Below are 144,179 nucleotides of genomic sequence, written 5' to 3'. Positions count from 1 at the left end.
ACCATTCTGCTAGATAGCACTGTTTTGGTTTTAGAGCAAGGTATTTCTCTTCACAGCCTGTTCTCCCATCCACTCTGGAATGTCCAAACGCAGCTTTTAGAAGAAACGTGTTTCTACCTCGCTGAATCTAACCATAGTTGCAACTTCCTAAAAGGAACCAACACACAACAGGTGAGTTCGTAAGAAGCGGGTCTTCTGTGCTTTAAACGCATTCTTACTGCTAACTCTTATAAGCGTTTCTAGGGAGGGAAAAGACTGTTTCTGCATTCTCCAAAGAAAGGGTTTCTGAACTGCTGCAAACACACATCAGTTTACCTCTGGCTGTTGAATACACACATTGACAACCATTCTGCTAGATAGCTCCGTTTTGGTTTTAGAGCAAGGTATTTCTCTTTACAGCCTGTTCTCCCATCCACTCTGAAATGTCCAAACGCAGCTTTTAGCAGAAACGTGTTTCTACCTCGCTTAATCTAAACATAGATGCAACTTCCTAAAAGGAACCAACACACAGCAGATGAGTTCGTAAAAAGCCGGTCTTCTGGGTTTTAAACACATTCTTACTGCTAACTTTTTTAGTGTCTCTAGGACGGGAAAAGACTGTTTCTGCATTCTCCAGAGAAAGGGTTTCTGAACTGCTGCAAACACACATCAGTTTAACTCTGGAAGTTGAATACACACATTGACAACCATCCTGCTAGATATCTCCCTTTTGGTTTTAGAGCAAGGTATTTCTCTTTGCAGCCTGTTCTCATATCCACTCTGGAATGTCCAAACGCAGCTTTTAGAAGAAACGTGTTTCTACCTCGCTGAATCTAAACATAGATGGAACTTCCTAAAAGGAACCAACACACAGCAGATGAGTTCGTAAGAAGCCGGTCTTCTGGGTTTTAAACGCATTCTTACTGCTAACTTTTTTATTGTCTCTAGGACGGGAAAAGACTGTTTCTGCATTCTCCAAAGAAAGGGTTTCTGAACTGCTGCAAACACACATCAGTTTAACTCTGGAAGTTGAATACACACATTGACAACCATTCTGCTAGATAGCTCCGCTTTGGTTTTAGAGCAAGGTATTTCTCTTTACAGCCTGTTCTCCCATCCACTCTGGAATGTCCAAACGCAGCTTTCAGAAGAAACGTGTTTCTACCCCGCTGAATCTAAACATAGATGCAACTTCCTAAAAGGAACCAACACACAACAGATGAGTTCGTAAGAAGAGGGTCTTCTGTGTTTTTAACGCATTCTTACTGCTAACTCTTATAAGCGTCTCTAGGGCGGGAAAAGACTGTTTCTGCATTCTCCGAAGAAAGGGTTTCTGAATTGCTGCAAACACACATATGTTTAACTCTGGAAGTTGAATACACACATTGACAACCATTCTGCTAGATAGCTCCGTTTTGGTTTTAGAGCAAGGTATTTCTCTTTACAGCATCTTCTCCCATCCACTCTGGAATGTCCAAACGGAGCTTTTAGAAGAAACGTGTTTCTACCTCGCTGAATCTAAACATAGATGCAACTTCCTAAAAGAAACCAACACACAGCAGATGACTTCGTAAGAAGCGGGTCTTCTGTGTTTTAAACGCATTCTTACTGCTAACACTTATAAGCGTCTCTAGGGCGGGAAAAGACTGTTTCTGCATTCTCCAAAGAAAGGGTTTCTGAACTGCTGCAAACCCACATATGCTTAACTCTGGAAGTTGCATACACACATTGACAACCATTCTGCTAAATAGCTCCGTTTTGGTTTCAGAACAAGGTAATTCTCTTTACAGCCTGTTCTCTCATCAACTCTGAAATGTCCAAACGCAGCTTTTAGAAGAAACGTGTTTCTACCCCGCTGAATCTAAACATAGATGCAACTTCCTAAAAGGAACCAACACACAACAGATGAGTTCGTAAGATGCGGGTCTTCTGTGTTTTAAACGCATTCTTACTGCTAACTCTTATATGTGTCTCTAGGGCTAGAATTGACGGATTCTGCATTCTCCAAATAAAGGGTTTCTGAACTGCTGCAAGCACACATCAGTTTAACTCTGGAAGTTGAATAAACACATTGACAACCATTCTGCTAGATAGCTCCGTTTTGGTTTTAGAGCAAGGTATTTCTCTTTATAGCCTGTTCTCCCATCCACTCTGGAATGTCCAAACGCAGCTTTTAGAAGAAACGTGTTTCTTCCTCGCTGAATCTAAACATAGATGCAACTTCCTAAAAGGAACTAACACACAGCAGATGAGTTCGTAAGAAGCGGGTCTTCTGTGTTTTAAACACATTCGTACTGCTAACTCTTATATGTGTCCTAGGGCTAGAATTAACGATTTCTGCATTCTCCAAATAAAGGGTTTCTGAACTGCTGCAAACACACATCAGTTTAACTCTGGAAGTTGAATACACACATTGACAACCATTCTGCTAGATAGCTCCGTTTTGGTTTTAGAGTAAGGTATTTCTCTTTACAGACTGTTCTCCCATCCACTCTGGAATGTCCAAACGAAGCTTTTAGAAGAAACGTGTTTCTACCTCGCCGAATCTAAACATAGATGCAACTTCCTAAAAGGAACCAACACACAGCAGATGACTTCGTAAGAAGCGGGACTTCTGTGTTTTAAACGCATTCTTACTGCCAACAATTATATGCGTCTCTACGGCTTGAAATGACTCTTTCTGCATTCTCCAAAGAAAGGGTTTCTGAACTGCTGCAAACACACATCAGTTTAACTCTGGCTGTTGAATACACACATTGACAACCATTCTGATAGATAGCTCCGTTTTGGTTTTAGAGCAATGTATTTCTCTTTACAGCCTGTTCTCCCATCCACTCTGGAATGTCCAAGCGCAGCTTTTAGAAGAAACGTGTTTCTACCTCGCTGAATCTAAACATAGATGCAACTTCCTAAAAGGAACCAACACACAACAGCTGAGTTCGTAAGAAGTGGGTCTTCTGTGTTTTAAAGGCATTCTTACTGCTAACTCTTATAAGCGTCTCTAGGGCGGGAAAAGACAGTTTCTGCATTCTCCAAAGAAAGGGTTTCTGAACTGCTGCAAACACACATCAGTTTAACTCTGGAAGTTTAATACACACACTGACAACCATTCTGCTAGATAGCCCCGTTTTGGTTGTAGAGCAAGGTATTTCTCTTTACAGCCTGTTCTCCCATCCACTCTGGAATGTCCAAACGCAGCTTTTAGAAGAAACGTGTTTCTACCTCGCTGAATCTAAACATAGATGCAACTTCCTAAAAGGAACCAACACATAGCAGATGACTTCGTAAGAAGCGGGTCTTCTGTGTTTTAAATGCATTCTTACTGCTAACACTTATATGCGTCTCTAGGGCCGGAAAAGACAGTTTCTGCATTCTCCAAAGAAAGGGTTTCTGAACTGCTGCAAACACACATCAGTTTAACTCTGGAAGTTGAATACACACATTGACAACCATTCTGCTAGATAGCTCCGTTTTGGTTGTAGAGCAAGGTATTTCTCTACAGCCTGTTCTCCCATCCACTCTGGAATGTCCAAACGCAGCTTTTAGAAGAAACGTGTTTGTTCCTCGCTGAATCTAAACATAGATGCAACTTCCTAAAAGGAACCAACACAGAGCAGATGAGTTTGTAAAAAGAGGGTCTTCTGTGTTTTAAACGCATTCTTACTGCTAACTCTGATAAGCGTCTCTAGGGCGGGAAAAGACTGTTTCTGCATTCTCCAAATAAAGGGTTTCTGAACTGCTGCAAACACACATCAGTTTAACTCTGGAACTTGAATACACACATTGACAACCATTCTGCTAGATAGCTCCGTTTTGGTTTTAGAGCAAGGTATTTCTCTTTACAGCCTGTTCTCCCATCCACTCTGGAATGTCCAAAAACAGCTTTTAGAAGAAACGTGTTTCTACCTCGCTGAATCTAAACATAGATGCAACTTCCTAAGAGGAACCCAGACACAGCACATGAGTTCGTAAGAAGCGGGTCTTCTGTGTTTTAAACGCATTCTTACTGCTAACTCTTATAAGCGTCTCTAGGGTGGGAAAAGACTGTTTCTGCATTCTCCAAAGAAAGGGTTTCTGAACTGCTGCAAACACACATCAGTTTAACTCTGGAAGTTGAATACACACATTGACAACCATTCTGCTAGATAGCTCCGTTTTGGTTTTAGAGCAAGGTATTTCTCTTTACAGCTTGTTCTCATATCCACTCTGGAATGTCCAAACGCAGCTTTTAGAAGAAACGTGTTTCTACCTCGCTGAATCTAAACATAGATGGAACTTCCTAAAAGGAACCAACACAGAGCAGATGAGTTCGTAAGAAGCCTGTCTTCTGGGTTTTAAACGCATTCTTACTGCTAACTTTTTTAGTGTCTCTAGGACGGGAAAAGACTGTTTCTGCATTCTCCAAAGAAAGGGTTTCTGAACTGCTGCAAACACACATCAGTTTAACTCTGGAAGTTGAATAGACACATTGACAACCATTCTGCTAGATAGCTCCGTTTTGGTTTTAGAGCAAGGTATTTCTCTTCACAGACTGTTCTCCCATCCACTCTGGAATGTCCAAACGCAGCTTTTAGAAGAAACGTGTTTCTACCTCGCTGAATCTAAACATAGTTGCAACTTCCTAAAAGGAACCAACACACAACAGATGAGTTCGTAAGAAGCAGGTCTTCTGTGTTATAAAGGCATTCTTACTGCTAACACTTATAAGCGTCTCTAGGGCGGGAAAAGACTGTTTCTGCATTCCCCAAAGAAAGGGTTTCTGAACTGCTGCAAACACACATCAGTTTAACTCTGGAAGTTGAATACACACATTGACAAACATTCTGCTAGATAGCTCCGTTTTGGTTTTAGAGCAAGGTATTTCTCTTTACAGCCTGTTCTCCCATCCACTCTGGAATGTCCAAACGCAGCTTTTAGAAGAAACGTGTTTCTACCTCGCTGAATCTAAACATAGATGCAACTTAATAAAAGGAACCAAAACACAGTAGATGACTTCGTAAGAAGCGGGTCTTCTGTGTTTTAAACGCATTCTTACTGCTAACTCTTATATGTGTCTCTAGGGTTAGAATTGACGGTTTCTGCATTCTCCAAAGAAAGGGTTTCTGAACTGCTGCAAACCCACATATGCTTAACTCTGGAAGTTGCATACACACATTGACAACCATTCTGCTAAATAGCTCCGTTTTGGTTTTAGAACAAGGTAATTCTCTTTACAGCCTGTTCTCCCATCCACTCTGAAATGTCCAAACGCAGCTTTTAGAAAAAACGTGTTTCTACCCCGCTGAATCTAAACATAGATGCAACTTCCTAAAAGGAACCAACACACAGCAGATGACTTCGTAAGAAGCGGGTCTTCTTTGTTTTAAACGCATTCTTACTGCTAACCCTTATATGAGTCTCTAGGGCTTGAAATGACTGTTTCTGCATTCTCCAAAGAAAGGGTTTCTGAACTGCTGCAAGCACACATCAGTTTAACTCTGGAAGTTGAATAAACACATTGACAACCATTCTGCTAGATAGCTCCGTTTTGGTTTTAGAGCAAGGTATTTCTCTTTACAGCCTGTTCTCCCATCCACTCTGGAATGTCCAAACGCAGCTTTTAGAAGAAACGTGTTTCTTCCTCGCTGAATCTAAACATAGATGCAACTTCCTAAAAGGAACTAACACACAGCCGATGAGTTCGTAAGAAGCGGGTCTTCTGTGTTTTAAACACATTCGTACTGCTAACTCTTATATGTGTCCTAGGGCTAGAATTGACGGTTTCTGCATTCTCCAAAGAAAGGGTTTCTGAACTGCTGCAAACACACATATGTTTAACTCTGGAAGTTGAATACACACATTGACAACCATTCTGCTAGATAGCTACTTTTTGGTTTTAGAGCAAGGTATTTCTCTTTACAGCCTGTTCTCCCATCCACTCTGGAATGTCCAAACGCAGCTTTTAGAAGAAACGTGTTTCTACCTCGCTGAATCTAAACATAGTTGCAACTTCCTAAAAGGAACCAACACACAACAGATGAGCTCGTAATAAGCGGGTCTTCTGTGTTTTAAACGCATTCTTACTGCTAACTCTTATATGTGTCTCTAGGGCTAGAATTAACGATTTCTGCATTCTACAAAGAAAGGGTTTCTGAACTGCTGCAAACACACATCAGTTTAACTCTTGAAGTTGAATACACACATTGACAACCATTCTGATAGATAGCTCCGTTTTGGTTTTAGAGTAAGGTATTTCTCTTTACAGCCTGTTTTCCCATCCACTCTGGAATGTCCAAACGCAGCTTTTAGAAGAAACGTGTTTCTTCCTCGCTGAATCTAAACATAGATGCAACTTCCTAAAAGGAACCAACACACAGCAGATGACTTCCTAAGAAGCGGGTCTTCTGTGTTTTAAACGCATTCTTAGTGCTAACTCTTATATGCGTCTCTACGGCTTGAAATGACTCTTTCTGCATTCTCCAAAGAAAGGGTTTCTGAACTGCTGCAAACACACATCATTTTACCTCTGGCTGTTGAATATACACATTGACAACCATTCTGCTAGATAGCACTGTTTTGGTTTTAGAGCAAGGTATTTCTCTTCACAGCCTGTTCTCCCATCCACTCTGGAATGTCCAAACGCAGCTTTTAGAAGAAACGTGTTTCTACCTCGCTGAATCTAACCATAGTTGCAACTTCCTAAAAGGAACCAACACACAACAGGTGAGTTCGTAAGAAGCGGGTCTTCTGTGCTTTAAACGCATTCTTACTGCTAACTCTTATAAGCGTTTCTAGGGAGGGAAAAGACTGTTTCTGCATTCTCCAAAGAAAGGGTTTCTGAACTGCTGCAAACACACATCAGTTTACCTCTGGCTGTTGAATACACACATTGACAACCATTCTGCTAGATAGCTCCGTTTTGGTTTTAGAGCAAGGTATTTCTCTTTACAGCCTGTTCTCCCATCCACTCTGGAATGTCCAAACGCAGCTTTTAGCAGAAACGTGTTTCTACCTCGCTTAATCTAAACATAGATGCAACTTCCTAAAAGGAACCAACACACAGCAGATGAGTTCGTAAGAAGCCGGTCTTCTGGGTTTTAAACACATTCTTACTGCTAACTTTTTTAGTGTCTCTAGGACGGGAAAAGACTGTTTCTGCATTCTCCAAAGAAAGGGTTTCTGAACTGCTGCAAACACACATCAGTTTAACTCTGGAAGTTGAATACACACATTGAGAACCATTCTGCTAGATAGCTCCGTTTTGGTTTTAGAGCAAGGTATTTCTCTTTACAGCCTGTTCTCCCATCCACTCTGGAATGTCCAAACGCAGCTTTTAGAAGAAACGTGTTTCTACCCCGCTGAATCTAAACATAGATGCAACTTCCTAAAAAAAACCAACACACAACAGATGAGTTCGTAAGAAGCGGGTCTTCTGTGTTTTTAACGCATTCTTACTGCTAACACTTATAAGCGTCTCTAGGGCGGGAAAAGTCTGTTTCTGCATTCTCCAAAGAAAGGGTTTCTGAATTGCTGCAAACACACATATCTTTAACTCTGGAAGTTGAATACACACATTGACAACCATTCTGGTAGAGAGCTCCGTTTTGGTTTTAGAGCAAGGTATTTCTCTTTACAGCCTCTTCTCCCATCCACTCTGGAATGTCCAAACGCAGCTTTTAGAAGAAACGTGTTTCTACCTCGCTGAATCTAAACATAGATGCAACTTCCTAAAAGAAACCAACACACAGCAGATGACTTCGTAAGAAGCGGGTCTTCTGTGTTTTAAACGCATTCCTACTGCTAACTCTTATATGAGTCTCTAGGGCTGGAAACGACTGTTTCTGCATTCTCCAAAGAAAAGGTTTCTGAACTGCTGCAAACACACATCAGTTTAACTCTAGCTGTTGAATACACACATTGACAACCATTCTGCTAGATAGCTCCGTTTTGGTTTTAGAGCAAGGTATTTCTCTTTACAGCCTGTTCTCCCATCCACTCTGGAATGTCCAAACGCAGCTTTTAGAAGAAACGTGTTTCTACCTCGCTGAATCTAAACATAGATGCAACTTCCTAAAAGGAACCAACGCACAACAGATGAGTTCGTAAGAAACGGGTCTTCTGTGTTTTAAACGCATTCTTACTGCTAACTTTTATATGCGTCTCTAGGGCTAGAAAGGACGGTTTCTGCATTCTCCAAAGAAAGGGTTTCTGAACTGCTGCAAGCACACATCAGTTTAACTCTGGAAGTTGAATACACACATTGACAACCATTCTGCTAGATATCTCCGTTTTGGTTTTAGAGAAAGGTATTTCTATTTACAGCCTGTTCTCCCATTCACTCTGGAATGTCCAAACGCAGCTTGTAGAAGAAACGTGTTTCTTTTTCGCTGAATCTAAACATAGATGCAACTTCCTAAAAGGAACCAACACACAGCAGATGAGTTCGTAAGAAGCGGGTCTTCTGTGTTTTAAACGCATTCTTACTGCTAACTCTTATATGCGTCTCTAGGGCGGGAAAAGACTGTTTCTGCATTCTCCAAAGAAGGGGTTTCTGAACTGCTGCAAACACACTTATGTTTAACTCTGGAAGTTGAATACACACATTGACAACCATTCTGCTAGATAGCTCCGTTTTGGTTTTAGAGCAAGGTATTTCCCTTTACAGCTTGTTCTCCCATCCACTCTGGAATGTCCAAACGCAGTTTTTAGAAGAAACGTGTTTCTACCTCGCTGAATCTAAACATAGATGCAACTTCCTAAAAGGAACCAACACACAGCAGATGAGTTCGTAAGAAGCGGGTCTTCTGTGTTTTAAACGCATTCTTACCTCTAACTCTTATAAGCGTCTCTAGGGCAGGAAAAGACAGTTTCTGCATTCTCCAAAGAAAGGGTTTCTGAACTGCTGCAAACACACATCAGTTTAACTCTGGAAGTTGAATACACACACTGACAATCATTCTGCTAGATAGCTCCGTTTTGGTTTTAGAGCAAGGTATTTCTCTTTACAGCCTGTTCTCCCATCCACTCTGGAATGTCCCAACGCAGCTTTTAGAAGAAACGTGTTTCTACCTCGCTTAATCTAAACATAGATGCAACTTCCTAAAAGGAACCAACACACAGCAGATGAGTTCGTAAGAAGCGGGTCTTCTGTGTTTTAAACGCATTCTTACTGCTAACTCTTATATGCGTCTCTAGGGCGGGAAAAGACTGTTTCTGCATTCTCCAAAGAAAGGGTTTCTGAACTGCTGCAAACACACATCAGTTTAACTCTGGAAGTTGAATACACACATTGAGAACCATTCTGCTAGATAGCTCCGTTTTGGTTTTAGAGCAAGGTATTTCTCTTTACAGCCTGTTCTCCCATCCACTCTGGAATGTCCAAACGCAGCTTTTAGAAGAAACGTGTTTCTACCCCGCTGAATCTAAACATAGATGCAACTTCCTAAAAAAAACCAACACACAACAGATGAGTTCGTAAGAAGCGGGTCTTCTGTGTTTTTAACGCACTCTTACTGCTAACACTTATAAGCATCTCTAGGGCGGGAAAAGACAGTTTCTGCATTCTCCAAAGAAAGGATTTCTGAACTGCTGCAAACACACATCAGTTTAACTCTGGAAGTTGAATAGACACATTGACAACCATTCTGCTAGATAGCTCCGTTTTGGTTTTAGAGCAAGGTATTTCTCTTTACAGCCTGTTCTCCCATCCACTCTGGAATGTCCAAACGCAGCTTTTAGAAGAAACGTGTTTCTTCCTCGCTGAATCTAAACATAGATGTAACTTCCTAAAAGGAACCAACACACAGCAGATGAGTTCGTAATAAACGGGTCTTCTGTGTTTTAAACGCATCCTTACTGCTAACTCTTATATGCGTCTCTAGGGCTAGAAATGACGGTTTCTGCATTCTCCAAAGAAAGGGTTTCTGAACTGCTGCAAACACACATCAGTTTAACTCTGGAAGTTGAATACACACATTGACTACCATTCTGCTAGATAGCTCCGTTTTGGTTTTAGAGCAAGGTATTTCTCTTTACAGCCTGTTCTCCCATCCACTCTGGAATGTCCAAACGCAGCTTTTAGAAGAAACGTGTTTCTACCTCGCTGAATCTAAACATAGATGCAACTTCCTAAAAGGAACCAACACACAGCAGATGAGTTCGTAAGAAGCGGGTCTTCTGTGTTTTAAACGCATTCTTACTGCTAACTCTTATAAGCGTCTCTAGGGCGGGAAAAAACTGTTTCTGCATTCTCCAAAGAAAGGGTTTCTGAACTGCTGCAAAGACACATCAGTTTAACTCTGGAAGTTGAATACACACATTGACAACCATTCTGCTAGATAGCTCCGATTGGGTTTTAGAGCAAGGTATTTCTCTTTACAGCCTGTTCTCCCATCCCTTCTGGAATGTCCAAACGCAGCTTTTAGAAGAAACGTGTTTCTACCTCGCTGAATCTAAACATAGATGCAACTTCCTAAAAGGAACCAACACACAGCAGATGAGTTCGTAAGAAGCCGGCCTTCTGTGTTTCAAACGCATTCTTACTGCTAACTCTTATAAGCGTCTCTAGGGTGGGAAAAGACTGTTTCTGCATTCTCCAAAGAAAGGGTTTCTGAACTGCTGCAAACACACATATGTTTAACTCTGGAAGTTGAATACACACATTGACAACCATTCTGCTAGATAGCTCCGTTTTGGTTTTAGAGCAAGATATTTCTCTTTACAGCCTGTTCTCGCATCCACTCTGGAATGTCCAAACGCAGCTTTTAGAAGAAACGTGTTTCTACATCGCTGAATCTAAACATAGATGGAACTTCCTAACAGGAACCAACACACAGCAGATGAGTTCGTAAGAAGCCGGTCTTCTGGGTTTTAAACACATTCTTACTGCTAACTTTTTTAGTGTCTCTAGGACGGGAAAAGACTGTTTCTGCATTCTCCAAAGAAAGGGTTTCTGAACTGCTGCAAACACACATCAGTTTAACTCTGGAAGTTGAATACACACATTGAGAACCATTCTGCTAGATAGCTCCGTTTTGGTTTTAGAGCAAGGTATTTCTCTTTACAGCCTGTTCTCCCATCCACTCTGGAATGTCCAAACGCAGCTTTTAGAAGAAACGTGTTTCTACCCCGCTGAATCTAAACATAGATGCAACTTCCTAAAAAAAACCAACACACAACAGATGAGTTCGTAAGAAGCGGGTCTTCTGTGTTTTTAACGCATTCTTACTGCTAACACTTATAAGCGTCTCTAGGGCGGGAAAAGTCTGTTTCTGCATTCTCCAAAGAAAGGGTTTCTGAATTGCTGCAAACACACATATATTTAACTCTGGAAGTTGAATACACACATTGACAACCATTCTGCTAGATAGCTCCGTTTTGGTTTTAGAGCAAGGTATTTCTCTTTACAGCCTCTTCTCCCATCCACTCTGGAATGTCCAAACGCAGCTTTTAGTGGAAACGTGTTTCTACCTCGCTGAATCTAAACATAGATGCAACTTCCTAAAAGAAACCAACACACAGCAGATGACTTCGTAAGAAGCGGGTCTTCTGTGTTTTAAACGCATTCCTACTGCTAACTCTTATATGAGTCTCTAGGGCTGGAAACGACTGTTTCTGCATTCTCCAAAGAAAAGGTTTCTGAACTGCTGCAAACACACATCAGTTTAACTCTAGCTGTTGAATACACACATTGACAACCATTCTGCTAGATAGCTCCGTTTTGGTTTTAGAGCAAGGTATTTCTCTTTACAGCCTGTTCTCCCATCCACTCTGGAATGTCCAAACGCAGCTTTTAGAAGAAACGTGTTTCTACCTCGCTGAATCTAAACATAGATGCAACTTCCTAAAAGGAACCAACGCACAACAGATGAGTTCGTAAGAAACGGGTCTTCTGTGTTTTAAACGCATTCTTACTGCTAACTTTTATATGCGTCTCTAGGGCTAGAAAGGACGGTTTCTGCATTCTCCAAAGAAAGGGTTTCTGAACTGCTGCAAGCACACATCAGTTTAACTCTGGAAGTTGAATACACACATTGACAACCATTCTGCTAGATATCTCCGTTTTGGTTTTAGAGAAAGGTATTTCTATTTACAGCCTGTTCTCCCATTCACTCTGGAATGTCCAAACGCAGCTTGTAGAAGAAACGTGTTTCTTTTTCGCTGAATCTAAACATAGATGCAACTTCCTAAAAGGAACCAACACACAGCAGATGAGTTCGTAAGAAGCGGGTCTTCTGTGTTTTAAACGCATTCTTACTGCTAACTCTTATATGCGTCTCTAGGGCGGGAAAAGACTGTTTCTGCATTCTCCAAAGAAGGGGTTTCTGAACTGCTGCAAACACAGTTATGTTTAACTCTGGAAGTTGAATACACACATTGACAACCATTCTGCTAGATAGCTCCGTTTTGGTTTTAGAGCAAGGTATTTCCCTTTACAGCTTGTTCTCCCATCCACTCTGGAATGTCCAAACGCAGTTTTTAGAAGAAACGTGTTTCTACCTCGCTGAATCTAAACATAGATGCAACTTCCTAAAAGGAACCAACACACAGCAGATGAGTTCGTAAGAAGCGGGTCTTCTGTGTTTTAAACGCATTCTTACTGCTAACTCTTATAAGCATCTCTAGGGCAGGAAAAGACAGTTTCTGCATTCTCCAAAGAAAGGGTTTCTGAACTGCTGCAAACACACATCAGTTTAACTCTGGAAGTTGAATACACACACTGACAATCATTCTGCTAGATAGCTCCGTTTTGGTTTTAGAGCAAGGTATTTCTCTTTACAGCCTGTTCTCCCATCCACTCTGGAATGTCCCAACGCAGCTTTTAGAAGAAACGTGTTTCTACCTCGCTTAATCTAAACATAGATGCAACTTCCTAAAAGGAACCAACACACAGCAGATGAGTTCGTAAGAAGCGGGTCTTCTGTGTTTTAAACGCATTCTTACTGCTAACTCTTATATGCGTCTCTAGGGCGGGAAAAGACTGTTTCTGCATTCTCCAAAGAAAGGGTTTCTGAACTGCTGCAAACACACTTATGTTTAACTCTGGAAGTTGAATACACACATGGACAACCATTCTGTTAGATAGCTCCGTTTTGGTTTTAGAGCAAGGTATTTCCCTTTACAGCCTGTTCTCCCATCCACTCTGGAATGTCGAAACGCAGCTTTTAGAAGAATCGTGTTTCTACCTCGCTGAATCTAAACATAGATGCATTTCCTAAAAGGAACCAACACAGAGCAGATGAGTTCGTAAGAAGCGGGTCTTCTGTGTTTTAAACGCATTCTTACTGTTAACTCTTATAAGCGTCTCTAGGGTGGGAAAAGACAGTTTCTGCATTCTCCAAAGAAAGGGTTTCTGAACTGCTGCAAACACACATCAGTTTAACTCTGGAAGTTGAATAAAAACATTCACAACCATTCTGCTAGATAGCTCCGTTTTGGTTTTAGAGCAAGGTATTTCTCTTTACAGCCTGTTCTCCCATCCACTCTGGAATGTCCAAACGCAGCTTTTAGAAGAAACGTGTTTCTACTCCGCTTAATCTAAACATAGATGCAACTTCCTAAAAGGAACAAACACACAACAGATGAGTTCATAAGAAGCGGGTCTTCTGTGTTTTTAACGCACTCTTACTGCTAACACTTATAAGCGTCTCTAGGGCGGGAAAAGACAGTTTCTGCATTCTCCAAAGAAAGGATTTCTGAACTGCTGCAAACACACATCAGTTTAACTCTGGAAGTTGAATAGACACATTGACAACCATTCTGCTAGATAGCTACGTTTTCGTTTTAGAGCAAGGTATTTCTCTTTACAGCCTGTTCTCCCATCCACTCTGGAATGTCCAAACGCAGCTTTTAGAAGAAACGTGTTTCTTCCTCGCTGAATCTAAACATAGATGTAACTTCCTAAAAGGAACCAACACACAGCAGATGAGTTCGTAATAAACGGGTCTTCTGTGTTTTAAACGCATCCTTACTGCTAACTCTTATATGCGTCTCTAGGGCTAGAAATGACGGTTTCTGCATTCTCCAAAGAAAGGGTTTCTGAACTGCTGCAAACACACATCAGTTTAACTCTGGAAGTTGAATACACACATTGACTACCATTCTGCTAGATAGCTCCGTTTTGGTTTTAGAGCAAGGTATTTCTCTTTACAGCCTGTTCTCCCATCCACTCTGGAATGTACAAACGCAGCTTTTAGAAGAAACGTGTTTCTACCTCGCTGAATCTAAACATAGATGCAACTTCCTAAAAGGAACCAACACACAGCAGATGAGTTCGTAAGAAGCGGGTCTTCTGTGTTTTAAACGCATTCTTACTGCTAACTCTTATAAGCGTCTCTAGGGCGGGAAAAAACTGTTTCTGCATTCTCCAAAGAAAGGGTTTCTGAACTGCTGCAAAGACACATCAGTTTAACTCTGGAAGTTGAATACACACATTGACAACCATTCTGCTAGATAGCTCCGATTGGGTTTTAGAGCAAGGTATTTCTCTTTACAGCCTGTTCTCCCATCCCTTCTGGAATGTCCAAACGCAGCTTTTAGAAGAAACGTGTTTCTACCTCGCTGAATCTAAACATAGATGCAACTTCCTAAAAGGAACCAACACACAGCAGATGAGTTCGTAAGAAGCCGGTCTTCTGTGTTTTAAACGCATTCTTACTGCTAAATTTTTTAGTGTCTCTAGGACGGGAAAAGACTGTTTCTGCATTCTCCAAAGAAAGGGTTTCTGAACTGCTGCAAACACACATATGTTTAACTCTGGAAGTTGAATACACACATTTACAACCATTCTGCTAGATAGCTCCGTTTTGGTTTTAGAGCAAGGTATTTCCCTTTACAGCCTGTTCTCCCATCCACTCTGGAATGTCGAAACGCAGCTTTTAGAAGAAACGTGTTTCTACCTCGCTGAATCTAAACATAGATGCCCCTTCCTAAAAGGAACCAACACACAGCAGATGAGTTCGTAAGAAGCGGGTCTTCTGTGTTTTAAATGCATTCTTACTGCTAACTCTTATAAGCGTCTCTAGGGCGGGAAAAGACTGTTTCTGCACTCTCCAAAGAAAGGGTTTCTGAACTGCTGCAAACACACATCAGTATAACTCTGGAAGTTGAATACTCACATCGACAACCATTCTGCTAGATAGCTCCGTTTTGGTTGTAGAGCAAGGTATTTCTCTACAGCCTGTTCTCCCATTCACTCTGGAATGTCCAAACGCAGCTTTTAGAAGAAACTTGTTTCTATCTCGCTGAATCTAAACATAGATGCAACTTCCTAAAAGGAACCAACACACAGCAGATGAGTTCGTTAGAATCGGGTCTTCTGTGTTTTAAACGCATTCTTACTGCTAACTCTTATAAGCGTCTCTAGGGCTAGAAACGACGGTTTCTGCATTCTCCAAAGAAAGGGTTTCTGAACTGCTGCAAACACACATCAGTTTAACTCTGGAAGTTGAATACACACATTGACAATCATTCTGCTAGATAGCTCCGTTTTGGTTTTAGAGCAAGGTATTTCTCTTTACAGCCTGTTCTCCCATCCACTCTGGAATGTCCAAACGCAGCTTTTAGAAGAAACGTGTTTCAACCTCGCTGAATCTAAACATAGATGCAACTTCCTAAAAGGAACCAACACACAGCAGATGATTTCGTAAGAAGCGGGTCTTCTGTGTTTTGAACGCATTCTTACTGCTAACTCTTATATGTGTCTCTAGGGCTAGAATTGACTGTTTCTGCATTTTCCAAAAAAGGGTTTCTGAACTGCTGCAAAAACACATATGTTTAACTCTGGAAGTTGAATACACACATTGACAACCATTCTGCGAGATAGCTCCGTTTTGGTTTTAGAGCAAGGTATTTCTCTTTACAGCCTGTTCTCACATCCACTCTGGAATGTCCAAACGCAGCTTTTAGAAGAAACGTGTTTCTACCTCGCTGTATCTAAACATAGATGCAACTTCCTAAAAGGAACCAACACACAGCAGATGAGTTCGTAAGAAGCGGGTCTTCTGTGTTTTAAAGGCATTCTTACTGCTAACTCTTATAAGCGTCTCTAGCGTGGGAAAAAACTGTTTCTGCATTCTCCAAAGAAAGGGTTTCTGAACTGCTGCAAAGACACATCAGTTTAACTCTGGAAGTTGAATACACACATTGACAACCATTCTGCTAGATAGCTCCGATTGGGTTTTAGAGCAAGGTATTTCTCTTTACAGCCTGTTCTCCCATCCCTTCTGGAATGTCCAAACACAGCTTTTAGAAGAAACGTGTTTCTACCTCGCTGAATCTAAACATAGATGCAACTTCCTAAAAGGAACCAACACACAGCAGATGAGTTCGTAAGAAGCCGGTCTTCTGTGTTTTAAACGCATTCTTACTGCTAAATTTTTTAGTGTCTCTAGGACGGGAAAAGACTGTTTCTGCATTCTCCAAAGAAAGGGTTTCTGAACTGCTGCAAATACACAACAGTTTTACTCTGGAAGTAGAATACACACATTGACAACCATTCTGCTAGATAGCTCCGTTTTGGTTTTAGAGCAAGGTATTTCTCTTTACAGCCTGTTCTCACATCCACTCTGGAATGTCCAAACGCAGCTTTTAGAAGAAACGTGTTTCTACCTCGCTGAATCTAAACATAGATTCAACTTCCTAAAAGGAACCAACACACAGCAGATGAGTTCGTAAGAAGCGGGTCTTCTGTGTTTTAAACGCATTCTTACTGATAAATCTTATATGCGTCTCTAGGGCTTGAAATGACTGTTTCTGCATTCTCCAAACAAAGGGTTTCTGAACTGCTGCAAACACAAATCAGTTTAACTCTGGCTGTTGAATAAACACATTGACAACCATTCTGCTAGATAGCTCCGTTTTGGTTTTAGAGCAAGTATTTCTCTTTACAGCCTGTTCTCCCATCAACTCTGGAATGTCCAAACGCAGCTTTTAGAAGAAACGTGTTTCTACCTCGCTGAATCTAAACATAGATGCAACTTCCTAAAAGGAACCAACACACAGCGGATGAGTTCGTAAGAAGCGGGTCTTCTGTGTTTTAAACGCATTCTTACTGCTAACTCTTATAAGCGTCTCTAGGGCGGGAAAAGACTGTTTCTGCATTCTCCAAAGAAAGGGTTTCTGAACTGCTGGAAGCACACATCAGTTTAACTCTGGAAGTTGAATAAACACATTGACAACCATTCTGCTAGATAGCTCCGTTTTGGTTTTAGAGCAAGGTATTTCTCTTTACAGCCTGTTCTCCAATCCCTTCTGGAATGTCCAAACGCAGCTTTTAGAAGAAACGTGTTTCTACCTCGCTGAATCTAAATGTAGATGCAACTTCCTAAAAGGAACCAACACACAGCAGATGAGTTCGTAAGAAGCGGGTCTTCTGTGTTTTAAACGCATTCTTACTGCTAACTCTTATATGTGTCTCTAGAGCTTGAAATGACGGTTTCTGCATTCTCCAAAGAAAGGGTTTCTGAACTGCTGCAATCACACATCAGTTTAACTCTGGGAGTTGAATACACACATTGACAACCATTCTGCTAGATAGCTCCGTTTTGGTTTTAGAGCAAGGTATTTCTCTTTACAGCCTGTTCTCCCATCCACTCTGGAATGTCCAAACGCAGCTTGTAGAAGAAACGGGTTTCTACGTCGCTGAATCTAAACATAGATGCAACTTCCTAAAAGGAACCAACACACAGCAGATGAGTTCGTAAGAAGCGGGTGTTCTGTGTTTTAAACTCATTCTTACCGTTAACTCTTATATGAGTCTCTAGGGCTTGAAATGACTGATTCTGCATTCTCCAAAGAAAGGGTTTCTGAACTGCTGCAAACACACATCAGTTTACCTCTGGCTGTTGAATACACACATTGACAACCATTCTGCTAGATAGCTCCGTTTTGGTTTTAGAGCAAGGTATTTCTCTTTAGAGCCTGTTCTCCCATCCACTCTGGAAGGTCCAAACGCAGCTTTTAGAAGAAACGTGTTTCTACCTCGCTGAATCTAAACATAGATGCAACTTCGTAAAAGGAACCAACACACAGCAGATGAGTTCGTAAGAAGCGGGTCTTCTGTGTTTTAAACGCATTCTTACTGCTAACTCTTATATGTGTCTCTAGGGCTTGAAATGACGGTTTCTGCATTCTCCACAGAAAGGGTTTCTGAACTGCTGCAAACACACATCAGTTTAACTCTGGAAGTTGAATACACACATTGACAACCATTCTGCTAGATAGCTCCGTTTTGGTTTTAGAGCAAGGTATTTCTCTTTACAGCCTGTTCTCCCATCCACTCTGGAATGTCCAAACGCAGCTTTTAGAAGAAACGTGTTTCTACCTCACTGAATCTAAACATAGATGCAACTTCCTAAAAGGAACCAACACACAGCAGATGAGTTCGTAAGAAGCGGGTCTTCTGTGTTTTAAACGCATTCTTACTGCTAACTCTTATAAGCGTTTCTAGGGCGGGAAAAGACTGTTTCTGCATTCTCCAAAGAAAGGGTTTCTGAACGGCTGCAAACACACATATGTTTAACTCTGGAAGTTGAATACACACATTGACAACCATTCTGCTAGATAGCTCCGTTTTGGTTTTAGAGCAAGTTATTTCTCTTTACAGCCTCTTCTCCCATCCACTCTGGAATGTCCAAATGCAGCTTTTAGAAGAAACGTGTTTCTACCTCGCTGAATCTAAACATAGATGCAACTTCCTAAAAGGAACCAACACACAGCAGATGAGTTCGTAAGAAGCGGGTCTTCTGTGTTTTAAACGAATTCTTACTCCTAACTCTCATAAGCGTTTCTAGGGCGGGAAAAGACTGTTTCTGCATTATACAAAGAAAGGGTTTCTGAACTGCTGCAAACACACATCAGTTTAACTCTGTCTGTTGAATACACACATTGACAACCATTCTGCTAGATAGCTCCGTTTTGGTTTTAGAGCAAGGTATTTCTCTTTATAGCCTGTTCTCCATCCACTCTGGAATGTCCAAACGCAGCTTTTAGAAGAAACGTGTTTCTACCTCGCTGAATCTAAACATAGATGCAACTTCCTAAAAGGAACCAACACACAGCAGATGAGTTCGTAAGAAGCGGGTCTTCTGTGTTTTAAACGCATTCTTACTGCGAAAACTTATAAGCGTCTCTAGGGCGGGAGAAGACTGTTTCTGCATTCTCCAAAGAAAGGGTTTCTGAACTGCTGCAAACACACATCAGTTTAACTCTGGAAGTTGAATACACACAATGACAACCATTGTGCTAGATAGCTCCGTTTTGGTTTTAGAGCAAGGTATTTCTCTTTACAGCCTGTTCTCCCATCCACTCTGGAATGTCCAAACGCAGCTTTTAGAAGAAACGTGTTTCTACCTCGCTGAATCTAAACATAGATGCAACTTCCTAAAAGGAACCAACACACAGCAGATGAGTTCGTAAGAAGCGGGTCTTCTGTGTTTTAAACGCATTCTTACTGCTAACTCTTATACGCGTCTCTAGGGCTTGAAATGACGGTTTCTGCATTCTCCAAAGAAAGGGTTTCTGAACTGCTGCAAACACACATCAGTTTAACTCTGGAAGTTGAATACACACATTGACAACCACTCTGCTAGATAGCTCCGTTTTGGTTTTAGAGCAAGGTATTTCCCTTTACAGCCTGTTGTCCCATCCACTCTGGAATGTCCAAACGCAGCTTTTAGAAGAAACGTGTTTCTACCTCGCTGAATCTAAACATAGATGCAACTTCCTAAAAGGAACCAACACACAGCAGATGAGTTCGTAAGAAGCGGGTCTTCTGTGTTTTAAACGCATTCTTACTGCTAACTCTTATAAGCGTTTCTAGGGCGGGAAAAGACTGTTTCTGCATTCTCCAAAGAAAGGGTTTCTGAACGGCTGCAAACACACATATGTTTAACTCTGGAAGTTGAATACACACATTGACAACCATTCTGCTAGATAGCTCCGTTTTGGTTTTAGAGCAAGGTATTTCTCTTTACATCCTGTTCTCCCATCCACTCTGGAATGTCCAAACGCAGCTTTTAGAAGAAACGTGTTTCTACCTCGCTGAATCTAAATATAGATGCAACTTCCTAAATGGAACCAACACACAGCAGATGAGTTCGTAAGAAGCGGGTCTTCTGTGTTTTAAACGCATTCTTACTGCTAACTCTGATACGCGTCTCTAGGGCTTGAAATGTCGGTTTCTGCATTCTCCAAAGAAAGGGTTTCTGAACTGCTGCAAACACACATCAGTTTAACTCTGGAAGTTGAATACACACATTGACAACCACTGTGCTAGATAGCTCCGTTTTGGTTTTAGAGCAAGGTATTTCTCTTTACAACCTGTTCTCCCATCCACTCTGGAATGTCCAAACGCAGCTTTTAGAAGAAACGTGTTTCTACCTCGCTGAATCTAAACATAGATGCAACTTACTAAAAGGAACCAACACACAGCAGATGACTTCGTAAGAAGCGGGTCTTCTGTGTTTTAAACGAATTCTTACTGCTAACTCTTATAAGCGTTTCTAGGGCGGGAAAAGACTGTTTCTGCATTCTCCAAAGAAAGGGTTTCTGAACTGCTGCAAACACAGATCAGTTTAACTCTGTCTGTTGAATACACACATTGACAACCATTCTGCTAGATAGATCCGTTTTGGTTTTAGAGCAAGGTATTTCTCTTTATAGCCTGTTCTCCCATCCACTCTGGAATGTCCAAACACAGCTTATAGAAGAAACGTGTTTCTACCTCGGTGAATCTAAACATAGATGCAACTTCCTAAAAGGAACCAACACACAGCAGATGAGTTCGTAAGAAGCGGGTCTTCTGTGTTTTATACGCATTCTTACTGCTAACTCTTATACGCGTCTCTAGGGCTTGAAATGACGCTTTCTGCATTCTCCAAAGGAAGGGTTTCTGAACTGCTGCAAACACACTTATGTTTAACTCAGGAAGTTGAATACACACATTGACAACCATTCTGATAGATAGCTCCGTTTTGGTTTTAGAGCAAGGTATTTCTCTTTACACCCTTTTCTCCCATCCCTTCTGGAATGTCCAAACGCAGCTTTTAGAAGAAACGTGTTTCTACCTCGCTGAATCTAAACATAGATGCAACTTCCTAAAAGGAACCAACACACAGCAGATGAGTTCGTAAGAAGCGGGTCTTCTGTGTTTTAAACGCATTCTTACTGCTAACTCTTATATGCGTCTCTCGGGCTTGAAAAGAATGTTTCTGCATTCTCCCAAGAAAGGGTTTCTGAACTTCTGTAAACACACATCAGTTTAACTCTGGAAGTTGAATACACACATTGACAACAATTCTGCCAGATAGCTCCGTTTTGGTTTTAGAGCAAGGTATTTCTCTTGACAGCCTGTTCTCCCATCCACTCAGGAATGTCCAAACGCAGCTTTTAGAAGAAACGTGTTTCTACCTCGCTTTATCTTAACATAGATGCAACTTCCTAAAAGGAACCAACACACAGCAGATGAGTTCGTAAGAAGCGGGTCTGCTGTGTTCTAAACGCATTCTTACTGCTAACTCTTATATGCGTCTCTAGGGCTAGAAACGACGGTTTCTGCGTTCTTCAAAGAAAGGGTTTCTGAACTGCTGGAAACACACATCAGTTTAACTCTGGAAGTTGAATACACACATTGACAACCATTGTACTAGATAGCTCCGTTTTGGTTGTAGAGCAAGGTATTTCATTACAGCCTGTTCTCCCATCCACTCTGGAATGTCGAAACGCAGCTTTTAGAAGAAACGTGTTTCTACCTCGCTGAATTTAAACATAGATGCAACTTCCTAAAAGGAACCAACACACTGCAGATGAGTTTGTAAGAAGCGGGTCTTCTGTGTTTTAAACGCATTCTTACTGCTAACTCTTATATGTGTCTCTAGTGCTGGAAATGACTGTTTCTGCATTCTACCAAGAAAGGGTTTCCGATCTGCTGCAAACACACATATGTTTAACTCTGGAAGGTGAATACACACATTGACAACCATTCTGCTAGAGAGCTCCGTTTTGGTTTTAGAGCAAGGTATTTCCCTTTACAGCCTCTTCTCCCATCCACTCTGGAATGTCGAAACGCAGCTTTCACAAGAAACGTTTTCCTACCTCGCTGAATCTAAACATAGATGCAACTTCCTAAAAGGAACCAACACACAGCAGATGAGTTCGTAAAAGCGGGCCTTCTGTGTTTTAAACGCATTCTTACTGCTAACTCTTATAAGCGTCGCTAGGGCGGGAAAAGACAGTTTCTGCATTCTCCAAAGAAAGGGTTTCTGAACTGCTGCAAACACACATCAGTTTAACTCTGGAACTTGAATAAACACATTGACAACCATTCTGCTACATAGCTCCGTTTTGGTTTTAGAGCAAGGTATTTCTCTTTACAGCCTGTGCTCCCATCCACTCTGGAATGTCCAAACGCAGCTTTTAGAAGAAACTTGTTTCTACCTCGCTGAATCTAAACATAGATGCAACTTCCTAAAAGGAACCAACACACAGCACATGAGTTCGTAAGAATCGGGTCTTCTGTGTTTTAAAGGCATTCTTACTGCTATCTCTTATAAGCGTCTCTAGGGCGGGAAAAGACTGTTTCTGCATTCTCCAAAGAAAGGGTTTCTGAACTGCTGCAAACACACATCAGTTTAACTCTGGAAGTTGAATACACACATTGACAACCATTCTGCTAGATAGCTCCGTTTTGGTTTTAGAGCAAGGTATTTCTCTTTACACCCTTTTCTCCCATCCCTTCTGGAATGTCCAAACGCAGCTTTTAGAAGAAACGTGTTTCTACCTCGCTGAATCTAAACATAGATGCAACTTCCTAAAAGGAACCAACACACAGCAGATGAGTTCGTAAGAATCGGGTCTTCTGTGTTTTAAACGCATTATTACTGCTAACTCTTATAAGCGTCTCTGGGGCGGGAAAAGACTGTTTCTGCATTCTCCAAAGAAAGGGTTCCTGAACTGCTGCAAACACACAACAGTTTAACTCTGGAAGTAGAATACACACATTGACAACCATTCTGCTAGATAGCTTCGTTTTGGTTTTAGAGCAAGGTATTTCTCTTTACAGCCTGTTCTCACATCCACTCTGGAATGTCCAAACGCAGCTTTTAGAATAAACGTGTTTCTACCTCGCTGAATCTAAACATAGATGCAACTTCCTAAAAAAAACCAACACACAGCAGATGAGTTCGTAAGAAGCGGGTCTTCTGAGTTTTAAACGCATTCATAGTGCTAACTCTTATAAGCGTTTCTAGGGCGGGAAAGACTGTTTCTGCATTCTCCAAAGAAAGGGTTTCTGAACGGCTGCAAACACACATATGTTTAACTCTGGAAGTTGAATACACACATTGACAACCATTCTGCTAGATAGCTCCGTTTTGGTTTTAGAGCAAGGTATTTCTCTTTACAGCCTGTTCTCCCATCCACTCTGGAATGTCGAAACGCAGCTTTTAGAAGAAACGTGTTTCTACCTCGCTGAATCTAAACATAGATGCAACTTCCTAAAAGGAACTAACACACAGCAGATGAGTTCGTAAGAAGCGGGTCTTCTGTGTTTTATACGCATTCTTACTGCTAACTCTTATACGCGTCTCTAGGGCTTGAAATGACGCTTTCTGCATTCTCCAAAGAAAGGGTTTCTGAACTGCTGCAAACACACATCAGTTTAACTCTGGAAGTTGAATACACACATTGACAACCATTCTGCTAGATAGCTCCGTTTTGGTTTTAGAGCAAGGTATTTCTCTTTACAACCTGTTCTCCCATCCACTCTGGAATGTCCTAACGCAGCTTTTAGAAGAAACGTGTTTCTACCTCGCTGAATCTAAACATAGATGCAACTTCCTAAAAGGAACCAACACACAGCAGATGAGTTCGTAAGAAGCGGGTCTTCTGTGTTTTAAACGCATTCTTACTGCTAACTCTTATAAGCGTCTCTAGGGCGGGAAAAGACTGTTTCTGCATTCCCCAAAGAAAGGGTTTCTGAACTGCTGGAAGCACACATCAGTTTAACTCTGGAAATTGAATACACACATTGACAACCATTCTGCTAGATAGCTCCGTTTTGGTTTTAGAGCAAGGTATTTCTCTTTACAACCTGTTGTCCCATCCACTCTGGAATGTCCAAACGCAGCTTTTAGAAGAAACGTGTTTCTACCTCACTGAATCTAAACATAGATGCAACTTCCTAAAAGGAACCAACACACAGCACATGCGTTCGTAAGAAGCGGGTCTTCTGTGTTTTAAACGCATTCTTACTGCTAACTCTTATAAGCGTTTCTAGGGCGGGAAAAGACTGTTTCTGCATTCTCCAAAGAAAGGGTTTCTGAAGGCTGCAAACACACATATGTTTAACTCTGGCTGTTGAATACACACATTGACAACCATTCTGCTAGATAGCTCCGTTTTGGTTTTAGAGCAAGGTATTTCTCTTTACAGCCTGTTCTCCCATCCACTCTGGAATGTCCAAACGCAGCTTTTAGAAGAAACGTGTTTCTACATCGCTGAATCTAAACATAGATGCAACTTCCTAAAAGGAACCAACACACAGCAGATGAGTTCGTAAGAATCGGGTCTTCTGTGTTTTAAACGCATTCTTACTGCTAACTCTTATACGCGTCTCTAGGGCTTGAAATGACGGTTTCTGCATTCTCCAAAGAAAGGGTTTCTGAACTGCTGCAAACACACATCAGTTTAACTCTGGAAGTTGAATACACACATTGACAACCATTCTGCTAGATAGCTCCGTTTTGGTTTTAGAGCAAGGTATTTCTCTTTACAACCTGTTCTCCCATCCACTCTGGAATGTCCTAACGCAGCTTTTAGAAGAAACGTGTTTCTACCTCGCTGAATCTAAACATAGATGCAACTTCCTAAAAGGAACCAACACACAGCAGATGAGTTCGTAAGAAGCGGGTCTTCTGTATTTTAAACGCATTCTTACTGCTAACTCTTATAAGCGTCTCTAGGGCGGGAAAAGACTCTTTCTGCATTCTCCAAAGAAAGGGTTTCTGAACTGCTGGAAGCACACATCAGTTTAACTCTGGAAGTTGAATAAACACATTGACAACCATTCTGCTAGATAGCTCCGTTTTGGTTTTAGAGCAAGGTATTTCTCTTTACAGCCTGTTCTCCCATCCACTCTGGAATGTCCAAACGCAGCTTTTAGAAGAAACGTGTTTCTACGTCGCTGAATCTAAACATGGATGCAACTTCCTAAAAGGAACCAACACACAGCTGATGACTTCGTAAGAAGCGGGTGTTCTGTGTTTTAAACTCATTCTTACTGTTAACTCTTATATGCGTCTCTAGGGCTTGAAATGACTGATTCTGCATTCCGAAAAAGAAAGGGTTTCTGAACTGCTGCAAACACACATCAGTTTAACTCTGGCTGTTGAATACACACATTGACAACCAATCTGCTAGATAGCTCCGTTTTGGTTTTAGAGCAAGGTATTTCTCTTTAGAGCCTGTTCTCCCATCCACTCTGGAATGTCCAAACGCAGCTTTTAGAAGAAACGTGTTTCTACCTCGCTGAATCTAAACATAGATGCAACTTCCTAAAAGGAACCAACACACAGCAGATGAGTTCGTAAGAAGCGGGTCTTCTGTGTTTTAAACGCATTCTTACTGCTAACTCTTATATGTGTCTCTAGGGCTTGAAATGACGGTTTCTGCATTCTCCACAGAAAGGGTTTCTGAACTGCTGCAAACACACATATGCTTAACTCTGGAAGTTGAATACACACATTGACAACCATTCTGCTAGATAGCTCCCATTTGGTTTTAGAGCAAGGTATTTCTATTTACAGCCTGTTCTCCCATCCACTCTGGAATGTCCAAACGCAGCTTGTAGAAGAAACGTGTTTCTTCCTCGCTGAATCTAAACATAGATGCAACTTCCTAAAAGGAACCAACACACAGCAGATGAGTTCGTAAGAAGCGGGTCTTCTGTGTTTTAAACGCATTCTTACTGCTAACTCTTATATGTGTCTCTAGGGCGGGAAAAGACTGTTTCTGCATTCTCCAAAGAAAGGGTTTCTGAACTGCTGCAAACACACTTATGTGTAACTCTGGAAGCTGAATAAACTCATGGACAACCATTCTGCTAGATAGCTCCGTTTTGGTTTTAGAGCAAGGTATTTCCCTTTACAGCTTGTTCTCCCATCCACTCTGGAATGTCCAAACGCAGTTTTTAGAAGAAACATGATTCTACCTCGCTGAATCTAAACATAGATGCAACTTCCTAAAAGGAACCAACACACAGCAGATGACTTCGTAAGAAGCGGGTCTTCTGTGTTTTAAACGCATTCTTACTGCTAACTCTTATAAGCGTCTCTAGGGCGGTATAGACAGTTTCTGCATTCTCCAAAGAAAGGGTTTCTGAACTGCTGCAAACACACATCAGTTTAACTCTGGAAGTTGAATACACACACTGACAACCATTCTGCTAGATTGCTCCGTTTTGTTTTTAGGGCAAGGTATTTCTCTTTACAGCCTGTTCTCCCATCCACTCTGGAATGTCCCAACGCAGCTTTTAGAAGAAACGTGTTTCTACCTCACTGAATCTAAACATAGATGCAACTTCCTAAAAGTAACCAACACACAGCAGATGAGTTCGTAAGAAGCAGTTATTCTGGGTTTTAAACGCAGTCTTACTACTAAATCTTATAAGCTTCTCTAGGGCGGGAAATGACTCTTTCTGCATTCTCCAAAGAAAGGGTTTCTGAACTGCTGCAAACACACAACAGTTTAACTCTGGAACTTGAATACACACATTGACAACCATTCTGCTAGATAGCTCCGTTTTGGTTTTAGAGCAAGCTATTTTTCTTTACAACCTGTTCTCCCATCCACTCTGGAATGTCCAAACGCAGCTTTTAGAAGAAACGTGTTTCTACCTCGCTGAATCTAAACATAGATGCAACTTCCTAAAAGGAACCAACACATTGCAGATGACTTCGTAAGAAGCGGGTCTTCTGTGTTTTAAACCCATTCTTACTGCTAACACTTATATGCGTCTCTAGGGCTGGAAATGGACTGTTTCTGCATTCTCCAAAGAAAGGGTTTCTGAACTGCTGCAAACACATATCAGTTTAACTCTAGCTGTTGAATACACTCATTGACAACCATTCTGCTAGATAGTTCCGTTTTGGTTTTAGAGCAAGGTATTTCTCTTTACAGCCTGTTCTCCCACCCAATCTGGAATGTCCAAACGCAGCTTTTAGAAGAAACGTGTTTCTACCTCGCTGAATCTAAACATAGATGCAACTTCCTAGAAGGAACCAACACACAGCAGATGAGTTCGTAAGAAGCGGGTCTTCTGTGTTTTAAACGCATTCTTACTTCTAACTCTGAAAAGGGTCTCTAGGGCGGAAAAAGACTGTTTCTGCATTCTCCAAAGAAAGGGTTTGTGAACTGCTGCAAACACACATCAGTTTAACTCTGGAAGTTGAATACACACATTGACAACCATTCTGCTAGATAGCTCCGTTTTGGTTTTAGAGGAAGGTATTTCTCTTTACAGCCTGTTCTCCCATCCACTCTGGAATGTCCAAACGCAGCTTTTAGAAGAAACGTGTTTCTACCTCGCTGAATCTAAACATAGATGCAACTTCCTAAGAGGAACCAACACACAGCACATGAGTTCGTAAGAAGCGGGTCTTCTGTGTTTTAAACGCATTCTTACTGCTAACTCTTATAAGCGTCTCTAGGGTGGGAAAAGACTGTTTCTTCATTCTCCAAAGAAAGGGTTTCTGAACTGCTGCAAACACACATCAGTTTAACTCTGGCTGTTGAATACACACCTTGACAACCATTCTGCTAGATAGCTCCGTTTTGGTTTTAGAGCAAGGTATTTCTCTTTACAGCCTGTTCTCCCATCCACTCTGGAATGTCCAAACGCAGCTTTTAGAAGTAACGTGTTTCAACCTCGTTGAATCTAAACATAGATGCAACTTCCTAAAAGGAACCAACACAGAGCAGATGAGTTCGTAAGAAGCGGGTCTTCTGTGTTTTAAACGCATTCTTACTGCTAACTCTTATAAGCGTCTCTAGGGCGGGAAAAGACTGTTTCTGCATTCTCCAAAGAAAGGGTTTCTGAACTGCTGGAAGCACACAACAGTTTAACTCTGGAAGTTGAATAAACACATTGACAACCATTCTGCTAGATAGCTCCGTTTTGGTTTTAGAGCAAGGTATTTCTCTTTACAGCCTTTTCTCCTATCCACTCTGGAATTTCGAAACGCAGCTTTTAGAAGAAACGTGTTTCTTCCTCGCTGAATCTAAACATAGGTGCAACTTCCTAAAAGGAACCAACACACAGCAGATGAGTTCGTAAGAAGCGGGTCTTCTGTGTTTTAAATGCATTCTTACTGCTAACTCTCATAAGCGTTTCTAGGGCAAGAAAAGATTGTTTCTGCATTCTCCAAAGAAAGGGTTTCTGAACTGCTGGAATCACACATCAGTTTAACTCTGGAAGTTGAATAAACACATTGACAACCATTCTGCTAGATAGCTCCGTTTTGGTTTTAGAGCAAGGTATTTCTCTTTACAGCCTGTTCTCCCATCCACTCTGGAATGTCCAAACGCAGCTTTTAGAAGAAACGTGTTTCTTCCTCGCTGAAACTAAACATAGATGCAACTTCCTAAAAGGAACCAACACACAGCAGATGAGTTCGTAAGAAGCGGGTCTTCTGGGTTTTAAACGCATTCTTACTGCTAACTCTTATATGCGTCTCTAGGGCTTGAAATGACTGTTTCTGCATTCTAAAAAGAAATGCTTTCTGAACTGCTGCAAACACACATCACTTTAACTCTGGCTGTTGAATACACACATTGACAACCATTCTGCTATATAGCTACGTTTTGGTTTTAGAGCAAGGTATTTCTCTTTACAGCCTGTTCTCCCATCAACTCTGGAATGTCCAAACGCAGCTTTTAGAAGAAACGTGTTTCTACCTCGCTGAATCTAAACATAGATGCAACTTCCTAAAAGGAACCAACACACAGCAGATGAGTTCGTAAGAAGCGGGTCTTCTGTGTTTTAAACGCATTCTTACTGCTAACTCTTTTAAGCGTCTCTAGGGCGGAAAAAAGACTGTTTCCGCATTCTCCAAAGAAAGGGTTTCTGAACTGCTGGAAGCACACATCAGTTTAACTCTGGAAGTTGAATAAACACATTGACAACCATTCTGCTAGATAGCTCCGTTTTGGTTTTAGAGCAAGGTATTTCTCTATACAGCCTGTTCTCCCATCCACTCTGGAATGTCCAAACGCAGCTTTTAGAAGAAACGTGTTTCTTCCTCGCTGAATCTAAACATAGATGCAACTTCCTAAAAGGAACCAACACACAGCAGATGAGTTCGTAAGAAGCGGGTCTTCTGTGTTTTAAACGCATTCTTACTGCCAACACTTTTATGAGTCTCTAGAGCCTGAAATGACGGTTTCTGCATTCTCCAAAGAAAGGGTTTCTGAACTGCTGCAAACACACATATGTTTAACTCTGGAAGTTGAATACACACATTGACTACCATTCTGCTAGATAGCTCCGTTTTGGTTTTAGAGCAAGGTATTTCTCTTTACAGCCTGTTCTCCCATCCACTCTGGAATGTCCAAAAGCAGCTTGTAGGAGAAACGTGTTTCTTCCTCGCTGAATCTAAACATAGATGCAACTTCCTAAAAGGAACCAACACACAGCAGATGAGTTCGTAAGAAGCGGGTCTTCTGTATTTTAAACGCATTCATACTGCTAACTCTTATATGCGTCAATAGGGCTAGAAATGACGGTTTCTGCATTCTCCAAAGAAAGGGTTTCTGAACTGCTGCAAACACACTTATGTTTATCTCTGTAAGTTGAATACACACATGGACAACCATTCTGCTAGATAGCTCCGTTTTGGTTTTAGAGCAAGGTATTTCCCTTTACAGCCTGTTCTCCCATCCACACTGGAATGTCCAAACGCAGCTTTTAGAAGAAACGTGTTTCTACCTCGCTGAATCTAAACATAGATGCAACTTCCTACAAGGAACCAACACCTAGCAGATGAGTTCGTAAGAAGCGGGTCTTCTGTGTTTTAAACGCATTCTTACTGCTAACTCTTTTATGCATCTCTGGGGCTTGAAATGACGGTTTCTGCATTCTCCAAAGAAAGGGTTTCTGAACTGCTGCATAAACTCGTCAGTTTAACTCTGGAAGTTGAATACACTCATTGACAACCATTCTGCTAGATAGCTCCGTTTTGGTTTTAGAGCAAGGTATTTCTCTTTACAGCCTGTTCTCCCATCCACTCTGGAATGTCCAAACGCAACTTGTAGAAGAAACGTGGTTCTTCCTCGCTGAATCTAAACATAGATGCAACTTCCTAAAAGGAACCAACACACAGCAGATGAGTTCGTAAGAAGCGGGTCTTCTGTGTTTTAAACGCATTCTTACTGCTAACTCTTATAAGCGTCTCGAGGGCGGGAAAAGACTGTTTCTGCATTCTCCCAAGAAAGGGTTTCTGAACTGCTGGAAGCACACATCAGTTTAACTCTGGAAGTTGAATAAACACATTGACAACCATTCTGCTAGATAGCTCCGTTTTGGTTTTAGTACAAGGTATTTCTCTTTACAGCCTGTTCTCCCATCCACTCTGGAATGTCCAAACGCAGCTTGTAGAAGAAACGTGTTTCTACCTCGCTGAATCTAAACATAGATGCAACTTCCTAAAAGGAACCAACACACACCAGATGACTTCGTAAGAAGCGGGTCTTCTGTGTTTTAAACGCATTCTTACTGCTAACTCCCTTATGCGTTTCTAGGGCTTGAGATAACTGTTTCTGCATTCTCTAAAGAAAGGGTTTCTGAACTGCTGCAAACACACATCAGTTTAACTCTGGCTGTTGAATACACACCTTGACAACCATTCTGCTAGATAGCTCCGTTTTGGTTTTTGAGCAAGGTATTTCTCTTTACAGCCTGTTCTCCCATCCACTCTGGAATGTCCAAACGCAGCTTTTAGAAGTAACGTGTTTCAACCTCGTTGAATCTAAACATAGATGCAACTTCCTAAAAGGAACCAACACAGAGCAGATGAGTTCGTAAGAAGCGGGTCTTCTGTGTTTTAAACGCATTCTTACTGCTAACTCTTATAAGCGTCTCTAGGGCGGGAAAAGACTGTTTCTGCATTCTCCAAAGAAAGGGTTTCTGAACTGCTGGAAGCACACAACAGTTTAACTCTGGAAGTTGAATAAACACATTGACAACCATTCTGCTAGATAGCTCCGTTTTGGTTTTAGAGCAAGGTATTTCTCTTTACAGCCTGTTCTCCCATCCACTCTGGAATGTCCAAACGCAGCTTTTAGAAGAAACGTGTTTCATCCTCGCTGAATCTAAACATAGGTGCAACTTCCTAAAAGGAACCAACACACAGCAGATGAGTTCGTAAGAAGCGGGTCTTCTGTGTTTTAAACGCATTCTTACTGCTAACTCTTATAAGCGTTTCTAGGGCGGGAAAAGATTGTTTCTGCATTCTCCAAAGAAAGGGTTTCTGAACTGCTGCAAACACACATACGTTTAACTCTGGAAGCTGAATACACACATTGACAACCATTCCGCTAGAAAGCTCCGTTTCGGTTTTAGAGCAAGGTATTTCTCTTTACAGCCTGTTCTCCCATCCACTCTGGAATGTCCAAACGCAGCTTTTAGAAGAAACGTGTTTCTACCTCGCTGAATCTAAATATGGATGCCACTTCCTAAAAGGAACCAACACACAGCAGATGAGTTCGTAAGAATCGGGTCTTCTGTGTTTTAAACTCATTCTCACTGCTAACGCTTATATGCGTCTCTAGGGCTTGAAATGACTGATTCTGCATTCTCCAAACAAAGGGTTTCTGAACTGCTGCAAACACACATCAGTTTAACTCTGGCTGTTGAATACACACATTGAAAACCACTCTGCTAGATAGCTCCGTTTTGGTTTTAGAGCAAGGTATTTCTCTTTACAGCCTATTCTCCCATCCACTCTGGAATGTCCAAACGCAGCTTTTAGAAGAAACGTGTTTCAACCTCGCTGAATCTAAACATAGATGCAACTTCCTAAAAGGAACCAACACACAGCAGATGAGTTCGTAAGAAGCGGGTCTTCTGTGTTTTAAACGCATTCTTACTGCTAACACTTATATGTGTCTCTAGGGCTAGAATTGAGGGTTTCTGCATTCTCCAAAGAAAGCGTTTCTGAAGTGCTGCAAACACACATATGTTTAACTCTGGAAGTTGAATACACACATTGACAACCATTCTGCTAGATAGCTCCGTTTTGGTTTTAGAGCAAGGTATTTCTCTTTACAGCCTGTTCTCCCATCCACTCTGGAATGTCCAAACGCAGCTTTTAGAAGAAACGTGTTTCTACCTCGCTGAATCTAAACATAGATGCAACTTCCTAAAAGGAACCAACACACAGCAGATGAGTTCGTAAGAAGCGGGTGTTCTGTGTTTTAAACGAATTCTTACTGCTTACTCTTACAAGCGTCTCTAGGGCGGGAAAAGACTGTTTCTGCATTCTCCAAAGAAAGGGTTTCTGAACTGCTGGAAGCGCACATCAGTTTAACTCTGGAAGTTGAATAAACACATTGACAACCATTCTGCTAGATAGCTCCGTTTTGGTTTTAGAGCAAGGTATTTCTATTTACAGCCTGTTCTCCCATCCACTCTGGAATGTCCAAACGCAGCTTTTAGAAGAAACGTGTTTCTACCTCGGTGAATCTAAACATAGATGCAACTTCCTAAAAGGAACCAACACACAACAGATGAGTTCGTAAGAAGCGGGTCTTCTGTGTTTTAAACGCATTCTTACTGCTAACTCTTATAAGCGTTTCTAGGGCGGGAAATGACTGTTTCTGCATTCTCCAAAGAAAGAGTTTCTGAACTGCTGCAAACACACATATGTTTAACTCTGGAAGTTGAATACACACAAAGACAACCATTCTTCTAGAAAGCTCCGTTTTGGTTTTAGAGCAAGGTATTTCTCTTTACAGCCTGTTCTCCCATCCACTCTGGAATGTCCAAACGCAGCTTTTAGAAGAAACGTGTTTCAACCTCGCTGAATCTAAACATAGATGCAACTTCCTAAAAGGAACCAACACACAGCAGATGAGTTCGTAAGAATCGGGTCTTCTGTGTTTTAAACGCATTCTTACTGCTAACTCTTATAAGCGTCTCTAGGGCAAGAAAAGACTGTTTCTGCATTCTGCAAAGAAAGGGTTTCTGAACTGCTGGAAGCACACATCAGTTTAACTCTGGAAGTTGAATAAACACATTGACAACCATTCTGCTAGATAGCTCTGTTTTGGTTTTAGAGCAAGGTATTTCTCTTTACAGCCTGTTCTCCCATCCACTCTGGAATGTCCAAACGCAGCTTTTAGAAGAAACGTGTTTCTACCTCGCTGAATCTAAACATATATGCAACTTCCTAAAAGGAACCAACACACAGCAGATGAGTTCGTAATAAGCGGGTCTTCTGTTTTTTAAACGCATTCTTACTGCTAACTCCTTTATGCGTCTCTAGGGCTTGAAATAACTGTTTCTGCATTCTCTAAAGAAAGGGTTTCTGAACTGCTGGAAACACACATCAGTTTAACTCTGGCTGTTGAATACACACCTTGACAACCATTCTGCTAGATAGCTCCGTTTTGGTTTTAGAGCAAGGTATTTCTCTTTACAGCCTGTTCTCCCATCCACTCTGGAATGTCCCAACGCAGCTTTTAGAAGTAACGTGTTTCAACCTCGTTGAATCTAAACATAGATGCAACTTCCTAAAAGGAACCAACACACAGCAGATGAGTTCGTAAGAAGCGGGTCTTCTGTGTTTTAAACGCATTCTTACTGCTGACTCTTGTAAGCGTCTCTAGGGCGGGAAAAGACTGTTTCTGCATTCTCCAAAGAAAGGGTTTCTGAACTGCTGGAAGCACACAACAGTTTAACTCTGGAAGTTGAATAAACACATTGACAACCATTCTGCTAGATAGCTCCGATTTGGTTTTAGAGCAAGGTATTTCTCTTTACAGCCTGTTCTCCCATCCACTCTGGAATGTCCAAACGCAGCTTTTAGAAGAAACGTGTTTCTTCCTCGCTGAATCTAAACATAGGTGCAACTTCCTAAAAGGAACCAACACACAGCAGATGACTTCGTAAGAAGCGGGTCTTCTGTGTTTTAAACGCATTCTTACTGCTAACTCTTATATGCGTCTCTAGGGCTAGAATTGACGGTTTCTGCATTCTGCAAAGAAAGGGTTTCTGAACTGCTGCAAACACACATATGTTTAACTCTGGAAGTTGAATACACACATTGACAACCATTCTGCTAGATAGCTCCGTTTTGGTTTTAGAGCAAGGTATTTCTCTTCACAGCCTGTTCTCCCATCCACTCTGGAATGTCCAAACGCAGCTTTTAGAAGAAACGTGTTTCTACCTCTCTGAATCTAAACATAGATGCAACTTCCTAAAAGGAACCAACACACAACAGATGAGTTCGTAAGAAGCGGGTCTTCTGTGTTTTAAACGCATTTTTACTGCTAACTCTCATAAGCGTCTCTAGGGCGAGAAAAGATAGTTTCTGCATTCTCCGAAGAAACGGTTTCTGAACTGCTGCAAACACACATCAGTTTAACTCTGGAAGTTGAATAAACACATTGACAACCATTCTGCTAGATAGCTCCGTTTTGGTTTTAGAGCAAGGTATTTCTCTTTACAGCCTGTTCTCCCATCCACTCTGGAATGTCCAAACGCAGCTTTTAGAAGAAACGTGTTTCTTCCTCGCTGAATCTAAACATAGATACAACTTCCTAAAAGGAACCAACACACAGCAGATGAGTTCGTAAGAAGCGGGTCATCTGTGTATTAAAAGCATTCTTACTGCTAACTCTTATATGTGTCTCTAGGGCTAGAATTGACGGTTTCTGCATTCTCCAAAGAAAGGGTTTCTGAACTGCTGCAAACACACATATGTTTAACTCTGGAAGTTGAATACACACGTTGACAACCATTCTGCTAGATAGCTCCGTTTTGGTTTCAGAGCAAGGTGTTTCTCTTTACAGCCTGTTCTCCCATCCACTCTGGAATGTCCAAACGCAGCTTTTAGAAGAAACGTGTTTCTACCTCGCTGAATCTAAACATAGATGCAACTTCCTAAAAGGAACCAACACACAGCAGATGACTTCGTAAGAAGCGGGTCTTCTGTGTTTTAAACGCATTCTTACTGCTAACTCTTATAAGCGTTTTTAGGGCGGGAAAAGACTGTTTCTGTATTCTCCAAAGAAAGGGTTTCTGAACTGCTGCAAACACACATATGTTTGACTCTGGAAGTTGAATACACACATTGACAACCATTCTGCTAGATAGCTCCGTTTTGGTTTTAGAGCAAGGTATTTCTCTTTACAGCCTCTTCTCCAATCCACTCTGGAATGTCCAAACGCAGCTTTTAGAAGAAACGTGTTTCTACCTCGCTGAATCTAAACATAGATGAAACTTCCTAAAAGGAACCAACACAAAGCAGATGAGTTCGTAAGAAGCGGGTCTTCTGTGTTTTAAACGCATTCTTACTGCTAACTCTTATATGCATCTCTAGGGCTTGAAATGACTGATTCTGCATTCTCCAAAGAAAGAGTTTCTGAACTGCTGCAAACACACATCAGTTTAACTCTGGCTGTTGAATACACACATTGACAACCATTCTGCTAGATAGCTCCGTTTTGATTTTAGAGCAAGATATTTCTCTTTACAGCCTGTTCTCCCATCCACTATGGAATGTCCAAACGCAGCTTTTAGAAGAATCGTGTTTCTACCTCGCTGAATCTAAACATAGATGCAACTTCCTAAAAGGAACCAACACACAGCAGATGACTTCGTAAGAAGCGGGTCTTCTGTGTTTTAAACGCATTCTTACTGCTAACTCTTATATGTGTCTCTAGGGCTTGAAATGACGGTTTCTGCATTCTCCAAAGAAAGGGTTTCTGAACTGCTGCAAACACAAATCAGTTTATCTCTGGAAGTTGAATACACACATTGACAACCATTCTGCTAGATAGCTCCGTTTTGGTTTTAGAGCAAGGTATTTCTCTTTACAGCCTCTTCTCCTATCCACTCTGGAATATAAAAACGCAGCTTTTAGAAGAAACGTGTTTCTACCTCGCTGAATCTAAACATAGATGCAACTTCCTAAAAGGAACCAACACACAGCAGATGAGTTCGTAAGAAGCGGGTCTTCTGTGTTTTAAACGCATTCTTACTGCTATCTCTTATAAGCGGCTCTAGGGCGGGAAAAGACTGTTTCTGCATTCTCCAAAGAAAGGGTTTCTGAACTGCTGGAAGCACACATCAGTTTAACTCTGGCTGTTGAATACACACATTGACAACCATTCTGCTAGATAGCTCCGTTTTGGTTTTAGAGCAAGGTATTTCTCTTTACAGCCTGTTCTCCCATCCACTCTGGAATGTCCAAACGCAGCTTTTAGAAGAAACGTGTTTCTACCTCGCTGAATCTAAACATAGATGCAACTTCCTAAAAGGAACCAACACACAGCAGATGACTTCGTAAGAAGCGGGTCTTCTGTGTTTTAAACGCATTCTTACTGACAACTCTTATACGCGTCTCTAGGGCTTGAAATGACTGTTTCTGCATTCTCCAAAGAAAGTGTTTCTGAACTGCTGCAAACACACATCAGTTTAACTCTGGCTGTTGAATTCACACATTGACAACCATTATGCTAGATAGCTCCGTTTTGGTTTTAGAGCAAGGTATTTCTCTTTACAGCCTGTTCTCCCATCCACTCTGGAATGTCCAAACGCAGCTTTTAGAAGAAACGTGTTTCTACCTCGCTGAATCTAAACATAGATGCAACTTCCTAAAAGGAACCAACACACAACAGATGTGTTCGTAAGAAGCGGGTCTTCTGTGTTTAAAACGCATTCTTTCTACTAACTCTTATAAGCGTCTCTAGGGCGGGAAAAGATTCTTTCTGCATTCTCCAAAGAAAGGGTTTCTGAACTGCTGCAAACACACATATGTTTAACTCTGGAAGTTGAATACACACATTGACAACCATTCTGCTAGATAGCTCTGTTTTGGTTTTAGAGCAAGGTATTTCTCTTTACAGCCTGTTCTCCCATCCACTCTGGAATGTCCAAACGCAGCTTTTAGAAGAAACGTGTTTCTGCGTCGCTGAATCTAAACATAGATGCAACTTCCTAAAAGGAACCAACACACAGCAGATGAGTTCGTAAGAAGCGGGTCTTCTGTGTTTTAAATGCATTCTTACTGCTAACTCTTATAAGCGTCTCTAGGGCGGGAAAAGACTGTTTCTGCATTCTCCAAAGAAAGGGTTTCTGAACTGCTGGAAACACACATCAGTTTAACTCTGGAAGTTGAATACACACATTGACAACCATTCTGCTATATAGCTCCGTTTTGGTTTTAGAGCAAGGTATTTCTCTTTACAGCCTGTTCTCCCATCCACTCTGGAATGTCCAAACGCAGCTTTTAGAAGAAACGTGTTTCTACCTCGCTGAATCTAAACATAGATGCAACTTCCTAAAAGGAACCAACACACAGCAGATGAGATCGTAAGAAACGGGTCTTCTGTGTTTTAAACGCATTCTTACTGCTAACTCTTATATGCGTCTCGAGGGCTTGAAATGACTGATTCTGCATTCTCCAAAGAAATGGTTTCTGACCTGCTGCAAACACACATCAGTTTAACTCTGGCTGTTGAATACACACATTGACAACCATTCTGCTAGATAGCTCCGTTTTGGATTTAGAGCAAGATATTTCTCTTTACAGCCTGTTCTCCCATCCACTCTGAAATGTCGAAACGCAGCTTTTAGAAGAAACGTGTTTCTACCTCGCTGAATCTAAACATAGATGCAACTTCCTAAGAGGAGCCAACACACAGCAGATGAGTTCGTAAGAAGCGGGTCTTCCGTGTTTGAAACGCATTCTTACTGCTAACAATTATAAGCGTCTCTAGGGCGGGAAAAGACTGTTTCTGCATTCTCCAAAGAAAGGGTTTCTGAACTGCTGCAAACACACATATGTTTAACTCTGGTAGTTGAATACACACATTGACAACCATTCTGCTAGATAGCTCCGTTTTGGTTTTAGAGCAAGGTATTTCTCTTTACAGCCTGTTCTCCCATCCACTCTGGAATGTCCAAACGCAGCTTTTAGAAGAAACGTGTTTCTACCTCGCTGAATCTAAACATAGATGCAACTTCCTAAAAGGAACCAACACACAGCAGATGAGTTCGTAAGAAGCGGGTCTTCTGTGTTTTAAACGCATTATTACTGCTAACACTTATATGTGTCTCTAGGGCTTGAAATGACGGTTTCTGCATTCTCCAAAGAAAGGGATTCTGAACTGCTGCAAACACACATCAGTTTAACTCTGGAATTTGAATACACACACTGACAACCATTCTGCTAGATAGCTCCGTTTTGGTTTTAGAGCAAGGTATTTCTCTTTACAGCCTGTTCTCCCATCCACTCTGGAATGTCCAAACGCAGCTTTTAGAAGAAACGTGTTCCTACCTCGCTGAATCTAAACATAGATGCAACTTCCTAAAAGGAACCAACACACAGCAGATGAGTTCGTAAGAAACGGGTCTTCTTTGTTTTAAACGCATTCTTACTGCTAACTCTTATATGCGTCTCGAGGGCTTGAAATGACTGATTCTGCATTCTCCAAAGAAATGGTTTCTGACCTGCTGCAAACACACATCAGTTTAACTCTGGCTGTTGAATACACACATTGACAACCATTCTGCTAGATAGCTCCGTATTGGATTTAGAGCAAGATATTTCTCTTTACAGCCTGTTCTCCCATCCACTATGGAATGTCCAAACGCAGCTTTTAGAAGAAACGTGTTTCTACCTCGCTGAATCTAAACATAGATGCAACTTCCTAAAAGGAACCAACACACAGCAGATGACTTCGTAAGAAGCGGGTCTTCGGTGTTTTAAACGCATTCTTACTGCTAACTCTTATAAGCGTTTCTAGGGCGGGAAAATACTGTTTCTGCATTCTCCAAAGAAAGGGTTTCTGAACTGCTGCAAACACACATATGTTTAACTCTGGAAGTTGAATACACACATTGACAACCATGCTGCTAGATAGCTCCGTTTTGGTTTTAGAGCAAGGTATTTCTCTTTACAGCCTGTTCTCCCATCCACTCTGGAATGTCCAAACACAGCTTTTAGAAGAAACGTGTTTCTACCTCGCTGAATCTAAACATAGATGCAACTTCCTAAAAGGAACCAACACACAGTAGATGAGTTCGTAAGAATCGGGTCTTCTGTGTTTTAAACGCATTCTTACTGCTAACTCTTATAAGCGTTTCTAGGGCGTTAAAAGACTGTTTCTGCATTCTCCAAAGAAAGGGTTTTTGAACTGCTTCAAACACACATATGTTTCACTATGGATGTTGAATACACACATTGACAACCATTCTGCTAGATAGCTCCGTTTTGGTTTTAGAGCAAGGTATTTCTCTTTACAGCCTGTTCTCCCATCTACTCTGGAATTTCCAAACGCAGCTTTTAGTAGAAACGTGTTTCTACCTCGCTGAATCTAAACATAGATGCAACTTCCTAAAAGGAACCAACACACAGCAGATGACATCGTAAGAAGCGGGTCTTCTGTGTTTTAAACGCATTCTTACTGCTAACTCTTATATGCGTCTCTAGGGCTAGAAATGACGGTTTCTGCATTCTCCAAAGAAAGGGTTTCTAAACTGCTGCAAACACACATATGTTTAACAATTGAAGTTGAATACACACATTGACAACCGTTCTGCTACATAGCTCCGTTTTGGTTTTAGAGCAAGGTATTTGTCTTTACAGCCTGTTCTCCCATCCACTCTGGAATGTCCAAACGCAGCTTTTAGAAGAAACGTGTTTCTTCCTCGCTGAATCTAAACATAAATTCAACTTCCTAAAAGAAACCAACACACAGCAGATGACTTCGTAAGATGGGGGTCTTCTGTGTTTTAAACACGTTCTAACTGCTAACACTTATATGCGTCTCTAGGGCTTGAAATGACTGTTTCTGCATTCTCCAATGAAAGGGTTTCTGAACTGCTGCAAACACACATCAGTTTAACTCTGGCTGTTCAATACACACATTTACAACCATTCTGCTAGATAGCTCCGTTTTGGGTTTAGAGCAAGGTATTTCTCTTTACAGCCTGTTCTCCCATCCACTCTGGAATGTCCAAACGCAGCTTTTAGAAGAAACGTGTTACTACCTCGCTGAATCTAAACATAGATGCAACTTCCTAAAAGGAACCAACACACAGCAGATGAGTTCGTAAGAAGCGGGTCTTCTGTGTTTTAAACGCATTCTTACTGCTAACTCTTATATGTGTCTCTAGGGCTAGAATTGTCGGTTTCTGCATTCTCCAAAGAGAGGGTTTCTGAACTGCTGCAAACACTCATATGTTTAACTCTGGAAGTTGAATACACACATTGACAACCATTCTGCTAGATAGCTCCGTTTTGGTTTTAGAGCAAGGTATTTCTCTTTACAGCCTGTTCTCCCATCCACTCTGGAATGTCAAAACGCAGCTTGTAGAAGAAACGTGTTTCTACTTCGCTGAATCTAAACATAGATGCAACTTCCTAAAAGGAACCAACACACAGGAGATGAGATCGTAAGAAGAGAGACTTCTGTGTTTTTAACGCATTCTTACTGCTAACTCTTTTATCCGTCTGTAGGGCGGGAAAAGACTGTTTCTGCATTCTCCAAAGAAAGGGTTTCTGAACTGCTGCAAACACAAATCACTTTAACTCTGGAAGTTGAATACACACATTGACAACCATTCTGCTAGATAGTCCCGTTTTGGTTTTAGAGCAAGGTAATTCTCTTTACAGCCTGTTCTCCCATCCACTCTGGAATGTCCAAACGCAGCTTTTAGAAGAAACGTGTTTCTACCTCGCTGAATCTAAACATAGATGAAACTTCCTAAAAGGAACCAACACACAGCAGATGAGTTCGTAAGAAGCGTGTCTTCTGTGTTTTAAACGCATTCTTACTGCTAACTCTTATATGCGTCTCTAGGGCTTGAAATGACTGATTCTGCATTCTCCAAAGAAAGGGATTCTGAACTGCTGCAAACACACATCAGTTTAACTCTGGCTGTTGAATACACACATTGACAACCATTCTGCTAGATAGCTCCGTTTTGGTTTTAGAGCAAGGTATTTCTCTTTACAGCCTGTTCTCCCATCCACTCTGGAATGTCCATACGCAGCTTTTAGAAGAAACCTGTCTCAACCTCCCTGAATCTAAACATAGATGCAACTTCCTAAAAGGAACCAACACACAGCAGATGAGTTCGTAAGAAGCGGGTCTTCTGTGTTTTCAACGCATTCTTACTGCTAACTCTTATATGTGTCTCTAGGGCTTGAAATGACGGTTTCTGCATTCTCCAAAGAAAGGGTTTCTGAACTGCTGCAAACACACATCAGTATAACTCTGGAAGTTGAATACACACATGGACAACCATTCTGCTAGATAGCTCCGTTTTGGATTTAGAGCAAGGTATTTCTCTTTACAGCCTGTTCTCCCATCCACTCTGGAATGTCCAAAGGCAGCTTTTAGAAGAAACGTGTTTCTACCTCGCTGAATCTAAACATAGATGCAACTTCCTAAAAGGAACCAACACACAGCAGATGAGTTCGTAAGAAACGGGTCTTCTGTGTTTTAAACGCATTCTTACTGCTAACTCTTATATGCGTCTCGAGGGCTTGAAATGACTGATTCTGCATTCTCCAAAGAAAGTGTTTCTGAACTGCTGCAAACACAAATCAGTTTAACTCTGGCTGTTGAATACACACATTGACAACCAATCTGCTAGATAGCTCCGTTTTGGATTTAGAGCAAGATATTTCTCTTTACAGCCTGTTCTCCCATCCACTATGGAATGTCCAAACGCAGCTTTTAGAAGAAACGTGTTTCTACCTCGCTGAATCTAAACATAGATGCAACTTCCTAAAAGGAACCAACACACAACAGATGAGTTCGTAAGAAGCGGGTCTTCTGTGTTTTCAACGCATTCTTACTGCTAACTCTTATATGTGTCTCTAGGGCTTGAAATGACGGTTTCTGCATTCTCCAAAGAAAGGGTTTCTGAACTGCTGCAAACACACATCAGTTTAACTCTGGAAGTTGAATACACACATTGACAACCATTCTGCTAGATGGCTCCGTTTTGGATTTAGAGCAAGATATTTCTCTTTACAGCCTGTTCTCCCATCCACTATGGAATGTCCAAACGCAGCTTTTAGAAGAAACGTGTTTCTACCTCGCTGAATCTAAACATAGATGCAAATTCCTAAAATGAACCAACACATAACAGATGAGTTCGTAAGAAGCGGGTCTTCTGTGTTTAAAACGCATTCTTACTGCTAACTCTTATAAGCGTCTCTAGGGCGGGAAAAGACTTTTTCTGCATTCTCCAAAGAATGGGTTTCTGAACTGCTGCAAACACACATCAGTTTAACTCTGGAAGTTGAATACACACATTGACAACCATTCTGCTAGATAGCTCCGTTTTGGTTTTAGAGCAAGGTATTTCTCTTTACAGCCTGTTCTCCCATCCACTCTGGAATGTCCAAACGCAGCTTTTAGAAGAAACGTGTTTCTACCTCGCTGAATCTAAACATAGATGCAACTTCCTAAAAGGAACCAACACACAGCAGATGACTTCGTAAGAAGCGGGTCTTCTGTGTTTTAAACGCATCCTTACTGCTAACTCTTATATGCGTCTCTAGGGCTTGAAATGACTGTTTCTGCATTCTCCAAAGAAAGGGTTTCTGAACTGCTGCAAATACACAGCAGTTTAACTCTGGCTGTTGAATACACACATTGACAGCCATTCTGCTAGATAGCTCCGTTTTGGTTTTAGAGCAAGATATTTCTCTTTACAGCCTGTTCTCCCATCCACTCTGGAATGTCCAAACGCAGCTTTTAGAAGAAACGTGTTTCTACCTCGCTGAATCTAAACATAGATGCAACTTCCTAAAAGGAACCAACACACAGCAGATGAGTTCGTAAGAAGAGGGTCTTCTGTGTTTTAAACGCATTCTTACTGCTAACTCTTATAAGAGTTTCTAGGGCGGGAAAAGAATGTTTCTGCATTCTCCAAAGAAAGGGTTTCTGAACTGCTGCAAACACACATATGTTTAACTCTGGAAGTTGAATACACACATTGACAACCATTCTGCTAGATAGCTCCGTTTTGGTTCTAGAGCAAGGTATTTCTCTTTAAAGCCTGTTCTCCCATCCACTCTGGAATGTCCAAACGCAGCTTTTAGAAGAAACGTGTTTCTACCTCGCTGAATCTAAACATAGATGCAACTTCCTAAAAGGAACCAACACACAGCAGATGACTTCGTAAGAAGCGGGTCTTCTGTGTTTTAAACGCATTCTTACTGACAACTCTTATACGCGTCTCTAGGGCTTGAAATGACTGTTTCTGCATTCTCCAAAGAAAGTGTTTCTGAACTGCTGCAAACACACATCAGTTTAACTCTGGCTGTTGAATTCACACATTGACAACCATTATGCTAGATAGCTCCGTTTTGGTTTTAGAGCAAGGTATTTCTCTTTACAGCCTGTTCTCCCATCCACTCTGGAATGTCCAAACGCAGCTTTTAGAAGAAACGTGTTTCTACCTCGCTGAATCTAAACATAGATGCAACTTCCTAAAAGGAACCAACACACAACAGATGTGTTCGTAAGAAGCGGGTCTTCTGTGTTTAAAACGCATTCTTTCTACTAACTCTTATAAGCGTCTCTAGGGCGGGAAAAGATTGTTTCTGCATTCTCCAAAGAAAGGGTTTCTGAACTGCTGCAAACACACATATGTTTAACTCTGGAAGTTGAATACACACATTGACAACCATTCTGCTAGATAGCTCCGTTTTGGTTTTAGAGCAAGGTATTTCTCTTTACAGCCTGTTCTCCCATCCACTCTGGAATGTCCAAACGCAGCTTTTAGAAGAAACGTGTTTCTGCGTCGCTGAATCTAAACATAGATGCAACTTCCTAAAAGTAACCAACACACAGCAGATGAGTTCGTAAGAAGCGGGTCTTCTGTGTTTTAAATGCATTCTTACTGCTAACTCTTATAAGCGTCTCTAGGGCGGGAAAAGACTGTTTCTGCATTCTCCAAAGAAAGGGTTTCTGAACTGCTGGAAACACACATCAGTTTAACTCTGGAAGTTGAATACACACATTGACAACCATTCTGCTATATAGCTCCGTTTTGGTTTTAGAGCAAGGTATTTCTCTTTACAGCCTGTTCTCCCATCCACTCTGGAATGTCCAAACGCAGCTTTTAGAAGAAACGTGTTTCTACCTCGCTGAATCTAAACATAGATGCAACTTCCTAAAAGGAACCAACACACAGCAGATGAGATCGTAAGAAACGGGTCTTCTGTGTTTTAAACGCATTCTTACTGCTAACTCTTATATGCGTCTCTAGGGCTTGAAATGACTGTTTCTGCATTCTCCAAAGAAAGGGTTTCTGAACTGCTGCAAATACACAGCAGTTTAACTCTGGCTGTTGAATACACACATTGACAGCCATTCTGCTAGATAGCTCCGTTTTGGTTTTAGAGCAAGATATTTCTCTTTACAGCCTGTTCTCCCATCCACTCTGGAATGTCCAAACGCAGCTTTTAGAAGAAACGTGTTTCTACCTCGCTGAATCTAAACATAGATGCAACTTCCTAAAAGGAACCAACACACAGCAGATGAGTTCGTAAGAAGAGGGTCTTCTGTGTTTTAAACGCATTCTTACTGCTAACTCTTATAAGAGTTTCTAGGGCGGGAAAAGAATGTTTCTGCATTCTCCAAAGAAAGGGTTTCTGAACTGCTGCAAACACACATATGTTTAACTCTGGAAGTTGAATACACACATTGACAACCATTCTGCTAGATAGCTCCGTTTTGGTTCTAGAGCAAGGTATTTCTCTTTAAAGCCTGTTCTCCCATCCACTCTGGAATGTCCAAACGCAGCTTTTAGAAGAAACGTGTTTCTACCTCGCTGAATCTAAACATAGATGCAACTTCCTAAAAGGAACCAACACACAGCAGATGACTTCGTAAGAAGCGGGTCTTCTGTGTTTTAAACGCATTCTTACTGACAACTCTTATACGCGTCTCTAGGGCTTGAAATGACTGTTTCTGCATTCTCCAAAGAAAGTGTTTCTGAACTGCTGCAAACACACATCAGTTTAACTCTGGCTGTTGAATTCACACATTGACAACCATTATGCTAGATAGCTCCGTTTTGGTTTTAGAGCAAGGTATTTCTCTTTACAGCCTGTTCTCCCATCCACTCTGGAATGTCCAAACGCAGCTTTTAGAAGAAACGTGTTTCTACCTCGCTGAATCTAAACATAGATGCAACTTCCTAAAAGGAACCAACACACAACAGATGTGTTCGTAAGAAGCAGGTCTTCTGTGTTTAAAACGCATTCTTTCTACTAACTCTTATAAGCGTCTCTAGGGCGGGAAAAGATTGTTTCTGCATTCTCCAAAGAAAGGGTTTCTGAACTGCTGCAAACACACATATGTTTAACTCTGGAAGTTGAATACACACATTGACAACCATTCTGCTAGATAGCTCCGTTTTGGTTTTAGAGCAAGGTATTTCTCTTTACAGCCTGTTCTCCCATCCACTCTGGAATGTCCAAACGCAGCTTTTAGAAGAAACGTGTTTCTGCGTCGCTGAATCTAAACATAGATGCAACTTCCTAAAAGGAACCAACACACAGCAGATGAGTTCGTAAGAAGCGGGTCTTCTGTGTTTTAAATGCATTCTTACTGCTAACTCTTATAAGCGTCTCTAGGGCGGGAAAAGACTGTTTCTGCATTCTCCAAAGAAAGGGTTTCTGAACTGCTGGAAACACACATCAGTTTAACTCTGGAAGTTGAATACACACATTGACAACCATTCTGCTATATAGCTCCGTTTTGGTTTTAGAGCAAGGTATTTCTCTTTACAGCCTGTTCTCCCATCCACTCTGGAATGTCCAAACGCAGCTTTTAGAAGAAACGTGTTTCTACCTCGCTGAATCTAAACATAGATGCAACTTCCTAAAAGGAACCAACACACAGCAGATGAGATCGTAAGAAACGGGTCTTCTGTGTTTTAAACGCATTCTTACTGCTAACTCTTATATGCGTCTCGAGGGCTTGAAATGACTGATTCTGCATTCTCCAAAGAAATGGTTTCTGACCTGCTGCAAACACACATCAGTTTAACTCTGGCTGTTGAATACACACATTGACAACCATTCTGCTAGATAGCTCCGTTTTGGATTTAGAGCAAGATATTTCTCTTTACAGCCTGTTCTCCCATCCACTCTGAAATGTCGAAACGCAGCTTTTAGAAGAAACGTGTTTCTACCTCGCTGAATCTAAACATAGATGCAACTTCCTAAGAGGAGCCAACACACAGCAGATGAGTTCGTAAGAAGCGGGTCTTCCGTGTTTGAAACGCATTCTTACTGCTAACAATTATAAGCGTCTCTAGGGCGGGAAAAGACTGTTTCTGCATTCTCCAAAGAAAGGGTTTCTGAACTGCTGCAAACACACATATGTTTAACTCTGGTAGTTGAATACACACATTGACAACCATTCTGCTAGATAGCTCCGTTTTGGTTTTAGAGCAAGGTATTTCTCTTTACAGCCTGTTCTCCCATCCACTCTGGAATGTCCAAACGCAGCTTTTAGAAGAAACGTGTTTCTACCTCGCTGAATCTAAACATAGATGCAACTTCCTAAAAGGAACCAACACACAGCAGATGAGTTCGTAAGAAGCGGGTCTTCTCTGTTTTAAACGCATTATTACTGCTAACACTTATATGTGTCTCTAGGGCTTGAAATGACGGTTTCTGCATTCTCCAAAGAAAGGGATTCTAAACTGCTGCAAACACACATCAGTTTAACTCTGGAATTTGAATACACACACTGACAACCATTCTGCTAGATAGCTCCGTTTTGGTTTTAGAGCAAGGTATTTCTCTTTACAGCCTGTTCTCCCATCCACTCTGGAATGTCCAAACGCAGCTTTTAGAAGAAACGTGTTCCTACCTCGCTGAATCTAAACATAGATGCAACTTCCTAAAAGGAACCAACACACAGCAGATGAGTTCGTAAGAAACGGGTCTTCTTTGTTTTAAACGCATTCTTACTGCTAACTCTTATATGCGTCTCGAGGGCTTGAAATGACTGATTCCGCATTCTCCAAAGAAATGGTTTCTGACCTGCTGCAAACACACATCAGTTTAACTCTGGCTGTTGAATACACACATTGACAACCATTCTGCTAGATAGCTCCGTATTGGATTTAGAGCAAGATATTTCTCTTTACAGCCTGTTCTCCCATCCACTATGGAATGTCCAAACGCAGCTTTTAGAAGAAACGTGTTTCTACCTCGCTGAATCTAAACATAGATGCAACTTCCTAAAAGGAACCAACACACAGCAGATGACTTCGTAAGAAGCGGGTCTTCGGTGTTTTAAACGCATTCTTACTGCTAACTCTTATAAGCGTTTCTAGGGCGGGAAAAGACTGTTTCTGCATTCTCCAAAGAAAGGGTTTCTGAACTGCTGCAAACACACATATGTTTAACTCTGGAAGTTGAATACACACATTGACAACCATTCTGCTAGATAGCTCCGTTTTGGTTCTAGAGCAAGGTATTTCTCTTTAAAGCCTGTTCTCCCATCCACTCTGGAATGTCCAAACGCAGCTTTTAGAAGAAACGTGTTTCTACCTCGCTGAATCTAAACATAGATGCAACTTCCTAAAAGGAACCAACACACAGCAGATGACTTCGTAAGAAGCGGGTCTTCTGTGTTTTAAACGCATTCTTACTGACAACTCTTATACGCGTCTCTAGGGCTTGAAATGACTGTTTCTGCATTCTCCAAAGAAAGTGTTTCTGAACTGCTGCAAACACACATCAGTTTAACTCTGGCTGTTGAATTCACACATTGACAACCATTATGCTAGATAGCTCCGTTTTGGTTTTAGAGCAAGGTATTTCTCTTTACAGCCTGTTCTCCCATCCACTCTGGAATGTCCAAACGCAGCTTTTAGAAGAAACGTGTTTCTACCTCGCTGAATCTAAACATAGATGCAACTTCCTAAAAGGAACCAACACACAACAGATGTGTTCGTAAGAAGCGGGTCTTCTGTGTTTAAAACGCATTCTTTCTACTAACTCTTATAAGCGTCTCTAGGGCGGGAAAAGATTGTTTCTGCATTCTCCAAAGAAAGGGTTTCTGAACTGCTGCAAACACACATATGTTTAACTCTGGAAGTTGAATACACACATTGACAACCATTCTGCTAGATAGCTCCGTTTTGGTTTTAGAGCAAGGTATTTCTCTTTACAGCCTGTTCTCCCATCCACTCTGGAATGTCCAAACGCAGCTTTTAGAAGAAACGTGTTTCTGCGTCGCTGAATCTAAACATAGATGCAACTTCCTAAAAGGAACCAACACACAGCAGATGAGTTCGTAAGAAGCGGGTCTTCTGTGTTTTAAATGCATTCTTACTGCTAACTCTTATAAGCGTCTCTAGGGCGGGAAAAGACTGTTTCTGCATTCTCCAAAGAAAGGGTTTCTGAACTGCTGGAAACACACATCAGTTTAACTCTGGAAGTTGAATACACACATTGACAACCATTCTGCTATATAGCTCCGTTTTGGTTTTAGAGCAAGGTATTTCTCTTTACAGCCTGTTCTCCCATCCACTCTGGAATGTCCAAACGCAGCTTTTAGAAGAAACGTGTTTCTACCTCGCTGAATCTAAACATAGATGCAACTTCCTAAAAGGAACCAACACACAGCAGATGAGATCGTAAGAAACGGGTCTTCTGTGTTTTAAACGCATTCTTACTGCTAACTCTTATATGCGTCTCTAGGGCTTGAAATGACTGTTTCTGCATTCTCCAAAGAAAGGGTTTCTGAACTGCTGCAAATACACAGCAGTTTAACTCTGGCTGTTGAATACACACATTGACAGCCATTCTGCTAGATAGCTCCGTTTTGGTTTTAGAGCAAGATATTTCTCTTTACAGCCTGTTCTCCCATCCACTCTGGAATGTCCAAACGCAGCTTTTAGAAGAAACGTGTTTCTACCTCGCTGAATCTAAACATAGATGCAACTTCCTAAAAGGAACCAACACACAGCAGATGAGTTCGTAAGAAGAGGGTCTTCTGTGTTTTAAACGCATTCTTACTGCTAACTCTTATAAGAGTTTCTAGGGCGGGAAAAGAATGTTTCTGCATTCTCCAAAGAAAGGGTTTCTGAACTGCTGCAAACACACATATGTTTAACTCTGGAAGTTGAATACACACATTGACAACCATTCTGCTAGATAGCTCCGTTTTGGTTCTAGAGCAAGGTATTTCTCTTTAAAGCCTGTTCTCCCATCCACTCTGGAATGTCCTAACGCAGCTTTTAGAAGAAACGTGTTTCTACCTCGCTGAATCTAAACATAGATGCAACTTCCTTAAAGGAACCAACACACAGCAGATGACTTCGTAAGAAGCGGGTCTTCTGTGTTTTAAACGCATTCTTACTGACAACTCTTATACGCGTCTCTAGGGCTTGAAATGACTGTTTCTGCATTCTCCAAAGAAAGTGTTTCTGAACTGCTGCAAACACACATCAGTTTAACTCTGGCTGTTGAATTCACACATTGACAACCATTATGCTAGATAGCTCCGTTTTGGTTTTAGAGCAAGGTATTTCTCTTTACAGCCTGTTCTCCCATCCACTCTGGAATGTCCAAACGCAGCTTTTAGAAGAAACGTGTTTCTACCTCGCTGAATCTAAACATAGATGCAACTTCCTAAAAGGAACCAACACACAACAGATGTGTTCGTAAGAAGCGGGTCTTCTGTGTTTAAAACGCATTCTTTCTACTAACTCTTATAAGCGTCTCTAGGGCGGGAAAAGATTGTTTCTGCATTCTCCAAAGAAAGGGTTTCTGAACTGCTGCAAACACACATATGTTTAACTCTGGAAGTTGAATACACACATTGACAACCATTCTGCTAGGTAGCTCCGTTTTGGTTTTAGAGCAAGGTATTTCTCTTTACAGCCTGTTCTCCCATCCACTCTGGAATGTCCAAACGCAGCTTTTAGAAGAAACGTGTTTCTGCGTCGCTGAATCTAAACATAGATGCAAGTTCCTAAAAGGAACCAACACACAGCAGATGAGTTCGTAAGAAGCGGGTCTTCTGTGTTTTAAATGCATTCTTACTGCTAACTCTTATAAGCGTCTCTAGGGCGGGAAAAGACTGTTTCTGCATTCTCCAAAGAAAGGGTTTCTGAACTGCTGGAAACACACATCAGTTTAACTCTGGAAGTTGAATACACACATTGACAACCATTCTGCTATATAGCTCCGTTTTGGTTTTAGAGCAAGGTATTTCTCTTTACAGCCTGTTCTCCCATCCACTCTGGAATGTCCAAACGCAGCTTTTAGAAGAAACGTGTTTCTACCTCGCTGAATCTAAACATAGATGCAACTTCCTAAAAGGAACCAACACACAGCAGATGAGATCGTAAGAAACGGGTCTTCTGTGTTTTAAACGCATTCTTACTGCTAACTCTTATATGCGTCTCGAGGGCTTGAAATGACTGATTCTGCATTCTCCAAAGAAATGGTTTCTGACCTGCTGCAAACACACATCAGTTTAACTCTGGCTTTTGAATACACACATTGACAACCATTCTGCTAGATAGCTCCGTTTTGGATTTAGAGCAAGATATTTCTCTTTACAGCCTGTTCTCCCATCCACTCTGAAATGTCGAAACGCAGCTTTTAGAAGAAACGTGTTTCTACCTCGCTGAATCTAAACATAGATGCAACTTCCTAAGAGGAGCCAACACACAGCAGATGAGTTCGTAAGAAGCGGGTCTTCCGTGTTTGAAACGCATTCTTACTGCTAACAATTATAAGCGTCTCTAGGGCGGGAAAAGACTGTTTCTGCATTCTCCAAAGAAAGGGTTTCTGAACTGCTGCAAACACACATATGTTTAACTCTGGTAGTTGAATACACACATTGACAACCATTCTGCTAGATAGCTCCGTTTTGGTTTTAGAGCAAGGTATTTCTCTTTACAGCCTGTTCTCCCATCCACTCTGGAATGTCCAAACGCAGCTTTTAGAAGAAACGTGTTTCTACCTCGCTGAATCTAAACATAGATGCAACTTCCTAAAAGGAACCAACACACAGCAGATGAGTTCGTAAGAAGCGGGTCTTCTGTGTTTTAAACGCATTATTACTGCTAACACTTATATGTGTCTCTAGGGCTTGAAATGACGGTTTCTGCATTCTCCAAAGAAAGGGATTCTAAACTGCTACAAACACACATCAGTTTAACTCTGGAATTTGAATACACACACTGACAACCATTCTGCTAGATAGCTCCGTTTTGGTTTTAGAGCAAGGTATTTCTCTTTACAGCCTGTTCTCCCATCCACTCTGGAATGTCCAAACGCAGCTTTTAGAAGAAACGTGTTCCTACCTCGCTGAATCTAAACATAGATGCAACTTCCTAAAAGGAACCAACACACAGCAGATGAGTTCGTAAGAAACGGGTCTTCTTTGTTTTAAACGCATTCTTACTGCTAACTCTTATATGCGTCTCGAGGGCTTGAAATGACTGATTCTGCATTCTCCAAAGAAATGGTTTCTGACCTGCTGCAAACACACATCAGTTTAACTCTGGCTGTTGAATACAAACATTGACAACCATTCTGCTAGATAGCTCCGTATTGGATTTAGAGCAAGATATTTCTCTTTACAGCCTGTTCTCCCATCCACTATGGAATGTCCAAACGCAGCTTTTAGAAGAAACGTGTTTCTACCTCGCTGAATCTAAACATAGATGCAACTTCCTAAAAGGAACCAACACACAGCAGATGACTTCGTAAGAAGCGGGTCTTCGGTGTTTTAAACGCATTCTTACTGCTAACTCTTATAAGCGTTTCTAGGGCGGGAAAAGACTGTTTCTGCATTCTCCAAAGAAAGGGTTTCTGAACTGCTGCAAACACACATATGTTTAACTCTGGAAGTTGAATACACACATTGACAACCATGCTGCTAGATAGCTCCGTTTTGGTTTTAGAGCAAGGTATTTCTCTTTACAGCCTGTTCTCCCATCCACTCTGGAATGTCCAAACACAGCTTTTAGAAGAAACGTGTTTCTACCTCGCTGAATCTAAACATAGATGCAACTTCCTAAAAGGAACCAACACACAGTAGATGAGTTCGTAAGAATCGGGTCTTCTGTGTTTTAAACGCATTCTTACTGCTAACTCTTATAAGCGTTTCTAGGGCGTTAAAAGACTGTTTCTGCATTCTCCAAAGAAAGGGTTTTTGAACTGCTTCAAACACACATATGTTTCACTATGGATGTTGAATACACACATTGACAACCATTCTGCTAGATAGCTCCGTTTTGGTTTTAGAGCAAGGTATTTCTCTTTACAGCCTGTTCTCCCATCTACTCTGGAATTTCCAAACGCAGCTTTTAGTAGAAACGTGTTTCTACCTCGCTGAATCTAAACATAGATGCAACGTCCTAAAAGGAACCAACACACAGCAGATGACATCGTAAGAAGCGGGTCTTCTGTGTTTTAAACGCATTCTTACTGCTAACTCTTATATGCGTCTCTAGGGCTAGAAATGACGGTTTCTGCATTCTCCAAAGAAAGGGTTTCTAAACTGCTGCAAACACACATATGTTTAACAATTGAAGTTGAATACACACATTGACAACCGTTCTGCTACATAGCTCCGTTTTGGTTTTAGAGCAAGGTATTTGTCTTTACAGCCTGTTCTCCCATCCACTCTGGAATGTCCAAACGCAGCTTTTAGAAGAAACGTGTTTCTTCCTCGCTGAATCTAAACATAAATTCAACTTCCTAAAAGAAACCAACACACAGCAGATGACTTCGTAAGATGGGGGTCTTCTGTGTTTTAAACACGTTCTAACTGCTAACACTTATATGCGTCTCTAGGGCTTGAAATGACTGTTTCTGCATTCTCCAATGAAAGGGTTTCTGAACTGCTGCAAACACACATCAGTTTAACTCTGGCTGTTCAATACACACATTTACAACCATTCTGCTAGATAGCTCCGTTTTGGGTTTAGAGCAAGGTATTTCTCTTTACAGCCTGTTCTCCCATCCACTCTGGAATGTCCAAACGCAGCTTTTAGAAGAAACGTGTTACTACCTCGCTGAATCTAAACATAGATGCAACTTCCTAAAAGGAACCAACACACAGCAGATGACTTCGTAAGAAGCGGGTCTTCTGTGTTTTAAACGCATTCTTACTGCTAACTCTTATATGTGTCTCTAGGGCTAGAATTGTCGGTTTCTGCATTCTCCAAAGAGAGGGTTTCTGAACTGCTGCAAACACTCATATGTTTAACTCTGGAAGTTGAATACACACATTGACAACCATTCTGCTAGATAGCTCCGTTTTGGTTTTAGAGCAAGGTATTTCTCTTTACAGCCTGTTCTCCCATCCACTCTGGAATGTCAAAACGCAGCTTGTAGAAGAAACGTGTTTCTACTTCGCTGAATCTAAACATAGATGCAACTTCCTAAAAGGAACCAACACACAGGAGATGAGATCGTAAGAAGAGAGACTTCTGTGTTTTTAACGCATTCTTACTGCTAACTCTTTTATCCGTCTGTAGGGCGGGAAAAGACTGTTTCTGCATTCTCCAAAGAAAGGGTTTCTGAACTGCTGCAAACACAAATCATTTTAACTCTGGAAGTTGAATACACACATTGACAACCATTCTGCTAGATAGTCCCGTTTTGGTTTTAGAGCAAGGTAATTCTCTTTACAGCCTGTTCTCCCATCCACTCTGGAATGTCCAAACGCAGCTTTTAGAAGAAACGTGTTTCTACCTCGCTGAATCTAAACATAGATGAAACTTCCTAAAAGGAACCAACACACAGCAGATGAGTTCGTAAGAAGCGTGTCTTCTGTGTTTTAAACGCATTCTTACTGCTAACTCTTATATGCGTCTCTAGGGCTTGAAATGACTGATTCTGCATTCTCCAAAGAAAGGGATTCTGAACTGCTGCAAACACACATCAGTTTAACTCTGGCTGTTGAATACACACATTGACAACCATTCTGCTAGATAGCTCCGTTTTGGTTTTAGAGCAAGGTATTTCTCTTTACAGCCTGTTCTCCCATCCACTCTGGAATGTCCATACGCAGCTTTTAGAAGAAACCTGTCTCAACCTCCCTGAATCTAAACATAGATGCAACTTCCTAAAAGGAACCAACACACAGCAGATGAGTTCGTAAGAAGCGGGTCTTCTGTGTTTTAAACGCATACTTACTGCTAACTCTTATAAGCGTCTCTAGGGCGAAAATGACGCTTTCTGCATTCACCAAAGAAAGGGTTTCTGAACTGCTGGAAGCACACATCAGTTTAACTCTGGAAGTTGAATAAACACATTGACAACCATTCTGCTAGATAGCTCCGTTTTCGTTTTAGAGCAAGGTATTTCTCTTTACAGCCTGTTCTCCCATCCACTCTGGAATCTCCAAACGCAGCTTTTAGAAGAAACGTGTTTCTTCCTCGCTGAATCTAAACATCGATGCAACTTCCTAAAAGGAACCAACACACAGCAGATGAGTTCGTAAGAAGCGGGTCTTCTGTGTTTTAAACGCATTCTTACTGCGAACTCTTATATGTGTCTCTAGGGCTAGAATTGACGGTTTCTGCATTCTGCAAAGAAAGGGTTTCTGAACTGCTGCAAACACACATATGTTTAACTCTGGAAGTTGAATACACACATTGACAACCATTCTGCTAGATAGCTCCGTTTTGGTTTTAGAGCAAGGTATTTCTCTTTACAGCCTGTTCTCCCATCCACTCTGGAATGTCCAAACGCAGCTTTTAGAAGAAACGTGTTTCTACCTCGCTGAATCTAAACATAGATGCAACTTCCTAAAAGGAACCAACACACAGCAGATGAGTTCGTAAGAAACGGGTTTTCTGTGTTTTAAACGCATTCTTACTTCTAACTCTTATAAGCGTCTCTAGGGCGAGAAAAGACTGTTTCTGCATTCTCCAAAGAAAGGGTTTCTGAACTCCTGCAAGCACATATCAGTTTAACTCTGGAAGTTGAATACACACATTGACAACCATTCTGCTAGATAGCTCCGTTTTGGTTTTAGAGCAAGGTGTTTCTTTTTACAGCCTGTTCTCCCATCCACTCTGGAATGTCCAAACGCAGCTTTTAGAAGAAACGTGTTTCTACCTCGCTGAATCTAAACATAGATGCAACTTCCTAAAAGGAACCATCACACAGCAGATGACTTCGTAAGAAGTGGGTCTTCTGTGTTTTAAACGCATTCTTACTGCTAACTCTTATAAGCGTTTCTAGGGCGGGAAAAGACTGTTTCTGCATTCTCCAAAGAAAGGGTTCTGAACTGCTGCAAACACACATATGTTTAACTCTGGAAGTTGAATACAAACATTGACAACCATTCTGCTAGATAGCTCCGTTTTGGTTTTAGAGCAAGGTATTTCTCTTTACAGCCTGTTCTCCCATCCACTCTGGAATGTCCAAACGCAGCTTTTAGAAGAAACGTGTTTCTACCTCGCTGAATCTAAACATAGATACAACTTCCTAAAAGGAACCAACACACAGCAGATGAGTTCGTAAGAAGCGGGTCTTCTGTGTTTTAAACGCATCCTTACTGCTTACTCTTACAAGCGTCTCTAGGGCGGGAAAAGACTGTTTCTGCATTCTCCAAAGAAAGGGTTTCTGAACTGCTGGAAGCACACATCAGTTTAACTCTGGAAGTTGAATACACACATTGACAACCATTCTGCTAGATAGCTCCGTTTTGGTTTTAGAGCAAGGTATTTCTCTTTACAGCCTGTTCTCCCATCCACTCTGGAATATCCAAACGCAGCTTTTAGAAGAAACGTGTTTCTACCTCGCTGAATCTAAACGTAGATGCAACTTCCTATAAGGAACCAACACACAACAGATGAGTTCGTAAGAAGCGGGTCTTCTGTGTTTTAAACGCATTCTTACTGCTAACTATTATAAGCGTCTCTAGGGCGGGAAAAGACTGTTTCTGCATTCTCCAAAGAAAGGGTTTCTGAACTGCTGCAAACACACATATGTTTAACTCTGGAAGTTGAATAGACACATTGACAACCATTCTGCTAGATAGCTCAGTTTTGGTTTTAGAGCAAGGTATTTCTCTTTACAGCCTGTTCTCCCATCCAGTCTGGAATGTCCAAACGCAACTTTTAGAAGAAACGTGTTTGTACCTCGCTGAATCTAAACATAGATGCAACTTCCTAAAAGGAACCAACACACAGCAGATGACTTCGTAAGAAGCGGGTCTTCTGTGTTTTAAACGCATTCTTACTGCTAACTCTTATATGCGTCTCTAGGGCTGGAAATGACTGTTTCTGATTTCTCCAAAGAAAGGGTTTCTGAACTGCTGCAAACACACATCAGTTTAACTCTGGCTGTTGAATACACACATTGACAACCATTCTGCCAGATAGCTCCGTTTTGGTTTTAGAGCAAGATATTTCTCTTTACAGCCTGTTCTCCCATCCACTCTGGAATGTCCAAACGCAGCTTTTAGAAGAAACGTGTTTCAACCTCGCTGAATCTAAACATAGATGCAACTTCCTAAGAGGAACCAACACACAGCAGATGACTTCGTAAGAAGCGGGTCTTCTGTGTTTTAAACGCATTCTTACTGCTAACTCTTATATGTGTCTCTAGGGCTTGAAATGACGGTTTCTGCATTCTCCAAAGAAAGGGTTTCTGAACTGCTGCAAACATAAATCAGTTTATCTCTGGAAGTTGAATACACACATTGACAACCATTCTGCTAGATAGCTCAGTTTTGGTTTTAGAGCAAGGTATTTCTCTTTACAGCCTCTTCTCCCATCCACTCTGGAATATCCCAACGCAGCTTTTAGAAGAAACGTGTTTCTACCTCGCTGAATCTAAACATAGATGCAACTTCCTAAAAGGAACCAACACACAGCAGATGAGTTCGTAAGAAGCGGGTCTTCTGTGTTTTAAACGCATTCTTACTGCTAACTCTTATATGCGTCTCTAGGGCTTGAAATGACTGATTCTGCATTCTCCAAAGAAAGGGTTTCTGAACTGCTGCAAACACACATCAGTTTAACTCTGGCTGTTGAATACACACATTGACAACCATTCTGCTAGATAGCTCCGTTTTGGTTTTAGAGCAAGGTATTTCTCTTTACAGCCTGTTCTCCAATCCACTCTGGAATGTCCATACGCAGCTTTTAGAAGAAACCTGTTTCAACCTCCCTGAATCTAAACATAGATGCAACTTCCTAAAAGGAACCAACACACAGCAGATGAGTTCGTAAGAAGCGGGTTTTCTGTGTTTAAAACGCATTCTTACTGCTAACTCTTATAAGCGTCTCTAGGGCGGGAAAAGACTGTTTCTGCATTCTCCAAAGAAAGGGTTTCTGAACTGCTGGAAGCACACATCAGTTTAACTCTGGAAGTTGAATAAACACATTGACAACCATTCTGCTAGATAGCTCCGTTTTGGTTTTAGAGCAAGGTATTTCTCTTTACAGCCTGTTCTCCCATCCACTCTGGAATCTCCAAACGCAGCTTTTAGAAGAAACTTGTTTCTTCCTCGCTGAATCTAAACATAGATGCAACTTCCTAAAAGGAACCAACACACAGCAGATGAGTTCGTAAGAAGCGGGTCTTCTGTGTTTTAAACGCATTCTTACTGCTAACTCTTATATGTGTCTCTAGGGCTAGAATTGACGGTTTCTGCATTCTGCAAAGAAAGGGTTTCTGAACTGCTGCAAACACACATCAGTTTAACTCTGGAAGTTGAATATACACATTGACATCCATTCTGCTAGATAGCTCCGTTTTGGTTTTAGAGCAAGGTATTTCTCTTTACAGCCTGTTCTCCCTTCCACTCTGGAATGTCCAAACGCAGCTTTTAGAAGAAACGTGTTTCTACCTCGCTGAATCTAAACTTATATGCAACTTCCTTAAAGGAACCAAAACACAACAGATGAGTTCGTAAGAAGCGGGTCTTCTGTGTTTTAAACGCATTCTTACTGCTAACTATTATAAGCGTCTCTACGGCGGGAAAGACTGTTTCTGCATTCTCCAAAGAAAGGGTTTCTGAACTGCTGCAAACACACATATGTTTAACTCGGGAAGTTGAATACACACATTGACAACCATTCTGCTACATAGCTCCGTTTTGGTTTTAGAGCAACGTATTTCTCTTTACAGCCTGTTCACCCATCCACTCTGAAATGTCCAAACGCAGCTTTTAGAAGAAACATGTTTCAACCTCGCTGAATCTAAACATAGATGCAACTTCCTAAAAGGAACCAACACACAGCAGATGACTTCGTAAGAAGCGGGTCTTCTGTGTTTTAAACGCATTCTTACTGCTAACTCTGACAAGAGTTTCTAGGGCGGGAAAAGACTCTTTCTGCATTCTCCAAAGAAAGGGTTTCTGAACTGCTGCAAACACACATCAGTTTAACTCTGGCTGTTGAATACACACATTGACAACCATTCTGCTAGATAGCCCCGTTTTGGTTTTAGAGCAAGGTATTTCTCTTTTCAGCCTGTTCTCCCATCCACTCTGGAATGTCCAAACGCAGCTTTTAGAAGAAACGTGTTTCTACCTCGCTGAATCTAAACATAGATGCAACTTCCTAAAAGGATCCAACACACAGCAGATGAGTTCGTAAGAAGCCGGTCTTCTGTGTTTTAAACGCATTCTTACTGCTAACTCTTATATGTGTCTCTAGGGCTAGAATTGACGTTTTCTCCATTCTCCAAAGAAAGGGTTTCTGAACTGCTGCAAACACACATATGTTTAACTCTGGAAGTTGAATACACACATTCTCAGCCATTCTGCTAGATAGCTCCGTTTTAGTTTTAGAGCAAGGTATTTCTCTTTACAGCCTGTTCTCCCATCCACTCTGGAATGTCCAAACGCAGCTTTTAGAAGAAACGTGTTTCTACCTCGCTGAATCTAAACATAGATGCAACTACCTAAAAGGAACCAACACACAACAGATGAGTTCGTAAGAAGCGGGTCTTCTTTGTTTTAAACGCATTCATACTGCTAACTCTTATAAGCGTCTCTAGGGCTAGAATTGACGTTTTCTCCATTCTCCAAAGAAAGGGTTTCTGAACTGCTGCAAACACACATATGTTTAACTCTGGAAGTTGAATACACACATTGACAACCATTCTGCTAGATAGCTCCGTTTTGGTTTTAGAGCAAGGTATTTCTCTTTACAGCCTGTTCTCCCATCCACTCTGGAATGTCCAAACGCAGCTTTTAGAAGAAACGTGTTTCTACCTCGCTGAATCTAAACATAGATGCAACTACCTAAAAGGAACCAACACACAGCAGATGAGTTCGTAAGAAGCGGGTCTTCTGTGTTTTAAACGCATTCATACTGCTAACTCTTATAAGCGTCTCTAGGGCTTGAAATGACTGTTTCTGCATTCTCCAACGAAAGGGTTTCTGAACTGCTGCAAACACACATCAGTTTAACTCTGGCTGTTGAATACACACATTGACAACCATTCTGCTAGATAGCTCCGTTTTGGTTTTAGAGCAAGGTATTTCTCTTTACAGCCTGTTCTCCCATCCACTCTGGAATGTCCAAACGCAGCTTTTAGAAGAAACGTGTTTCTACCCCGCTGAATCTAAACATAGATGCAACTTCCTAAAAGGAACCAACACACAGCAGATGAGTTCGTAAGAAGCGGGTCTTCTGTGTTTTAAACGCATTCTTACTGCTAACATTTATAAGCCTCTCTAGGGCAGGAAAAGACTGTTTCTGCATTCTCCAAAGAAAGGGTTTCTCAACTGCTGCAGACACACATCAGTTAAACTCTGGAAGTTGATTACACACATTGACAACCATTCTGCTAGATAGCTCCGTTTTGGTTTTAGAGCAAGGTATTTCTCTTTTCAGCCTGTTCTCCCATCCACTCTGGAATGTCCAAACGCAGCTTTTAGAAGAAACGTGTTTCTACCTCGCTGAATCTAAACATAGATGCAACTTCCTAAAAGGAACCAACACACAACAGACGAGTTCGTAAGAAGCGGGTCTTCTGTGTTTTAAACGCATTCATACTGCTAACTCTTATAAGCGTTTCTAGCGCGGGAAAAGACTGTTTCTACATTCTCCAAAGAAAGGATTTCTGAACTGCTGCAAACACACATCAGTTTAACTCTGGAAGTTGAATACACACATTGACAACCATTCTGCTAGATAGCTCCGTTTTGGTTTTAGAGCAAGGTATTTCTCTTTACAGCCTGTTCTCCCATCCACTCTGGAATGTCCAAACGCAGCTTTTAGAAGAAACGTGTTTCTACCTCGCTGAATCTAAACATAGATGCAACTTCCTAAAAGGAACCAACACACAGGAGATGAGATCGTAGGAAAAGGGACTTCTGTGTTTTAAACGCATTCTTACTGCTAACTCTTTTATCCGTCTGTAGGTCGGGACAAGACTGTTTCTGCATTCTCCCAAGAAAGGGTTTCTGAACTGCTGCAAACACAAATCACTTTAACTCTGGAAGTTGAATACACACATTGACAACCATTCTGCTAGATAGCTCCGTTTTGATTTTAGAGCAAGGTATTTCTCTTTACAGCCTGTTCTCCCATCCACTCTGGAATGTCCAAACGCAGCTTTTAGAAGAAACGTGTTTCTACCTCGCTGAATCTAAACATAGATGCAACTTCCTAAAATGAACCAACACACAGCAGATGAGTTCGTAAAAGCGGGTCTTCTGTGTTTTAAATGCATTCTTACTGCTAACACTTCTATGTGTCTCTAGGGCTAGAATTGACGGTTTCTGCATTCTCCAAAGAAAGTGTTTCTGAACTGCTGCAAACACACATATGTTTAACTCTGGAAGTTGAATACACACATTGACAACCATTCTGCTAGATAGCTCCGTTTTGGTTTTAGAGCAAGGTATTTCTCTTTACAGCCTGTTCTCCCATCCACTCTGGAATGTCCAAACGCAGCTTTTAGAAGAAACGTGTTTCTACCTCGCTGAATCTAAACATAGATGCAACTTCCTAAAAGGAACCAACACACAGCAGATGAGTTCGGAAGAAACGGGTTGTCTGTGTTTGAAACGCATTCCTACTTCTAACTCTTATAAGCGTCTCTAGGGCGGGAAATACTGTTTCTGCATTCTCCAAAGAAAGGGTTTCTGAACTCCTGCAACCACACATCAGTTTAACTCTGGAAGTTGAATACACACATTGACAACCATTCTGCTAGATAGCTCCGTTTTGGTTTTAGAGCAAGGTATTTCTCTTTACAGCCTGTTCTCCCATCCACTCTGGAATGTCCAAACGCAGCTTTTAGAAGAAACGTGTTTCTTCCTCGCTGAATCTAAACATAGATACAACTTCCTAAAAGGAACCAACACACAGCAGATGAGTTCGTAAGAAGCGGGTCTTCTGTGTTTTAAAAGCATTCTTACTGCTAACTCTTATATGTGTCTCTAGGGCTAGAATTGTCGGTTTCTGCATTCTCCAAAGAAAGGGTTTCTGAACTGCTGCAAACACACATATGTTTAACTCTGGAAGTTGAATACGCACATTGACAACCATTCTGCTAGATAGCTCCCTTTTGGTTTTAGAGCAAGGTATTTCTCTTTACAGCCTGTTCTCCCATCCACTCTGGAATGTCCAAACGCAGCTTTTAGAAGAAACGTGTTTCTACCTCGCTGAATCTAAACATAGATGCAACTTCCTAAAAGGAAACAACACACAACAGATTAGTTCGTAAGAAGCCGGTCTTCTGTGTTTTAAACGCATTCTTACTGCTAACTCTTATATGCGTCTCTAGGGCTTGAAATGACTGTTTATGCATTCTTCAAAGAAAGGGTTTCTGAACTGCTGCAAACACACTTCAGTTTAACTCTGGCTGTTGAATACACACATTGACAACCATTCTGCTAGATAGCTCCGTTTTTGTTTTAGAGCAAGGTATTTCTCTTTAGAGCCTGTTCTCCCATCCACTCTGGAATGTCCAAACGCTGCTTTTAGCAGAAACGTGTTTCTACCTCGCTGAATCTAAACATAGATGCAACTTCCTAAAAGGAACCAACACACAACAGATGAGTTCGTAAAAAGCGGGTCTTCTGTGTTTTAAACGCATTCTTACTACTAACTCTTATAAGCGTTTCTAGGGCGGGAAAAGACTGTTTCTGCATTCTCCAAAGAAAGGGTTTCTGAACTGCTGCAAACACCCATATGTTTAACTCTGGAAGTTGAATACACACATTGACAACCATTCTGCTAGATAGCTCCGTTTTGGTTTTAGAGCAAGGTATTTCTCTTTACAGCCTTTTCTGCCATCCACTCTGGAATGTCCAAACGCAGCTTTTAGAAGAAACGTGTTTCTTCCTCGCTGAATCTAAACATAGATGCAACTTCCTAAAAGGAACCAACACACAGCAGATGAGTTCGTAAGAAGAGGGTCTTCTGAGTTTTAAACGCATTCTTACTGCTAACTCTTATATGCGTCTCTAGGGCTTGAAATGACTGTTTCTGCATTCTCCAAAGAAAGGGTTTCTGAACTGCTGCAAACACACTTCAGTTTAACTCTGGCTGTTGAATACACACATTGACAACCATTCTGCTAGATAGCTCCATTTTGGTTTTAGAGCAAGGTATTTCTCTTCACAGCCTGTTCTCCCATCCACTCTGGAATGTCCAAACGCAGCTTTTAGAAGAAACGTGTTTCTACCTCGCTGAATCTAAACATAGATGCAACTTCCTAAAAGGAACCAACACAGCAGATGAGTTCGTAAGAAACGAGTTTTCTGTGTTTTAAACGCATTCTTACTTCTAACTCTTATAAGCGTCTCTAGGGCGGGAAAAGACTGTTTCTGCATTCTCCAAAGAAAGGGTTTCTGAACTCCTGCAAGCACACATCAGTTTAACTCTGGAAGTTGAATACACACATTGACAACCATTCTGCTAGATAGCTCCGTTTTGGTTTTAGAGCAAGGTATTTCTCTTTACAGCCTGTTCTCCCATCCACTCTGGAATGTCCAAACGCAGCTTTTAGAAGAAACGTGTTTCTTCCTCGCTGAATCTAAACATAGATACAACTTCCTAAAAGGAACCAACACACAGCAGATGAGTTCGTAAGAAGCGGGTCTTCTGTGTTTTAAACGCATTCTTACTGCTAACTCTTATAAGCGTCTCTAGGGCGGGAAAAGACAGTTTCTGCATTCTCCAAAGAAAGGGTTTCTGAACTGCTGCAAACACACATCAGTTTAACTCTGGAAGTTGAATACACACAGTGACAACCATTCTGCTAGATAGCTCCCTTTTGGTTTTAGAGGAAGGTATTTCTCTTTACAGCCTGTTCTCCCATCCACTCTGGAATGTCCCAACGCAGCTTTTAGAAGAAACGTGTTTCTACCTCGCTTAATCTAAACATAGATGCAACTTCCTAAAAGTAACCAACACACAGCAGATGAGTTCGTAAGAAACAGGTTTTCTGGGTTTTAAACGCAGTCTTACTACTAACTCTTATAAGCTTCTCTAGGGCGGGAAAAGACTGTTTCTGCATTCTCCAAAGAAAGGGTTTCTGAACTGCTGCAAACACACATATGTTTAACTTTGGAAGTTGAATACACACATTGACAACCATTCTACTAGATAGCTCCGTTTTGGTTTTAGAGCAAGGTATTTCTCTTTACAGCCTTTTCTGCCATCCACTCTGGAATGTCCATACGCAGCTTTTAGAAGAAACGTGTTTCTACCTCGCTGAATCTAAACATAGATGCAAGTTCCTAAAAGGAACCAACACACAGCAGATGAGTTCGTAAGAAGAGGGTCTTCTGAGTTTTAAACGCATTCATACTGCTAACTCTTATATGCGTCTCTAGGGCTAGAATTGTCGCTTTCTGCATTCCCCAAAGAGAGGGTTTCTGAACTGCTGCAAACACTCATATGTTTAACTCTGGAAGTTGAATACACACATTAACAACCATTCTGCTAGATAGCTCCGTTTTGGTTTTAGAGCAAGGTATTTCTCTTTACAGCCTGTTCTCCCATCCACTCTGGAATGTCAAAACGCAGCTTGTAGAAGAAACGTGTTTCTACCTCGCTGAATCTAAACATAGATGCAACTTCCTAAAAGGAACCAACACAAAGGAGATGAGATCGTAGGAAAAGGGACTTCTGTGTTTTAAACGCATTCTTACTGCTAACTCTTTTATCCGTCTGTAGGTCGGGACAAGACTGTTTCTGCATTCTCCCAAGAAAGGGTTTCTGAACTGCTGCAAACACAAATCACTTTAACTCTGGAAGTTGAATACACACATTGACAACCATTCTGCTAGATAGCTCCGTTTTGGTTTTAGAGCAAGGTATTTCTCTTTACAGCCTGTTCTCCCATCCACTCTGGAATGTCCAAACGCAGCTTTTAGAAGAAACGTGTTTCTTCCTCGCTGAATCTAAACATAGATACAACTTCCTAAAAGGAACCAACACACAGCAGATGAGTTCGTAAGAAGCGGGTCTTCTGTGTTTTAAAAGCATTCTTACTGCTAACTCTTATATGTGTCTCTAGGGCTAGAATTGTCGGTTTCTGCATTCTCCAGAGAAAGGGTTTCTGAACTGCTGCAAACACACATATGTTTAACTCTGGAAGTTGAATACGCACATTGACAACCATTCTGCTAGATAGCTCCCTTTTGGTTTTAGAGCAAGGTATTTCTCTTTACAGCCTGTTCTCCCATCCACTCTGGAATGTCCAAACGCAGCTTTTAGAAGAAACGTGTTTCTACCTCGCTGAATCTAAACATAGATGCAACTTCCTAAAAGGAAACAACACACAACAGATTAGTTCGTAAGAAGCGGGTCTTCTGTGTTTTAAACGCATTCTTACTGCTAACTCTTATAAGCGTCTCTAGGGCGGGAAAAGACTGTTTCTGCATTCTCCAAAGAAAGGGTTTCTGAACTCCTGCAACCACACATCAGTTTAACTCTGGAAGTTGAATACACACATTGACAACCATTCTGCTAGATAGCTCCGTTTTGGTTTTAGAGCAAGGTATTTCTCTTTACAGCCTGTTCTCCCATCCACTCTGGAATGTCCAAACGCAGCTTTTAGAAGAAACGTGTTTCTTCCTCGCTGAATCTAAACATAGATACAACTTCCTAAAAGGAACCAACACACAGCAGATGAGTTCGTAAGAAGCGGGTCTTCTGTGTTTTAAAAGCATTCTTACTGCTAACTCTTATATGTGTCTCTAGGGCTAGAATTGTCGGTTTCTGCATTCTCCAAAGAAAGGGTTTCTGAACTGCTGCAAACACACATATGTTTAACTCTGGAAGTTGAATACGCACATTGACAACCATTCTGCTAGATAGCTCCCTTTTGGTTTTAGAGCAAGGTATTTCTCTTTACAGCCTGTTCTCCCATCCACTCTGGAATGTCCAAACGCAGCTTTTAGAAGAAACGTGTTTCTACCTCGCTGAATCTAAACATAGATGCAACTTCCTAAAAGGAAACAACACACAACAGATTAGTTCGTAAGAAGCCGGTCTTCTGTGTTTTAAACGCATTCTTACTGCTAACTCTTATATGCGTCTCTAGGGCTTGAAATGACTGTTTATGCATTCTCCAAAGAAAGGGTTTCTGAACTGCTGCAAACGCACTTCAGTTTAACTCTGGCTGTTGAATACACACATTGACAACCATTCTGCTAGATAGCTCCGTTTTTGTTTTAGAGCAAGGTATTTCTCTTTAGAGCCTGTTCTCCCATCCACTCTGGAATGTCCAAACGCAGCTTTTAGCAGAAACGTGTTTCTACCTCGCTGAATCTAAACATAGATGCAACTTCCTAAAAGGAACCAACACACAACAGATGAGTTCGTAAAAAGCGGGTCTTCTGTGTTTTAAACGCATTCTTACTGCTAACTCTTATAAGCGTTTCTAGGGCGGGAAAAGACTGTTTCTGCATTCTCCAAAGAAAGGGTTTCTGAACTGCTGCAAACACCCATATGTTTAACTCTGGAAGTTGAATACACACATTGACAACCATTCTGCTAGATAGCTCCGTTTTGGTTTTAGAGCAAGGTATTTCTCTTTACAGCCTTTTCTGCCATCCACTCTGGAATGTCCAAACGCAGCTTTTAGAAGAAACGTGTTTCTTCCTCGCTGAATCTAAACATAGATGCAACTTCCTAAAAGGAACCAACACACAGCAGATGAGTTCGTAAGAAGAGGGTCTTCTGAGTTTTAAACGCATTCTTACTGCTAACTCTTATATGCGTCTCTAGGGCTTGAAATGACTGTTTCTGCATTCTCCAAAGAAAGGGTTTCTGAACTGCTGCAAACACACTTCAGTTTAACTCTGGCTGTTGAATACACACATTGACAACCATTCTGCTAGATAGCTCCATTTTGGTTTTAGAGCAAGGTATTTCTCTTCACAGCCTGTTCTCCCATCCACTCTGGAATGTCCAAACGCAGCTTTTAGAAGAAACGTGTTTCTACCTCGCTGAATCTAAACATAGATGCAACTTCCTAAAAGGAACCAACACACAGCAGATGAGTTCGTAAGAAACGAGTTTTCTGTGTTTTAAACGCATTCTTACTTCTAACTCTTATAAGCGTCTCTAGGGCGGGAAAAGACTGTTTCTGCATTCTCCAAAGAAAGGGTTTCTGAACTCCTGCAAGCACACATCAGTTTAACTCTGGAAGTTGAATACACACATTGACAACCATTCTGCTAGATAGCTCCGTTTTGGTTTTAGAGCAAGGTATTTCTCTTTACAGCCTGTTCTCCCATCCACTCTGGAATGTCCAAACGCAGCTTTTAGAAGAAACGTGTTTCTTCCTCGCTGAATCTAAACATAGATACAACTTCCTAAAAGGAACCAACACACAGCAGATGAGTTCGTAAGAAGCAGGTTTTCTGGGTTTTAAACGCAGTCTTACTACTAACTCTTATAAGCTTCTCTAGGGCGGGAAAAGACTGTTTCTGCATTCTCCAAAGAAAGGGTTTCTGAACTGCTGCAAACACACATATGTTTAACTTTGGAAGTTGAATACACACATTGACAACCATTCTGCTAGATAGCTCCGTTTTGGTTTTAGAGCAAGGTATTTCTCTTTACAGCCTTTTCTGCCATCCACTCTGGAATGTCCATACGCAGCTTTTAGAAGAAACGTGTTTCTACCTCGCTGAATCTAAACATAGATGCAAGTTCCTAAAAGGAACCAACACACAGCAGATGAGTTCGTAAGAAGAGGGTCTTCTGAGTTTTAAACGCATTCATACTGCTAACTCTTATATGCGTCTCTAGGGCTAGAATTGTCGGTTTCTGCATTCTCCAAAGAGAGGGTTTCTGAACTGCTGCAAACACTCATATGTTTAACTCTGGAAGTTGAATACACACATTAACAACCATTCTGCTAGATAGCTCCGTTTTGGTTTTAGAGCAAGGTATTTCTCTTTACAGCCTGTTCTCCCATCCACTCTGGAATGTCAAAACGCAGCTTGTAGAAGAAACGTGTTTCTACCTCGCTGAATCTAAACATAGATGCAACTTCCTAAAAGGAACCAACACAAAGGAGATGAGATCGTAGGAAAAGGGACTTCTGTGTTTTAAACGCATTCTTACTGCTAACTCTTTTATCCGTCTGTAGGTCGGGACAAGACTGTTTCTGCATTCTCCCAAGAAAGGGTTTCTGAACTGCTGCAAACACAAATCACTTTAACTCTGGAAGTTGAATACACACATTGACAACCATTCTGCTAGATAGCTCCGTTTTGGTTTTAGAGCAAGGTATTTCTCTTTACAGCCTGTTCTCCCATCCACTCTGGAATGTCCAAACGCAGCTTTTAGAAGAAACGTGTTTCTTCCTCGCTGAATCTAAACATAGATACAACTTCCTAAAAGGAACCAACACACAGCAGATGAGTTCGTAAGAAGCGGGTCTTCTGTGTTTTAAAAGCATTCTTACTGCTAACTCTTATATGTGTCTCTAGGGCTAGAATTGTCGGTTTCTGCATTCTCCAAAGAAAGGGTTTCTGAACTGCTGCAAACACACATATGTTTAACTCTGGAAGTTGAATACGCACATTGACAACCATTCTGCTAGATAGCTCCCTTTTGGTTTTAGAGCAAGGTATTTCTCTTTACAGCCTGTTCTCCCATCCACTCTGGAATGTCCAAACGCAGCTTTTAGAAGAAACGTGTTTCTACCTCGCTGAATCTAAACATAGATGCAACTTCCTAAAAGGAAACAACACACAACAGATTAGTTCGTAAGAAGCGGGTCTTCTGTGTTTTAAACGCATTCTTACTGCTAACTCTTATAAGCGTTTCTAGGGCGGGAAAAGACTGTTTCTGCATTCTCCAAAGAAAGGGTTTCTGAACTGCTGCAAACACACATATGTTTAACTCTGGAAGTTGAATACACACATTGACAACCATTCTGCTAGATAGCTCCATTTTGGTTTTAGAGCAAGGTATTTCTCTTTACAGCCTTTTCTGCCATCCACTCTGGAATGTCCAAACGCAGCTTTTAGAAGAAACGTGTTTCTACTTCGCTGAATCTAAACATAGATGCAACTTCCTAAAAGGAACCAACACACAGCAGATGAGTTCGTAAGAAGAGGGTCTTCTGAGTTTTAAACGCATTCTTACTGCTAACTCTTATATGCGTCTCTAGGGCTTGAAATGACTGTTTATGCATTCTCCAAAGAAAGGGTTTCTGAACTGCTGCAAACACACATCAGTTTAACTCTGGCTGTTGAATACACACATTGACAACCATTCTGCTAGATAGCTCCGTTTTGGTTTTAGAGCAAGGTATTTCTCTTTACAGCCTGTTCTCCCATCCACTCTGGAATGTCCAAACGCAGCTTTTAGAAGAAACGTGTTTCTTCCTCGCTGAATCTAAACATAGATGCAACTTCCTAAAAGGAACCAACACACAGCAGATGAGTTCGTAAGTAGCGGGTCTTCTGTGTTTTAAACGCATTCTTACTGCTAACTCTTATATGTGTCTCTAGGGCTAGAATTGACGGTTTCTGCATTCTCCAAAGAAAGGGTTTCTGAACTGCTGCAAACACACATATGTTTAACTCTGGAAGTTGAATACACACATTGACAACCATTCTGCTAGATAGCTCCCTTTTGGTTTCAGAGCAAGGTATTTCTCTTTACAGCCTGTTCTCCCATCCACTCTGGAATGTCAAAACGCAGCTTTTAAAAGAAACGTGTTTCCACCTCGCTGAATCTAAACATAGATGCAACTTCCTAAAAGGAACCAACACACAGCAGATGAGTTCGTAAGAAGCGGGTCTTCTGTGTTTTAAACGCATTTTTACTGCTAACTCTTATAAGCGTCTCTAGGGCGGGAAAAGACTGTTTCTGCATTCTCCAAAGAAAGGGTTTCTGAACTGCTGGAAGCACACAAAAGTTTAACTCTGGAAGTTGAATAAAAATATTGACAACCATTCTGCTAGATAGCTCCGTTTTGGTTTTAGAGCAAGGTATTTCTCTTTACAAGCCTGTTCTCCCATCCACTCTGGAATGTCCAAACGCAGCTTTTAGAAGAAACGTGTTTCAACCTCGCTGAATCAAAACATAGATGCAACTTCCTAAAAGGAACCAACACACAGCAGATGATTTCGTAAGAAGCGGGTCTTCTGTGTTTTAAACGCATTCTTACTGCTAACTCTTATATGTGTCTCTAGGGCTAGAATTGACGGTTTCTGCATTTTCCAAAGGAAGGGTTTCTGAACTGCTGCAAACACACATATGTTTAACTCTGGAAGTTGAATACACACATTGACAACCATTCTGCTAGATAGCTCCGTTTTGGTTTTAGAGCAAGGTATTTCTCTTTACAGCCTGTTCTCCCATCCACTCTGGAATGTCCAAACGCAGCTTTTAGAAGAAACGTGTTTCAACCTCGCTGAATCTAAACATAGATGCAACTTCCTAAAAGGAACCAACACACAACAGATGAGTTCGTAAAAAGCGGGTCTTCTGTGTTTTAAACGCATTCTTACTGCTAACTCTTATAAGCGTTTCTAGGGCGGGAAAAGACTGTTTCTGCATTCTCCAAAGAAAGGGTTTCTGAACTGCTGCAAACACACATATGTTTAACTCTGGAAGTTGAATACGCACATTGACAACCATTCTGCTAGATAGCTCCCTTTTGGTTTTAGAGCAAGGTATTTCTCTTTACAGCCTGTTCTCCCATCCACTCTGGAATGTCCAAACGCAGCTTTTAGAAGAATCGTGTTTCTACCTCGCTGAATCTAAACATAGATGCAACTTCCTAAAAGGAAACAACACACAGCAGATGAGTTCGTAAGAAGCGGGTCTTCTTTGTTTTAAACGCATTCTTACTGCTAACTCTTATATGCGTCTCTAGGGCTTGAAATGACTGTTTCTGCATTCTCCAAAGAAATGCTTTCCGAACTGCTGCAAACACACATCAGTTTACCTCTGGCTGTTGAATACACACATTGACAACCATTCTGCTAGATAGCTCCGTTTTGGTTTTAGAGCATGGTGTTTCTCTTTACAGCCTGTTCTCCCATCAAATCTGGAATGTCCAAACGCAGCTTTTAGAAGAAACGTGTTTCTACCTCGCTGAATCTAAACATAGATGCAACTTCCTAAAAGGAACCAACACACAGCAGATGAGTTCGTAAGAAGCGGGTGTTCTGTGTTTTAAACTCATTCTTACTGCTAACTCTTATATGTGTCTCTAGAGCTTGAAATGACGGTTTCTGCATTCTCCTAGGAAAGGGTTTCTGAACTGCTGCAATCACACATCAGTTTAACTCTGGAAGTTGAATACACACATTGACAACCATTCTGCTAGATAGCTCCGTTTTGGTTTTAGAGCAAGGTATTTCTCTTTACAGCCTGTTCTCCCATCCACTATGGAATGTCCAAACGCAGCTTTTAGAAGAATCGTGTTTCTACCTCGCTGAATCTAAACATAGATGCAACTTCCTAAAAGGAACCAACACACAGCAGATGACTTCGTAAGAAGCGGGTCTTCTGTGTTTTAAACACATTCTTACTGCTAACTCTTATATGTGTCTCTAGGGCTTGAAATGACGGTTTCTGCATTCTCCAAAGAAAGGGTTTCTGAACTGCTGCAAACACAAATCAGTTTATCTCTGGAAGTTGAATACACACATTGACAACCATTCTGCTAGATAGCTCCGTTTTGGTTTTAGAGCAAGGTATTTCTCTTTACAGCCTCTTCTCCTATCCACTCTGGAATATAAAAACGCAGCTTTTAGAAGAAACGTGTTTCTACCTCGCTGAATCTAAACATAGATTCAAATTCCTAAAAGGAACCAACACATAACAGATGAGTTCGTAAGAAGCGGGTCTTCTGTGTTTAAAACGCATTCTTACTGCTAACTCTTATAAGCGTCTCTAGGGCGGGAAAAGACTTTTTCTGCATTCTCCAAAGAATGGGTTTCTGAACTGCTGCAAATACACAGCAGTTTAACTCTGGCTGTTGAATACACACATTGACAGCCATTCTGCTAGATAGCTCCGTTTTGGTTTTAGAGCAAGATATTTCTCTTTACAGCCTGTTCTCCCATCCACTCTGGAATGTCCAAACGCAGCTTTTAGAAGAAACGTGTTTCTACCTCGCTGAATCTAAACATAGATGCAACTTCCTAAAAGGAACCAACACACAGCAGATGAGTTCGTAAGAAGAGGGTCTTCTGTGTTTTAAACGCATTCTTACTGCTAACTCTTATAAGAGTTTCTAGGGCGGGAAAAGAATGTTTCTGCATTCTCCAAAGAAAGGGTTTCTGAACTGCTGCAATCACACATCAGTTTAACTCTGGAAGTTGAATACACACATTGACAACCATTCTGCTATATAGCTCCGTTTTGGTTTTAGAGCAAGGTATTTCTCTTTACAGCCTGTTCTCCCATCCACTCTGGAATGTCCAAACGCAGCTTTTAGAAGAAACGTGTTTCTACCTCGCTGAATCTAAATATGGATGCAACTTCCTAAAAGGAACCAACACTCAGCAGATGAGTTCGTAAGAATCGGGTCTTCTGTGTTTTAAACTCATTCTCACTGCTAACTCTTATATGCGTCTCGAGGGCTTCAAATGACTGATTCTGCATTCTCCAAAAAAAGGGTTTCTGAACTGCTGCAAACACACATCAGTTTAACTCTGGCTGTTGAATACACACATTGACAACCATTCTGCTAGATAGCTCCGTTTTCGTTTTAGAGCAAGGTATTTCTCTTTACAGCCTGTTCTCCCATCCACTCTGGAATGTCCAAACGCAGCTTTTAGAAGAAACGTGTTTCAACCTCGCTGAATCTAAACATAGATGCAACTTCCTAAAAGGAACCAAAACACAGCAGATGAGTTCGTAAGAAGCGGGTCTTCTGTCTTTTAAACGCATTCTTACTGCTAACACTTATATGTGTCTCTAGGGCTAGAATTGAGGGTTTCTGCATTCTCCAAAGAAAGTGTTTCTGAACTGCTGCAAACACACATATGTTTAACTCTGGAAGTTGAATACACACATTGACAACCATTCTGCTAGATAGCTCCGTTTTGGTTTTAGAGCAAGGTATTTCTCTTTACAGCCTGTTCTCCCATCCACTCTGGAATGTCCAAACGCAGCTTTTAGAAGAAACGTGTTTCTACCTCGCTGAATCTAAACATAGATGCAACTTCCTAAAAGGAACCAACACACAGCAGATGAGTTCGTAAGAAGCGGGTCTTCTGTGTTTTAAACGCATTCTTACTGCTTACTCTTACAAGCGTCTCTAGGGCGGGAAAAGACTGTTTCTGCATTCTCCAAACAAAGGGTTTCTGAACTGCTGGAAGCACACATCAGTTTAACTCTTTAAGTTGAATAAACACATTGACAACCATTCTGCTAGATAGCTCCGTTTTGGTTTTAGAGCAAGGTATTTCTCTTTACAGCCTGTTCTCCCATCCACTCTGGAATGTCCAAACGCAGCTTTTAGAAGAAACGTGTTTCTACCTCGCTGAATCTAAACATAGATGCAACTTCCTAAAAAGAACCAACACACAACAGATGAGTTCGTAAGAAGCGGGTCTTCTTTGTTTTAAACGCATTCTTACTGCTAACTCTTATATGCGTCTCTAGGGCTTGAAATGACTGTTTCTGCATTCTCCAAAGAAATGCTTTCCGAACTGCTGCAAACACACATCAGTTTACCTCTGGCTGTTGAATACACACATTGACAACCATTCTGCTAGATAGCTCCGTTTTGGTTTTAGAGCATGGTGTTTCTCTTTACAGCCTGTTCTCCCATCAAATCTGGAATGTCCAAACGCAGCTTTTAGAAGAAACGTGTTTCTACCTCGCTGAATCTAAACATAGATGCAACTTCCTAAAAGGAACCAACACACAGCAGATGAGTTCGTAAGAAGCGGGTGTTCTGTGTTTTAAACTCATTCTTACTGCTAACTCTTATATGTGTCTCTAGAGCTTGAAATGACGGTTTCTGCATTCTCCTAGGAAAGGGTTTCTGAACTGCTGCAATCACACATCAGTTTAACTCTGGAAGTTGAATACACACATTGACAACCATTCTGCTAGATAGCTCCGTTTTGGTTTTAGAGCAAGGTATTTCTCTTTACAGCCTGTTCTCCCATCCACTATGGAATGTCCAAACGCAGCTTTTAGAAGAATCGTGTTTCTACCTCGCTGAATCTAAACATAGATGCAACTTCCTAAAAGGAACCAACACACAGCAGATGACTTCGTAAGAAGCGGGTCTTCTGTGTTTTAAACACATTCTTACTGCTAACTCTTATATGTGTCTCTAGGGCTTGAAATGACGGTTTCTGCATTCTCCAAAGAAAGGGTTTCTGAACTGCTGCAAACACAAATCAGTTTATCTCTGGAAGTTGAATACACACATTGACAACCATGCTGCTAGATAGCTCCGTTTTGGTTTTAGAGCAAGGTATTTCTCTTTACAGCCTCTTCTCCTATCCACTCTGGAATATAAAAACGCAGCTTTTAGAAGAAACGTGTTTCTACCTCGCTGAATCTAAACATAGATGCAACTTCCTAAAAGGAACCAACACACAGTAGATGAGTTCGTAAGAATCGGGTCTTCTGTGTTTTAAACGCAATCTTACTGCTAACTCTTATAAGCGTTTCTAGGGCGTTAAAAGACTGTTTCTGCATTCTCCAAAGAAAGGGTTTTTGAACTGCTTCAAACACACATATGTTTAACTATGGATGTTGAATACACACATTGACAACCATTCTGCTAGATAGCTCCGTTTTGGTTTTAGAGCAAGGTATTTCTCTTTACAGCCTGTTCTCCCATCTACTCTGGAATATCCAAACGCAGCTTTTAGTAGAAACGTGTTTCTACCTCGCTGAATCTAAACATAGATGCAACTTCCTAAAAGGAACCAACACACAGCAGATGACATCGTAAGAAGCGGGTCTTCTGTGTTTTAAACGCAATCTTACTGCTAACTCTTATATGCGTCTCTAGGGCTAGAAATGACGGTTTCTGCATTCTCCAAAGAAAGGGTTTCTAAACTGCTGCAAACACACATATGTTTAACAATTGAAGTTGAATACACACATTGACAACCATTCTGCTACATAGCTCCGTTTTGGTTTTAGAGCAAGGTATTTGTCTTTACAGCCTGTTCTCCCATCCACTCTGGAATGTCCAAACGCAGCTTTTAGAAGAAACGTGTTTCTTCCTCGCTGAATCTAAACATAAATTCAACTTCCTAAAAGAAACCAACACACAGCAGATGACTTCGTAAGATGGGGGTCTTCTGTGTTTTAAACACGTTCTAACTGCTAACACTTATATGCGTCTCTAGGGCTTGAAATGACTGTTTCTGCATTCTCCAATGAAAGGGTTTCTGAACTGCTGCAAACACACATCAGTTTAACTCTGGCTGTTGAATACACACATTTACAACCATTCTGCTAGATAGCTCCGTTTTGGGTTTAGAGCAAGGTATTTCTCTTTACAGCCTGTTCTCCCATCCACTCTGGAATGTCCAAACGCAGCTTTTAGAAGAAACGTGTTACTACCTCGCTGAATTTAAACATAGATGCAACTTCCTAAAAGGAACCAACACACAGCAGATGAGTTCGTAAGAAGAGAGACTTCTGTGTTTTTAACGCATTCTTACTGCTAACTCTTTTATCCGTCTGTAGGGCGGGAAAAGACTGTTTCTGCATTCTCCAAAGAAAGGGTTTCTGAACTGCTGCAAACACAAATCACTTTAACTCTGGAAGTTGAATACACACATTGACAACCATTCTGCTAGATAGCTCCGTTTTGGTTTTAGAGCAAGGTATTTCTCTTTACAGCCTGTTCTCCCATCCACTCTGGAATGTCCAAACGCGGCTTTTAGAAGAAACGTGTTTCTACCTCGCTGAATCTAAACATAGATGCAACTTCCTAAAAGGAACCAACACACAGCAGATGAGTTCGTAAGAAGCGGGTCTTCTCTGTTTTAAACGCATTCTTACAGCTAACTATTTTATGCGTCCCTAGGGCTGGAAAAGACTGTTTCTGCATTCTCCAAAGAAAGGGTTTCTGAACTGCTGCAAACACACATCAGTTTAACTCTGGAAGTTGAATACACACATTGTCAACCAGTCTGCTAGATAGCTCCGTTTTGGTTTTAGAGCAAGGTATTTCTCTTTACAGCCTGTTCTCCCATCCACTCTGGAATGTCCAAACGCAGCTTTTAGAAGAAACGTGTTTCTACCTCGCTGAATCTAAACATAGATGCATCTTCCTAAAAGGAACCAACACACAACAGATGAGTTCGTAAGAAGCGGGTCTTCTGTGTTTAAAACGCATTCTTACTGCTAACTCTTATAAGCGTCTCTCGGGCGGGAAAAGACTTTTTCTGCATTCTCCAAAGAAAGGGTTTCTGAACTGCTGCAAACACACATATGTTTATCTCTGGAAGTTGAATACACACATTGACAACCATTCTGCTAGATAGCTCCGTTTTGGTTTTAGAGCAAGGTATTTCTCTTTACAGCCTGTTCTCCCATCCACTCTGGAATGTCCAAACGCAGCTTTTAGAAGAAACGTGTTTCTACCTCGCTGAATCTAAACATAGATGCAACCTCCTAAAAGGAACCAACACACAGCAGATGACTTCGTAAGAAGTGGGTCTTCTGTGTTTTAAACGCATTCTTACTGCTAACTCTTATATGCGTCTCTAGGGCTTGAAATGACTGTTTCTGCATTCTCCAAAGAAAGGGTTTCTGAACTGCTGCAAACACACATCAGTTTAACTCTGGCTGTTGAATACACACATTGACAGCCATTCTGCTAGATAGCTCCGTTTTGGTTTTAGAGCAAGATATTTCTCTTTACACCCTGTTCTCCCATCCACTCTGGAATGTCCAAACGCAGCTTTTAGAAGAGACGTGTTTCTACCTCGCTGAATCTAAACATAGATGCAACTTCCTAAAAGGAACTAACACACAGCAGATGACATCGTAAGAAGCGGGTCTTCTGTGTTTTAAACGCATTCTTACTGCTAACTCTTATAAGCGTTTCTAGGGCGGGAAAAGACTGTTTCTGCATTCTCCAAAGAAAGTCTTTCTGAACTGCTGCAAACACACATATGTTTAACTCTGGAAGTTGAATACACACATTGACAACCATTCTGCTAGATAGCTCCGTTTTGGTTTTAGAGCAAGGTATTTCTCTTTACAGCCTGTTCTCCCATCCACTCTGGAATGTCCCAACGCAGCTTTTAGAAGAAACGTGTTTCTACCTCGCTGAATCTAAACATAGATGCAACTTCCTAAAAGGAACCAACACACAGCAGATGAGTTCGTAAGAAGCGGGTCTTCTTTGTTTTAAACGCATTCTTACTGCTAACTCTTATATGTGTCTCTAGGGCTTGAAATGACGGTTTCTGCATTCTCCAAAGAAAGGGTTTCTGAACTGCTGCAAACACACATCAGTTTAACTATGGAAGTTGAATACACACATTGTCAACCAGTCTGCTAGATACCTCCGTTTTGGTTTTAGAGCAAGGTATTTCTCTTTACAGCCTGTTCTCCCATCCACTCTGGAATGTCCAAACGCAGCTTTTAGAAGAAACGTGTTTCTACCTCGCTGAATCTAAACATAGATGCAACTTCCTAAAAGGAACCAACACATAACAGATGAGTTCGTAAGAAGCGGGTCTTCTGTGTTTAAAACGCATTCTTACTGCTAACTCTTATAAGCGTCTCTAGGGCGGGAAAAGACTTTTTCTGCATTCCCCAAAGAAAGGGTTTCTGAACTGCTGCAAACACACATATGTTTAACTCTGGAAGTTGAATACACACATTGACAACCATTCTGCTAGATAGCTTTTTTTTGGTTTTAGAGCAAGGTATTTCTCTTTACAGCCTGTTCTCCCATCCACTCTGGAATGTCCAAACGCAGCTTTTAGAAGAAACGTGTTTCTACCTCGCTGAATCTAAACATAGATGCAACTTCCTAAAAGGAACCAACACACAGCAGATGAGTTCGTAAAAAGCGGGTCTTCTGTATTTTAAACGCATTCTTACTGCTAACTCTTGTATGTGTCTCTAGGGCTTGAAATGACGGTTTCTGCATTCTCCAAAGAAAGGGTTTCTGAACTGCTGCAAACACACATCAGTTTAACTCTGGAAGTTGAATACACACATTGACAACCATTCTGGTAGAGAGCTCCGTTTTGGTTTTAGAGCAAGGTATTTCTCTTTACAGCCTGTTCTCCCATCCACTCTGGAATGTCCAAACGCAGCTTTTAGAAGAAACGTGTTTCTACCTCGCTGAATCTAAACATAGATGCAACTTCCTAAAAAGAACCAACACACAGCAGATGAGTTCGTAAGAAGCGGGTCATCTTTGTTTTAAACGCATTCTTACTGCTAACCCTTATATGCGTCTCTAGGGCTTGAAATGACGGTTTCTGCATTCTCCAAAGAAATGCTTTCTGAACTGCTGCAAACACACATCAGTTTAACTCTGGCTGTTGAATACACACATTGACAACCATTCTGCTAGATAGCTCCGGTTTGGTTTTAGAGCAAGGTATTTCTCTTTACAGCCTGTTCTCCCATCAAATCTGGAATGTCCAAACGCAGCTTTTAGAAGAAACGTGTTTCTACCTCGCTGAATCTAAACATAGATGCAACTTCCTAATAGGAACCAACACACAGCAGATGAGTTCGTAAGAAGCGGGTCTTCTGTGTTTTAAACGCATTCTTACTGCTAACTCTTATAAGCGTCTCTAGGGCGGGAAAAGACTGTTTCTGCATTCTCCAAAGAAAGGGTTTCTGATCTGCTGGAAGCACACATCAGTTTAACTGTGGAAATTGAATACACACATTGACAACCATTCTGCTAGATAGCTCCGTTTTGGTTTTAGAGCAAGGTATTTCTCTTTACAGCCTGTTCTCCCATCCACTCTGGAATGTCCAAACACAGCTTTTAGAAGAAACGTGTTTCTACCTCGCTGAATCTAAACATAGATGCAACTGCCTAAAAGGAACCAACACACAGCAGAAGAGTTCGTAAGAAGCGGGTCTTCTGTGTTTTAAACGCATTCTTACTGCTAACTCTTATATGTGTCTCTAGAGCTTGAAATGACGGTTTCTGCATTCTCCTAGGAAAGGGTTTCTGAACTGCTGCAATCACACATCAGTTTAACTCTGGAAGTTGAATACACACTTTGACAACCATTCTGCTAGATAGCTCCGTTTTGGTATTAGAGCAAGGTATTTCTCTTTACAGCCTGTTCTCCCATCCACTCTGGATTGTCCAAACGCAGCTTTTAAAAGAAACGTGTTTCTACCTCGCTGAATCTAAACAGGGTGCAACTTCCTAAAAGGAACCAACACACAGCAGATGAGTTCGTAAGAAGCCGGTGTTCTGTGTTTTAAACTCATTCTTACTGTTAACTCTTATATGTGTCTCTAGGGCTTGAAATGACTGATTCTGCATTCTCCAAAGAAAGGGTTTCTGAACTGCTGCAAACACACATCAGTTTAACTCTGGCTGTTGAATACACACATTGACAACCATTCTGCTAGATAGCTCCGTTTTTGTTTTAGAGCAAGGTATTTCTCTTTAGAGCCTGTTCTCCCATCCACTCTGGAGTGTCCAAACGCAGCTTTTAGAAGAAACGTGTTTCCACCTCGCTGAATCTAAACATAGATGCAACTTCCTAAAAGGAACCAACACACAGCAGATGAGTTCGTAAGAATCGGGTCTTCTGTGTTTTAAACGCATTCTTACTGCTAACTCTTACAAGCGTCTCTAGGGCGGGAAAAGACTGTTTCTGCATTCTCCAAAGAAAGGGTTTCTGAACTGCTGGAAGCACACAACAGTTTAACTCTGGAACTGAATAAACACATTGACAACCATTCTACTAGATAGCTCCGTTTTGGTTTTAGAGCAAGGTATTTCTCTTTACAGCCTGTTCTCCCATCCACTCTGGAATGTCCAAACGCAGCTTTTAGAAGAAACGTGTTTCAACCTCGCTGAATCTAAACATAGATGCAACTTTCTAAAAGGAACCAGCACACAGCAGATGAGTTCGTAAGAAGCGGGTCTTCTGTGTTTTAAACGCATTCTTACTGCTAACTCTTATATGTGTCTCTAGGGATAGAATTGACGGTTTCTGCATTTTCCAAAGAAAGTGTTTCTGAACTGCTGCAAACACACATATGTTTAACTCTGGAAGTTGAATACACACATTGACAACCATTCTGCTAGATAGCTCCGTTTTTGTTTTAGAGCAAGGTATTTCTCTTTACAGCCTGTTCTCCCATCCACTCTGGAATGTCCAAACGCAGCTTTTAGAAGAAACGTGTTTCTACCTCGCTGAATCTAAACATAGATGCAACTTTCTAAAAGGAACCAGCACACAGCAGATGATTTCGTAAGAAGCGGGTCTTCTGTGTTTTAAACGCATTCTTACTGCTAACTCTTATATGTGTCTCTAGGGATAGAATTGACGGTTTCTGCATTTTCCAAAGAAAGTGTTTCGGAACTGCTGCAAACACACATCAGTTTAACTCTGGGAGTTGAATAGACACATTGACAACCATTCTGCTAGATAGCTCCGTTTTGGTTTTAGAGCAAGGTATTTCTCTTTACAGCCTGTTCTCCCATCCACTCTGGAATGTCCAAACGCAGCTTTTAGAAGAAACGTGTTTCTACCTCGCTGAATCTAAACATAGATGCAACTTTCTAAAAGGAACCAACACACAGCAAATGAGTTCGTAAGAAGTGGGTCTTCTGTGTTATAAACGCATTCTTACTGCTTACTCTTATAAGCGTTTCTAGGGCGGGAAAAGACTGTTTCTGCATTCTCCAAAGAAAGGGTTTCTGAACTGCTGCAAACACACATATGTTTAACTCTGGAAGTTGAATACACACATTGACAACCATTCTGCTAGATAGCTCCGTTTTGGTTTTAGAGCAAGGTATTTCTCTTTACAGCCTGTTCTCCCATCCACTCTGGAATGTCCAAACGCAGCTTTTAGAAGAAACGTGTTTCCACCTCGCTGAATCTAAACATAGATGCAACTTCCTAAAAGGAACCAACACACAGCAGACGAGTTCGTAAGAATCGGGTCTTCTGTGTTTTAAACTCATTCTTACTGCTAACTCTTATAAGCGTCTCTAGGGCGGGAAAAGACTGTTTCTGCATTCTCCAAAGAAAGGGTTTCTGAACTGCTGGAAGCACACAACAGTTTAACTCTGGAAGTTGAATAAACACATTGACAACCATTCTGCTAGATAGCTCCGTTTTGGTTTTAGAGCAAGGTATTTCTCTTTACAAGCCTGTTCTCCCATCCACTCTGGAATGTCCAAACGCAGCTTTTAGAAGAAACGTGTTTCTACCTCGCTGAATCTAAACATAGATGCAACTTCCTAAAAGGAACCAACACACAGCAGATGAGTTCGTAAGAAGCGGGTCTTCTGTGTTTTAAAAGCATTCTTACTGCTAACTCTTATATGTGTCTCTAGGGCTAGAATTGTCGGTTTCTGCATTCTCCAAAGAAAGGGTTTCTGAACTGCTGCAAACACACATATGTTTAACTCTGGAAGTTGAATACGCACATTGACAACCATTCTGCTAGATAGCTCCCTTTTGGTTTTAGAGCAAGGTATTTCTCTTTACAGCCTGTTCTCCCATCCACTCTGGAATGTCCAAACGCAGCTTTTAGAAGAAACGTGTTTCTACCTCGCTGAATCTAAACATAGATGCAACTTCCTAAAAGGAAACAACACACAACAGATTAGTTCGTAAGAAGCGGGTCTTCTGTGTTTTAAACGCATTCTTACTGCTAACTCTTATAAGCGTTTCTAGGGCGGGAAAAGACTGTTTCTGCATTCTCCAAAGAAAGGGTTTCTGAACTGCTGCAAACACACATATGTTTAACTCTGGAAGTTGAATACACACATTGACAACCATTCTGCTAGATAGCTCCGTTTTGGTTTTAGAGCAAGGTATTTCTCTTTACAGCCTTTTCTGCCATCCACTCTGGAATGTCCAAACGCAGCTTTTAGAAGAAACGTGTTTCTTCCTCGCTGAATCTAAACATAGATGCAACTTCCTAAAAGGAACCAACACACAGCAGATGAGTTCGTAAGAAGAGGGTCTTCTGAGTTTTAAACGCATTCTTACTGCTAACTCTTATATGCGTCTCTAGGGCTTGAAATGACTGTTTATGCATTCTCCAAAGAAGGGGTTTCTGAACTGCTGCAAACACACTTCAGTTTAACTCTGGCTGTTGAATACACACATTGACAACCATTCTGCTAGATAGCTCCGTTTTGGTTTTAGAGCAAGGTATTTCTCTTTACAGCCTGTTCTCCCATCCACTCTGGAATGTCCAAACGCAGCTTTTAGAAGAAACGTGTTTCTTCCTCGCTGAATCTAAACATAGATGCAACTTCCTAAAAGGAACCAACACACAGCAGATGAGTTCGTAAGTAGCGGGTCTTCTGTGTTTTAAACGCATTCTTACTGCTAACTCTTATATGTGTCTCTAGGGCTAGAATTGACGGTTTCTGCATTCTCCAAAGAAAGGGTTTCTGAACTGCTGCAAACACACATATGTTTAACTCTGGAAGTTGAATACACACATTGACAACCATTCTGCTAGATAGCTCCCTTTTGGTTTTAGAGCAAGGTATTTCTCTTTACAGCCTGTTCTCCCATCCACTCTGGAATGTCCAAACGCAGCTTTTAGAAGAAACGTGTTTCCACCTCGCTGAATCTAAACATAGATGCAACTTCCTAAAAGGAACCAACACACAGCAGATGAGTTCGTAAGAATCGGGTCTTCTGTGTTTTAAACGCATTCTTACTGCTAACTCTTATAAGCGTCTCTAGGGCGGGAAAAGACTGTTTCTGCATTCTCCAAAGAAAGGGTTTCTGAACTGCTGGAAGCACACAAAAGTTTAACTCTGGAAGTTGAATAAAAATATTGACAACCATTCTGCTAGATAGCTCCGTTTTGGTTTTAGAGCAAGGTATTTCTCTTTACAAGCCTGTTCTCCCATCCACTCTGGAATGTCCAAACGCAGCTTTTAGAAGAAACGTGTTTCAGCCTCGCTGAATCTAAACATAGATGCAACTACCTAAAAGGAACCAACACACAGCAGATGATTTCGTAAGAAGCGGGTCTTCTGTGTTTTAAACGCATTCTTACTGCTAACTCTTATATGTGTCTCTAGGGCTAGAATTGACGGTTTCTGCATTTTCCAAAGAAAGGGTTTCTGAACTGCTGCAAACACACATATGTTTAACTCTGGAAGTTGAATACACACATTGACAACCATTCTGCTAGATAGCTCCGTTTTGGTTTTAGAGCAAGGTATTTCTCTTTACAGCCTGTTCTCCCATCCACTCTGGAATGTCCAAACGCAGCTTTTAGAAGAAACGTGTTTCAACCTCGCTGAATCTAAACATAGATGCAACTTCCTAAAAGGAACCAACACACAACAGATGAGTTCGTAAAAAGCGGGTCTTCTGTGTTTTAAACGCATTCTTACTGCTAACTCTTATAAGCGTTTCTAGGGCGGGAAAAGACTGTTTCTGCATTCTCCAAAGAAAGGGTTTCTGAACTGCTGCAAACACCCATATGTTTAACTCTGGAAGTTGAATACACACATTGACAACCATTCTGCTAGATAGCTCCGTTTTGGTTTTAGAGCAAGGTATTTCTCTTTACAGCCTTTTCTGCCATCCACTCTGGAATGTCCAAACGCAGCTTTTAGAAGAAACGTGTTTCTACCTCGCTGAATCTAAACATAGATGCAACTTCCTAAAAGGAACCAACACACAGCAGATGAGTTCGTAAGAAGAGGGTCTTCTGAGTTTTAAACGCATTCTTACTGCTAAATCTTATATGCGTCTCTAGGGCTTGAAATGACTGTTTCTGCATTCTCCAAAGAAAGGGTTTCTGAACTGCTGCAAACACACTTCAGTTTAACTCTGGCTGTTGAATACACACATTGACAACCATTCTGCTAGATAGCTCCATTTTGGTTTTAGAGCAAGGTAATTCTCTTCACAGCCTGTTCTCCCATCCACTCTGGAATGTCCAAACGCAGCTTTTAGAAGAAACGTGTTTCTACCTCGCTGAATCTAAACATAGATGCAACTTCCTAAAAGGAACCAACACACAGCAGATGAGTTCGTAAGAAACGGGTTTTCTGTGTTTTAAACGCATTCTTACTTCTAACTCTTATAAGCGTCTCTAGGGCGGGAAAAGACTGTTTCTGCATTCTCCAAAGAAAGGGTTTCTGAACTCCTGCAACCACACATCAGTTTAACTCTGGAAGTTGAATGCACACATTGACAACCATTCTGCTAGATAGCTCCGTTTTGGTTTTAGAGCAAGGTATTTCTCTTTACAGCCTGTTCTCCCATCCACTCTGGAATGTCCAAACGCAGCTTTTAGAAGAAACGTGTTTCTTCCTCGCTGAATCTAAACATAGATACAACTTCCTAAAAGGAACCAACACACAGCAGATGAGTTCGTAAGAAGCGGGTCTTCTGTGTTTTAAAAGCATTCTTACTGCTAACTCTTATATGTGTCTCTAGGGCTAGAATTGACGGTTTCTGCATTCTCCAAAGAAAGGGTTTCTGAACTGCTGCAAACACACATATGTTTAACTCTGGAAGTTGAATACGCACATTGACAACCATTCTGCTAGATAGCTCCCTTTTGGTTTTAGAGCAAGGTATTTCTCTTTACAGCCTGTTCTCCCATCCACTCTGGAATGTCCAAACGCAGCTTTTAGAAGAATCGTGTTTCTACCTCGCTGAATCTAAACATAGATGCAACTTCCTAAAAGGAAACAACACACAGCAGATGAGTTCGTAAGAAGCGGGTCTTCTTTGTTTTAAACGCATTCTTACTGCTAACTCTTATATGCGTCTCTAGGGCTTGAAATGACTGTTTCTGCATTCTCCAAAGAAATGCTTTCTGAACTGCTGCAAACACACATCAGTTTACCTCTGGCTGTTGAATACACACATTGACAACCATTCTGCTAGATAGCTCCGTTTTGGTTTTAGAGCAGGGTGTTTCTCTTTACAGCCTGTTCTCCCATCAAATCTGGAATGTCCAAACGCAGCTTTTAGAAGAAACGTGTTTCTACCTCGCTGAATCTAAACATAGATGCAACTTCCTAAAAGGAACCAACACACAGCAGATGAGTTCGTAAGAAGCGGGTGTTCTGTGTTTTAAACGCATTCTTACTGCTAACTCTTATATGTGTCTCTAGAGCTTGAAATGACGGTTTCTGCATTCTCCTAGGAGAGGGTTTCTGAACTGCTGCAATCACACATCAGTTTAACTCTGGAAGTTGAATACACACATTGACAACCATTCTGCTAGATAGCTCCGTTTTGGTTTTAGAGCAAGGTATTTCTCTTTACAGCCTGTTCTCCCATCCACTCTGGAATGTCCAAACGCAGCTTTTAAAAGAAACGTGTTTCTACCTCGCTGAATCTAAACATGGATGCAACTTCCTAAAAGGAACCAACACACAGCAGATGAGTTCGTAAGAAGCGGGTGTTCTGTGTTTTTAACTCATTCTTACTGTTAACTCTTATATGCGTCTCTAGGGCTTGAAATGACTGATTCTGCATTCTCCAAAGAAAGGGTTTCTGAACTGCTGCAAACACACATCAGTTTAACTCTGGCTGTTGAATACACACATTGACAACCATTCTGCTAGATAGCTCCGTTTTTGTTTTAGAGCAAGGTATTTCTCTTTAGAGCCTGTTCTCCCATCCACTCTGGAATGTCCAAACGCAGCTTTTAGAAGAAACCTGTTTCTTCCTCGCTGAATCTAAACATAGATGCAACTTCCTAAAAGGAACCAACACACAGCAGATGAGTTCGTAAGAAGCGGGTCTTCTGTGTTTTAAACGCATTCTTACTGCTAACTCTTATATGTGTCTCTAGGGCTAGAATTGACGGTTTCTGCATTCTCCAAAGAAAGGGTTTCTGAACTGCTGCAAACACACATATGTTTAACTCTGGAAGTTGAATACACACATTGACAACCATTCTGCTAGATAGCTCCGTTTTGGTTTTAGAGCAAGGTATTTCTCTTTACAGCCTGTTCTCCCATCCACTCTGGAATGTCCAAACGCAGCTTTTAGAAGAAACGTGTTTCCACCTCGCTGAATCTAAACATAGATGCAACTTCCTAAAAGGAACCAACACACAGCAGACGAGTTCGTAAGAATCGGGTCTTCTGTGTTTTAAACTCATTCTTACTGCTAACTCTTATAAGCGTCTCTAGGGCGGGAAAAGACTGTTTCTGCATTCTCCAAAGAAAGGGTTTCTGAACTGCTGGAAGCACACAACAGTTTAACTCTGGAAGTTGAATAAACACATTGACAACCATTCTGCTAGATAGCTCCGTTTTGGTTTTAGAGCAAGGTATTTCTCTTTACAAGCCTGTTCTCCCATCCACTCTGGAATGTCCAAACGCAGCTTTTAGAAGAAACGTGTTTCTACCTCGCTGAATCTAAACATAGATGCAACTTCCTAAAAGGAACCAACACACAGCAGATGAGTTCGTAAGAAGCGGGTCTTCTGTGTTTTAAACGCATTCTTACTGCTAACACTTATATGTGTCTCTAGGGCTAGAATTGACGGTTTCTGCATTTTCCAAAGAAAGGGTTTCTGAACTGCTGCAAACACACTTATGTTTAACTCTGGAAGTTGAATACACACATTGACAACCATTCTGCTAGATAGCTCCCTTTTGGTTTTAGAGCAAGGTATTTCTCTTTACAGCCTGTTCTCCCATCCACTCTGGAATGTCCAAACGCAGATTTTAGAAGAAACGTGTTTCTACCTCGCTGAATCTAAACATAGATGCAACTTCCTAAAAGGAAACAACACACAACAGATGAGTTCGTAAGAAGCGGGTCTTCTGTGTTTTAAACGCATTCTTACTGCTAACTCTTATAAGCGTTTCTAGGGCGGGAAGAGACTGTTTCTGCATTCTCCAAAGAAAGGGTTTCTGAACTGCTGCAAACACAAATATGTTTAACTCTGGAAGTTGAATACACACATTGACAACCATTCTGCTAGATAGCTCCGTTTTGGTTTTAGAGCAAGGTATTTCTCTTTACAGCCTTTTCTGCCCTCCACTCTGGAATGTCCAAACGCAGCTTTTAGAAGAAACGTGTTTCTACCTCGCTGAATCTAAACATAGATGCAACTTCCTAAAAGGAACCAACACACAGCAGATGAGTTCGTAAGAAGCGGGTCTTCTGTGTTTTAAACGCATTCTTACTGCTAACTCTTATATGCGTCTCTAGGGCGGGAAAAGACTGTTTCTGCATTCTCCAAAGAAAGGGTTTCTGAACTGCTGCAAACACACTTATGTTTAACTCTGGAAGTTGAATACACACATGGACAACCATTCTGCTAGATAGCTCCGTTTTGGTTTTTGATCAAGGTATTTCCCTTTACAGCTTGTTCTCCCATCCTCTCTGGAATGTCCAAACGCAGTTTTTAGAAGAAACATGTTTCTACCTCGCTGAATCTAAACATAGATGCAACTTCCTAAAAGGAACCAACACACAGCAGATGAGTTCGTAAGAAGCGGGTCTTCTGTGTTTTAAACGCATTCTTACTGCTAACTCTTATAAGCGTCTCTAGGGCGGGAAAAGACAGTTTCTGCATTCTCCAAAGAAAGGGTTTCTGAACTGCTGCAAACACACATCAGTTTAACTCTGGAAGTTGAATACACACACTGACAACCATTCTGCTAGATAGCTCCGTTTTGGTTTTAGAGCAAGGTATTTCTCTTTACAGCCTGTTCTCCCATCCACTCTGGAATGTCCCAACGCAGCTTTTAGAAGAAACGTGTTTCTACCTCGCTTAATCTAAACATAGATGCAACTTCCTAAAAGTAACCAACACACAGCAGATGAGTTCGTAAGAAGCAGGTTTTCTGGGTTTTAAACGCAGTCTTACTACTAACTCTTATAAGCTTCTCTAGGGCGGGAAAAGACTGTTTCTGCATTCTCCAAAGAAAGGGTTTCTGAACTGCTGCAAACACACATATGTTTAACTCTGGAAGTTGAATACACACATTGACAAAGATTCTGCTAGATAGCTCCGTTTTGGTTTTAGAGCAAGGTATTTCTCTTTACAGCCTTATCTGCCATCCACTCTGGAATGTCCAAACGCAGCTTTTAGAAGAAACGTGTTTCTACCTCGCTGAATCTAAACATAGATGCAACTTCCTAGAAGGAACCAACACACAGCAGATGAGTTCGTAAGAAGAGGGTCTTCTGAGTTTTAAACGCATTCTTACTGCTAACTCTTATATGCGTCTCTAGGGCTTGAAATGACTGTTTCTGCATTCTCCAAAGAAAGGGTTTCTGATCTGCTGCAAACACACATCAGTTTATCTCTGGCTGTTGAATGCACACATTGACAACCATTCTGCTAGATAGCTCCCTTTTGGTTTTAGAGCAGGGTATATCTCTTTACAGCCTGTTCTCCCATCCACTCTGGAATATCCAAACGCAGCTTTTAGAAGAAACGTGTTTCAACGTCGCTGAATCTAAACATAGATGCAACTTCCTAAAAGGAACCAACACTCAGCAGATGAGTTCGTAAGAAGCGGGTCTTCTGTCTTTTAAACGCATTCTTAGTGCTAACTCTTATAAGCGTCTCTAGGACGGGAATAGATTGTTTCTGCATTCTCCAAAGAAAGAGTTTCTGAACTGCTGCAAACACACATATGTTTAACTATGGAAGTTAAATACACACAATGACAACCATTCTGGTAGAGAGCTCCGTTTTGGTTTTAGAGCAAGGTCTTTCTCTTTACAGCCTGTTCTCCCATCCACTCTGGAATGTCCAAACGCAGCTTTTAGAAGAAACATGTTTCTACCTCGCTGAATCTAAACATAGATGCAACTTCCTAAAAGGAACCAACACACAGCAGATGAGTTCGTAAGAAGCGGGTCATCTTTGTTTTAAACGCATTCTTACTGCTAACTCTTATATGCGTCTCTAGGGCTTGAAATGACTGTTTCTGCATTCTCCAAAGAAATGCTTTCTGAACTGCTACAAACACACATCAGTTTAACTCTGGCTGTTGAATACACACATTGACAACCATTCTGCTAGATAGCTCCGTTTTGGTTTTAGAGCAAGGTGTTTCTCTTTACAGCCTGTTCTCCCATCAAATCTGGAATGTCCAAACGCAGCTTTTAGAAGAAACGTGTTTCTACCTCGCTGAATCTAAACATAGATGCAACTTCCTAATAGGAACCAACACACAGCAGATGAGTTCGTAAGAAGCGGGTCTTCTGTGTTTTAAACGCATTCTTACTGCTAACTCTTATAAGCGTCTCTAGGGCGGGAAAAGACTGTTTCTGCATTCTCCAAAGAAAGGGTTTCTGATCTGCTGGAAGCACACATCAGTTTAACTGTGGAAATTGAATACACACATTGACAACCATTCTGCTAGATAGCTCCGTTTTGGTTTTAGAGCAAGGTATTTCTCTTTACAGCCTGTTCTCCCATCCACTCTGGAATGTCCAAACACAGCTTTTAGAAGAAACGTGTTTCTACCTCGCTGAATCTAAACATAGATGCAACTGCCTAAAAGGAACCAACACACAGCAGAAGAGTTCGTAAGAAGCGGGTCTTCTGTGTTTTAAACGCATTCTTACTGCTAACTCTTATATGTGTCTCTAGAGCTTGAAATGACGGTTTCTGCATTCTCCTAGGAAAGGGTTTCTGAACTGCTGCAATCACACATCAGTTTAACTCTGGAAGTTGAATACACACTTTGACAACCATTCTGCTAGATAGCTCCGTTTTGGTATTAGAGCAAGGTATTTCTCTTTACAGCCTGTTCTCCCATCCACTCTGGATTGTCCAAACGCAGCTTTTAAAAGAAACGTGTTTCTACCTCGCTGAATCTAAACAGGGTGCAACTTCCTAAAAGGAACCAACACACAGCAGATGAGTTCGTAAGAAGCCGGTGTTCTGTGTTTTAAACTCATTCTTACTGTTAACTCTTATATGTGTCTCTAGGGCTTGAAATGACTGATTCTGCATTCTCCAAAGAAAGGGTTTCTGAACTGCTGCAAACACACATCAGTTTAACTCTGGCTGTTGAATACACACATTGACAACCATTCTGCTAGATAGCTCCGTTTTTGTTTTAGAGCAAGGTATTTCTCTTTAGAGCCTGTTCTCCCATCCACTCTGGAGTGTCCAAACGCAGCTTTTAGAAGAAACGTGTTTCCACCTCGCTGAATCTAAACATAGATGCAACTTCCTAAAAGGAACCAACACACAGCAGATGAGTTCGTAAGAATCGGGTCTTCTGTGTTTTAAACGCATTCTTACTGCTAACTCTTACAAGCGTCTCTAGGGCGGGAAAAGACTGTTTCTGCATTCTCCAAAGAAAGGGTTTCTGAACTGCTGGAAGCACACAACAGTTTAACTCTGGAACTGAATAAACACATTGACAACCATTCTACTAGATAGCTCCGTTTTGGTTTTAGAGCAAGGTATTTCTCTTTACAGCCTGTTCTCCCATCCACTCTGGAATGTCCAAACGCAGCTTTTAGAAGAAACGTGTTTCAACCTCGCTGAATCTAAACATAGATGCAACTTTCTAAAAGGAACCAGCACACAGCAGATGAGTTCGTAAGAAGCGGGTCTTCTGTGTTTTAAACGCATTCTTACTGCTAACTCTTATATGTGTCTCTAGGGATAGAATTGACGGTTTCTGCATTTTCCAAAGAAAGTGTTTCTGAACTGCTGCAAACACACATATGTTTAACTCTGGAAGTTGAATACACACATTGACAACCATTCTGCTAGATAGCTCCGTTTTTGTTTTAGAGCAAGGTATTTCTCTTTACAGCCTGTTCTCCCATCCACTCTGGAATGTCCAAACGCAGCTTTTAGAAGAAACGTGTTTCTACCTCGCTGAATCTAAACATAGATGCAACTTTCTAAAAGGAACCAGCACACAGCAGATGATTTCGTAAGAAGCGGGTCTTCTGTGTTTTAAACGCATTCTTACTGCTAACTCTTATATGTGTCTCTAGGGATAGAATTGACGGTTTCTGCATTTTCCAAAGAAAGTGTTTCGGAACTGCTGCAAACACACATCAGTTTAACTCTGGAAGTTGAATAGACACATTGACAACCATTCTGCTAGATAGCTCCGTTTTGGTTTTAGAGCAAGGTATTTCTCTTTACAGCCTGTTCTCCCATCCACTCTGGAATGTCCAAACGCAGCTTTTAGAAGAAACGTGTTTCTACCTCGCTGAATCTAAACATAGATGCAACTTTCTAAAAGGAACCAACACACAGCAAATGAGTTCGTAAGAAGTGGGTCTTCTGTGTTATAAACGCATTCTTACTGCTTACTCTTATAAGCGTTTCTAGGGCGGGAAAAGACTGTTTCTGCATTCTCCAAAGAAAGGGTTTCTGAACTGCTGCAAACACACATATGTTTAACTCTGGAAGTTGAATACACACATTGACAACCATTCTGCTAGATAGCTCCGTTTTGGTTTTAGAGCAAGGTATTTCTCTTTACAGCCTGTTCTCCCATCCACTCTGGAATGTCCAAACGCAGCTTTTAGAAGAAACGTGTTTCCACCTCGCTGAATCTAAACATAGATGCAACTTCCTAAAAGGAACCAACACACAGCAGACGAGTTCGTAAGAATCGGGTCTTCTGTGTTTTAAACTCATTCTTACTGCTAACTCTTATAAGCGTCTCTAGGGCGGGAAAAGACTGTTTCTGCATTCTCCAAAGAAAGGGTTTCTGAACTGCTGGAAGCACACAACAGTTTAACTCTGGAAGTTGAATAAACACATTGACAACCATTCTGCTAGATAGCTCCGTTTTGGTTTTAGAGCAAGGTATTTCTCTTTACAAGCCTGTTCTCCCATCCACTCTGGAATGTCCAAACGCAGCTTTTAGAAGAAACGTGTTTCTACCTCGCTGAATCTAAACATAGATGCAACTTCCTAAAAGGAACCAACACACAGCAGATGAGTTCGTAAGAAGCGGGTCTTCTGTGTTTTAAACGCATTCTTACTGCTAACACTTATATGTGTCTCTAGGGCTAGAATTGACGGTTTCTGCATTTTCCAAAGAAAGGGTTTCTGAACTGCTGCAAACACACTTATGTTTAACTCTGGAAGTTGAATACACACATTGACAACCATTCTGCTAGATAGCTCCCTTTTGGTTTTAGAGCAAGGTATTTCTCTTTACAGCCTGTTCTCCCATCCACTCTGGAATGTCCAAACGCAGATTTTAGAAGAAACGTGTTTCTACCTCGCTGAATCTAAACATAGATGCAACTTCCTAAAAGGAAACAACACACAACAGATGAGTTCGTAAGAAGCGGGTCTTCTGTGTTTTAAACGCATTCTTACTGCTAACTCTTATAAGCGTTTCTAGGGCGGGAAGAGACTGTTTCTGCATTCTCCAAAGAAAGGGTTTCTGAACTGCTGCAAACACAAATATGTTTAACTCTGGAAGTTGAATACACACATTGACAACCATTCTGCTAGATAGCTCCGTTTTGGTTTTAGAGCAAGGTATTTCTCTTTACAGCCTTTTCTGCCCTCCACTCTGGAATGTCCAAACGCAGCTTTTAGAAGAAACGTGTTTCTACCTCGCTGAATCTAAACATAGATGCAACTTCCTAAAAGGAACCAACACACAGCAGATGAGTTCGTAAGAAGCGGGTCTTCTGTGTTTTAAACGCATTCTTACTGCTAACTCTTATATGCGTCTCTAGGGCGGGAAAAGACTGTTTCTGCATTCTCCAAAGAAAGGGTTTCTGAACTGCTGCAAACACACTTATGTTTAACTCTGGAAGTTGAATACACACATGGACAACCATTCTGCTAGATAGCTCCGTTTTGGTTTTTGATCAAGGTATTTCCCTTTACAGCTTGTTCTCCCATCCTCTCTGGAATGTCCAAACGCAGTTTTTAGAAGAAACATGTTTCTACCTCGCTGAATCTAAACATAGATGCAACTTCCTAAAAGGAACCAACACACAGCAGATGAGTTCGTAAGAAGCGGGTCTTCTGTGTTTTAAACGCATTCTTACTGCTAACTCTTATAAGCGTCTCTAGGGCGGGAAAAGACAGTTTCTGCATTCTCCAAAGAAAGGGTTTCTGAACTGCTGCAAACACACATCAGTTTAACTCTGGAAGTTGAATACACACACTGACAACCATTCTGCTAGATAGCTCCGTTTTGGTTTTAGAGCAAGGTATTTCTCTTTACAGCCTGTTCTCCCATCCACTCTGGAATGTCCCAACGCAGCTTTTAGAAGAAACGTGTTTCTACCTCGCTTAATCTAAACATAGATGCAACTTCCTAAAAGTAACCAACACACAGCAGATGAGTTCGTAAGAAGCAGGTTTTCTGGGTTTTAAACGCAGTCTTACTACTAACTCTTATAAGCTTCTCTAGGGCGGGAAAAGACTGTTTCTGCATTCTCCAAAGAAAGGGTTTCTGAACTGCTGCAAACACACATATGTTTAACTCTGGAAGTTGAATACACACATTGACAAAGATTCTGCTAGATAGCTCCGTTTTGGTTTTAGAGCAAGGTATTTCTCTTTACAGCCTTATCTGCCATCCACTCTGGAATGTCCAAACGCAGCTTTTAGAAGAAACGTGTTTCTACCTCGCTGAATCTAAACATAGATGCAACTTCCTAGAAGGAACCAACACACAGCAGATGAGTTCGTAAGAAGAGGGTCTTCTGAGTTTTAAACGCATTCTTACTGCTAACTCTTATATGCGTCTCTAGGGCTTGAAATGACTGTTTCTGCATTCTCCAAAGAAAGGGTTTCTGATCTGCTGCAAACACACATCAGTTTATCTCTGGCTGTTGAATGCACACATTGACAACCATTCTGATAGATAGCTCCCTTTTGGTTTTAGAGCAGGGTATATCTCTTTACAGCCTGTTCTCCCATCCACTCTGGAATATCCAAACGCAGCTTTTAGAAGAAACGTGTTTCAACGTCGCTGAATCTAAACATAGATGCAACTTCCTAAAAGGAACCAACACTCAGCAGATGAGTTCGTAAGAAGCGGGTCTTCTGTCTTTTAAACGCATTCTTAGTGCTAACTCTTATAAGCGTCTCTAGGACGGGAATAGATTGTTTCTGCATTCTCCAAAGAAAGAGTTTCTGAACTGCTGCAAACACACATATGTTTAACTATGGAAGTTAAATACACACAATGACAACCATTCTGGTAGAGAGCTCCGTTTTGGTTTTAGAGCAAGGTCTTTCTCTTTACAGCCTGTTCTCCCATCCACTCTGGAATGTCCAAACGCAGCTTTTAGAAGAAACGTGTTTCTACCTCGCTGAATCTAAACATAGATGCAACTTCCTAAAAGGAACCAACACACAGCAGATGAGTTCGTAAGAAGCGGGTCATCTTTGTTTTAAACGCATTCTTACTGCTAACTCTTATATGCGTCTCTAGGGCTTGAAATGACTGTTTCTGCATTCTCCAAAGAAATGCTTTCTGAACTGCTACAAACACACATCAGTTTAACTCTGGCTGTTGAATACACACATTGACAACCATTCTGCTAGATAGCTCCGTTTTGGTTTTAGAGCAAGGTGTTTCTCTTTACAGCCTGTTCTCCCATCAAATCTGGAATGTCCAAACGCAGCTTTTAGAAGAAACGTGTTTCTACCTCGCTGAATCTAAACATAGATGCAACTTCCTAATAGGAACCAACACACAGCAGATGAGTTCGTAAGAAGCGGGTCTTCTGTGTTTTAAACGCATTCTTACTGCTAACTCTTATAAGCGTCTCTAGGGCGGGAAAAGACTGTTTCTGCATTCTCCAAAGAAAGGGTTTCTGATCTGCTGGAAGCACACATCAGTTTAACTGTGGAAATTGAATACACACATTGACAACCATTCTGCTAGATAGCTCCGTTTTGGTTTTAGAGCAAGGTATTTCTCTTTACAGCCTGTTCTCCCATCCACTCTGGAATGTCCAAACGCAGCTTTTAGAAGAAACGTGTTTCTACCTCGCTGAATCTAAACATAGATGCAACTTTCTAAAAGGAACCAACACACAGCAAATGAGTTCGTAAGAAGTGGGTCTTCTGTGTTATAAACGCATTCTTACTGCTTACTCTTATAAGCGTTTCTAGGGCGGGAAAAGACTGTTTCTGCATTCTCCAAAGAAAGGGTTTCTGAACTGCTGCAAACACACATATGTTTAACTCTGGAAGTTGAATACACACATTGACAACCATTCTGCTAGATAGCTCCGTTTTGGTTTTAGAGCAAGGTATTTCTCTTTACAGCCTGTTCTCCCATCCACTCTGGAATGTCCAAACGCAGCTTTTAGAAGAAACGTGTTTCCACCTCGCTGAATCTAAACATAGATGCAACTTCCTAAAAGGAACCAACACACAGCAGACGAGTTCGTAAGAATCGGGTCTTCTGTGTTTTAAACTCATTCTTACTGCTAACTCTTATAAGCGTCTCTAGGGCGGGAAAAGACTGTTTCTGCATTCTCCAAAGAAAGGGTTTCTGAACTGCTGGAAGCACACAACAGTTTAACTCTGGAAGTTGAATAAACACATTGACAACCATTCTGCTAGATAGCTCCGTTTTGGTTTTAGAGCAAGGTATTTCTCTTTACAAGCCTGTTCTCCCATCCACTCTGGAATGTCCAAACGCAGCTTTTAGAAGAAACGTGTTTCTACCTCGCTGAATCTAAACATAGATGCAACTTCCTAAAAGGAACCAACACACAGCAGATGAGTTCGTAAGAAGCGGGTCTTCTGTGTTTTAAACGCATTCTTACTGCTAACACTTATATGTGTCTCTAGGGCTAGAATTGACGGTTTCTGCATTTTCCAAAGAAAGGGTTTCTGAACTGCTGCAAACACACTTATGTTTAACTCTGGAAGTTGAATACACACATTGACAACCATTCTGCTAGATAGCTCCCTTTTGGTTTTAGAGCAAGGTATTTCTCTTTACAGCCTGTTCTCCCATCCACTCTGGAATGTCCAAACGCAGATTTTAGAAGAAACGTGTTTCTACCTCGCTGAATCTAAACATAGATGCAACTTCCTAAAAGGAAACAACACACAACAGATGAGTTCGTAAGAAGCGGGTCTTCTGTGTTTTAAACGCATTCTTACTGCTAACTCTTATAAGCGTTTCTAGGGCGGGAAGAGACTGTTTCTGCATTCTCCAAAGAAAGGGTTTCTGAACTGCTGCAAACACAAATATGTTTAACTCTGGAAGTTGAATACACACATTGACAACCATTCTGCTAGATAGCTCCGTTTTGGTTTTAGAGCAAGGTATTTCTCTTTACAGCCTTTTCTGCCCTCCACTCTGGAATGTCCAAACGCAGCTTTTAGAAGAAACGTGTTTCTACCTCGCTGAATCTAAACATAGATGCAACTTCCTAAAAGGAACCAACACACAGCAGATGAGTTCGTAAGAAGCGGGTCTTCTGTGTTTTAAACGCATTCTTACTGCTAACTCTTATATGCGTCTCTAGGGCGGGAAAAGACTGTTTCTGCATTCTCCAAAGAAAGGGTTTCTGAACTGCTGCAAACACACTTATGTTTAACTCTGGAAGTTGAATACACACATGGACAACCATTCTGCTAGATAGCTCCGTTTTGGTTTTTGATCAAGGTATTTCCCTTTACAGCTTGTTCTCCCATCCTCTCTGGAATGTCCAAACGCAGTTTTTAGAAGAAACATGTTTCTACCTCGCTGAATCTAAACATAGATGCAACTTCCTAAAAGGAACCAACACACAGCAGATGAGTTCGTAAGAAGCGGGTCTTCTGTGTTTTAAACGCATTCTTACTGCTAACTCTTATAAGCGTCTCTAGGGCGGGAAAAGACAGTTTCTGCATTCTCCAAAGAAAGGGTTTCTGAACTGCTGCAAACACACATCAGTTTAACTCTGGAAGTTGAATACACACACTGACAACCATTCTGCTAGATAGCTCCGTTTTGGTTTTAGAGCAAGGTATTTCTCTTTACAGCCTGTTCTCCCATCCACTCTGGAATGTCCCAACGCAGCTTTTAGAAGAAACGTGTTTCTACCTCGCTTAATCTAAACATAGATGCAACTTCCTAAAAGTAACCAACACACAGCAGATGAGTTCGTAAGAAGCAGGTTTTCTGGGTTTTAAACGCAGTCTTACTACTAACTCTTATAAGCTTCTCTAGGGCGGGAAAAGACTGTTTCTGCATTCTCCAAAGAAAGGGTTTCTGAACTGCTGCAAACACACATATGTTTAACTCTGGAAGTTGAATACACACATTGACAAAGATTCTGCTAGATAGCTCCGTTTTGGTTTTAGAGCAAGGTATTTCTCTTTACAGCCTTATCTGCCATCCACTCTGGAATGTCCAAACGCAGCTTTTAGAAGAAACGTGTTTCTACCTCGCTGAATCTAAACATAGATGCAACTTCCTAGAAGGAACCAACACACAGCAGATGAGTTCGTAAGAAGAGGGTCTTCTGAGTTTTAAACGCATTCTTACTGCTAACTCTTATATGTGTCTCTAGGGCTTGAAATGACTGTTTCTGCATTCTCCAAAGAAAGGGTTTCTGATCTGCTGCAAACACACATCAGTTTATCTCTGGCTGTTGAATGCACACATTGACAACCATTCTGCTAGATAGCTCCCTTTTGGTTTTAGAGCAGGGTATATCTCTTTACAGCCTGTTCTCCCATCCACTCTGGAATATCCAAACGCAGCTTTTAGAAGAAACGTGTTTCAACGTCGCTGAATCTAAACATAGATGCAACTTCCTAAAAGGAACCAACACTCAGCAGATGAGTTCGTAAGAAGCGGGTCTTCTGTCTTTTAAACGCATTCTTAGTGCTAACTCTTATAAGCGTCTCTAGGACGGGAATAGATTGTTTCTGCATTCTCCAAAGAAAGAGTTTCTGAACTGCTGCAAACACACATATGTTTAACTATGGAAGTTAAATACACACAATGACAACCATTCTGGTAGAGAGCTCCGTTTTGGTTTTAGAGCAAGGTCTTTCTCTTTACAGCCTGTTCTCCCATCCACTCTGGAATGTCCAAACGCAGCTTTTAGAAGAAACGTGTTTCTACCTCGCTGAATCTAAACATAGATGCAACTTCCTAAAAGGAACCAACACACAGCAGATGAGTTCGTAAGAAGCGGGTCATCTTTGTTTTAAACGCATTCTTACTGCTAACTCTTATATGCGTCTCTAGGGCTTGAAATGACTGTTTCTGCATTCTCCAAAGAAATGCTTTCTGAACTGCTACAAACACACATCAGTTTAACTCTGGCTGTTGAATACACACATTGACAACCATTCTGCTAGATAGCTCCGTTTTGGTTTTAGAGCAAGGTGTTTCTCTTTACAGCCTGTTCTCCCATCAAATCTGGAATGTCCAAACGCAGCTTTTAGAAGAAACGTGTTTCTACCTCGCTGAATCTAAACATAGATGCAACTTCCTAATAGGAACCAACACACAGCAGATGAGTTCGTAAGAAGCGGGTCTTCTGTGTTTTAAACGCATTCTTACTGCTAACTCTTATAAGCGTCTCTAGGGCGGGAAAAGACTGTTTCTGCATTCTCCAAAGAAAGGGTTTCTGATCTGCTGGAAGCACACATCAGTTTAACTGTGGAAATTGAATACACACATTGACAACCATTCTGCTAGATAGCTCCGTTTTGGTTTTAGAGCAAGGTATTTCTCTTTACAGCCTGTTCTCCCATCCACTCTGGAATGTCCAAACACAGCTTTTAGAAGAAACGTGTTTCTACCTCGCTGAATCTAAACATAGATGCAACTTCCTAAAAGGAACCAACACACAGCAGAAGAGTTCGTAAGAAGCGGGTCTTCTGTGTTTTAAACGCATTCTTACTGCTAACTCTTATATGTGTCTCTAGAGCTTGAAATGACGGTTTCTGCATTCTCCTAGGAAAGGGTTTCTGAACTGCTGCAATCACACATCAGTTTAACTCTGGAAGTTGAATACACACTTTGACAACCATTCTGCTAGATAGCTCCGTTTTGGTATTAGAGCAAGGTATTTCTCTTTACAGCCTGTTCTCCCATCCACTCTGGATTGTCCAAACGCAGCTTTTAAAAGAAACGTGTTTCTAACTCGCTGAATCTAAACAGGGTGCAACTTCCTAAAAGGAACCAACACACAGCAGATGAGTTCGTAAGAAGCCGGTGTTCTGTGTTTTAAACTCATTCTTACTGTTAACTCTTATATGTGTCTCTAGGGCTTGAAATGACTGATTCTGCATTCTCCAAAGAAAGGGTTTCTGAACTGCTGCAAACACACATCAGTTTAACTCTGGCTGTTGAATACACACATTGACAACCATTCTGCTAGATAGCTCCGTTTTTGTTTTAGAGCAAGGTATTTCTCTTTAGAGCCTGTTCTCCCATCCACTCTGGAGTGTCCAAACGCAGCTTTTAGAAGAAACGTGTTTCCACCTCGCTGAATCTAAACATAGATGCAACTTCCTAAAAGGAACCAACACACAGCAGATGAGTTCGTAAGAAGCGGGTCTTCTGTGTTTTAAACGCATTCTTACTGCTAACTCTTATAAGCGTCTCTAGGGCGGGAAAAGACAGTTTCTGCATTCTCCAAAGAAAGGGTTTCTGAACTGCTGCAAACACACATCAGTTTAACTCTGGAAGTTGAATACACACACTGACAACCATTCTGCTAGATAGCTCCGTTTTGGTTTTAGAGCAAGGTATTTCTCTTTACAGCCTGTTCTCCCATCCACTCTGGAATGTCCCAACGCAGCTTTTAGAAGAAACGTGTTTCTACCTCGCTTAATCTAAACATAGATGCAACTTCCTAAAAGTAACCAACACACAGCAGATGAGTTCGTAAGAAGCAGGTTTTCTGGGTTTTAAACGCAGTCTTACTACTAACTCTTATAAGCTTCTCTAGGGCGGGAAAAGACTGTTTCTGCATTCTCCAAAGAAAGGGTTTCTGAACTGCTGCAAACACACATATGTTTAACTCTGGAAGTTGAATACACACATTGACAAAGATTCTGCTAGATAGCTCCGTTTTGGTTTTAGAGCAAGGTATTTCTCTTTACAGCCTTATCTGCCATCCACTCTGGAATGTCCAAACGCAGCTTTTAGAAGAAACGTGTTTCTACCTCGCTGAATCTAAACATAGATGCAACTTCCTAGAAGGAACCAACACACAGCAGATGAGTTCGTAAGAAGAGGGTCTTCTGAGTTTTAAACGCATTCTTACTGCTAACTCTTATATGTGTCTCTAGGGCTTGAAATGACTGTTTCTGCATTCTCCAAAGAAAGGGTTTCTGATCTGCTGCAAACACACATCAGTTTATCTCTGGCTGTTGAATGCACACATTGACAACCATTCTGCTAGATAGCTCCCTTTTGGTTTTAGAGCAGGGTATATCTCTTTACAGCCTGTTCTCCCATCCACTCTGGAATATCCAAACGCAGCTTTTAGAAGAAACGTGTTTCAACGTCGCTGAATCTAAACATAGATGCAACTTCCTAAAAGGAACCAACACTCAGCAGATGAGTTCGTAAGAAGCGGGTCTTCTGTCTTTTAAACGCATTCTTAGTGCTAACTCTTATAAGCGTCTCTAGGACGGGAATAGATTGTTTCTGCATTCTCCAAAGAAAGAGTTTCTGAACTGCTGCAAACACACATATGTTTAACTATGGAAGTTAAATACACACAATGACAACCATTCTGGTAGAGAGCTCCGTTTTGGTTTTAGAGCAAGGTCTTTCTCTTTACAGCCTGTTCTCCCATCCACTCTGGAATGTCCAAACGCAGCTTTTAGAAGAAACGTGTTTCTACCTCGCTGAATCTAAACATAGATGCAACTTCCTAAAAGGAACCAACACACAGCAGATGAGTTCGTAAGAAGCGGGTCATCTTTGTTTTAAACGCATTCTTACTGCTAACTCTTATATGCGTCTCTAGGGCTTGAAATGACTGTTTCTGCATTCTCCAAAGAAATGCTTTCTGAACTGCTACAAACACACATCAGTTTAACTCTGGCTGTTGAATACACACATTGACAACCATTCTGCTAGATAGCTCCGTTTTGGTTTTAGAGCAAGGTGTTTCTCTTTACAGCCTGTTCTCCCATCAAATCTGGAATGTCCAAACGCAGCTTTTAGAAGAAACGTGTTTCTACCTCGCTGAATCTAAACATAGATGCAACTTCCTAATAGGAACCAACACACAGCAGATGAGTTCGTAAGAAGCGGGTCTTCTGTGTTTTAAACGCATTCTTACTGCTAACTCTTATAAGCGTCTCTAGGGCGGGAAAAGACTGTTTCTGCATTCTCCAAAGAAAGGGTTTCTGATCTGCTGGAAGCACACATCAGTTTAACTGTGGAAATTGAATACACACATTGACAACCATTCTGCTAGATAGCTCCGTTTTGGTTTTAGAGCAAGGTATTTCTCTTTACAGCCTGTTCTCCCATCCACTCTGGAATGTCCAAACACAGCTTTTAGAAGAAACGTGTTTCTACCTCGCTGAATCTAAACATAGATGCAACTTCCTAAAAGGAACCAACACACAGCAGAAGAGTTCGTAAGAAGCGGGTCTTCTGTGTTTTAAACGCATTCTTACTGCTAACTCTTATATGTGTCTCTAGAGCTTGAAATGACGGTTTCTGCATTCTCCTAGGAAAGGGTTTCTGAACTGCTGCAATCACACATCAGTTTAACTCTGGAAGTTGAATACACACTTTGACAACCATTCTGCTAGATAGCTCCGTTTTGGTATTAGAGCAAGGTATTTCTCTTTACAGCCTGTTCTCCCATCCACTCTGGATTGTCCAAACGCAGCTTTTAAAAGAAACGTGTTTCTAACTCGCTGAATCTAAACAGGGTGCAACTTCCTAAAAGGAACCAACACACAGCAGATGAGTTCGTAAGAAGCCGGTGTTCTGTGTTTTAAACTCATTCTTACTGTTAACTCTTATATGTGTCTCTAGGGCTTGAAATGACTGATTCTGCATTCTCCAAAGAAAGGGTTTCTGAACTGCTGCAAACACACATCAGTTTAACTCTGGCTGTTGAATACACACATTGACAACCATTCTGCTAGATAGCTCCGTTTTTGTTTTAGAGCAAGGTATTTCTCTTTAGAGCCTGTTCTCCCATCCACTCTGGAGTGTCCAAACGCAGCTTTTAGAAGAAACGTGTTTCCACCTCGCTGAATCTAAACATAGATGCAACTTCCTAAAAGGAACCAACACACAGCAGATGAGTTCGTAAGAATCGGGTCTTCTGTGTTTTAAACGCATTCTTACTGCTAACTCTTACAAGCGTCTCTAGGGCGGGAAAAGACTGTTTCTGCATTCTCCAAAGAAAGGGTTTCTGAACTGCTGGAAGCACACAACAGTTTAACTCTGGAACTGAATAAACACATTGACAACCATTCTACTAGATAGCTCCGTTTTGGTTTTAGAGCAAGGTATTTCTCTTTACAGCCTGTTCTCCCATCCACTCTGGAATGTCCAAACGCAGCTTTTAGAAGAAACGTGTTTCAACCTCGCTGAATCTAAACATAGATGCAACTTTCTAAAAGGAACCAGCACACAGCAGATGAGTTCGTAAGAAGCGGGTCTTCTGTGTTTTAAACGCATTCTTACTGCTAACTCTTATATGTGTCTCTAGGGATAGAATTGACGGTTTCTGCATTTTCCAAAGAAAGTGTTTCTGAACTGCTGCAAACACACATATGTTTAACTCTGGAAGTTGAATACACACATTGACAACCATTCTGCTAGATAGCTCCGTTTTTGTTTTAGAGCAAGGTATTTCTCTTTACAGCCTGTTCTCCCATCCACTCTGGAATGTCCAAACGCAGCTTTTAGAAGAAACGTGTTTCTACCTCGCTGAATCTAAACATAGATGCAACTTTCTAAAAGGAACCAGCACACAGCAGATGATTTCGTAAGAAGCGGGTCTTCTGTGTTTTAAACGCATTCTTACTGCTAACTCTTATATGTGTCTCTAGGGATAGAATTGACGGTTTCTGCATTTTCCAAAGAAAGTGTTTCGGAACTGCTGCAAACACACATCAGTTTAACTCTGGAAGTTGAATAGACACATTGACAACCATTCTGCTAGATAGCTCCGTTTTGGTTTTAGAGCAAGGTATTTCTCTTTACAGCCTGTTCTCCCATCCACTCTGGAATGTCCAAACGCAGCTTTTAGAAGAAACGTGTTTCTACCTCGCTGAATCTAAACATAGATGCAACTTTCTAAAAGGAACCAACAAACAGCAAATGAGTTCGTAAGAAGTGGGTCTTCTGTGTTTTAAACGCATTCTTACTGCTTACTCTTATAAGCGTTTCTAGGGCGGGAAAAGACTGTTTCTGCATTCTCCAAAGAAAGGGTTTCTGAACTGCTGCAAACACACATATGTTTAACTCTGGAAGTTGAATACACACATTGACAACCATTCTGCTAGATAGCTCCGTTTTGGTTTTAGAGCAAGGTATTTCTCTTTACAGCCTGTTCTCCCATCCACTCTGGAATGTCCAAACGCAGCTTTTAGAAGAAACGTGTTTCTACCTCGCTGAATCTAAACATAGATGCAACTTCCTAAAAGGAACCAACACACAGCAGATGAGTTCGTAAGAAGCGGGTCTTCTCTGTTTTAAACGCATTCTTACTGCTTACTCTTACAAGCGTCTCTAGGGCGGGAAAAGACTGTTTCTGCATTCTCCAAAGAAAGGGTTTCTGAACTGCTGGAAGCACACATCAGTTTAACTCTGGAAGTTGAATAAACACATTGACAACCATTCTGCTTGATAGCTCCGTTTTGGTTTTAGAGCAAGGTATTTCTCTTTACAGCCTGTTCTCCCATCCACTCTGGAATGTCCAAACGCAGCTTTTAGAAGAAACGTGTTTCTACCTCGCTGAATCTAAACATAGATGCAACTTCCTAAAAGGAACCAACACACAACAGATGAGTTCGTAAAAAGCGGGTCTTCTGTGTTTTAAACGCATTCTTACTGCTAACTCTTATAAGCGTTTCTAGGGCGGGAAAAGACTGTTTCTGCATTCTCCAAAGAAAGGGTTTCTGAACTGCTGCAAACACCCATATGTTTAACTCGGGAAGTTGAATACACACATTGACAACCATTCTGCTGGATAGCTCCGTTTTGGTTTTAGAGCAAGGTATTTCTCTTTACGGCCTTTTCTGCCATCCACTCTGGAATGTCCAAACGCAGCTTTTAGAAGAAACGTGTTTCTACCTCGCTGAATCTAAACATAGATGCAACTTCCTAAAAGGAACCAACACACAGCAGATGAGTTCGTAAGAAGAGGGTCTTCTGAGTTTTAAACGCATTCTTACTGCTACCTCTTATATGCGTCTCTAGGGCTTGAAATGACTGTTTCTGCATTCTCCAAAGAAAGGGTTTCTGAACTGCTGCAAACACACTTCAGTTTAACTCTGGCTGTTGAATACACACATTGACAACCATTCTGCTAGATAGCTCCATTTTGGTTTTAGAGCAAGGTATTTCTCTTCACAGCCTGTTCTCCCATCCACTCTGGAATGTCCAAACGCAGCTTTTAGAAGAAACGTGTTTCTACCTCGCTGAATCTAAACATAGATGCAACTTCCTAAAAGGGACCAACACACAGCAGATGAGTTCGTAAGAAACGGGTTTTCTGTGTTTTAAACGCATTCTTACTTCTAACTCTTAGAAGCGTCTCTAGGGCGGGAAAAGACTGTTTCTGCATTCTCCAAAGAAAGGGTTTCTGAACTCCTGCAAGCACACATCAGTTTAACTCTGGAAGTTGAATACACACATTGACAACCATTCTGCTAGATAGCTCCGTTTTGGTTTTAGAGCAAGGTATTTCTCTTTACAGCCTGTTCTCCCATCCACTCTGGAATGTCCAAACGCAGCTTTTAGAAGAAACGTGTTTCTACCTCGCTGAATCTAAACATAGATACAACTTCCTAAAAGGAACCAACACACAGTAGATGAGTTCGTAAGAAGCGGGTCTTCTGTGTTTTAAAAGCATTCTTACTGCTAACTCTTATATGGGTCTCTAGGGCTAGAATTGACGGTTTCTGCATTCTCCAAAGAAAGGGTTTCTGAACTGCTGCAAACACACATATGTTTAACTCTGGAAGATGAATACGCACATTGACAACCATTCTGCTAGATAGCTCCCTTTTGGTTTTAGAGCAAGGTATTTCTCTTTACAGCCTGTTCTCCCATCCACTCTGGAATGTCCAAACGCAGCTTTTAGAAGAAACGTGTTTCTACCTCGCTGAATCTAAACATAGATGCAACTTCCTAAAAGGAAACAACACACAACAGATGAGTTCGTAAGAAGTGGGTCTTCTGTGTTTTAAACGCATTCTTACTGCTAACTCTTATTAGCGTTTCTAGGGCGGGAAGAGACTGTTTCTGCATTCTCCAAAAAAAGGGTTTCTGAACTGCTGCAAACACACATATGTTTAACTCTGGAAGTTGAATACACACATTGACAACCATTCTGCTAGATAGCTCCGTTCTGGTTTTAGAGCAAGGTATTTCTCTTTAAAGCCTTTTCTGCCATCCACTCTGGAATGTCCAAACGCAGCTTTTAGAAGAAACGTGTTTCTACCTCGCTGAATCTAAACATAGATGCAACTTCCTAAAAGGAACCAACACACAGCAGATGAGTTCGTAAGAAGCGGGTCTTCTGTGTTTTAAACGCATTCTTACTGCTAACTCTTATATGCGTCTCTAGGGCGGGAAAAGACTGTTTCTGCATTCTCCAAAGAAAGGGTTTCTGAACTGCTGCAAACACACTTATGTTTAACTCTGGAAGTTGAATACACACATGGACAACCATTCTGCTAGATAGCTCCGTTTTGGTTTTAGAGCAAGGTATTTCCCTTTACAGCTTGTTCTCCCATCCACTCTGGAATGTCCAAACGCAGTTTTTAGAAGAAACATGTTTCTACCTCGCTGAATCTAAACATAGATGCAACTTCCTAAAAGGAACCAACACACAGCAGATGAGTTCGTAAGAAGCGCGTCTTCTGTGTTTTAAACGCATTCTTACTGCTAACTCTTATAAGCGTCTCTAGGGCGGGAAAAGACAGTTTCTGCATTCTCCAAAGAAAGGGTTTCTGAACTGCTGCAAACACACATCAGTTTAACTCTGGAAGTTGAATACACACACTGACAACCATTCTGCTAGATAGCTCCGTTTTGGTTTTAGAGCAAGGTATTTCTCTTTACAGCCTGTTCTCCCATCCACTCTGGAATGTCCCAACGCAGCTTTTAGAAGAAACGTGTTTCTACCTCGCTTAATCTAAACATAGATGCAACTTCCTAAAAGGAACCAACACACAGCAGATGAGTTCGTAAGAAGCAGGTTTTCTGGGTTTTAAACGCAGTCTTACTACTAACTCTTATAAGCTTCTCTAGGGCGGGAAAAGACTGTTTCTGCATTCTCCAAAGAAAGGGTTTCTGAACTGCTGCAAACACACATATGTTTAACTCTGGAAGTTGAATACACACATTGACAAAGATTCTGCTAGATAGCTCCGTTTTGGTTTTAGAGCAAGGTATTTCTCTTTACAGCCTTTTCTGCCATCCACTCTGGAATGTCCAAACGCAGCTTTTAGAAGAAACGTGTTTCTACCTCGCTGAATCTAAACATAGATGCAACTTCCTAGAAGGAACCAACTCACAGCAGATGAGTTCGTAAGAAGAGGGTCTTCTGAGTTTTAAACGCATTCTTACTGCTAACTCTTATATGCGTCTCTAGGGCTTGAAATGACTGTTTCTGCATTCTCCAAAGAAAGGGTTTCTGAACTGCTGCAAACACACATCAGATTATCTCTGGCTGTTGAATGCACACATTGACAACCATTCTGCTAGATAGCTCCGTTTTGGTTTTAGAGCAGGGTATATCTCTTTACAGCCTGTTCTCCCATCCACTCTGGAATATTCAAACGCAGCTTTTAGAAGAAACGTGTTTCAACCTCGCTCAATCTAAACATAGATGCAAGTTCCTAAAAGGAACCAACACTCAGCAGATGAGTTCGTAAGAAGCGGGTCTTCTGTCTTTTAAACGCATTCTTAGTGCTAACTCTTATAAGCGTCTCTAGGACGGGAAAAGACTGTTTCTGCATTCTCCAAAGAAAGAGTTTCTGAACCGCTGCAAAAACACATATGTTTAACTATGGAAGTTAAATACACACAATGACAACCATTCTGGTAGAGAGCTCCGTTTTGGTTTTAGAGCAAGGTATTTCTCTTTACAGCCTCTTCTCCCATCCACTCTGGAATGTCCAAACGCAGCTTTTAAAAGAAACGTGTTTCTACCTCGCTGAATCTAAACATAGATGCAACTTCCTAAAAGGAACCAACACACAGCAGATGAGTTCGTAAGAAGCGGGTCTTCTGTGTTTTAAACGCATTCTTACTGCTAACTCTTATATGCGTCTCTAGGGCTTGAAATGACTGTTTCTGCATTCTCCAAAGAAATGCTTTCTGAACTGCTGCAAACACACATCAGTTTAACTCTGGCTGTTGAATACACACATTGACAACCATTCTGCTAGATAGCTCCGTTTTGGTTTTAGAGCAAGGTGTTTCTCTTTACAGCCTGTTCTCCCATCAAATCTGGAATGTCCAAACGCAGTTTTTAGAAGAAACGTGTTTCTACCTCGCTGAATCTAAACATAGATGCAACTTCCTAAAAGGAACCAACACACAGCAGATGAGTTCGTAAGAAGCGGGTCTTCTGTGTTTTAAACGCATTCTTACTGCTAACTCTTATAAGCGTCTCTAGGGCGGGAAAAGACTGTTTCTGCATTCTCCAAAGAAAGGGTTTCTGAACTGCTGGAAGCACACATCAGTTTAACTCTGGAAATTGAATAAACACATTGACAACCATTCTGCTAGATAGCTCCGTTTTGGATTTAGAGCAAGGTATTTCTCTTTACAGCCTGTTCTCCCATCCACTCTGGAATGTCCAAACGCAGCTTTTTGAAGAAACGTGTTTCTACCTCGCTGAATCTAAACATAGATGCAACTTCCTAAAAGGAACCAACACACAGCAGAAGAGTTCGTAAGAAGCGGGTCTTCTGTGTTTTAAACGCATTCTTACTGCTAACTCTTATATGTGTCTCTAGAACTTGAAATGACGGTTTCTGCATTCTCCTAGGAAAGGGTTTCTGAACTGCTGCAATCACACATATGTTTAACTCTGGAAGTTGAATACACACATTGACAACCATTCTGCTAGATAGCTCCGTTTTGGTTTTAGAGCAAGGTATTTCTCTTTACAGCCTGTTCTCCCATCCACTCTGGAATGTCCAAACGCAGCTTTTAGAAGAAACGTGTTTCTACCTCGCTGAATCTAAACATAGATGCAACTTCCTAAAAGGAACCAACACACAGAAGATGACTTCGTAAGGAGCGGGTCTTCTGTGTTTTAAACGCATTCTTACTGACAACTGTTATACGCGTCTCTAGGGCTTGAAATGACTGTTTCTGCATTCTCCAAAGAAAGGGTTTCTGAACTGCTGCAAACACACATCAATTTAACTCTGGCTCTTGAATACACACATTGACAACCATTCTGCTAGATAGCTCCGTTTTGGTTTTAGAGCAAGGTATTTCTCTTTACAGCCTTTTCTCCCATCCACTCTGGAATGTACAAACGCAGCTTTTAGAAGTAACGTGTTTCAACCTCGCTGAATCTAAACATAGATGCAACTTCCTAAAAGGAACCAACACACAGCAGATGAGTTCGTAAGAATCGGGTCTTCCGTGTTTTAAACGCATTCCTACTGCTAACTCTTATAAGCGTCCCTAGGGCGGGAAAAGACTGTTTCTGCATTCTCCAAAGAAAGGGTTTCTGAACTGCTGGAAGCACACATCAGTGTATCTCTGGAAGTTGAATAAACACATTGACAACCATTCTGCTAGATAGCTCCGTTTTGGTTTTAGAGCAAGGTATTTCTCTTTACAGCCTGTTCTCCCATCCACTCTGGAATGTCTAAACGCAACTTTTAGAAGAAACGTGTTTCTACCTCGCTGAATCTAAACATAGATGCAACTTCCTAAAAGGAACCAACACACAGCAGATGAGTTCGTAAGAAGCGGGTCTTCTGTGTTTTAAACACATTCTTACTGCTAACTCTTATAAGCGTCTTTAGGGCGGGAAAAGACTGTTTCTGCATTCTCCAAAGAAAGGGTTTCTGAACTGCTGGAAGCACACAACAGTTTAACTCTGGAAGTTGAATAAACACATTGACAACCATTCCGCTAGATACCTCCGTTTTGGTGTGAGAGCAAGGTATTTCTCTTTACAACCTGTTCTCCCATCCACTCTGGAATGTCCAAACGCAGCTTTTAGAAGAAACGTGTTTCTACCTCGCTGAATCTAAACATAGATGCAACTTCCTAAAAAGAACCAACACACAGCAGATGAGTTCGTAAGAAGCGGGTCTTCTGTGTTTTAAACGCATTCTTACTGACAACAGTTATACGCGTCTCTAGGGCTTGAAATGACTGTTTCTGCATTCTCCAAAGAAAGGGTTTCTGAACTGCTGCAAACACACATCAATTTAACTCTGGCTCTTGAATACACACATTGACAACCATTCTGCTAGATAGCTCCGTTTTGGTTTTAGAGCAAGGTATTTCTCTTTACAGCCTGTTCTCCCATCCACTCTGGAATGTCCAAACGCAGCTTTGAGAAGAAACGTGTTTCTACCTCGCTGAATCTAAACATAGATGCAACTTCCTAAAAGGAACCAACACACAACCGATGAGTTCGTAGGAAGCGGGTCTTCTGTGTTTTAAACGCATTCTTACTGCTAACTCTTATAAGCGTTTCTAGGGCGGGAAAAGACTGTTTCTGCATTCTCCAAAGAAAGGGTTTCTGAACTGCTGCAAACACACATATGTTTAACTCTGGAAGTTTAATACACACATTGAAAACCATTCTGCTAGATAGCTCCGTTTTGGTTATAGAGCAAGGTATTTCTCTTTACAGCCTTTTCTGCCATCCACTCTGGAATATCCAAACGCAGCTTTTAGAAGAAACGTGTTTCTACCTCGCTGAATCTAAACATAGATGCAACTTCCTAAAAGGAACCAACACACAGCAGATGAGTTCGTAAGAAGCGGGTCTTCTGTGTTTTAAACGCATTCTTACTGCTAACTCTTATATGTGTCTCTAGGGCTAGAATTGACGGTTTCTGCATTCTCCAAAGAAAGTGTTTCTGAACTGCTGCAAACACACATATGTTTAACTCTGGAAGTTGAATACACACATTGACAACCATTCTGCTAGATAGCTCCCTTTTGGTTTTAGAGCAAGGTATTTCTCTTTACAGCCTGTTCTCCCATCCACTCTGAAATGTCCAAACGCAGCTTTTAGAAGAAACGTGTTTCTACCTCGCTGAATCTAAACATAGATGCAACTTCCTAAAAGGAACCAACACACAACAGATGAGTTCGTAAGAAGCGGGTCTTCTGTGTTTTAAACGCATTCTTACTGCTAACTCTTATAAGCGTTTCTAGGGAGGGAAAAGACTGTTTCTGCATTCTCCAAAGAAAGGGTTTCTGAACTGCTGCAAACACACATATGTTTAACTCTGGAAGTTTAATACACACATTGACAACCATTCTGCTAGATAGCTCCGTTTTGGTTATAGAGCAAGGTATTTCTCTTTACAGCCTTTTCTGCCATCCACTCTGGAATATCCAAACGCAGCTTTTAGAAGAAACGTGTTTCTACCTCGCTGAATCTAAACATAGATGCAACTTCCTAAAAGGAACCAACACACAGCAGATGAGTTCGTAAGAAGCGGGTCTTCTGTGTTTTAAACGCATTCTTACTGCTAACTCTTATATGTGTCTCTAGAGCTTGAAATGACGGTTTCTGCATTCTCCAAAGAAAGGGTTTCTGAAATGCTGCAATCACACATCAGTTTAACTCTGGAAATTGAATACACACATTGACAACCATTCTGCTAGATAGCTCCGTTTTCGTTTTAGAGCAAGGTATTTCTCTTTACAGCCTGTTCTCCCATCCACTCTGGAATGTCCAAACGCAGCTTTTAGAAGAAACGTGTTTCTACCTCGCTGAATCTAAACATGGATGCAACTTCCTAAGAGGAACCAACACACAGCAGATGAGTTCGTAAGAAGCGGGTCTTCTGTGTTTTAAACTCATTCTTACTGCTAACTCTTATATGCGTCTCTTGGGCGGGAAAAGACTGTTTCTGCATTCTCCAAAGAAAGGGTTTCTGAACTGCTGGAAGCACATAACAGTTTAACTCTGGAAGATGAATAAACACATTGACAACCATTCTGCTAGATAGCTCCGTTTTGGTTTTAGAGCAAGGTATTTTTCTTTACAGCCTTTTCTCCCATCCACTCTGGAATGTCCAAATGCAGCTTTTACAAGAAACGTGTTTCAACCTCGCTGAATCTAAACATAGATGCAACTTCCTAAAAGGAACCAACACACAGCAGATGAGTTCGTAAGAATCGGGTCTTCCATGTTTTAAACGCATTTTTACTGCTAACTCTTATAAGCGTCTCTAGGGCGGGAAAAGACTGTTTCTGCATTCTCCAAAGAAAGGGTTTCTGAACTGCTGGAAGCTCACATCAGTGTAACTCTGGAAGTTGAATAAACACATTGACAACCATTCTGCTAGATAGCTCCGTTTTGGTTTTAGAGCAAGGTATTTCTCTTTACAGCCTGTTCTCCCATCCACTCTGGAATGTCCAAACGCAGCTTTTAGAAGAAACGTGTTTCTACCTCGCTGAATCTAAACATAGATGCAACTTCCTAAAAGGAACCAACACACAGCAGATGACTTCGTAAGAAGCGGGTCTTCTGTGTTTTAAACGCATTCTTACTGATAACTCTTATACGCGTCTCTAGGGCTTGAAATGACTGTTTCTGCATTCTCCAAAGAAAGGGTTTCTGAACTGCTGCAAACACACATATGTTTAACTCTGGAAGTTGAATACACACATTGACAACCATTCTGCTAGATAGCTCCCTTTTGGTTTTAGAGCAAGGTATTTCTCTTTACAGCCTGTTCTCCCATCCACTCTGGAATGTCCAAACGCAGCTTTTAGAAGAAACGTGTTTCTACCTCGCTGAATCTAAACATAGACGCAACTTCCTAAAAGGAACCAACACACAACAGATGAGTTCGTAAGAAGCGGGTCTTCTGTGTTTTAAATGCATTCTTACTGCTAACTCTTATAAGCGTTTCTAGGGCGGGAAAAGACTGTTTCTGCATTCTCCAAAGAAAGGGTTTCTGAACTGCTGCAAACACACATATGTTTAACTCTGGAAGTTTAATACACACATTGACAACCATTCTGCTAGATAGCTCCGTTTTGGTTTTAGAGCAAGGTATTTCTCTTTACAGCCTTTTCTGCCATCCACTCTGGAATATCCAAACGCAGCTTTTAGAAGAAATGTGTTTCTACCTCGCTGAATCTAAACATAGATGCAACTTCCTAAAAGGAACCAACACACAGCAGATGAGTTCGTAAGAAGCGGGTCTTCTGTGTTTTAAACGCATTCTTACTGCTAACTCTTATATGTGTCTCTAGAGCTTGAAATGACGGTTTCTGCATTCTCCAAAGAAAGGGTTTCTGAAATGCTGCAATCACACATCAGTTTAACTCTGGAAGTTGAATACACACATTGACAACCATTCTGCTAGATAGCTCCGTTTTGGTTTTAGAGCAAGGTATTTCTCTTTACAGCCTGTTCTCCCATCCACTCTGGAATGTCCAAACGCAGCTTGTAGAAGAAACGTGTTTCTCCCTCGCTGAATCTAAACATGGATGCAACTTCCTAAAAGGAACCAACACACAGCAGATGAGTTCGTAAGAAGCGGGTCTTCTGTGTTTTAAACTCATTCTTACTGCTATCTCTTATATGCGTCTCTAGGGCTTGAAATGACTGATTCTGCATTCTCCAAAGAAAGGGTTTCTGAAATGCTGCAAACACACATCAGTTTAACTCTGGCTGTTGAATACACACATTGACAACCATTCTGCTAGATAGCTCCGTTTTTGTTTTAGAGCAAGGTATTTCTCTTTAGATCCTGTTCTCCCATCCACTCTAAAATGTCCAAACGCAGCTTTTAGAAGAAACGTGTTTCAACCTCGCTGAATCTAAACATAGATGCAACTTCCTAAAAGGAACCAACACACAGCAGATGAGTTCGTAAGAAGCGGGTCTTCTGTGTTTTAAACACATTCTTACTGCTAACTCTTATAAGCGTCTTTAGGGCGGGAAAAGACTGTTTCTGCATTCTCCAAAGAAAGGGTTTCTGAACTGCTGGAAGCACACAACAGTTTAACTCTGGAAGTTGAATAAACACATTGACAACCATTCCGCTAGATAGCTCCGTTTTAGTGTTAGAGCAAGGTATTTCTCTTTACAGCCTGTTCTCCCATCCACTCTGGAATGTCCAAACGCAGCTTTTAGAAGAAACGTGTTTCTACCTCGCTGAATCTAAACATAGATGCAACTTCCTAAAAAGAACCAACACACAGCAGATGAGTTCGTAAGAAGCGGGTCTTCTGTGTTTTAAACGCATTCTTACTGACAACAGTTATACGCGTCTCTAGGGCTTGAAATGACTGTTTCTGCATTCTCCAAAGAAAGGGTTTCTGAACTGCTGCAAACACACATCAATTTAACTCTGGCTCTTGAATACACACATTGACAACCATTCTGCTAGATAGCTCCGTTTTGGTTTTAGAGCAAGGTATTTCTCTTTACAGCCTGTTCTCCCATCCACTCTGGAATGTCCAAACGCAGCTTTGAGAAGAAACGTGTTTCTACCTCGCTGAATCTAAACATAGATGCAACTTCCTAAAAGGAACCAACACACAACCGATGAGTTCGTAGGAAGCGGGTCTTCTGTGTTTTAAACGCATTCTTACTGCTAACTCTTATAAGCGTTTCTAGGGCGGGAAAAGACTGTTTCTGCATTCTCCAAAGAAAGGGTTTCTGAACTGCTGCAAACACACATATGTTTAACTCTGGAAGTTTAATACACACATTGAAAACCATTCTGCTAGATAGCTCCGTTTTGGTTATAGAGCAAGGTATTTCTCTTTACAGCCTTTTCTGCCATCCACTCTGGAATATCCAAACGCAGCTTTTAGAAGAAACGTGTTTCTACCTCGCTGAATCTAAACATAGATGCAACTTCCTAAAAGGAACCAACACACAGCAGATGAGTTCGTAAGAAGCGGGTCTTCTGTGTTTTAAACGCATTCTTACTGCTAACTCTTATATGTGTCTCTAGGGCTAGAATTGACGGTTTCTGCATTCTCCAAAGAAAGTGTTTCTGAACTGCTGCAAACACACATATGTTTAACTCTGGAAGTTGAATACACACATTGACAACCATTCTGCTAGATAGCTCCCTTTTGGTTTTAGAGCAAGGTATTTCTCTTTACAGCCTGTTCTCCCATCCACTCTGGAATGTCCAAACGCAGCTTTTAGAAGAAACGTGTTTCTACCTCGCTGAATCTAAACATAGATGCAACTTCCTAAAAGGAACCAACACACAACAGATGAGTTCGTAAGAAGCGGGTCTTCTGTGTTTTAAACGCATTCTTACTGCTAACTCTTATAAGCGTTTCTAGGGAGGGAAAAGACTGTTTCTGCATTCTCCAAAGAAAGGGTTTCTGAACTGCTGCAAACACACATATGTTTAACTCTGGAAGTTTAATACACACATTGACAACCATTCTGCTAGATAGCTCCGTTTTGGTTATAGAGCAAGGTATTTCTCTTTACAGCCTTTTCTGCCATCCACTCTGGAATATCCAAACGCAGCATTTAGAAGAAACGTGTTTCTACCTCGCTGAATCTAAACATAGATGCAACTTCCTAAAAGGAACCAACACACAGCAGATGAGTTCGTAAGAAGCGGGTCTTCTGTGTTTTAAACGCATTCTTACTGCTAACTCTTATATGTGTCTCTAGAGCTTGAAATGACGGTTTCTGCATTCTCCAAAGAAAGGGTTTCTGAAATGCTGCAATCACACATCAGTTTAACTCTGGAAATTGAATACACACATTGACAACCATTCTGCTAGATAGCTCCCTTTTCGTTTTAGAGCAAGGTATTTCTCTTTACAGCCTGTTCTCCCATCCACTCTGGAATGTCCAAACGCAGCTTTTAGAAGAAACGTGTTTCTACCTCGCTGAATCTAAACATGGATGCAACTTCCTAAGAGGAACCAACACACAGCAGATGAGTTCGTAAGAAGCGGGTCTTCTGTGTTTTAAACTCATTCTTACTGCTAACTCTTATATGCGTCTCTTGGGCGGGAAAAGACTGTTTCTGCATTCTCCAAAGAAAGCGTTTCTGAACTGCTGGAAGCACATAACAGTTTAACTCTGGAAGATGAATAAACACATTGACAACCATTCTGCTAGATAGCTCCGTTTTGGTTTTAGAGCAAGGTATTTTTCTTTACAGCCTTTTCTCCCATCCACTCTGGAATGTCCAAATGCAGCTTTTACAAGAAACGTGTTTCAACCTCGCTGAATCTAAACATAGATGCAACTTCCTAAAAGGAACCAACACACAGCAGATGAGTTCGTAAGAATCGGGTCTTCCGTGTTTTAAACGCATTTTTACTGCTAACTCTTATAAGCGTCTCTAGGGCGGGAAAAGACTGTTTCTGCATTCTCCAAAGAAAGGGTTTCTGAACTGCTGGAAGCTCACATCAGTGTAACTCTGGAAGTTGAATAAACACATTGACAACCATTCTGCTAGATAGCTCCGTTTTGGTTTTAGAGCAAGGTATTTCTCTTTACAGCCTGTTCTCCCATCCACTCTGGAATGTCCAAACGCAGCTTTTAGAAGAAACGTGTTTCTACCTCGCTGAATCTAAACATAGATGCAACTTCCTAAAAGGAACCAACACACAGCAGATGACTTCGTAAGAAGCGGGTCTTCTGTGTTTTAAACGCATTCTTACTGATAACTCTTATACGCGTCTCTAGGGCTTGAAATGACTGTTTCTGCATTCTCCAAAGAAAGGGTTTCTGAACTGCTGCAAACACACATATGTTTAACTCTGGAAGTTGAATACACACATTGACAACCATTCTGCTAGATAGCTCCCTTTTGGTTTTAGAGCAAGGTATTTCTCTTTACAGCCTGTTCTCCCATCCACTCTGGAATGTCCAAACGCAGCTTTTAGAAGAAACGTGTTTCTACCTCGCTGAATCTAAACATAGACGCAACTTCCTAAAAGGAACCAACACACAACAGATGAGTTCGTAAGAAGCGGGTCTTCTGTGTTTTAAATGCATTCTTACTGCTAACTCTTATAAGCGTTTCTAGGGCGGGAAAAGACTGTTTCTGCATTCTCCAAAGAAAGGGTTTCTGAACTGCTGCAAACACACATATGTTTAACTCTGGAAGTTTAATACACACATTGACAACCATTCTGCTAGATAGCTCCGTTTTGGTTTTAGAGCAAGGTATTTCTCTTTACAGCCTTTTCTGCCATCCACTCTGGAATATCCAAACGCAGCTTTTAGAAGAAATGTGTTTCTACCTCGCTGAATCTAAACATAGATGCAACTTCCTAAAAGGAACCAACACACAGCAGATGAGTTCGTAAGAAGCGGGTCTTCTGTGTTTTAAACGCATTCTTACTGCTAACTCTTATATGTGTCTCTAGAGCTTGAAATGACGGTTTCTGCATTCTCCAAAGAAAGTGTTTCTGAACTGCTGCAATCACACATCAGTTTAACTCTGGAAGTTGAATACACACATTGACAACCATTCTGCTAGATAGCTCCGTTTTGGTTTTAGAGCAAGGTATTTCTCTTTACAGCCTGTTCTCCCATCCACTCTGGAATGTCCAAACGCAGCTTGTAGAAGAAACGTGTTTCTCCCTCGCTGAATCTAAACATGGATGCAACTTCCTAAAAGGAACCAACACACAGCAGATGAGTTCGTAAGAAGCGGGTCTTCTGTGTTTTAAACTCATTCTTACTGCTATCTCTTATATGCGTCTCTAGGACTTGAAATGACTGATTCTGCATTCTCCAAAGAAAGGGTTTCTGAAATGCTGCAAACACACATCAGTTTAACTCTGGCTGTTGAATACACACATTGACAACCATTCTGCTAGATAGCTCCGTTTTTGTTTTAGAGCAAGGTATTTCTCTTTAGATCCTGTTCTCCCATCCACTCTAAAATGTCCAAACGCAGCTTTTAGAAGAAACGTGTTTCAACCTCGCTGAATCTAAACATAGATGCAACTTCCTAAAATGAACCAACACACAGCAGATGAGTTCGTAAGAAGCGGGTCTTCTGTGTTTTAAACGCATTCTTACTGCTAACACTTATATGTGTCTCTAGGGCTAGAATTGACGGTTTCTGCTTTCTCCAAAGAAAGGGTTTCTGAACTGCTGCAAACACACATATGTTTAACTCTGGAAGTTGAATACACACATTGACAACCATTCTGCTAGATAGCTCCCTTTTGGTTTTAGAGCAAGGTATTTCTCTTTACAGCCTGTTCTCCCATCCACTCTGGAATGTCCAAACGCAGCTTTTAGAAGAAACGTGTTTCTACCTCGCTGAATCTAAACATAGATGCAACTTCCTAAAAGGAACCAACACACAACAGATGAGTTCGTAAGAAGCGGGTCTTCTGTGTTTTAAATGCATTCTTACTGCTAACTCTTATAAGCGTTTCTAGGGCGGGAAAAGACTGTTTCTGCATTCTCCAAAGAAAGGGTTTCTGAACTGCTGCAAACACACATATGTTTAACTCTGGAAGTTTAATACACACATTGACAACCATACTGCTAGATAGCTCCGTTTTGGTTTTAGAGCAAGGTATTTCTCTTTACAGCCTTTTCTGCCATCCACTCTGGAATATCCAAACGCAGCTTTTAGAAGAAACGTGTTTCTACCTCGCTGAATCTAAACATAGATGCAACTTCCTAAAAGGAACCAACACACAGCAGATGAGTTCGTAAGAAGCGGGTCATCTGTGTTTTAAACGCATTCTTACTGCTAACTCTTATATGTGTCTCTAGAGCTTGAAATGACGGTTTCTGCATTCTCCAAAGAAAGGGTTTCTGAAATGCTGCAATCACACATCAGTTTAACTCTGGAAGTTGAATACACACATTGACAACCATTCTGCTAGATAGCTCCGTTTTGGTTTTAGAGCAAGGTATTTCTCTTTACAGCCTGTTCTCCCATCCACTCTGGAATGTCCAAACGCAGCTTTTAGAAGAAACGTGTTTCAACCTCGCTGAATCTAAACATAGATGCAACTTCCTAAAATGAACCAACACACAGCAGATGAGTTCGTAAGAAGCGGGTCTTCTGTGTTTTAAACGCATTCTTACTGCTAACACTTATATGTGTCTCTAGGGCTAGAATTGACGGTTTCTGCATTCTCCAAAGAAAGGGTTTCTGAACTGCTGCAGGCACACATATGTTTAACTCTGGAAGTTGAATACACACATTGACAACCATTCTGCTAGATAGCTCCGTTTTGGTTTTAGAGCAAGGTATTTCTCTTTACAGCCTGTTCTCCCATCCACTCTGGAATGTCCAAACGCAGCTTTTAGAAGAAACGTGTTTCTACCTCGCTGAATCTAAACATAGATGCAACTTCCTAAAAGGAACCAACACACAACAGATGAATTCGTAAGAAGCCGGTCTTCTGTGTTTTAAACGCATTCTTACTGCTAACTCTTATAAGCGTTTCTAGGGCGGGAAAAGACTGTTTCTGCATTCTCCAAAGAAAGGGTTTCTGAACTGCTGCAAACACACATATGTTTAACTCTGGAAGTTCAATACACACATTGACAACCATTCTGCTAGATAGCTCCGTTTTGGTTATAGAGCAAGGTATTTCTCTCTACAGCCTTTTCTGCCATCCACTCTGGAATATCCAAACGCAGCTTTTAGAAGAAACGTGTTTCTACCTCGCTGAATCTAAACATAGATGCAACTTCCTAAAAGGAACCAACACACAGCAGATGAGTTCGTAAGAAGCGGGTCTTCTGTGTTTTAAACGCATTCTTACTGCTTACTCTTACAAGCGTCTCTAGGACGGGAAAAGACTGTTTCTGCATTCTCCAAAGAAAGGGTTTCTGAACTGCTGGAAGCACACATCAGTTTAACTCTGGAAGTTGAATAAACACATTGACAACCATTCTGCTAGATAGCTCCGGTTTGGTTTTAGAGCAAGGTATTTCTCTTTACAGCCTGTTCTCCCATCCACTCTGGAATGTCCAAACGCAGCTTTTAGAAGAAACGTGTTTCTACCTCGCTGAATCTAAACATGGATGTAACTTCCTAAAAGGAACCAACAAACAGCAGATGAGTTCGTAAAAAGCGGGTCTTCTGTGTTTTAAACACATTCTTACTGCTAACTCTTATATGCGTCTCTAGTGCTTGAAATGACTGATTCTGCATTCTCCAAAGAAAGGGTTTCTGAAATGCTGCAAACACACATCAGTTTAACTGTGGCTGTTGAATACACACATTGACAACCATTCTGCTAGATAACTCCGTTTTGGTTTTAGAGCAAGGTATTTCTCTTTAGAGCCTGTTCTCCCATCCACTCTGGAATGTCCAAACGCAGCTTTTAGAAGAAACGTGTTTAAACCTCGCTGAATCTAAACATAGATGCAACTTCCTAAAAGGAACCAACACACAGCAGATGAGTTCATAAGAAGCGGGTCATCTGTGTTTTAAACGCATTCCTACTGCTAACACTTATATGTGTCTCTAGGGCTAGAATTGACGGTTTCTGCATTCTCCAAAGAAAGTGTTTCTGAACTGCTGCAAACACACATATGTTTAACTCTGGAAGTTGAATACACACATTGACAACCATTCTGCTAGATAGCTCCGTTTTGGTTTTAGAGCAAGGTATTTCTCTTTACAGCCTGTTCTCCCATCCACTCTGGAATGTCCAAACGCAGCTTTTAGAAGAAACGTGTTTCTACCTCGCTTAATCTACACACGGATGCAACTTCCTAAAAGGAACCAACACACAGCAGATGAGTTCGTAAGAAGCGGGTCTTCTGTGTTTTAAACTCATTCTTACTGCTAAATCTTATATGCGTCTCTAGGGCTGAAATGACTGATTCTGCATTCTCCAAAGAAAGGGTTTCTGAAATGCTGCAAACACACATCAGTTTAACTCTGGCTGTTCAATACACACATTGACAACCATTCTGCTAGATAGCTCCGTTTTGGTTTTAGAGCAAGGTATTTCTCTTTACAGCCTGTTCTCCCATCCACTCTGGAATGTCCAAACGCAGCTTTTAGAAGAAACGTGTTTCAACCTCGCTGAATCTAAACATAGATACAACTTCCTAAAATGAACCAACACACAGCAGATGAGTTCGTAAGAAGCGGGTCTTCTGTGTTTTAAACGCATTCTTACTGCTAACACTTATATGTGTCTCTAGGGCTAGAATTGACGGTTTCTGCATTCTCCAAAGAAAGTGTTTCTGAACTGCTGCAAACACACATATGTTTAACTCTGGAAGTTGAATACACACATTGACAACCATTCTGCTAGATAGCTCCGTTCTGGTTTTAGAGCAAGGTATTTCTCTTTACAGCCTGTTCTCCCATCCATTCTGGAATGTCCAAACGCAGCTTTTAGAAGAAACGTGTTTCTACCTCACTGAATCTAAACATAGATGCAACTTTCTAAAAGGAACCAACACACAGCAGATGAGTTCGTAAGAAGCGGGTCTACTGCGTTTTAAACGCATTCTTACTGCTAAATCTTATAAGCGTTTATAGGGCGGGAAAAGACTGTTTCTGCATTCTACAAAGAAAAGGTTTCTGAACTGCTGCAAACACACATATGTTTAACTCTGGAAGTTGAATACACACATTGAAAACCATTCTGCTAGATAGCTCCGTTTTGGTTTTAGAGCAAGGTATTTCTCTTTACAGCCTGTTCTCCCATCCACTCTGGAATGTCCAAACGCAGCTTTTAGAAGAAACGTGTTTCTACCACGCTGAATCTAAACATAGATTCAACTTCCTAAAATGAACCAACACACAGCAGATGAGTTCGTAAAAGCGGGTCTTCTGTGTTTTAAACGCATTCTTACTGCTAACACTTATATGTGTCTCTAGGGCTAGAATTGACGGTTTCTGCATTCTCTAAAGAAAGTGTTTCTGAACTGCTGCAAACACACATATGTTTAACTCTGGAAGTTGAATACAGACATTGACAACCATTCGGCTAGATAGCTCCGTTTTGGTTTTAGAGCAAGGTATTTCTCTTTACAGCCTGTTCTCCCATCCACTCTGGAATGTCCAAACGCAGCTTTTAGAAGAAACGTGTTTCTACCTCACTGAATCTAAATATAGATGCAAATTTCTAAAAGGAACCAACACACAGCAGATGAGTTCGTAAGAAGCGGGTCTTCTGCGTTTTAAACGCATTCTTACTGCTAACTCTTATAAGCGTTTATAGGGTGGGAAAAGACTGTTTCTGCATTCTACAAACTAAGGGTTTCTGAACTGCTGCAAACACCCATATGTTTAACTCTGGAAGTTGAATACACACATTGACAACCATTCTGCTAGATAGCTCCGTTTTGGTTTTAGAGCAAGGTATTTCTCTTTACAGCCTGTTCTCCCATCCACTCTGGAATGTCCATACGCAGCTTTTAGAAGGAACGTGTTTCTACCTCGCTGAATCTAAACATAGATGCAACTTCCTAAAAGGAACCAACACACAGCAGATGAATTCGTAAGAAGCGGGTCTTCTGTGTTTTAAACGCATTCTTACTGCTAACTCTTATATGCGTCTGTAGGGCTTGAAATGACTGTTTCTGCATTCTCCAGAGAAAGGGTTTCTGAACTGCTGCAAACACACATCAGTTTAACTCTGGCTGTTGAATACACACATTGACAACCGTTCTGCTGGATAGCTCCGTTTTGGTTTTAGAGCAAGGTATATCTCTTTACAGCCTGTTCTCCCATCCACTCTGGAATGTCCAAACGCAGCTATTAGAAGAAACGTGTTTCTACCTCACTGAATCTAAACATAGATGCAACGTTCTAAAAGGAACCAACACACAGTAGATGAGTTCGTAAGAAGCGGGTCTTCTGCGTTTTAAACGCATTCTTACTGCTAACTCTTATAAGCGCTTATAGGGCGGGAAAAGACTGTTTCTGCATTCTCCAAAGAAAGGGTTTCTGAACTGCTGCAAACACACATATGTTTAACTCTGGAAGTTGAATACACACATTGAAAACCATTCTGCTAGATAGCTCCGTTTTGGTTTTAGAGCAAGGTATTTCTCTTTACAGCCTGTTCTCCCATCCACTCTGGAATGTCCAAACGCAGCTTTTAGAAGAAACGTGTTTCTACCTCGCTGAATCTAAACATACATGCAACTTCCTAAAAGGAACCAACACACAGCAGATGACTTCGTAAGAAGCGGGTCTTCTGTGTTTTAAACGCATTCTTACTGCTTACTCTTACAAGCGTCTCTAGGGCGGGAAAAGACTGTTTCTGCATTCTCCAAAGAAAGGGTTTCTGAACTGCTGGAAGCACACATCAGTTTAACTCTGGCTGTTGAATACACACATTGACAACCATTCTGCTAGATAGCTCCGTTTTGGTTTTAGAGCAAGGTATTTCTCTTTAGAGCCTATTCTCCCATCCACTCTGGAATGTCCAAACGCAGCTTTTAGATGAAACGTGTTTCAACCTCGCTGAATCTAAACATAGATACAACTTCCTAAAATGAACCAACACACAGCAGATGAGTTCGTAAGAAGCGGGTCTTCTGTGTTTTAAACGCATTCTTACTGCTAACACTTATATGTGTCTCTAGGGCTAGAATTGACGGTTTCTGCATTCTCCAAAGAAAGTGTTTCTGAACTGCTGCAAACACACATATGTTTAACTCTGGAAGTTGAATACACACATTGACAACCATTCTGCTAGATAGCTCCGTTCTGGTTTTAGAGCAAGGTATTTCTCTTTACAGCCTGTTCTCCCATCCATTCTGGAATGTCCAAACGCAGCTTTTAGAAGAAACGTGTTTCTACCTCACTGAATCTAAACATAGATGCAACTTTCTAAAAGGAACCAACACACAGCAGATGAGTTCGTAAGAAGCGGGTCTACTGCGTTTTAAACGCATTCTTACTGCTAAATCTTATAAGCGTTTATAGGGCGGGAAAAGACTGTTTCTGCATTCTACAAAGAAAAGGTTTCTGAACTGCTGCAAACACACATATGTTTAACTCTGGAAGTTGAATACACACATTGAAAACCATTCTGCTAGATAGCTCCGTTTTGGTTTTAGAGCAAGGTATTTCTCTTTACAGCCTGTTCTCCCATCCACTCTGGAATGTCCAAACGCAGCTTTTAGAAGAAACGTGTTTCTACCACGCTGAATCTAAACATAGATTCAACTTCCTAAAATGAACCAACACACAGCAGATGAGTTCGTAAAAGCGGGTCTTCTGTGTTTTAAACGCATTCTTACTGCTAACACTTATATGTGTCTCTAGGGCTAGAATTGACGGTTTCTGCATTCTCTAAAGAAAGTGTTTCTGAACTGCTGCAAACACACATATGTTTAACTCTGGAAGTTGAATACAGACATTGACAACCATTCTGCTAGATAGCTCCGTTTTGGTTTTAGAGCAAGGTATTTCTCTTTACAGCCTGTTCTCCCATCCACTCTGGAATGTCCAAACGCAGCTTTTAGAAGAAACGTGTTTCTACCTCACTGAATCTAAATATAGATGCAACTTTCTAAAAGGAACCAACACACAGCAGATGAGATCGTAAGAAGCGGGTCTTCTGCGTTTTAAACGCATTCTTACTGCTAACTCTTATAAGCGTTTATAGGGCGGGAAAAGACTGTTTCTGCATTCTACAAACTAAGGGTTTCTGAACTGCTGCAAACACCCATATGTTTAACTCTGGAAGTTGAATACACACATTGACAACCATTCTGCTAGATAGCTCCGTTTTGGTTTTAGAGCAAGGTATTTCTCTTTACAGCCTGTTCTCCCATCCACTCTGGAATGTCCATACGCAGCTTTTAGAAGGAACGTGTTTCTACCTCGCTGAATCTAAACATAGATGCAACTTCCTAAAAGGAACCAACACACAGCAGATGAGTTCGTAAGAAGCGGGTCTTCTGTGTTTTAAACGCATTCTTACTGCTAACTCTTATATGCGTCTGTAGGGCTTGAAATGACTGTTTCTGCATTCTCCAGAGAAAGGGTTTCTGAACTGCTGCAAACACACATCAGTTTAACTCTGGCTGTTGAATACACACATTGACAACCGTTCTGCTGGATAGCTCCGTTTTGGTTTTAGAGCAAGGTATATCTCTTTACAGCCTGTTCTCCCATCCAGTCTGGAATGTCCAAACGCAGCTATTAGAAGAAACGTGTTTCTACCTCACTGAATCTAAACATAGATGCAACGTTCTAAAAGGAACCAACACACAGTAGATGAGTTCGTAAGAAGCGGGTCTTCTGCGTTTTAAACGCATTCTTACTGCTAACTCTTATAAGCGCTTATAGGGCGGGAAAAGACTGTTTCTGCATTCTCCAAAGAAAGGGTTTCTGAACTGCTGCAAACACACATATGTTTAACTCTGGAAGTTGAATACACACATTGAAAACCATTCTGCTAGATAGCTCCGTTTTGGTTTTAGAGCAAGGTATTTCTCTTTACAGCCTGTTCTCCCATCCACTCTGGAATGTCCAAACGCAGCTTTTAGAAGAAACGTGTTTCTACCTCGCTGAATCTAAACATACATGCAACTTCCTAAAAGGAACCAACACACAGCAGATGACTTCGTAAGAAGCGGGTCTTCTGTGTTTTAAACGCATTCTTACTGCTTACTCTTACAAGCGTCTCTAGGGCGGGAAAAGACTGTTTCTGCATTCTCCAAAGAAAGGGTTTCTGAACTGCTGGAAGCACACATCAGTTTAACTCTGGCTGTTGAATACACACATTGACAACCATTCTGCTAGATAGCTCCGTTTTGGTTTTAGAGCAAGGTATTTCTCTTTACAGCCTGTTCTCCCATCCACTCTGGAATGTCCAAACGCAGCTTTTAGATGAAACGTGTTTCAACCTCGCTGAATCTAAACATAGATGCAACTTCCTAAAAGGAACCAACACACAGCAGATGAGTTCATAAGAAGTGGGTCTTCTGTGTTTTAAACGCATTCTTACTGCTAACAATTATATGTGTTTCTAGGGCTAAAATTGACGGTTTCTGCATTCTCCAAAGAAAGTGTTTCTGAACTGCTGCAAACACACATATGTTTAACTCTGGAAGTTGAATAAACACATTGACAACCATTCTGCTAGATAGCTCCGTTTTGGTTTTAGAGCAAGGTATTTCTCTTTACAGCCTGTTCTCCCATCCACTCTGGAATGTCCAAACGCAGCTTTTAGAAGAAACGTGTTTCTACCTCGCTGAATCTAAACATATATGCAACTTTCTAAAAGGAACCAACACACAGCAGATGAGTCGTAAGAAGCGGGTCTTCTGTGTTTTAAACGCATTCTAACTGCTTACTCTTATAAGCGTTTCTAGGGCGGGAAAAGACTGTTTCTGCATTCTCCAAAGAAAGGGTTTCTGAAATGCTGCAAACACACATATGTTTAACTCTGGAAGTTGAATACACACATTGACAACCATTCTGCTAGATAGCTCCGTTTTGGTTTTAGAGCAAGGTATTTCTCTTTACAGCCTGTTCTCCCATCCACTCTGGAATGTCCAAACGCAGCTTTTAGAAGAAACGTGTTTCTACCTCGCTGAATCTAAACATAGATGCAACTTCCTAAAATGAACCAACACACAGCAGACGAGTTCGTAAGAAGCGGGTCTTCTGTGTTTTAAACGCATTCTTACTGCTAACTCTTATATGTGTCTCTAGGGCTAGAATTGACGGTTTCTGCATTCTCCAAAGAAAGGGTTTCTGAACTGCTGCAAACACACATATGTTTAACTCTGAAAGTTGAATGCACACATTGTCAACCATTCTGCTAGATAGCTCCCTTTTGGTTTTACAGCAAGGTATTTCTCTTTACAGCCTGTTCTCCCATCCACTCTGGAATGTCCAAACGCAGCTTTTAGAAGAAACGTGTTTCTACCTCGCTGAATCTAAACATACATGCAACTTCCTAAAAGGAACCAACACACAACAGATGAGTTCGTAAGAAGCGGGTCTTCTGTGTTTTAAACGCATTCTTACTGCTAACTCTTATAAGCGTTTCTAGGGCGGGAAATGACTGTTTCTGCATTCTCCAAAGAAAGGGTTTCTGAACTGCTGCAAACACACATATGTTTAACTCTGGAAGTTTAATACACACATTGACAACCATTCTGATAGATAGCTCCGTTTTGGTTTTAGAGCAAGGTATTTCTCTTTACAGCCTTTTCTGCCATCCACTCTGGAATATCCAAACGCAGCTTTTAGAAGAAACGTGTTTCTACCTCGCTGAATCTAAACATAGTTGCAACTTCCTAAAAGGAACCAACACACAGCAGATGAGTTCGTAAGAAGCGGGTCTTCTGTGTTTTAAACGCATTCTTACTGCTAACTCTTATATGTGTCTCTAGAGCTTGAAATGACGGTTTCTGCATTCTCCAAAGAAAGGGTTTCTGAACTGCTGCAATCACACATCAGTTTAACTCTGGAAGTTGAATACACACATTGACAACCATTCTGCTAGATAGCTCCGTTTTGGTTTTAGAGCAAGGTATTTCTCTTTACAGCCTGTTCTCCCATCCACTCTGGAATGTCCAAACGCAGCTTTTAGAAGAAACGTGTTTCTACCTCGCTGAATCTAAACATGGATGCAACTTCCTAAAAGGAACCAACACACAGCAGATGAGTTCGTAAGAAGCAGGTCTTCTGTGTTTTAAACTCATTCTTACTGCTAACTCTTATATGCGTCTCTAGGGCTTGAAATGACTGATTCTGCATTCTCCAAGGAAGGGTTTCTGAACTGCTGCAAACACACATCAGTTTAATTCTGGCTGTTGAATACACACATTGACAACCATTCTGCTAGATAGCTCCGCTTTGGTTTTAGAGCAAGGTATTTCTCTTTAGAGCCTGTTCTCCCATCCACTCTGGAAGGTCCAAACGCAGCTTTTAGAAGAAACGTGTTTCTACCTCGCTGAATCTAAACATAGATGCAACTTCCTAAAAGGAACCAACACACAGCAGATGAGTTCGTAAGAAGCGGGTCTTCTGTGTTTTAAACGCATTCTTACTGCTGACTCTTACAAGCGTCTCTAGGGCGGGAAAAGACTGTTTCTGCATTCTCCAAAGAAAGGGTTTCTTAAATGCTGCAAACACACATATATTTAACTCTGGAAGTTGAATACACACATTGACAACCATTCTGCTAGATAGCTCCCTTTTGGTTTTAGAGCAAGGTATTTCTCTTTACAGCCTGTTCTCCCATCCACTCTGGAATGTCCAAACGCAGCTTTTAGAAGAAACGTGTTTCTACATCGCTGAATCTAAACATAGATGCAACTTCCTAAAATGAACCAACACACAGCAGATGAGTTCGTAAAAGCGGGTCTTCTGTGTTTTAAACGCATTCTTACTGCTAACATTTATATGTGTCTCTAGGGCTAGAATTGACGGTTTCTGCATTCTCCAAAGAAAGTTTTTCTTAACTGCTGCAAACACACATATGTTTAACTGTGGAAGTTGAATACACACATTGACAACCATTCTGCTAGATAGCTCCGTTTTGGTTTTAGAGCAAGGTATTTCTCTTTACAGCCTGTTCTCCCATCCACTCTGGAATGTCCAAACGCAGCTTTTAGAAGAAACGTGTTTCTACCTCGCTGAATCTAAACATAGATGCAACTTCCTAAAAGGAACCAACACACAGCAGATGAGTTCGTAAGAAGCGGGTCTTCTGTGTTTTAAACGCATTCTTACTGCTAACTCTTATATGTGTCTCTAGAGCTTGAAATGACGGTTTCTGCATTCTCCAAAGAAAGGGTTTCTGAACTGCTGCAATCACACATCAGTTTAACTCTGGAAGTTGAATACACACATTGACAACCATTCTGCTAGATAGCTCCGTTTTGGTTTTAGAGCAAGGTATTTCTCTTTACAGCCTGTTCTCCCATCCACTCTGGAATGTCCAAACGCAGCTTTTAGAAGAAACGTGTTTCTACCTCGCTGAATCTAAACATGGATGCAACTTCCTAAAAGGAACCAACACACAGCAGATGAGTTCGTAAGAAGCGGGTCTTCTGTGTTTTAAACTCATTCTTACTGCTAACTCTTATATGCGTCTCTAGGGCTTGAAATGACTGATTCTGCATTCTCCAAGAAAGGGTTTCTGAACTGCTGCAAACACACATCAGTTTAACTCTGGCTGTTGAATACACACATTGACAACCATTCTGCTAGATAGCTCCGCTTTGGTTTTAGAGCAAGGTATTTCTCTTTACAGATTGTTCTCCCATCCACTCTGGAATGTCCAAACGCAGCTTTTAGAAGAAACGTGTTTCTACCTCGCTGAATCTAAACATAGATGCAACTTCCTAAAAGGAACCAACACACAGCAGATGAGTTCGTAAGAAGCGGGTCTTCTGTGTTTTAAACGCATTCTTACTGCTTACTCTTACAAGCGTCTCTAGGGCGGGAAAAGACTGTTTCTGCATTCTCCAAAGAAAGGGTTTCTGAACTCCTGCAAGCACACATCAGTTTAACTCTGGAAGTTGAATACACTCATTGACAACCATTCTGCTAGATAGCTCCGTTTTGGTTTTAGAGCAAGGTATTTCTCTTTACAGCCTGTTCTCCCATCCACTCTGGAATGTCCAAACGCAGCTTTTAGAAGAAACGTGTTTCTACCTCGCTGAATCTAAACATAGATGCAACTTCCTAAAAGGAACCAACACACAGCAGATGAGTTCGTAGGAAGCGGGTCTTCTGTGTTTTAAACGCATTCTTACTGGTGACTCTTTCAAGCGTCTCTAGGGCGGGAAAAGACTGTTTCTGCATTCTCCAAACAAAGGGTTTCTGAACTGCTGGAAGCACACATCAGTTTAACTCTGGAAGTTGAATAAACACATTGACAACCATTCTGCTAGATAGCTCCGTTTTGGTTTTAGAGCAAGGTATTTCTCTTTACAGCCTGTTCTCCCATCCACTCTGGAATGTCCAAACGCAGCTTTTAGAAGAAACGTGTTTCTACCTCGCTGAATCTAAACATGGATGCAACTTCCTAAAAGGAACCAACACACAGCAGATGAGTTCGAAAGAAGTGGGTCTTCTGTGTTTTAAACTCATTCTTACTGCTAACTCTTATATGCGTCTCTAGGGCTTGAAATGACTGATTCTGCATTCTCCAAAGAAAGGGTTTCTGAAATGCTGCAAACACACATATGTTTAACTCTGGAAGTTGAATACACACATTGACAACCATTCTGCTAGATAGCTCCGTTTTGGTTTTAGAGCAAGGTATTTCTCTTTACAGATTGTTCTCCCATCCACTCTGGAATGTCCAAACGCAGCTTTTAGAAGAAACGTGTTTCTACCTTGCTGAATCTAAACATAGATGCAACTTCCTAAAAGGAACCAACACACAGCAGATGAGTTCGTAAGAAGCGGGTCTTCTGTGTTTTAAACGCATTCTTACTGCTTACTCTTACAAGCGTCTCTAGGGCGGGAAAAGACTGTTTCTGCATTCTCCAAATAAAGGGTTTCTGAAATGCTGGAAGCACACATCAGTTTAACTCTGGAAGTTGAATAAACACATTGACAACCATTCTGCTAGATAGTTCCGTTTTGGTTTTAGAGCAAGGTATTTCTCTTTACAGCCTGTTCTCCCATCAACTCTGGAATGTCCAAACGCAGCTTTTAGAAGAAACGTGTTTCTACCTCGCTGAATCTAAACATAGATGCAACTTCCTAAAAGGAACCAACACACAACAGATGAGTTCATAAGAAGCGGGTCTTCTGTGTTTTAAACGCATTCTTACTGCTAACTCTTATAAGCGATTCTAGGGCGGGAAAAGACTGTTTCTGCATTCTCCAAAGAAAGGGTTTCTGAACTGCTGCAAACACACATACGTTTAAATCTGGAAGTTGAATACACACACTGACAACCATTCTTCTAGAAAGCTCCGATTTGGTTTTAGAGCAAGGTATTTCTCTTTACAGCCTGTTCTCCCATCCTCTCTGGAATGTCCAAACGCAGCTTTTAGAAGAAACGTGTTTCAACCTCGCTGAATCTAAACATAGATGCAACTTCCTAAAAGGAACCAACACACAACAGATGAGTTCGTAAGAATCGGGTCTTCTGTGTTTTAAACGCATTCTTACTGCTAACTCTTATAAGCGTCTCTAGGGCGGGAAAAGACTGTTTCTGCATTCTCCAAAGAAAGGGTTTCTGAACTGCTGGAAGCACACATCAGTTTAACTCTGGAAGTTGAATAAACACATTGACAACCATTGTGCTAGATAGCTCCGTTTTGGTTTTAGAGCAAGGTATTTCTCTTTACAGCCTGTTCTCCCATCCACTCTGGAATGTCCATACGCAGCTTTTAGAAGAAACGTGTTTCTACCTCGCTGAATCTAACATAGATGCAACTTCCTAAAAGGAACCAACACACAGCAGATGAGTTCGTAAGAAGCGGGTCTTCTGTGTTTTAAACTCATTCTTACTGCTAACTCTTATATGCGTCTCTAGGGCTTGAAATGACTGATTCTGCATTCTCCAAGAAAGGGTTTCTGAACTGCTGCAAACACACATCAGTTTAACTCTGGCTGTTGAATACACACATTGACAACCATTCTGCTAGATAGCTCCGCTTTGGTTTTAGAGCAAGGTATTTCTCTTTACAGATTGTTCTCCCATCCACTCTGGAATGTCCAAACGCAGCTTTTAGAAGAAACGTGTTTCTACCTCGCTGAATCTAAACATAGATGCAACTTCCTAAAAGGAACCAACACACAGCAGATGAGTTCGTAAGAAGCGGGTCTTCTGTGTTTTAAACGCATTCTTACTGCTTACTCTTACAAGCGTCTCTAGGGCGGGAAAAGACTGTTTCTGCATTCTCCAAAGAAAGGGTTTCTGAACTCCTGCAAGCACACATCAGTTTAACTCTGGAAGTTGAATACACTCATTGACAACCATTCTGCTAGATAGCTCCGTTTTGGTTTTAGAGCAAGGTATTTCTCTTTACAGCCTGTTCTCCCATCCACTCTGGAATGTCCAAACGCAGCTTTTAGAAGAAACGTGTTTCTACCTCGCTGAATCTAAACATAGATGCAACTTCCTAAAAGGAACCAACACACAGCAGATGAGTTCGTAGGAAGCGGGTCTTCTGTGTTTTAAACGCATTCTTACTGGTGACTCTTTCAAGCGTCTCTAGGGCGGGAAAAGACTGTTTCTGCATTCTCCAAACAAAGGGTTTCTGAACTGCTGGAAGCACACATCAGTTTAACTCTGGAAGTTGAATAAACACATTGACAACCATTCTGCTAGATAGCTCCGTTTTGGTTTTAGAACAAGGTATTTCTCTTTACAGCCTGTTCTCCCATCCACTCTGGAATGTCCAAACGCAGCTTTTAGAAGAAACGTGTTTCTACCTCGCTGAATCTAAACATGGATGCAACTTCCTAAAAGGAACCAACACACAGCAGATGAGTTCGAAAGAAGTGGGTCTTCTGTGTTTTAAACTCATTCTTACTGCTAACTCTTATATGCGTCTCTAGGGCTTGAAATGACTGATTCTGCATTCTCCAAAGAAAGGGTTTCTGAAATGCTGCAAACACACATATGTTTAACTCTGGAAGTTGAATACACACATTGACAACCATTCTGCTAGATAGCTCCGTTTTGGTTTTAGAGCAAGGTATTTCTCTTTACAGATTGTTCTCCCATCCACTCTGGAATGTCCAAACGCAGCTTTTAGAAGAAACGTGTTTCTACCTTGCTGAATCTAAACATAGATGCAACTTCCTAAAAGGAACCAACACACAGCAGATGAGTTCGTAAGAAGCGGGTCTTCTGTGTTTTAAACGCATTCTTACTGCTTACTCTTACAAGCGTCTCTAGGGCGGGAAAAGACTGTTTCTGCATTCTCCAAATAAAGGGTTTCTGAAATGCTGGAAGCACACATCAGTTTAACTCTGGAAGTTGAATAAACACATTGACAACCATTCTGCTAGATAGTTCCGTTTTGGTTTTAGAGCAAGGTATTTCTCTTTACAGCCTGTTCTCGCATCCACTCTGGAATGTCCAAACGCAGCTTTTAGAAGAAACGTGTTTCTACCTCGCTGAATCTAAACATAGATGCAACTTCCTAAAAGGAACCAACACACAACAGATGAGTTCATAAGAAGCGGGTCTTCTGTGTTTTAAACGCATTCTTACTGCTAACTCTTATAAGCGTTTCTAGGGCGGGAAAAGACTGTTTCTGCATTCTCTAAAGAAAGGGTTTCTGAACTGCTGCAAACACACATACGTTTAACTCTGGAAGTTGAATACACACACTGACAACCATTCTTCTAGAAAGCTCCGATTTGGTTTTAGAGCACGGTATTTCTCTTTACAGCCTGTTCTCCCATCCTCTCTGGAATGTCCAAACGCAGCTTTTAGAAGAAACGTGTTTCAACCTCGCTGAATCTAAACATAGATGCAACTTCCTAAAAGGAACCAACACACAACAGATGAGTTCGTAAGAATCGGGTCTTCTGTGTTTTAAACGCATTCTTACTGCTAACTCTTATAAGCGTCTCTAGGGCGGGAAAAGACTGTTTCTGCATTCTCCAAAGAAAGGGTTTCTGAACTGCTGGAAGCACACATCAGTTTAACTCTGGAAGTTGAATAAACACATTGACAACCATTGTGCTAGATAGCTCTGTTTTGGTTTTAGAGCAAGGTATTTCTCTTTACAGCCTGTTCTCCCATCCACTCTGGAATGTCCATACGCAGCTTTTAGAAGAAACGTGTTTCTACCTCGCTGAATCTAACATAGATGCAACTTCCTAAAAGGAACCAACACACAGCAGATGAGTTCGTAAGAAGCGGGTCTTCTGTGTTTTAAACGCATTCTTACTGCTAACTCTTATATGCGTCTGTAGGGCTTGAAATGACTGTTCCTGCATTCTCCAGAGAAAGGGTTTCTAAACTGCTGCAAACACACATCAGTTTAACTCTGGCTGTTGAATACACACATTGACAACCGTTCTGCTGGATAGCTCCGTTTTGGTTTTAGAGCAAGGTATATCTCTTTACAGCCTGTTCTCTCATCCACTCTGGAATGTCCAAACGCAGCTATTAGAAGAAACGTGTTTCTACCTCACTGAATCTAAACATAGATGCAACTTTCTAAAAGGAACCAACACACAGCAGATGAGTTCGTAAGAAGCGGGTCTTCTGCGTTTTAAACTCATTCTTACTGCTAACCCTTATAAGCGTTTATAGGGCGGGAAAAGACAGTTTCTGCATTCTCCAAAGAAAGGGTTTCTGAACTCCTGCAAACACACATATGTTTAACTCTGGAAGTTGAATACACACATTGACAACCATTCTGCTAGATAGCTCCGTTTTGGTTTTGGAGCAAGGTATTTCTCTTTACAGCCTGTTCTCCCATCCACTCTGGAATGTCCAAACGCAGCTTTTAGAAGAAACGTGTTTCTACCTCGCTGAATCTAAACATATATGCAACTTTCTAAAAGGAACCAACACACAGCAGATGAGTCGTAAGAAGCGGGTCTTCTGTGTTTTAAACGCATTCTAACTGCTTACTCTTATAAGCGTTTCTAGGGCGGGAAAAGACTGTTTCTGCATTCTCCAAAGAAAGGGTTTCTGAAATGCGGCAAACACACATATATTTAACTCTGGAAGTTGAATACACACATTGACAACCATTTTTCTAGATAGCTCCCTTTTGGTTTTAGAGCAAGGTATTTCTCTTTACAGCCTGTTCTCCCATCCACTCTGGAATGTCCAAACGCAGCTTTTAGAAGAAACGTGTTTCTACCTCTCTGAATCTAAACATAGATGCAACTTCCTAAAATGAACCAACACACAGCAGATGAGTTCGTAAAAGCGGGTCTTCTGTGTTTTAAACGCATTCTTACTGCTAACACTTATATGTGTCTCTAGGGCTAGAATTGACGGTTTCTGCATTCTCCAAAGAAAGTGTTTCTGAACTGCTGCAAACACACATATGTTTAACTGTGGAAGTTGAATACACACATTGACAACCATTCTGCTAGATAGCTCCGTTTTGGTTTTAGAGCAAGGTATTTCTCTTTACAGCCTGTTCTCCCATCCACTCTGGAATGTCCAAACGCAGCTTTTAGAAGAAACGTGTTTCTACCTCGCTGAATCTAAACATAGATGCAACTTCCTAAAAGGAACCAACACACAGCAGATGAGTTCGTAAGAAGCGGGTCTTCTGTGTTTTAAACGCATTCTTACTGCTAACACTTATACGCGTCTCTAGGGCTTGAAATGACTGTTTCTGCATTCTCCAACGAAAGGGTTTCTGAACTGCTGCAAGCACACATCAGTTTAACTCTGGAAGTTGAATACACTCATTGACAACCATTCTGCTAGATAGCTCCGTTTTGGTTTTAGAGCAAGGTATTTCTCTTTACAGCCTATTCTCCCATCATCTCTGGAATGTCCAAACGCAGCTTTTAGAAGAAACGTGTTTCTACCTCGCTGAATCTAAACATAGATGCAACTTCCTAAAAGGAACCAACACACAGCAGATGAGTTCGTAAGAAGCAGGTCTTCTGTGTTTTAAACGCATTCTTACTGCTAACCCTTTTAAGCGTCTCTAGGGCTGGAAAAGACTGTTTCTGCATTCTGCAAAGAAAGGGTTTCAGAACTGCTGCAAACAAACATCAGTTTAACTCTGGAAGTTGAATACACACATTGACAACCATTCTGCTAGATAGCTCCGTTTTGGTTTTAGAGCAAGGTATTTCTCTTTACAGCCTGTTCTCCCATCCACTCTGGAATGTCCAAACGCAGCTTTTAGAAGAATCGTGTTTCTACCTCGCTGAATCTAAACATAGATGCAACTTCCTAAAAGGAACCAACACACAACAGATGAGTTCGTAAGAAGCAGGTCTTCTGTGTTTTAAACGCATTCTTACTGCTAACTCTTATAAGCGTCTCTAGGGCGGGAAAAGACTGTTTCTGCATTCTCCAAAGAAAGGGTTTCTGAACTGCTGCAAACACACATATGTTTAACTCTGGAAGTTGAATACAGACATTGACAACCATTCTGCTAGATAGCTCCGTTTTGGTTTTAGAGCAAGGTATTTCTCTTTACAGCCAGTTCTCCCATCCACTCTGGAATGTCCAAACGCAGCTTTTAGAAGAAACGTGTTTCTACCTCGCTGAATCTAAACATAGATTCAACTTCCTAAAAGGAACCAACACACAGCAGATGAGTTCGTAATAAGCGGGTCTTCTGTGTTTTAAACGCATTCTTACTTCTAACTCTTATATGCGTCTCTAGGGCTTCAAATGACTGTTTCTGCATTCTCCAAAGAAAGTGTTTCTGAACTGCTGCAAACACACATCAGTTTAACTCTGGAAGCTGAATACACACTTTGACAACCATTCTGCTAGATAGCTCCGATTTGCGTTTAGAGCAAGGTATTTCTCTTTACAGCCTGTTCTCCAATCCACTCTGGAATGTCCAAACGCAGTTTTTAGAAGAAACGGGTTTCTACCTCGCTGAATCTAAACATAGATGCAACTTCCTAAAAGGAACCAACACACAGCAGATGAGTTCGTAAGAAGCGGGTCTTCTGTGTTTTAAACGCATTCTTACTGCTAACTCTTACAAGCGTTTCTAGGGCGGGAAAAGACTGTTTCTGCATTCTCCAAAGAAACGGTTTCTGAACTGCTGCAAACACACATATGTTTAACTCTGGAAGTTGAATACACACATTGACAACCATTCTGATAGATAGCTCCGTTTTGGTTTTAGAGCAAGGTATTTCTCTTTACAGCCTCTTCTCCCATCCACTCTGGAATGTCCAAACGCAGCTTTTAGAATAAACGTGTTTCTACCTCGCTGAATCTAAACAAAGATGAAACTTCCTAAAAGGAACCAACACAGAGCAGATGAGTTCGTAAGAAGCGGGTTTTCTGTGTTTTAAACGCATTCTTACTGCTAACTCTTATATGTGTCTCTAGGGCTTGAAATGACGGTTTCTGCATTCTCCAAAGAAAGGGTTTCTGAACTGCGGCAAACACAAATCAGTTAATCTCAGGAAGTTGAATACACACATTGACAACCATTCTGCTAGATAGCTCCGTTTTGGCTTTAGAGCAAGGTATTTCTCTTTACAGCCTGTTCTCCCATCCACTCTGGAATGTCCAAACGCAGCTTTTAGAAGAAACGTGTGTCTACCTCTCTGAATCTAAACATAGATGCAACTTCCTAAAATGAACCAACACACAGCAGATGAGTTCGTAAAAGCGGGTCTTCTGTGTTTTAAACGCATTCTTACTGCTAACACTTATATGTGTCTCTAGGGCTAGAATTGATGGTTTCTGCATTCTCCAAAGAAAGTGTTTCTGAACTGCTGCAAACACACATATGTTTAACTGTGGAAGTTGAATACACACATTGACAACCATTCTGCTAGATAGCTCCGTTTTGGTTTTAGAGCAAGGTATTTCTCTTTACAGCCTGTTCTCCCATCCACTCTGGAATGTCCAAACGCAGCTTTTAGAAGAAACGTGTTTCTACCTCGCTGAATCTAAACATAGATGCAACTTCCTAAAAGGAACCAACACACAGCAGATGAGTTCGTAAGAAGCGGGTCTTCTGTGTTTTAAACGCATTCTTACTGCTAACACTTATACGCGTCTCTAGGGCTTGAAATGACTGTTTCTGCATTCTCCAACGAAAGGGTTTCTGAACTGCTGCAAGCACACATCAGTTTAACTCTGGAAGTTGAATACACTCATTGACAACCATTCTGCTAGATAGCTCCGTTTTGGTTTTAGAGCAAGGTATTTCTCTTTACAGCCTGTTCTCCCATCCACTCTGGAATGTCCAAACGCAGCTTTTAGAAGAAACGTGTTTCTACCTCGCTGAATCTAAACATAGATGCAACTTCCTAAAAGGAACCAACACACAGCAGATGAGTTCGTAGGAAGCGGGTCTTCTGTGTTTTAAACGCATTCTTACTGGTGACTCTTTCAAGCGTCTCTAGGGCGGGAAAAGACTGTTTCTGCATTCTCCAAACAAAGGGTTTCTGAACTGCTGGAAGCACACATCAGTTTAACTCTGGAAGTTGAATAAACACATTGACAACCATTCTGCTAGATAGCTCCGTTTTGGTTTTAGAGCAAGGTATTTCTCTTTACAGCCTGTTCTCCCATCCACTCTGGAATGTCCAAACGCAGCTTTTAGAAGAAACGTGTTTCTACCTCGCTGAATCTAAACATGGATGCAACTTCCTAAAAGGAACCAACACACAGCAGATGAGTTCGAAAGAAGTGGGTCTTCTGTGTTTTAAACTCATTCTTACTGCTAACTCTTATATGCGTCTCTAGGGCTTGAAATGACTGATTCTGCATTCTCCAAAGAAAGGGTTTCTGAAATGCTGCAAACACACATATGTTTAACTCTGGAAGTTGAATACACACATTGACAACCATTCTGCTAGATAGCTCCGTTTTGGTTTTAGAGCAAGGTATTTCTCTTTACAGATTGTTCTCCCATCCACTCTGGAATGTCCAAACGCAGCTTTTAGAAGAAACGTGTTTCTACCTTGCTGAATCTAAACATAGATGCAACTTCCTAAAAGGAACCAACACACAGCAGATGAGTTCGTAAGAAGCGGGTCTTCTGTGTTTTAAACGCATTCTTACTGCTTACTCTTACAAGCGTCTCTAGGGCGGGAAAAGACTGTTTCTGCATTCTCCAAATAAAGGGTTTCTGAAATGCTGGAAGCACACATCAGTTTAACTCTGGAAGTTGAATACACACATTGACAACCATTCTGCTAGATAGCTCCGTTTTGGTTTTAGAGCAAGGTATTTCTCTTTACAGCCTGTTCTCCCATCAACTCTGGAATGTCCAAACGCAGCTTTTAGAAGAAACGTGTTTCTACCTCGCTGAATCTAAACATAGATGCAACTTCCTAAAAGGAACCAACACACAACAGATGAGTTCATAAGAAGCGGGTCTTCTGTGTTTTAAACGCATTCTTACTGCTAACTCTTATAAGCGTTTCTAGGGCGGGAAAAGACTGTTTCTGCATTCTCCAAAGAAAGGGTTTCTGAACTGCTGCAAACACACATACGTTTAAATCTGGAAGTTGAATACACACACTGACAACCATTCTTCTAGAAAGCTCCGATTTGGTTTTAGAGCAAGGTATTTCTCTTTACAGCCTGTTCTCCCATCCTCTCTGGAATGTCCAAACGCAGCTTTTAGAAGAAACGTGTTTCAACCTCGCTGAATCTAAACATAGATGCAACTTCCTAAAAGGAACCAACACACAACAGATGAGTTCGTAAGAATCGGGTCTTCTGTGTTTTAAACGCATTCTTACTGCTAACTCTTATAAGCGTCTCTAGGGCGGGAAAAGACTGTTTCTGCATTCTCCAAAGAAAGGGTTTCTGAACTGCTGGAAGCACACATCAGTTTAACTCTGGAAGTTGAATAAACACATTGACAACCATTGTGCTAGATAGCTCCGTTTTGGTTTTAGAGCAAGGTATTTCTCTTTACAGCCTGTTCTCCCATCCACTCTGGAATGTCCATACGCAGCTTTTAGAAGAAACGTGTTTCTACCTCGCTGAATCTAACATAGATGCAACTTCCTAAAAGGAACCAACACACAGCAGATGAGTTCGTAAGAAGCGGGTCTTCTGTGTTTTAAACTCATTCTTACTGCTAACTCTTATATGCGTCTCTAGGGCTTGAAATGACTGATTCTGCATTCTCCAAGAAAGGGTTTCTGAACTGCTGCAAACACACATCAGTTTAACTCTGGCTGTTGAATACACACATTGACAACCATTCTGCTAGATAGCTCCGCTTTGGTTTTAGAGCAAGGTATTTCTCTTTACAGATTGTTCTCCCATCCACTCTGGAATGTCCAAACGCAGCTTTTAGAAGAAACGTGTTTCTACCTCGCTGAATCTAAACATAGATGCAACTTCCTAAAAGGAACCAACACACAGCAGATGAGTTCGTAAGAAGCGGGTCTTCTGTGTTTTAAACGCATTCTTACTGCTTACTCTTACAAGCGTCTCTAGGGCGGGAAAAGACTGTTTCTGCATTCTCCAAAGAAAGGGTTTCTGAACTCCTGCAAGCACACATCAGTTTAACTCTGGAAGTTGAATACACTCATTGACAACCATTCTGCTAGATAGCTCCGTTTTGGTTTTAGAGCAAGGTATTTCTCTTTACAGCCTGTTCTCCCATCCACTCTGGAATGTCCAAACGCAGCTTTTAGAAGAAACGTGTTTCTACCTCGCTGAATCTAAACATAGATGCAACTTCCTAAAAGGAACCAACACACAGCAGATGAGTTCGTAGGAAGCGGGTCTTCTGTGTTTTAAACGCATTCTTACTGGTGACTCTTTCAAGCGTCTCTAGGGCGGGAAAAGACTGTTTCTGCATTCTCCAAACAAAGGGTTTCTGAACTGCTGGAAGCACACATCAGTTTAACTCTGGAAGTTGAATAAACACATTGACAACCATTCTGCTAGATAGCTCCGTTTTGGTTTTAGAGCAAGGTATTTCTCTTTACAGCCTGTTCTCCCATCCACTCTGGAATGTCCAAACGCAGCTTTTAGAAGAAACGTGTTTCTACCTCGCTGAATCTAAACATGGATGCAACTTCCTAAAAGGAACCAACACACAGCAGATGAGTTCGAAAGAAGTGGGTCTTCTGTGTTTTAAACTCATTCTTACTGCTAACTCTTATATGCGTCTCTAGGGCTTGAAATGACTGATTCTGCATTCTCCAAAGAAAGGGTTTCTGAAATGCTGCAAACACACATATGTTTAACTCTGGAAGTTGAATACACACATTGACAACCATTCTGCTAGATAGCTCCGTTTTGGTTTTAGAGCAAGGTATTTCTCTTTACAGATTGTTCTCCCATCCACTGTGGAATGTCCAAACGCAGCTTTTAGAAGAAACGTGTTTCTACCTTGCTGAATCTAAACATAGATGCAACTTCCTAAAAGGAACCAACACACAGCAGATGAGTTCGTAAGAAGCGGGTCTTCTGTGTTTTAAACGCATTCTTACTGCTTACTCTTACAAGCGTCTCTAGGGCGGGAAAAGACTGTTTCTGCATTCTCCAAATAAAGGGTTTCTGAAATGCTGGAAGCACACATCAGTTTAACTCTGGAAGTTGAATAAACACATTGACAACCATTCTGCTAGATAGTTCCGTTTTGGTTTTAGAGCAAGGTATTTCTCTTTACAGCCTGTTCTCGCATCCACTCTGGAATGTCCAAACGCAGCTTTTAGAAGAAACGTGTTTCTACCTCGCTGAATCTAAACATAGATGCAACTTCCTAAAAGGAACCAACACACAACAGATGAGTTCATAAGAAGCGGGTCTTCTGTGTTTTAAACGCATTCTTACTGCTAACTCTTATAAGCGTTTCTAGGGCGGGAAATGACTGTTTCTGCATTCTCTAAAGAAAGGGTTTCTGAACTGCTGCAAACACACATACGTTTAACTCTGGAAGTTGAATACACACACTGACAACCATTCTTCTAGAAAGCTCCGATTTGGTTTTAGAGCACGGTATTTCTCTTTACAGCCTGTTCTCCCATCCTCTCTGGAATGTCCAAACGCAGCTTTTAGAAGAAACGTGTTTCAACCTCGCTGAATCTAAACATAGATGCAACTTCCTAAAAGGAACCAACACACAACAGATGAGTTCGTAAGAATCGGGTCTTCTGTGTTTTAAACGCATTCTTACTGCTAACTCTTATAAGCGTCTCTAGGGCGGGAAAAGACTGTTTCTGCATTCTCCAAAGAAAGGGTTTCTGAACTGCTGGAAGCACACATCAGTTTAACTCTGGAAGTTGAATAAACACATTGACAACCATTGTGCTAGATAGCTCTGTTTTGGTTTTAGAGCAAGGTATTTCTCTTTACAGCCTGTTCTCCCATCCACTCTGGAATGTCCATACGCAGCTTTTAGAAGAAACGTGTTTCTACCTCGCTGAATCTAACATAGATGCAACTTCCTAAAAGGAACCAACACACAGCAGATGAGTTCGTAAGAAGCGGGTCTTCTGTGTTTTAAACGCATTCTTACTGCTAACTCTTATATGCGTCTGTAGGGCTTGAAATGACTGTTCCTGCATTCTCCAGAGAAAGGGTTTCTAAACTGCTGCAAACACACATCAGTTTAACTCTGGCTGTTGAATACACACATTGACAACCGTTCTGCTGGATAGCTCCGTTTTGGTTTTAGAGCAAGGTATATCTCTTTACAGCCTGTTCTCTCATCCACTCTGGAATGTCCAAACGCAGCTATTAGAAGAAACGTGTTTCTACCTCACTGAATCTAAACATAGATGCAACTTTCTAAAAGGAACCAACACACAGCAGATGAGTTCGTAAGAAGCGGGTCTTCTGCGTTTTAAACTCATTCTTACTGCTAACCCTTATAAGCGTTTATAGGGCGGGAAAAGACAGTTTCTGCATTCTCCAAAGAAAGGGTTTCTGAACTCCTGCAAACACACATATGTTTAACTCTGGAAGTTGAATACACACATTGACAACCATTCTGCTAGATAGCTCCGTTTTGGTTTTGGAGCAAGGTATTTCTCTTTACAGCCTGTTCTCCCATCCACTCTGGAATGTCCAAACGCAGCTTTTAGAAGAAACGTGTTTCTACCTCGCTGAATCTAAACATATATGCAACTTTCTAAAAGGAACCAACACACAGCAGATGAGTCGTAAGAAGCGGGTCTTCTGTGTTTTAAACGCATTCTAACTGCTTACTCTTATAAGCGTTTCTAGGGCGGGAAAAGACTGTTTCTGCATTCTCCAAAGAAAGGGTTTCTGAAATGCGGCAAACACACATATATTTAACTCTGGAAGTTGAATACACACATTGACAACCATTTTTCTAGATAGCTCCCTTTTGGTTTTAGAGCAAGGTATTTCTCTTTACAGCCTGTTCTCCCATCCACTCTGGAATGTCCAAACGCAGCTTTTAGAAGAAACGTGTTTCTACCTCTCTGAATCTAAACATAGATGCAACTTCCTAAAATGAACCAACACACAGCAGATGAGTTCGTAAAAGCGGGTCTTCTGTGTTTTAAACGCATTCTTACTGCTAACACTTATATGTGTCTCTAGGGCTAGAATTGACGGTTTCTGCATTCTCCAAAGAAAGTGTTTCTGAACTGCTGCAAACACACATATGTTTAACTGTGGAAGTTGAATACACACATTGACAACCATTCTGCTAGATAGCTCCGTTTTGGTTTTAGAGCAAGGTATTTCTCTTTACAGCCTGTTCTCCCATCCACTCTGGAATGTCCAAACGCAGCTTTTAGAAGAAACGTGTTTCTACCTCGCTGAATCTAAACATAGATGCAACTTCCTAAAAGGAACCAACACACAGCAGATGAGTTCGTAAGAAGCGGGTCTTCTGTGTTTTAAACGCATTCTTACTGCTAACACTTATACGCGTCTCTAGGGCTTGAAATGACTGTTTCTGCATTCTCCAACGAAAGGGTTTCTGAACTGCTGCAAGCACACATCAGTTTAACTCTGGAAGTTGAATACACTCATTGACAACCATTCTGCTAGATAGCTCCGTTTTGGTTTTAGAGCAAGGTATTTCTCTTTACAGCCTATTCTCCCATCATCTCTGGAATGTCCAAACGCAGCTTTTAGAAGAAACGTGTTTCTACCTCGCTGAATCTAAACATAGATGCAACTTCCTAAAAGGAACCAACACACAGCAGATGAGTTCGTAAGAAGCAGGTCTTCTGTGTTTTAAACGCATTCTTACTGCTAACCCTTTTAAGCGTCTCTAGGGCTGGAAAAGACTGTTTCTGCATTCTGCAAAGAAAGGGTTTCAGAACTGCTGCAAACAAACATCAGTTTAACTCTGGAAGTTGAATACACACATTGACAACCATTCTGCTAGATAGCTCCGTTTTGGTTTTAGAGCAAGGTATTTCTCTTTACAGCCTGTTCTCCCATCCACTCTGGAATGTCCAAACGCAGCTTTTAGAAGAATCGTGTTTCTACCTCGCTGAATCTAAACATAGATGCAACTTCCTAAAAGGAACCAACACACAACAGATGAGTTCGTAAGAAGCAGGTCTTCTGTGTTTTAAACGCATTCTTACTGCTAACTCTTATAAGCGTCTCTAGGGCGGGAAAAGACTGTTTCTGCATTCTCCAAAGAAAGGGTTTCTGAACTGCTGCAAACACACATATGTTTAACTCTGGAAGTTGAATACAGACATTGACAACCATTCTGCTAGATAGCTCCGTTTTGGTTTTAGAGCAAGGTATTTCTCTTTACAGCCAGTTCTCCCATCCACTCTGGAATGTCCAAACGCAGCTTTTAGAAGAAACGTGTTTCTACCTCGCTGAATCTAAACATAGATTCAACTTCCTAAAAGGAACCAACACACAGCAGATGAGTTCGTAATAAGCGGGTCTTCTGTGTTTTAAACGCATTCTTACTTCTAACTCTTATATGCGTCTCTAGGGCTTCAAATGACTGTTTCTGCATTCTCCAAAGAAAGTGTTTCTGAACTGCTGCAAACACACATCAGTTTAACTCTGGAAGCTGAATACACACTTTGACAACCATTCTGCTAGATAGCTCCGATTTGCGTTTAGAGCAAGGTATTTCTCTTTACAGCCTGTTCTCCAATCCACTCTGGAATGTCCAAACGCAGTTTTTAGAAGAAACGGGTTTCTACCTCGCTGAATCTAAACATAGATGCAACTTCCTAAAAGGAACCAACACACAGCAGATGAGTTCGTAAGAAGCGGGTCTTCTGTGTTTTAAACGCATTCTTACTGCTAACTCTTACAAGCGTTTCTAGGGCGGGAAAAGACTGTTTCTGCATTCTCCAAAGAAACGGTTTCTGAACTGCTGCAAACACACATATGTTTAACTCTGGAAGTTGAATACACACATTGACAACCATTCTGATAGATAGCTCCGTTTTGGTTTTAGAGCAAGGTATTTCTCTTTACAGCCTCTTCTCCCATCCACTCTGGAATGTCCAAACGCAGCTTTTAGAATAAACGTGTTTCTACCTCGCTGAATCTAAACAAAGATGAAACTTCCTAAAAGGAACCAACACA

This window comes from Saimiri boliviensis, chromosome 18, assembly GCF_048565385.1.
Source record: "Saimiri boliviensis isolate mSaiBol1 chromosome 18, mSaiBol1.pri, whole genome shotgun sequence".
NCBI lineage: Eukaryota > Metazoa > Chordata > Mammalia > Primates > Cebidae > Saimiri > Saimiri boliviensis.
This window is presented reverse-complemented; position numbering follows the sequence as displayed.